Below are 141,231 nucleotides of genomic sequence, written 5' to 3' on the forward strand. Positions count from 1 at the left end.
ATATGCAAAGCCCACACAGCGGTAGCTGAAAGCCCCCAGTTCCGAGCTGCAGGAGTTGCTGACAGCCCTCATGCAATTAAGATTCAGATCTAGCTAAAATAATATAGGCTTTGGCCTTCATGAAGAATCACAATAAGAGGCAACAAGGAAAGCTGTGGATGAAGCTCTTCCAGAGCAGCGTGCAGTGGGGGGAACAGCACAGGAACCTTCACTGCAGAGCTCTTTTCCAGGACACGCCAGCAAAGACTAAACAGCCCTGGGCTCTGGTAATCTTCATCCAGCTTGAAAGGAGACTGTGCAGGCCAGAGTTCAGAGAGATCTTCAGGCCCAGAACGTTCGTCAGTCCTAGAGCACATCGAGTCCTGTCACAGCACGAAAAACAGAGCCAGAAAATCAACTGTGTTTTTAGGGCCTTTGACCTGCCATGGGTCTAACGAGCTGTCACAGAAACATTACGTATAAGATAAGGCACCTATGTGGATAGTAACTAGTGTGCTGCAAAAGCCTTTTGCTTGTGTGATCCTGCATGTAGCTCAGACAGCGGCTCTCTTGCTAGCCGGCAGGAGAGCACTCTGAGGTGCCCAGTGCAGATGTTAACCTCCCTTTCAGGACACTGAGTTCCATAATTCAGCAGTACGACATGCCACGGACGGTGTGGCGTTTCAACCATCGCTTCAGCCAAAGTGCTCCAATCTGTTGAAAATTTCGCAGTTTGGCAGACAGCAAATTGATTCTTTTACTAGGTCAGACCTGGTAACAGGCATTGATTTAAGCAGCTTATCGCAACAGATGACTAAATGCTGTTCCTAAGTGGCACCTATGATCAGCCAGAGGATGGATTCTGCTCCTGGTGACACATTCCCTGTGAAACAGGCATGCTGGGAGGGTGACGGAGCAGGAAGATTGGCCTTTGCTATTTGGTAGCATTTTCAGGGAACACCAAATGTTGTTTACTTCCTAATCTTCCTACAGAATATAAAGAATTGCTGCTCTGGGCTATTTCAGAGAGATAATGCGAGTGACTCACTTGAGTTGTATATTGACCTCAGGCACTGTAAAGATAGATTTTTACAACACTTTCAAAAACAATTAATGCAGATTTCTGTACTTCTGAAGATGCCTGGAGTGCACTTAGAGATTTTCATGAGGTCTTAAACCCTGCACATCTGGCAAAGCCCATGTTATTTGGTGTTATTAGTCAACCTATCCCAAATCATCAGTCACACCATCTTCCAGGCTGTATTCTCCATGTGAAACCAGCTTCTCAATTTGTATGTACAGTCTTCATTTGTCTATGTATAACAGCTCTATAAGAACTGTAATAATTATGATCAGTTACATCCATACTAAACTGTATGTTCAGACATGGAAGTAGGTTCTGTGACCAGCTCCCATCTCTAACCCCTGAGATGAAACCAGACCTAAATTCCCACAGTATTTTGAAGTTATGGACTTGCATTCAGAAGTTCTGGTTTTGGCTTGTGTTTAATTTCAATAACTTCCCACCACAATATTTGCATTCCTTTTGTGTTTTGGCAGTCTGAATACTAGGTGCTTTGAGGCAGAAATTTTGCTGGGCAGGGAAAGCGCTTGTGCCATGTTGCCTACATTCATTATTCACTGAGTGAGATACCTGATTATGGTTTCTACTTTCTAGAAGTGACTTTTAAAGATAAACTTTCTCAGGCTCTGCTCTTCACCCCACATCATCTGTCTGCATCCTTTAAGTTTCCACATTTCCCTTTATAACCATCTGAGTTCACCCACCTCTCACACAAGGGCCTCATATTCCCCCCCTCTTGTTGCCTTTCTGTTGCTTTTCAGATTCATCAGACCACAGCAGATCAAAACGCAGGAGCCTCCCCCCCCTACATGTGGCACTTTCAGGGGCCCAACAGCACTTCCATTTCTCTGGGGTGAGCCCGGATCCCACCATGAGTGAACCTGAGCCTGATTTATGTGGTCACCCAGCAAAGCTATCATCTGATTGCAAACACAAGAGTGAAGAAGACACAGCCCAGGAACAGAAGCAGTCAGTCCCATTGAAAACACAGTCCACAGCTCCTTTTTGCCTCAAGGCCAGAGTTGCCGCTGCCTACCACTTAGTTTTGAACTGCAGCCCTGTGAGGGTGTGGCAAACAGGTTTGATGAAAAAAAGGGCCTGAGGTGATGTGACAGGAAGGGATCACAAAATGGGGCTCAACTGAGATCACCACCAGCATTTTGCATGTGAGCAGGGAAGTGCCTACAGGGCACCATTATGGAGAAATGCTCCAGTGCTTTCTGGGAAATCAGTGTGCTGGGAGGCCTCTCTCAAGTACCTGTACATAATGCACACAGTGCGGGGAATAAGTGAGAGATGTGTGTGCAGCTGCAGGACTACAGTCTCGTTGGGATCAGACATGTGGTGGGATGGTTCCCATGACTGGAGTGTTGCAACAGAGGGATACAAGCTCTTAAGGAAGGAAAGCCAAATCAGTATCTCTCCACTGAAAACACAGAGAGGGGCATCTTTTAAGCAAGCTAACACATGCTTCACTGCCTTCTGTTTGGTTGGTTAGGTCTGGGGGGGTGTCCTGGCTTTGTTAAAAAAAAAAGTTTCTCCTTTAGTGAATTTTCCTTTCAGCTAAAGTCTTCTTAGTAACTGCGCTTCTCTAAAGCAGGATACATGTTTTGGTAGACATGCAATGGACTGCAAGGTTGCTGATAAGGAAGCACATCCCGGGAGAGGTGACTAAAACTGACCAACTAAGTATTCCATCCCATTCACATGATACATCATATAAAAATGGGAGATCACGAGGATCTCATCCCTTTTCCCTACAGCCGACATTAGGACAGGACCTTGCAAGTCGTCCCTGCGAACTGAGGCCTAGTGACAGACTGAATCCAGTTCCAGTTGGCTACAGAGCCCAGTCTAGGAATTCTGGGTGCAGGCTCTGCTGTTGCTGGAGCAGTGCTGATCTTTGCTGATTGATTTTGTATATTTTGTATTATTTTCTCTATTTTATCAGTAGCATTAGTAAAACATTTTTTCCAACTCTCTCTCTCTGTCCTTTGCTTTCAAATCACCTGTAATTAGTGAGGAGGGGGAAGCTAAGGGAGGGTTAAAGGGGGGCTGGGGGAGAGAGGGGGTTAACAAAGCATCTGACGCAGTTTATTGTCACCCTGCAATTAAACCTTGACAGGGGGTTGGATATTTTTTTAATTGTATTTTAATGGCGTACCTGCAAACATTTCCACTTTGGTAAATGCACTGAGGTAAGACTGACCCTCCACAAAACTGAAATGTATTCAGGCAGTTCTTTACAGGTATGACTTTCCACTTCCATGCTACCAGGAAGAAAAAATGATTCTGAGAGTAGTAATCAAGACTAGGAATTTAATAGCATTCTAAAACACAACTTAAATGTGTGTTTGTTATTCACCTAATCAGCATGTTTCAGGAATACAACCGCGATTGCACAGATTTAGGTATTAATTAGTAGAGGTGGTAAATCATGGTGCTCTCAAGACTTCATGTAAAATCCATTGAATTAATTGAGCCTCCTCAGATTCCACTGGGCTTTGGCTGAGTCATTTAATGATATTAAAATCCATCTGTTATTAAACATTATGTTTAATACAACAGTATGCAAATATTCAGGTCCAATCATGCTTCTCTTTAAGTCTGCAAGATAGTTTCTGTAGACATCAATAAGAATAGCTTTGGGATATCCATATTTAATTGCACTGTATACAAGTATTGACAGAAAAATACCACACAGTAGTCACAAAATCAAAGAGGCTTCTATGAAACCTACAAAGAAGAGTACCACAGAATCAATGAAGTAAAAGCAGTATTTCAAAAAATAATAAATCAGACTTGGTAGTTTTGGAAAACAGTATTGAAGAAAAAGACAAAACAATTGGCACATTTTAACAACCTAATTTCTAAGTGCACTTTATGATAGCTCTCCTTACAAGCTGCTGTTTTCCCAGAAGATGATGACAAAAAGCCTCATTAGAACATCACTGTTTTATAGTGACGGGTTTTATTGCATTGCCAGCTGTGAATCTAAAAAAAAAAACCAAACCCCAACTCCTATAAAGGTTCCTAAAAACACTGTTTTCTTTTGTTATCATCAAAAAATAGCAACATAGCACTTCCATATGTATGTGAATACCCACAATTCTATTTAAAAAAAAATAGAAGTTAAAGAAAAGTGATTTTTGTCTTAGCTTCAAAAATAATGTAAATAAACATTTAAGAACAAGATATTTCAGTGATCAGAGAGATATGTACAATGTGGTAGAATTGAGTCCAAACCTGCAAATACTTGTTCATGAATGCAGACTTGAGACTCTGTTGATCCCGAGTAAGTGTAATTAAAGACTGGCAGGATCAGGCTCTTAGCTTCACCCATTATTAGCTTTTCCACAATCTATCCTAGGCTAAAAAGTATAGATAAAGTATATACTCTTTATACTGATTTATACAAAAGGTCTTTTACAGCTCTAACCCTGTTATTGCTAGGCTAAAAATGAACATTTGGAACAAATTACATGAATCATAAAGGATAAAACTGAGATGCAGCTTCTGATGACTGAATTTCCACTTGAGCCATTTTAAATTGGGTACACTGTAGCCATTTGCGGAGCACAGATGAGCTGTTGTTCATCTGTCCTGACCCCTGTAACATCCTTAGGCTGTGATGGTTGACATTGCTCTGGATAGCTTGGAGACGTAGTTGAAGTCCAGCAGATAAATGCTGTTGAAATAATGTAAAACATTGAGTTTCCTCCCTTTAATACATACAATCATATATATGTATTTTTTATATATATATATTTATGTATAATATATATAGCGTTGCAGTGAAAGGCCAACGTGGTTGCAGAAACACCACCACACTGAGACCAATTCCAACACTTCCATTCTCATTACCAAAACTCTTTTGACTGGCAAACCACAGCGATCCACTTTGCTAGGCCAGCCGGCATAGCTTTACCCAAGTAAGCAGGCCTGCAATATCTGCCATGGAACCAAAAATCCATCTGCTCAGCCAAGAAGCCCAATCCTGATTTGTCAGGGGACTCTCTAGCCTAAGACATCAAGAAAACCATAGCTCAGGGAATAACCAACCTCAGTAAAAGGGGAGGAAAGGCGCTGCTGCAGAACCTGGTTAGAGGATCTATTTTCAGTGAGTCTAGTGATCTTATTTCCAGAATTTACAGTAATGTATGATACTAAGAATAAAGGGATAAGGTACTAGAAAGAACTTACCTTTAGATTTGACTGTATCATTGGCAACCACATTGGTATGAGCTGTAAAAAGAGAGGAATATTTCGTTATTATACAAGTGACAGTAAACATGGCCCAGTTACTATGAGACAGAGAAGGGTATATCTAACACATTTAGCTGTCCAAATGGACACAGCCTGAACCACAAATTCGAAAATGTTATTTTTAAATGATGCATATGTTTTGGGGCAGGTAACTCTCAGAGGCAAAGAAGTCAGCTTCGCTTGTTTGTAGCATGATGAATCACCACTCACAATTACTGATATCCTGTTTAAGGCAACAACGAGAGTACAGAATAAAAACTTATTAAAGGAAAATCACTTCTTATTTTCCTTGTGAGGGTGTTTCTGTATGTGCAGATGGGTACTACTGGAATAAATACAGCATTCTGCATGGTGAGGTATATGTCAAGAACTGAAAAAACATGCAGCAGAAGTTCCTAATAACAGGCCAGATATTTAAATGGTAACCAGCATTTTATAAGCCGCTAGTCACATCAGTGCTTCACTGCAGAATGTGACCTGTAGGCCTGAGAGCAGAGGTAAAAATTTGAACTATCCATGACAAGGCCAGGTCTGTGAATCTGTCACCCATGATTGGATCAATATGTATTTCAGTCTCCTGCTCTTCAGAGAACTTTTATTTCTGTGTAAGTACAACATGACAAGCTTATGGAAGACAGAGAGGCATTTCTAGCAAAAGTATTCATGTTCTCCAATATTAATTTAACCACTGAGGATATTATTCTAAAATGTTCCTCCAAATGGCATTAAAATTGCAATTTGCCAATTATGCTACCGAGAGCTGCAAGTTAAACCTAATCACTATTGACAACATTAGATAAAGTGCTGTTTCCCTTGTGCAAGGAATGATAATTGTTTCAATTTCAGTGCTGTTTTGCTGGAGAATCATAGGCAGATCTGTCAGGACTGATTACTTAGTCTACCACATAAAGAACCATTTTCAAACCTCAGCATTTACCAATAGATGAACTCCAAAACAGCTGGAATGCAGCCAGATGCAACAGACGCGTGAGTTCTTTACATACTTCCGTGGGCTCTCACACTAATTAAGGTCTTAAGATCCAGTGACTACAAGTCCTGATGTGTTTTTTGGAGAGGAGGGAACAGGTAAGCACACTGAGAAGCCATGCTCTGTGCCCCACTGCCCACAACAAAACGTCACTGAAAATTTCATCAGCACTAATGAAGTTCCTCCGGAGCTAGCCCGTGGTGACAGGACTACTGTCAGAAGTATGTCAAGCAAGGAGGGAAGCCAGGCAGAAAACTCAGGGTACCCTCTGCATCTGAACCAATTCACTGGACATCACTCACAGTCAGATCAGAGAATCAAGCACTTCTCACATCCAGTTCATCTCATCCTAAAGCAGGTATCTAAAATAGATCAAGATGAATCATGTCCAAAAATACCTGTTTATCTCCACTGACTATAAAGGGCAGTCAGAGAAACTGGCTCATGTTGATATCTGTGCTGTAGCGGTCTAAGGTTAGATACAGATCATTGTCCTCCAGCGCCACTTCTGACTTCCAAGGTCTGGACACATTTAGGGAAATGAAACATTCTGCTGCAGGCACAAGCAAGCAAACCCTCCACTCCTACAGCTGCCAGTTAGATAAATGAGACAAGATGACGTTTTTATTGAAGTACTTGAGTTTTATTACCTAATCCCCAGCCAGCCTTTTCTTCACAAAGGAAGAATACATAAAGCTGGTTAGAAAGAACAGCTGGAAGAACAGACTGCTGTCAGGCACTGTGAATTTTTTCAGAGTTTACATTTTCAACAGAATTATGTTGATTCCAGTGCAAGTTTTGATGGAAACCAGGCTGGAGAACAGGTTGGTCACTGTGCTTTTCTGGCTCCCCAACTCTGCTGTCTACCCAGCAGCTGCTGGAGCTGCTGAAAACCCCTGGCTCTCTGGGAAAGACATTGTGGTTTGCTGAGCTGCTCCCTTTGCTTCCCAAACTCCTCAGACATACATCTGATGGTCAGACAGAGCTGTGATCAGCAGGGAGCTGGTGTCCATCATCAGTGGCTGTCCTGGGAAGGCTAGTTTCCCAGTTCCATTGACACAGAAAAACAGAAGGAAACCTGAACACTTTCATTTCAGCCCTCCTAAAGCAGAATGCTCCCCCTCAGAGCAAAATCTAATGAATTAAATATATATGTATGTGTGCATCTTCACATATGTGCATGTATAGGTACATGTATTTCATCCAACTTAAAAAGAAAAATAAATACACAGGACTTGGAAAGTTTTCACAGGAGAGAAACTTCGTTTTCCTCACCAGATTTGTAAAGATAATCTAACATAAGATCCAAAAAATATCCTCTGAGAATACAGGGAACGGCTCAAAGGCCACAGGAAGCAATCAAGACATGATCCAATGCTGTCAGTGTGACTTTAATTTAATAGCAAAGGACAACACAACACCAGGAAAAGGAAACCTCACAGCACCAGCACAAGGAGGAGATGAAGGAATGCTTATCTCAGGCATAAATAAAGCTCTTCTTTCAGTGCTGAACCATTGACGTCTTCTCTTTTTGTTTTAGGACATATTTTCTCTTGTCATACAGACAATGGCCACCTAAGACAGCTATCACATAAATCACCTGTATCACATGACATGCACCACTTTCTCATTGTGCATCAAAAATAAATGTGTTGAATCATGCAATGACCTCATTAACAAATTAAGTTTTTGCAGCACCTGATTCCTTAGATGGAATAAAAGGCACTGCAGTAAATAATACAAATGGATAAATGGTCAGGATTTATCAGTGCTACTATGCTCAGTTCCAAGAGAAAGTCATTGAGATTAATTTTGCTGAATGAATCTCCGAAAGAGTGTTCAGAATGTTCTGTTTAAAAACCCAGGCTCTCTCACTACACTGTGTCCTTTCCTTTAGTGAAAATTAAACCTTGTTTGAAAGGCTTATATCTGAAATAAAAGACAAAAAAAAAAGCTTTAAAGCACAAGATAAAATTGTTTCATTATCAAAGGCAGGACAACAAAAGATTGCTAGAATAAAATAAGCTACCAAAAAACTGCCCAATCAACTAATATTCAAAGAATTGTCATCTTTGCCAACTTCTGAAGCTGGAGCAACAAAGTTCAGATCTTCTTCACAGCCTCTGAGAAAGAGACAGCCTCAAAGCTGATCTTTTTTTTAAATTATAGAGATGCCACTCACTTTCTGGTCCCCGTGTGAATAAGCTCTACACTTCTGCTTCTTTGAAGGACTCCTGACATACAGTAAGTCTTTCCCCAAACCATGACACTTACTTTCAGATCTACAATAAATATTTTTACAATTAGTTAATTTTGAAAAAAAAATGGTAACCCGGGACTAGGAATCCTATAATACTATTATGTATGTATTTTGTTCCTGCAGGAGTTCACTTTCAGGCTAAGTAAAGGGGGTATGGTCACCCAGACTCCTGTCTTCCATTTCACATCCACTGAACATGAAAAAAAGCCTAGCACCTTAACTCTGAATTTCACAGGTTTATGAGCTTAATTTTGTAGCACCAACAATGCTCTGATTTAGCATATTACTGATATATAGTTTCAAATATAAGTCCTTGAAAGTATTCATTTGAATTGTGACAGGAATTTGGCCCTCAATGCCTCTGTTTTCATAGCTTTAAAGCCATTCTTCACCCTTGTCAAATTCTAGACATCCTGGACTGGCTGAAAGAGGAACCCATACTTCTTCCAGGGACAGCCATGATCACTTTAACATCCCATAGTGGCAGAGTTTCTCTAGCAAATCAAGTCATTACTGACTATAAATCTGTATTTTCCTGATGAGTGGAAATACTTTCATGCCAGTTGACATCAAGACCTTCAATTTCAGCTACTTTATTTTCAATTCCTGCTTGGCCATTAAACTCTGGAGTAAAACAACGGTCAGAATTTTCCTTTATGGCAACAGAAGAATTACATAAACCAACATATTTCAGTTAGATTCAGAGTGCATTGAACTACTCGATTTATTGACATTTTATGTGAAAACTCCCTTCAGAATAATGCAATGAGAAAACATGTAAAAAAGGCCAGTAAAATCAACTTATGCTTGTGAGGCTACCCCAGTACTTCGGGAATCTGCTCTGAAAACACTGTGGTGACCCAAAGGAGACTGACCACTGATTTCCAAAAAAAAAAGCATTTTACATGAATGATGCATGCAGGATTTGATTCTCTAACCAATGAATACTGTTACACATCCTTGAGGAAGAAGGTTCACTATCAAGTAATAGTTGACTAAGTCATATACATAGGCATATAATAACAAGAAAACCACTGTGGGATGAAGTTATTGTGATCAATCTAAAAGAATGTGAGGATCAGAACAGTGACGTGATCTGCAAAGGACATAGGATGATTAAAAGTTACAGAACGGCTGAAAATTCAGACAGTACCTAGAAGTTCTCAAAGTCAGTGACATCAGTTGAGCTTGTTAGACCATTGTAACAATAGAAGGAGGAAACAGATCAGAAGTTCATTAAAAAAAAATCAGGAGAACTTGGATTTGAGATTATGGTTTGGCCTTACTTCTTACCAGAGATTTTATTTTTTGTTATGCTCTACTAGTTTTATTTCTGCATTAGCATTCAACCTCAGCTTCTTCCACTTTCTTTTTTTGAGTGGGAAGGAAAGCAGAGCACAGTATGTCTAGAAATCACAATAGACAGGCAACATCATTAACTAACTATTCGTGGTGTGGTTTGCCTACCTTTACAAAGATAGTAGAGTTACATTCCTGTAAAGCCTCCATTAAACTAATCACATGCAGGCACACCATTTCCACCATCTGGAAAAAAAAAGAAGCATAAAACCAATTAGAGTCCAGCATAACAGTGTTGTAAACCAACCCAATAGTCTCTAGAAAGAATCTTCCTGTATTTGCTTGGCAGCTATGCTGAATCACTAGATGTGTATTTATTAACCACTGACACATAAGATGACATATTACATAGGCACACAAGGGACATTTTAGTTTATTTAGTTTTCCCCTGATGAGGCAACACCTATCTGTCAAATATTTCAAAGTGCTTGATGGATTTTAATTCATATCATACATCAAAACAAGTTGCCTTCAGCTTTGTTCTTTTCAGACCTCATAAAACCTTTTACATGCCTTTGCTGTGTAGTTCTCACCAATCAGTGTGTCAGGAATTGATATTATTATTTACTGAGTCTTTGAAAATTAACATACTGACAAAAAAAATCTTTTTTTTCTCCCCTCTCAAAAGACAGTTTATTGTTCTGAACTGGCAGCAAGTCCATAATTCTTCCATTTTGTACCGTGAATTATGACAAATGCAAATATCAGTGGTAGACAGCCTTTTATGTTTTATATTGTGTAAATTCACAGGTACAAGACAAATACCCTGAGCCAGCAGTGAGTATTTACAGTGCCTGTCCAAACTATGTGTAAATTCCCATTAATAATAATAAACTTAGCTTTACTATAGTGCTTTTTAATCTCCAAAACACTTTACAAACACTAAGTAATTAACCTCAGAACACCCCTGTGAGACGGGAAAGTATTATTATCTCCATTTCACAGAGTAATAGCTGAGGCAGAGAGATAATAACTTGCACTAGAGCCACATGGTGAGATATTTTCAGAATAAGGATTGGAACTTGGGACTTCCAGGTCATATTCTTGTCCTAAGGCCTGACAAGAAGCCTTTGTGTCTGACTAAACCACTGGCTAGTTAGAAGTGTTATACACATTTCGCCTTCATCCAAATGGAGCTTCATGAACTACTGTTTGCCACAGTGGTTACAGTGGTTTGTTGACCACAGAGACCTCACTAGATGTCAAAGGCTAAAATATTGTCAAAAGACAGCTGTAGGTGGTCCTTGCCTGATGTGAACAAGACACAAGGGAATAGTAACTGGTTCAAAGACATTCAAGTGCAGTCCATGCAATTACAATTGAAAGGGTAAAGGCCCATACCTGCCTGGGATGGAAGATGTTTCACATGGGGAAAGGGGAATTAAATAAAATAATTTCCATACAGATAGGAGGTCTCCATTTAAAAAAGAAAAACCACCCAAAAAAATAAAGAATGAAAATCCCAAACCTTAAGAGCACCTGACTTAGCAGACTGGGTCATGTATAAAGAATCTTTCTCACTCAAAGCTAATACCAGGTTCTCCAGAGCGAGAGCGCCGAATTACCATCTCAGTTAAAAAGTTTTGACAAGTCATGACAGACTTGTCATGACTTTCTGGGAAGTGGGAAACACAATACATCTTGCCCATCAGAAACAAGCTCCTACCCTGCAGGCACACAGAATCATTAATCAAAGGGAAGCAAAGGTAGCACGTATGAGAAGGCTGCTGGAACCCCTCTGGGTTCTTACTGTACAAAGCTGTTCTAACAGCAGTGAGTAGTTGAGATAAATAAACACTTCAAAGTTTTTCCAAAAAATGGTCTGGATGATTTCTGGACAGAGCAAACATTTCACTTTCAAACTGTATCTCTAGAGATACGTCCTTCAAATCATTCATTACTCAAAAATGTTTGCAGAGATATTTATGTAGATTATTTCTGATGAATAATCAATGGGTTATCAATAGCCAAGTGTCAGCATTTGTGTATTTCTTTACCATAATGTGGTAAAAAATATTCAAATGGATATCTACAGAATTATCCTAAAACAGTTGCTCCTGTAAGGCAGAGTCAGATGAAACGACAGGATCCCTGTGAAAAGCAGGGAGATATATAAAACGAGACCCGATGCAGGGAGCCCTTAATCCAACAAGCAGTGACTGTGCCTCTTGATTCTGTTCCAGGGAGATCCTGTTTCAGGCCCACTGTGAGGTTAAACCACTACTTTCGCTTTAATTTCTCTAAAGCATCGAAGCTGTTTTATGATGTTATCCATAGACTGATGTATTCCATTGAAACAAAGCCAAACCCTCCGAGTTTAATCTGTACAGAGCACCTGACTCACCACTTTGTTATGTGCCATTAGCTGTAGGATGCTCGGTGTCACCCGGCTCCAGAACTCCAGGGCTGTCAGGATTGCTGTAAAGCTAAATTCATTCTGGTTCTGGACTGTCGGAGCTACTGCTGTTTGTTCACAATACACTGTCCAGAGCTGAGCAAATATAAATGCATGGAATAGGGAACACATGTGCAGAACAGATGTCTGTATAAACAGAAAACAGAGGAAAATATTTATTTAAATAAGTGTATTGGGATACAGTGCAAAGGCTTTCAAAGTACCCCTCTGTCATGCATCCTGCTGTTGCAGTCTTGCCCCTCACTTTCCCACATTTCCCTCCCATTAGGAACTAGTAAGTCAAATATGCTTGATAGCATCTCCTTCGTATTTAGAAACTGGTTTTACATTTACAGACTAAAAACTTCATTTGCAAACACACACTCCCATGCAATCTTGGTGTATGGCATTAAGGTCAATCCCTTTAAAGAGACCATTAGTTCTGCAGAACAGCTACTCAGGACTAGTTCCGAGGCTTTCTTGATGGAAAACTCCACTGCAACCTGTGGAAGTCCTGGAGGCTCCAGCACATATTATTCCATTTCAAAAATGTTGCTGGGGTAAGTCATTCAGATTCTGATCACCTGAAAGGAAGGCTATCGTACAAAATACATCATTTTACATCTGTTCTGTTAACCTGTCATCCATTTCTACCTTGCTGGGACAGAACTGCTCACAGTTAAGGAAATAGTTTGGCATACTCAGGCATGGCTTTTTGCTAATACGTGTTACATATTACAGTGTCTGAGCTCACAGGAGTGCTGGACATTAACTGCCTCACTACAAGAGGGATGTTTCTGATCAGAGATGCTTTCTCAGCCTGCAAGTGCAACAGTGATTCATGCTCCCTGGCAGCATTACTGCACCAAATATTGCAATGGTTGCTTGGTAACTGGAAAAAGGTATTTGAAAGAGCAAATAAAGGCTAAAGAAATGAATGGGAAGCATCAGTGTCTTTGCCAGGTGAGGGGAAAGAAAGGGGGATTTTACATGCAAGATAAATGTATTCTGCTTCTATTGCTAATAAAAACCTGGTTGGTGTCAAAAAGCGCTGTTATATCTGTGTTAACCTACTGACACAAATTACTTAGGATTTGCAATAACTCTTTTTGTCCAGAGAACCTTAAGAAAAAAAGTTGTACTTGAACCATTGCTGTTTGTAACTAACTTTTGATCATAATATTATTTATAGGCTATCCAATTCTACTATACAGAATAAATAACTTTGTAGAGATTTGCTACAGAGATGGTCATTGCCAAAGCTTCCATTTGGAATTCAGTTCTTCCTTCCTCACTCCCGTGCTAGGATATTTTGAAAAAGTTGAATCTCAAACTTAATTGTAGTGATTTCATCACCAGTTTTCTATGTATGAAGAGGCAGCTATGCAAGAAAAACTACAGAGATCTCTTTCCACAGATCCCAGGTTTTAATAAGGTTTTACCTACCCCTCCTTTTTTCTTACAAATAAATAAATGTTTGCAATAATAAGGCCAATATATAACACATCTCCACTTAAAACACAGAATCCCTTACCTTTGATTGCTCTGGAAACCCAATCAGAATAACAATAAGGTGGTCAGCAATTTGTGAACCCGCATCCAGTGGAATAGGCATGCAAGATGATGGAGAATTTGGACAGACAACATTGTGTGTCAGAGACCCCAGAAGTAGCCAGGACAGCAAACGAATGTGTGAGACACATTCTATGAACTCTTTGGGCCTGTTAAGAAAGAGTGGATTTTACAACGATGCTAAGTTTTCTGGTTTCCCCCAAAATATGGAGTCTCCTTATACACACTAGGCAGATGCAGCGTCAGTGTGCTGGAGGCACAGACTATTGGTACAGCTTATGGGAAGACTAGAACCACACAGAACTTGGTGGGCTTGATGTACCATTAACAACTCCAACAGAACATATTTGGTGGGTCTAAGAAACAGTCTCTCTAAAGGGCTAAAACATTCACTGGTTCCATACGCAGGGATTTTTTACACAGCAATCATGAGATGGGAAGGGTTGTCCAAGTGGAAATGTTCCTCTCGGCTCCCCTGGACAGCACAAGGCTGATGGGGCGATGGCAGGAAATTCTTCATTCCACAGTGAGCTCCAAGGCAGGAGCCATGCCTGACTGCCACCGTGTTTCACTTCTCCATCGGTAAAGTGGAGTTAATTTCTTTTTTCCTTAGCCTCTCCTTGGACATTTGGACTGCATGATTTTGAGGGCAGCGACTATGCTTTTTTGTGACACTTAAGTGATCAGCCACTATCTACTGCAATGTCTAATTGTAAAGCAGTCTCCTTATGTAATCTAAAAAGGGTTAACACTTTTCTGGTATCCTCTTGTCTGTCCCCTTGCTGCTACGAAGCTCAGATTACATACTCATTTGAATTCATAGGCACGGGAAAAAAAAAAAGTTTTTCAATCAAAAAATTACTACTTATTAAGCCTGGGTTTAATTTCTAACTTGATGTAACTGTCTAGGACTCATAGCACCAAAAAGGCATTCCATTAGTGTTTTGTTTTGTTTTGTTTTTAATAGACTCTAACAGGATGCTCTTCGAATTCACTACCTTCAACTCAGAACACATAGTCCTTTTTTTACATGTAAGAAACTAAAGCACAAGGAGATGACAACTGCACATTTCCAAAACTAGACATGTTCTACATGAAAGTACATGCAGGCACATCTACAGGTCTGGAGCCCGAGCAGCTTAGTCCCCAGAATCCTAGGGCAGGTAGTTTGAGAGAAAGCTGGGAGAAGAATACAGGTCTTGTTGAAAAACAGTCCGATTGTCTACACTCAAAGCATCTTGTTTGCTGTCATTGTAAGGTAAGGGACAGTATATCCCTTTGTTCTGAAAATAAAACATGGCAGATTAGGATTTCTCACAATGAAAAGGGATTAAAAAAAAGTCATGAAGAGCAGGATTTCTCTCATCTAACTTTAAACAGTTGAAATTAGTATTTTTATGATTATATAAATAGCTTTACAGTTCTTGTTCATTTGTACTTCATAATCATAGAATTATTTGGGTTGGAAGGGACCTTAAAGATCATCTAGTTCCAGCCCCCCTGCCTTGGGCAGGGGAACCTTCCACTACACCAGATTGCCCAAAGTCCTGTCCAACCTGGCCCTGAACACTTCCAGGGATGGGGCAGCCACAGTTTCTCTGGGCAACCTGCTCCTGTGCCTCACTACCCTCATGGGGAAGAATTTCACAGGACATTTCCCATTGTATTCTCTGTGGTTCCCAAAATGTTTCCTATAATTCTATGACTGATCAAGTACCTCTGTGCTTTTCACTGTCTGTGTCTAGACTGAGAATGAAGTAATTTCCCAGGTAACTCCAGTCAAGCCAATGAAGTTACATCAACTGTCCCTTTGGCATTGATGATTAAATACTGCATTGACGAACTCCTCAGGTAAGGACCAGGGAGCTTCTCACCAGTTGTTTCAATGTCCCATGGTTGCCATGCCCTACTGTGGGTCTTATGTGTGAAATTTGGCAATAAGCATGGAGTATTGTGAAGATTTCTAACTCATTTTAGTATTCCTTTTTGTGGAAAAAGCATTCTCACCCTTGTTGCATTGCAGAAGGAGGATGGTAAAGCCAAGGCAAGTATCGGATCACAGCTTTGTTGTCTCTGTGGTTTCCTCGTGTGATTTCCATAGCAGCAATCTGAGCTAAACCAACTTTCAGATGTCCACCAAATGTGTCTTCATGCAGTGGCTGAGAACAAGTCTTCATATGACTCTGCAAGGCAAAGAACTGATTTCCTACCTGAAAAGAGTATTTCACTTGAACTACATTCTTCCAAGCAACAGCACATTCTATTTCATTTCACTTGAATTCCTTTCTCAGGGTCTCTAACTGTGTCTACAAAATTACAGAACAAAACTCAGAAATAGATTTTAAAAACCTCTCCAGTCCCTAAGTTAGTGACAGCTTTATGATGCAGATCTTTCCACGGAGGGCCACATTTTCAAGAGCCCACACAAATTATTAATTGTGCAAAATGCATAGACACCTTTTGTATCAGCAAAATTAACAGCTGATGAATAAAAAACTAATGATTGCACATCTATACAGTTTAAGATGAAAGAATCTAACCATTTAACAAGACAGCATCTGGGCAGGAAATGCCTTCCCTGTGCAATATTCTATTCACATCTACAGGAATCAGCTGTCACTCATTCACTTGCAATATTACTATGTCACACCATTCAGCTGCTACAAATGCCTTTTAGTCCTGGAAATAAAAGGGCTAAAATTTTAACAAGAAACCTGCAAATATTTATGCCTGGAAAGATAATTTATTATCCTGCTTTGTCAGCTCAAAGGAATCTTTCACTGGTGCTTCTTGAGATATTTCTGTATTTCTAATTAAGCTAACTTTGCATTACCTTCTGTTACTAGAATAACAAAACACATGCTGAGACCATTTGCTTGCTTAAAGGAGAGCCATATGCTTTGCACAAGAAAATCCAGGTCATCAGTTATTAAATAATTATAACAGGATACAAATCCGTGAACCAATAATATTTTATAACAGATAAGTACCTGACCCCTGCAACATACATGTTGTGAATTTGTTTAAAGTTCTAACTATTTGTAAACTCAGAAATGCTCACAAGTATTTCCCAACTATGTTGCAACCACAGGATAAGCTTATGTGGCCTGGTTAAATAAGAACTGCCTTTTTATTTTCCAAAGACAGCCAAAGCTTATTCTTTATGATACCTAAAATTATGGTAATATTTGACTTCCCTTTTATGTTAATCTTGTTCTCAGATTCCTGTATTACATAGCTAAATCAAAACATCATGCAATTTTCGACCATTTCATTCTGATTTAGTTTTAAATTGCCAGAATACACATTTGGGAAGCTTCTTGTCTTGTTTCAAAATATAAAAGAACTGGGTTAAGTTTTAGTTCATGTCCTACCTATATCCATGTATAAAAATGTAATACATAGTCCTACTGAGTATAAGAAATTATCATCAGATTTAAGCATTTTAAGAGCATTTCTGAAAATCAGACTACAGTGCAAAGGAGAAAGGGTAGAAGGAAAAAATGCAAATGGCAGAGAACTTTCTACAGAAACATTTTATACAGAAGGGAATACATCTGCAAGTATTTATAAATAAATTTTCCCCATTCCTGGATTCAGATAAGTTCATGTTTTTCTATGGAACTGGCAAACCAGATGTATCTCTTCCTCATTTATGATCCATTTGCCTACCTATTCTGCAAGCAGTTCTGAACTGTAAGAGAAATGGGTGAATACCTTTAAAGGACAAAATGGGAAGGCAATCCAGTTCAGCTGAAAATGATTTAATTAGTTTGTGCATTGAAGAAAATTTCTGCTCCAGCACAAAAGGCTGCTTCCCTTATTTGAATATTTTTTTAAACTCAATGGGATTCAAGGCATATGGCCCACAGCGTAGGAACTTAACAAAAGGGAAACTTTGTCCAGTAAAGCAAGGTTCCTGTGAGTTTTAAGAGATGAATTTTAGTTCAGTTTGGATTCCTTTGTGGTAAGTATGACTAATTTGCAATAAGGTGGCCCCTCTGGGGCATAAGGTGGGGCAGAGGAGGCAGGGGGACAGTGAGCAAGTGTGTGTGCTAGAAACTAGTAGGGTAGAATAAACTGCAGTATCCAAAGCCAGTACAGGTTATCATTTATTGTGTCTTGCCTGCCACAGAACACTTGCACGAACTTGGGGCATGACACTTTCCTATTCATTTCCAGTAACTTTCAGCAGAGGACTGGGGCAACGGTAGAGGGGCCCTTTCAGGTAAACACTATACTGGTGTATCAGGAAAACAGGCCATCACCAGCCTGTATGAGCAGATGCACTCTGTGCTATAGAAGCACAGTGGCTCTTGAGGTTAGAAACAAATGCAAGAGCTTGGTTGAAGAACCTCCCTAGAAGACCACATGTGCCAAAGCCCAGACATGTAGGTAATGGCAATACAATTCATATCAGCTAGAACAGGACAGCAGTGTTTTTCTGTATCTGTCAGCTGAGCTTTAGATCACATAAAAGCAACTTGGCAGCTACTTGTTTGTGCCCAGTGATGAAATGACCTCTTTCAGTTGACAAGCTCCCCCTTGGATCACTGAGTTGGTGGTGTACAAGCACTAAAAACACTGCTGTCAGATTTCAGAGTTGAGTGCATCTTTGACACCACAGACTCTCCTCCGTATCTGTAATGGTCCCTCTGCTGCACTCCCAGACCACCCATTTGTCTTGCCAGCTTTGCAGCATCAAGGCCTAGTCACACCTCTGCCTCCATTTCACGCACTGAAGGAAATCCACCCTTATGCAGGGTACCAGCACACAGCTCAAAAGATGATGCTATAACTTTGCCTGGTATTGAGAAGTGACAGATGGTTCCACTATAAGATCGATGTTTTCATTCTATAAAAATCACCAACGTTTCACCCCCAGCTCTGTGCTTATTTAGTACTCAGCTTCAGATGGTACAATAAACCTACCTAATGGGATAGTCTTATGCTAAACAGTATGGGATAGTCTTATGCTAAACAGCATCATGACTATTAACGATATATTAGCCGAAATATTAAATTATTTATTTTAGCTATTAACAAAAGATGCTACTTTGCTAGCAATTCTAACAGCTACACTTCTATTATTTCCTGATATACAGTAGCAATGTCACTCAGTCTCGTTCTTTTCTAAAACATCTTAAAGAATTTCCATTTTGTAGGAAATTTCACAGATACTGGCTTCCTCCATGAAGCAGAAATTCCAGGTTTTAACCAGCTAATTATTACTAGGATGTTTTAAAGAAATTCATACCTAAATAAAATATTTTTTGTTGATGGAAGTATTGCCCTATCACTCCACTTACAATCTGGCATCAAACTAATGTACAGAAATTAAAAAGCAGTTTGGACTACACTGGTAAGAACTTCTTGGTCTTCCCTCTCTCAACAGAATATAACCTGACAATGAGAACAACAGCATCCATCAGAAAAAGGACCCCCCCACACCCGTTGGGGTTTTTTTTAGATCAATTATTGCATTTCAATAACTTCTGAACTTACAGTTAATGTAAACGTCTGTTTATGTTTACAACAAACACAGGATTCCTCCAGAAGAGTGTAATTAGTTGTACAGGCAAAGAGTTTTATGTTTCCATGGGTCCATCACTTCTCACAGTGATTTTGGTGTGACATTAGCTTACCATCAACATTTCAGAAAAATCAAGCCTGCATTTATAGTGTGTGCCCACTATATTTGAATCAGCCTCTATTTCAGCACTGCATAAGCTGCTTTTTATTGATCCCACAGAAGTGTCTTATCTATAACAGTACTCATGTTTTTTTAAAAAAGAAAGAAAAAGAAACTGTCAGTCATCCTCAAAGACTTCCAACCATTTCTCCAAGGCAGATTCATTACAGAAAACATATTTTTGTTCAAAAAGCACATACACTTTAGATCAATGTATGTCCAGAACCAACCTTTAATTTGGTTAAGGTATGCATATCTGCAATGAAATCCAGCACTTCCCCAACATATTGCCTCATGCATTCCATTGCTGCCGTTCCACACTAGAACATAAAAGAAGTAAGTTTAAGTACCAGGTTTTGAATATGTCCATGATTCTGTCTTTGTTTCTTGTTCATTAGAATACAACTTCTGTCACAAATTCTTTTACTTTTCAGTTAGATCAATTTAATTAGGAATAGGTATTCTTTGATGCTTTTCTTCTCACTGTAATATGTCCTTTTATCTGATGACAGTATAAAAAGACAGTCCAGTCACTGCAGCTTTTCCATGCATCATAAAATACACTTATCTGTGACAAGCAATAAAAGATTAACTGATAAAACTTTCAAGAATATCCTTCTCATGTCATTCTGAAATTTACAGTTGTCCAGAATCAAAGCCTTAAAAGTCGAAGAGAGTTTAACAGCTCAGTTCTTCAAGCAGCTGAGCATTTCTGCAAGTGGAACCAATCAGGTACAATCCCAGAAAACAAAATTTAATCACAGGCACAGATGCTCACATTAATCATGATGGAAAAACAGTTTAAATGACTGGCTTCGAGTATTTTTACGTGTAAACATCACTAAAATTGATGTCACTGAAATCTCCACTTTTTTTTTAAATCACTTTTTTTGAGCTAACAAATGTTTCAGGGACATTCCTGAAGCAAAATCATTCAAAATACAGCATTCCAATGGCACTTAAGCTCATAGCAATTTTCAAGAGGGGAGGCAAGGACTGTAAGGGATCAATGAAATCCCTCATGAACTGCTCCAGTTTGACCATAAAGGTGTAAGCATTGAGAAGCGACCCATGCCAGAGCAAGAATGACCGGAAAGGGAAAACAAAAGGACTAAATGGGGCACTTGTTGTATTCCCACAGTACAAATTTTCATAAACCTTTCCTAGAACACAGTGAGCAACGCAAATCTGGCCTTCGGCTACTACAAGATGTGCTCAAGGTGCACAAAGCAGTCAACAAAACAAAGCTGTCAGATTAGATAAATGCTTCAAGCAGACTCCCAAACCCTGGAGAGAAGCTTTCAGAAGGTGATACAACAGACCCACTAGGTATCATATAAACTCCTGTTTACATGTTAATAGTCTGAGGTGAAGATAATGCTAGCTGAATTCAAGGGGAACTATGCATTCATCATTCTCAGGGGCCAAGTAAAAGCAATGCTTAACTTTTCAGGCTAAATGATGAAATTATCAAATCAGGTATCTTTTTGAAGTCACCAAAAACTACTATATCCAAAGTTTTAGTCTTGGGGGAAAACATTGCAGAGAAATTTACAAGGGAAAACTACTCTTCTTTGACCTCTGTTTAATTACCTACACTTTAAAGCACAGAAGTTGATTACCCTATCTGGGTATAAAAATGAACCAGATTTAATTTTGATCACAAAATTATTAAGCCATAATTGAGTTTTAGTGGCTAAAATTTGAAAAACTGCTAGCATTCTATTTTTAAGCAACTGACCTGGGCACCTCTCAATTTTGCATGTTAATATCAATCTACATAGTGTTGAACTGTATCACCTTCTGGCTTTCCAAATGCTATGCCTGTCAGTTCCCTTGACAGAATAACAAACAGTAAAATAAGGTCACTGGCAGCCCTGTCAGCATATCCCCCATCCAGTTTATGTGGACTAATGATTCCTCATGGTTTCTAAAATACTGAATAATAGGATTATAAAAGATGCTATACTCAGACCTCTGAAAATAATTCTCAGTTGCAAAAGACTTCTCTCCAACCATCTATTCTGTTTCATTCAAGCAGCAGGCAGCCTGATTCTTTATGATTTCTTCTGAAATGATAGGTTTCCTATCATATCTTGTAATACCAATGTTAGTCTATCTATTTAAAGCAAGTATAAAATAAAATATTCTGTTGGGAGAAAAGGTGTCATTAAAGATTTGCATAAAAAAAAAAAAATCACACACTTCAGAAGATACACAAGAAAGATCCTACTAGTTGATAGCAATACACATTTAGAGAAAAGAATTTTCCTCAGCCTGTGAAGCAGAGCTGGGCTGACCCTCACCCATCTCTTTGGGTACTCACTCAGTCACGTGTCATGGAACAAGACCTCCAACTGTGCTACTTTCTCGTGTATTCACCAGCCGCATATTCAGAGCCTAGGCAATTATGAGTACTGGTACTTTAGCTACACTCAGCAGCAGGATATAGATGAATGCCTTATACATTACCAGAAAAATACCATTAACTCCCTTTCTGTAACCAGATAACCTTCTGTGAGAATGGAGGCAATGGCTCATAGCTTTCCCCCCTGCTACCATTTTTTAAGGCATTCAGCTGGTCTGATCCCCACATTGTCCTCTTGAGCACAAGTTCCAGCTAAGTCAGTTACATGACTAAAGATTATCAGTGAAAGTAAGAGAAGCAACTTGAAGTTCAGAACTTTTCCAACATTATTAAAAAGGAATAAGCATCTCAGCCGCTGCCTGCGATACACCTTGTCAATCAGAAGAGAAATGAAAAGGAAACAACATTAAAATGAAGCAAAATGAGCTGAATAAGATACATTTTTTAAAAAACAAAAGTAAGAGATGGAGTTTGATTCAGTACTTACTCCAGGCATGGAGGCAATCATCTGTTTATGCAAGATTGTTGACTCAGCTAGTTTAGTTCCAGCATCTGCACAAACAAACTAAGACGAAATAAAGACAAGTTATTTTTTAATTATTTTTGAGGAACCTGAAGACACTAATAAGTTATTAATGACTTTATTAAAACCAGTTCAGATTCTTGCTTTTATTCACAGTAATTTGCCTTTAGACCTCTCTTTCTTTATAAACAACCTAGTCAATTTAATTAACACGTATATGCAGTGCGGAACGAGTTTGCAGAATATTATATAATAAATCAGACTTTATGAACAAAAATATGTATCTTTGTTATTCCTTGCACATATTAAATGTTCCACTTTCATTATAGAGTAAATCATGATAGAGAATAAAGCAGCATGACACATTCTTCACTGTGACATTACAACAGTTTCACTGAAGTTCTACAATGATAAATTATATGAAAAATGTTGAAGGTGAGAACATACTGGTATGGTGCGGTATAACTTCTGCATGATACGGGCCACAATACTTCAAAAATACAAGCTATTTCTGAGAGAAGGTCAGTATCATTCTGTTATAGTAGAATATCTCTAATTGCTTTTCTTACGCTTATATTTTCCTTGCTTTTTTTTTTTTCTTCTCTTTATTTCCAGATTCCTTGACCCAAAATCTCTGCTGTCCACATCATTCATACATTAGACCTGATAATACTGTTATTAAATCATAAGCTTCAATAACGCACTGGACACCCTGCTTGTTCCTAAAACTTGTCCTAATACTGTATTTGCACTCAAGCAATTTATGTTCGTAGTGATTCAATGTAAGTTTCTACAAAAGAGCAGAGAAAAAAAAACTGTCAAACTAAGGTCTAAGCCTTAATTTTCTTTCTTGAAAATAAATACCATGGTACCTTCACAAACTGAGACAATATATTTTACAAATGTCTGATGCCTGTGTGTCAGCAGTATTCTCAAGGACTGACTGCTCTTCTTGAAAATATGCCCAAATATCCCTTACAAACCTAGAATTTACTCTTACACTTCCATGAGCTTTACCTTTCAGTGATGATTAATAGCTTTAATCTTAACTCAGACTTCCCACCAACACCTGGAAACTACTCCACCTATGTCTTGATGAAGAGTCTGTTATTTGAGATAAATACCAGAAAGACAGTCCTGAGTTTAGATTAATAGTCTAATTAGATATCCTCAGACACAGGTCTGGCTCCAGTGGACTCTTCTTCTGGTTAGAATTTATTTTACAACAGAATAAACCAAACAGAAATAAAACAACAATCTCACCCACATTTCAGTTGAGAGACAGCCTAGTGCTTTTCTGTACCACAGTTCTAATCATTACATGGGAAGCAAAAAAAAAAAGCCTTAGGGTTATGGGCTGTATCAATCCGGTGAAGACAGTTGAGTCCTAGTTCAAACAGCAACCATGACTCTCCCCTTCTCCTTAAAAAGAAGGACCATTAATGGACTTATGCAAATAGATGACAGATTTTCTCCTAATGCATCCTATCTGAAAAAGAGTGATGTTGATGTTGGGTCCGCTGGACAACAGCTATGTTGTTTTCCTGTGCAAAGGATTTCTCAGTCAGCCATTTGTGTGTAGATTAGGGTTCCCTTGTACTGCATCAGCTGCAAAAAGGGACCATAATTCCCTGGAGAATCTGGCTATATTTAGCATCCAACAGTGTGCTCAGTGCACTGCTACAGACATTACACAGCACTCACCTTATAAGTTAACAAAAACCTTTGCCAAAGACAAATGTAATTTATTTCAGGCAACATTTTCTTTTAAAAACAATAATAAGCAGCAACCAAAGCAACCTCTACTGCTCTCCTGTACGCTTTCTATAGCTTTTGCACAGCAGTGTTTGGGTTAAACAATATATTAATTCATATGTGAAAAATAGCTGGTAAACCTCATTCCATTTCTAATGAATAATTAGGTCTTGTTTAGCTTATCTTTCTCATCATCTCAGACTGCCAGTCCCAAGAACCCTTCCTAAAGTTGCAATGCAGTCAAAAGAAGATGGGAAAACCAAACTCAAAATGAAAAATTTCTTACATTTCCACTCCAATTAACTGTCATTTCTGTTGTGTCCCTCTATAAATGCTATAAGACATTAAGAAGGCACTGGCAAGAGATTTAATGCCAGCTATATGTAAAGAAAAATGCTTCCACACTGCAAAAAAATGAGAAATGGGCAAACAATTGCCATGCCTCTTACTAGCATTGTCTGCTGAGATACACCTGCAGAATGATGTCTAAATGGGAATGTCTGCTGACTGTAGTGAATTATGTATATACTATAGTCTATCTGTATTATGCTTCCATTCATAATCAGGGTTTTTTTAATACATATTCTTATAAATGTATTATATGTAACTTCAAATCCTTACATTCAGTAATTAGTAGATCAGATCTTCACAGAAACAAACATATCACTAGATATAGACCGATTTACATTAGCTGAAGGTCCAGCCCAAAATTGGAATCATCTAAACAAAACAGACCAGATGATACACTGAACCTTAGAGTCTGACTGAACAAGCAAATCCTAATGAGACACTAATATAATTTGAAGTCAATGGAAATCCTGAACATGTGTAGTGGTGAAATGTGAGCAGGAGAAAAGTACTGTGAAAAAAAATGCCAGGTGGAGACACAGTTCCTATGGAAACCTGTGGAACAGCAGCATGTACATGATGGTTTTCATTTGCTAGGACAAATCAAGGGGACAGACTTTCTGTACCCTTGATTATCGAGGATATCTGTACAATGATTGTGGTGACTTGGTTAAAATTCTCGTTCTTTGTAAAGTGCGATGAAGTTAACTCTCATCTTCACACTGATGACACCAGTGACAGTGATGGCATCATGTAATCTGGATGTATGTGGGTGTCAAATGTATGTTCCTAGGAATACCTTTGTTAATCAGCCCACAACCGATCCATCATTAAATGGAAGCGCTCCTAGCTTCTTTGTTATCTCAAAAATTTTGACTGAATCTCTGTAATCTGTCTGCACTGTCTGTATAGAATCTTGCATACAGGCTAACATGTCCACGGGGACATGACTATCTTGGAAATTAAAACCATTTTCGTTTGGTGCTGTGTTAACTCTGCTACTAGTTTTATGAATTCAAAACTATGCAATTTGAATTAATGTTGTAGGGGCTTTGTGTGGTAAAGAGGTGAACCAATCCCCTTAATTATATTAATGACACAAAAGTACATTAAAATAATCATATACATACATGTGTATTTACTAGTAGATTTCTTAAATTACAATGGTGCTTAAGATTGGCTTAGTGGTTACTATGGTATTTAAATTCAAGAGGCTGTTGAATGATTCAGACCACATACTACTGAGGGTTGCCAATTTACACAGTCAATGGAGAAGCAGTCGTCATGCCTCCAGTAGGCATCTATGGCAGATGGTCTGAATAAACCCCTATTCTTTACCACTGACTGCATAAAAACAGAAGCTGCCTGCTTTGGATAGCAGGAAATATGAATCACTTCATCAGCCTCTGAAAGAGAGACATCATAAAAGACATTTATATCCACATTGTTGTGTAAGGTATGAATACATCCCAAAGTGAATACAGCATATGGGAACAGCACTAGGAGGAAAATCCAGGCAATTATCATTTTATCTTTATGAGATAAAAATAATGTAAGAGAGAGTTTTGCTTACTGTGTCTATCAGGTGATTGACTCAATGTGAAGGCCAAGTGTTTACGAGTGAAATCCCACAGCTAAAACTGACATGGCATGTTTGCATGCTCAAATGACAAATTCAGGATTGACAAGACTGTGGGATGGCCACCCTGTGGGGTGGCCATAGGACTCAGCTATACAATGGAGCAACACAAAAAAATCGCTTTATTCTATAATATGGGAAAAGTCAGTTCAAGTCAACAAACACCAATGCACAAGGTATCAAGCTGCATCACTGCACTCGTAAGACAGAAAGAGGTTGGTGGTTGTTAAGTTATTTGATGATCTTGGCTGGGACCAAGAATAGAAGTCTGGGCTTAAAAAAAAGGTACTATGAAAAGAGAAAATCCCAAGTGTTGTTCTTCCCCATCCCAACTTCTTCCCCTAACACTGATGGCATAATAATTGTTTTCAGAGTTATCCTACCTGCTATATAATTTCACTTGTCAGCATTATTTCTCTGTCAACTAGCAACCAATTACTTACTATGAGTAATGTACCAGTGCTCAAAAGAAACAAGCCCATAGTAAGCTATATAAAGCTTTATACCCCATAATGGGAGGAGGAGGAGTGAATGGAGCTGTGATGCTGAGAGCATTATGAATGACCTACATAACTAACATCTTGCTTGAACCTTATGGAGTGCTTTATATTGGTGCCCTCTCATCTAAAAGTAGTGAACACATATAATGGTTAGCATAAAAAATGAAAGCTCACTACCTGTGGTTAAAATTGATGGGCTCTAGTAAAACGTTTTTGCTGGACAGGCTTGTGGTGCCAAACAGTGCCATGGTTGTCAATTTGGAGGCAGAAAGTTTTTTCACAAGTTTGTATCTTACTTCCTCAGATTTTCCTAAGAAAAAGCTATCTTAACTCCTACCTCAGCAATCCACAGAATGAAAGGAACAGAAATATTGCCTACATATTCTTTGCTGGAAAATTACACATTAAAAGAGAGCAGCCTTTAGGGACTGGAGCCAGCTTACTGCCTGCCTACACAGACAGAATCTGAGTTCTGGCCTGTGATCACCTTGCAGCCCTTCCAACACAAACTGCTCACAGGCTGTGGGGCTACGATATGAAGACAAGGTAGCAGCTGGGGCAGCAGCCCCACTGGGACATGGTATGAAGCTCAATGGACTCAATCCTAAGGTGTCCCTTCCAAACTGAGATATATTCTGCAATCCTCAACATATCAGCAATGAGGCACAGGTCAGTATCATCCTGGGAAATGTGGATTCCCAATTTAGTTTCTTAAATTTTAGTGTGGGAGTCTAAATGTATGCACCTATGGTTACTTGCTTCCCCTGACATTACTGGTACTTTCTGTAACCATGCTGGACTTGTTTCCTCCCCCACCATGCCTGAAATTTAGGCCGAGACAGGATCAGTATGGGAATTAAATGATAATCTCCTGTACCTGCACCAACAGCAGCAGATTCATGTCTGGTAAGGGTGACTTTAACTTGAGGGCCTGAAGTAACTCCAATATGACACTGCGCGTCAAGTAGAATTTGTCCCTTTCCTACAACAGAAAAACACAAAAGAATACCTTCAAATTCAATTACACCCACTAGTAAATGATAAAAATATTTTTTATCTATGTTTGAGAATAAAAAAGCTAAAAAGCATACTAGTTTCTCCTGTCTTACAAAAAAGCAGAAATCATTCATCATTTATGTAATTCTAAACACTTGATTGAGTAGACATCAATGAGAGTGATGTTGTATCAGGCACTATATCCAAGATTTTAATATTTCACATGTGAAATATAGATAGATTTCATAAAACAGTTACAAAACCTAGGCACGCAGTGCAGCTTTCATGAAGTACTTCCATATAAAGGGAAAAGGGGAAAGCAGTAAGGATTGACAGAGGAGAACAAAATTAGCAATAGCGTTTAGCATTATTCTTTCATTAAACCTGCTAGAAATGGTCTGGTTTTTACCATACTTTTTTTTTTTTTTCTGTTGTCATTCCCCTTAAAATAAGGACACCTGCACTAAGGCAGCTTGGACATCTATTTTCATTCATTTGACTAGCGGTACTTTTCCACTTAAACAATAAAAACCATTTTGGCTACGGCTGCTACAACAAATGTTTCAAAACATAGGGGAAAATCAGCCATGGGAGATTAGAACACGGAAGCCTAAGAATAGAGTTGTAGAGCTGAGACAGCAAGGAGGTACAAGAGATAAGATGAGCCTGTTATACATCTTACTTTGACATTCTCTGACTTTAGACGAAAAGATAAAAATGTGGAACAAATCTTTAACCTGCTACTGACCACAGCAACTCAAGAATTTTGATCAGCAGGAAGACTTACACTGCTCTCTTTGAAATGACCATTAGAGATGAAATAATGTCTAATAAAGAGAGTATATCCAAAGTGTGCTTAAGATTTAAAACCTAGTATCTTCCATCTTGTAAATCTCATACGGCTGCCTGCTCACTTAAGTTAAATGTGCAGAACTTTTTACTCAGTCAGGGCCTTGGTTCCTCTGTGACATCTGTAAAATGGGATAATCACATTTGTCTCTTCCTCAGAGAAGCCTTGTGGGGTTTAGTTAGTGAGGGTCAGTTTGAAGGCCACGTCCTGCTGCACAGTGTACCAAGTGCAGCTAAAAGAGAAGGAGTTGGAAGAGATGAATATCTGGAAGTGAGAGTGAGCTTTGGTTGCAGCAGACCACGAAGCCAGTCACCAGCATTCCTCCTGAGAAAGTTGAAGTCACCACATTTTATCTGCAAGGCTTACCGCCAAATCAAGCTTACAGCAACAGCGCATGCCTCCCACAGCACCCACAAACCTTCTAATGAAAACAGATTTTAAACATCAGCCCCTGATTTGGGAGAAGGTGCCAAAAAAACAGAATGGTATGACTTTCATGGATGTTATGATGCCAGTCTGTGAATCAAGAGACCTTACTTCAAGCTCCTGCTTCGATCTTCAGTTACATGGAGTGTGCAGACAGATTACACGTTTAGCTGATGGAATGGGCCCCAAACTGCAGTGGTCCTTGTCTGACCACGCTCCTGCACTCTAGGCAGCTAAACTCACAAGAAGCTAACATTCCAAAATAAAAATCAATCAATCAATCAATCAATATTTTTTTAAAAAATCATTCCCTTATGGGAGCAGCAAACACTGGATGAGTTCAGCTGTATTATGAAACTGTTACTTGAGGGGACAAGTACTCAAAGGTCACACACCCCACATGCATGAGCTGTGCTCTGTCAAGAATAATATAAGAATAACCAGGAGAGGTCAGACCACAATAAATGTCCTCAGTTACTTATCTCCAACAGGGCCATACACAGATGCAAAAGGAAGAATATAAACAAGGCAAGCACATATAATTCGCACTACTACTCTCCTAAGCCACCAGCTATTTTCAGCTGAGGGAATTCCTGTGCTCAGTTTGGATTCTGTATAATTCATAACTCTCAGTGGATTTCTCTTCCACATATGTGTCCATTGACCTCTTGGACACATGCCAACTTCTAGCACCCACAGTACTTGGCAAGAAGTCACACAGTGTTGAAGAACCACTTCTCTTTACTTGTTTTCACACTGGTTCCTACAAACTTAATATGTTCTTGCACTGGAAAGTCAAGAAATTATCCATCCTTGTCTGGGTCACTTGTGACCTTACAGACCTCTCACATTCCTATCAGTTGTTGCTTTTTCAGGCTGAAGAGCCATTACTCTGTATGTGGAACTGATCCCACTGTTTGATCGTTCTTGTTAGCATTATCTGTACTTCCTCTGACTCTACTACATTCTGATTGAAAATGTGGAACCAGAATCATGCACAATACTTCAAGTACAAATAAACCCTGATAACCTGCCAAAATTCACCAGCAAGAGTGACCCATCCCACCATCACATGTCCTCAGAGCCATGCTCAGACAGCTGGCAATTACATCCCCCAAAACACCGGACAGATGTTCCCATCAGTAACCCAGCCTGCACATTCTGGAAGAGAGGTGAAATTCTTTCAAAAGCATTCAGCTGTTTTACAGACTAACACCTCTGCTACACAGGATATAACTGGGCCACAATGAATTGCTTTGTCAAAAGCACAGGCTCCAAGAATCGTGTCTTTCTTTGGCTCTAAGAAAAATAAAACAGTGAGCTACCTCTTTCTCAAGGAAGTTTCATATCACACAGTCTAAACTCAATGCTTGGTAAGCACATGCAGCACAGAGAGATGGAGCAAAACCAAGAAAAATGTTTTTTTTGACATCTGACCTCTTGCTTCCTGCACTGTAAATCAGGAGTGATGACACTGAAGTCAATAATCCAGAGTACCCTTCCTATCAAAGCCTACTTACTCCTATCATTCCACTGGTGATAAACATGCATAAACCATATTTATATTTGAACTTTATATACTGCCACAGAGTTGTAAAAGGGTATTAGTTGCATGAGAATAATGCCCAGGGGCATTATAAACCTGGTATCAGAGTCAAGAACACAATCCTTTTAGCTTCTGTTCAGCCAAATCAACCCTCTCGAATGTCTACGCATCCCTATTAAAAAAAATCCCTTGCAGCCTTCAAACTGTGACTTGCCAGAGGTCTATGTGTGGAATGTGAAACTACTGAAGTTTGCTTCTAACAGTATCTCAGGGCCCAAACTTAGTAATAAGAATAGTAAATCTGGTTCTTTAATGGAGTCGTACGCTATCCTCCAAGTAAGCCTGTATAAAGCAAATTTCTTTATCTCTGTTGCTACTACAGTATTTACAAATACTGAAGATTGGTCACTTTGATATTCTTTAAAAAAACTCAATAGCAAAATTATGTCACGTCCAATTCAGTCGCATTCTGCATTTACTTAATAAGGGTCAACAGAATGCTAACTAAATGTTAATTTTGAGTTTGAGCTTCTGCAGCTGTAAGAGATAAGAAAGCCAAGAAGTGTCCATTTAGGACCTTAAGATAATTGAAGGGAAAACTAAAGATGAGAAGATTACAACCCACAGAAGAGCTACTCAACAGAGTTCCAAAGGCACTGAAAAAATCAAAATGCTGACCTGGAACAGAAACTCAGACAAGGAAATATCAGATTGACATGAGTCTTCAGGCTCCAAGACAAGAGAAACTGAGATATTCTTGCCACCGGGTATCAGGAAAATATTGGAGATAAAAAAAGATTTGGAGAGGTTGTACAGCACTGACCCCAAAAAGTGCATGTCAGAATGGCTTGGTCTTTGAAAAGACGAGAAACCTCCGTAGCTTAGCTGAAAGTTGGTGTTCTGTTCCAGCCAGCACATTCAAAATGGAAAAACAAGTAATTAAATCTAAATAGTTTTGATGTTCACAATTTATATTCCTTCTGGAATTCGCTTCTATGTGGTATTCTATCACAAACAACATCCTTACCTGGCTACGGTGACTTCCACTGTAGAGAAACACAGATATTGCAATTCTTTTTGGTTGGTTGGTTGGTTTTTTTTGGTTGGTTGGTTGGTTTTTTTGGTTGGTTGGTTGGTTTTGTGTTTTGTTTTGGTTTGTGGTGGGTTTGTTTTGTTTCGTTTTCTCTTTCTCACAGCCGTGAGAAATATTTCTAATATTTCTAATGCAAAACCATGGTAAGCTTTCAGAAATAACAATGATAATGTAGTATGGAGTTCCACTACATTAAAGAGACCATTCACTAATTATTCCATTTCTGAGTCACCAGGTTGCATTAAGCTAAATCAAGAAGGAGATTTTACCAAGCACTATAATCCAAGGTTCCTGTGTGCAATTAAGTACTCAATGTATTGATAGAAGCATGCAGGAAAAGCATGGACTTTTTTAATGCCATGGTTTTAATAAAATATTCTTGAAATAACCAAAACTGTGGAGCATGAGAGGAGTGAAATATTTCCTGTATTTCACAATTTGCTTTAGAAGGCACACATGAAATATTCTTATCAGACCACAAATGCAAGAGGAATGTATGCTTCAGTTTTAAATTGAGCTTTTTTTGTTTCAATGAAAAAAACCCACTGTTGGTCTTCAAGTTAACATTTTTTTCATTTTGCATTGCCCAAAGCCTTAACCACAGAACTAACTCAAATTACTGCCAAAATCTGGACAGTCTCTTCTGTATTCAGGTTTTCTTCTATAAGCTCTTCTCTTTCAAATGAGACAAAAAGGTAGCATTTGCTTGCTGTAATTAAACATACTGTTAGTTTCTATTTAATGGTTCAAACCATTACATCTGGTAAAAGTTATCATTATTTTCTTGTAGTATAACTTTTCTGTGAGACTTTCATTGCATTTATCATGCCACCTTCACTGTTTGTCCAGTGATGTTTTTAAGACTTATCAAGACTGAAGCCAAGACTGAAGCAATGTGTGTCCCAGTTGTAGATTATCAATATAGAAAATCATGTAACTACTTATAAGAGAATGTTTCCTAATGATTAATTACTGTTTTGACAAACCTATCAAGGATGGAAAACTGCGCACCTAGTGCATGAAGCAACATTTTTGCTCAGTACCTTAACAATCTACACAGTGGATCATATAGGGCTTTGTAAAAGGTTCAATTGGGTTTTGTGGATTTTGTTGCTGTTCAACTTCTCACCAATAGCTACAAAACTGAACTTGAGTAATAACCAAGTGTTGTAACTGGGTGTTATTTGTACACCATAGCTTTCATCCAGGAATCTTAACAACTTTTTAAAGGTGCACACATCATGTTCTCTTTTCTACATAGCTTTCAGCCATGCATGCCTAAGTGAGATACCAAATACAGAATGAAACAGGATCTAAGTTGGGAAGCTCCTAACTTGGACTCTTCCACTTAACTTAGCTATCTGTTGCTGCCCCTCACAGCTGTGCTCTCAAAAAGGCCCTACCAGGAATATTTAAGTTGTTACTTCACAAGGTACGTGACTAAACTTGTGCACTAGGAAAGAGGTGATGTCCAGACATTTTAAGTCATGCATCAGATATCACCTCTACAAGAGAAAAAAATTTCCAAGTCATGAAATTACACCAAAATATTTTTTTGAGCAATGCTTTTGGGAGGTTCCCTTTATCTGCGTATACACTGGGAACGTGAAATTCAGTATTATTAAGTCACAGAATCACGATCACTACCTGATTAGCCAAACTACATTAAAGCCATTGACATGTCTGACACTTGACACTGATTTCATCTTTACTTACAAACATACTACTTGAGGGAAGCAGGACTTTATCCTCCTTTAGGGACAACTGAAAATAACACAGACATCATAGTCTCATTGTTACCTTAGTGAAGGCTCGGTAGCACAAACCACACAGTTCCACCAGGTAGGCCAGAGTGAAGACAGCATTCTGAATTACAAAGCTTAGTAATTTTGAAAAAGGCTCCAGAAGACTCTGCAATGACATGATTTAGAGAAATCAATAACTGGTTACTCAGCAAAAAAAAAGCATTCCAACTCTGAAATGCCTGAATGGAACAGCATTAATTTTAGCTCAGAGGCTATCTTGATGGGATTTACAACGTTTCAGTTGAATGGCTATTCTATCTATCATTTGCCTTCATGCTTGTATGAGAAATAGAAGCAAAAAGTTATAAAATAGTTTCACCTCTGACACAGTGCTTATGCGATATAAAAGATTCTGTAGTGTTCATGTGGAAAGACATCACTGACCTCAGTGGGATTGTACTGCAGAACTTCTAAGGAAGTTCATTACCGTCTCTTTTTTTTTTTTTTAAGAAAAAAAAGACAGGGGGGGTGGAAGAGAACATCAAATCTTTAAGAAGATATACATTCACACCCACACGGGAATGTAATCTCACCCACTCTTTACTGTAACCTAGATTCGAAAGCTCTTTTCATTCTCCGAAGAGTATCGGACTGCACAATTTTATGCTTATATATAATATTTTTCTAGCTAGGGGATAAGAACTCTTTCATGGAATAGCACAGGCTAGCTAAATCCGAGGCAACAGAATTTTGTCTTCTTGGAACTTACCCTGGTGGCACTAGTGGTAGATATCTTCAACAAGCAAATCATGATTCTTAAACTAGAATCTAAAGAACACTGTGAACATATTTGAAGGCAGGAAAGAAAAAGAAAAAAAAATATGGTCAGTACTTTTCTGTGCACATCTTGCTTTTAGTGGTAGCAGCTACGAATAAGCCACAGGTGAAGTCTGAAGAATTATCCCTGACAACTGACCTTACTTACTTTGCCTAAAATGGCTTATTCCTGAACACACAATCATACCCCCTCAGTGGTAACATAGCAGAGCATGGGCCTTGAGACGAGAAAATTTCACTAGAAGGCTAGTTTGGAAGAGTTAACTTTACCCCTTTTATGACAAAAATTCCCTAGAAATATATTTCCACTTTAATAAAAATGGATTGGACAAAAAAAATAAAAAAGCCTGTGTTAGCAGGAGGTAGGATGTACGCACCATCTACCTCATGCTATATGTCAGTGGTTGCCCTGGGATAGGACTTTTTCCCCCATACCCCATAACATCAGAATGTACCCTGGTAATAAAAAAGTTGTTCCTTATGGTGTAATTGATTTTTCTTCTGCATAAATCACAGAGGTTGCAGCAGTGAATGGGACTTTTCAGGGTCTATCCATTGTCTTGCCTCATCCCTGCTGCAAGCATGTACAACTGCAAAGAGTCATTTATGACCCTAGAGGAGGGAACAGGAGATGGCAGTTCAGGAACAAGCAATTGTTTTATTTCTATCACTAAAGATACCTCCCACAAATAAAAGGGAAAACAGAGTAAATACTCTGTCATCTAAATGTTCTGTGAATTGCAGATAGGCAGTTAGAACTGCTAAGATCAAATTAATTTCTTTTTATTTATTTCAATTAGAAAAGATGCAATGGATTGGCATGGCTAGTACACAAAGGAAATGGTTATCACCTGTTTGGCTTAGTAACTGCTGCAGGATAGCGTCTCATTTACCAAAACCTAAAGAGGTTTCAAGACCTGATTATCGCATCATGGCGCCAAGGAATTTAGTATCATTCATGGAATTTGGTTGTGACACGCAGCTTAAAAGACAATTTATAAGTCACAAAGTTAGATTTTAGATCCCTCAGCTGATACTGAGCAACACCGTGTTGCACATGATTACCACTGGGAAATAAAGTCAGAATAAGGGCATCAGAATCCCATGTTTAATGGAGAGACTCAGAAAAGTGTTTACTGTGTTTACTGAAAATACATCTGGAAACATACAAACCAGTAGATAAGTTCCCTCTGTGAGGACTCAGAAATCAGAACCCAAAGCTTCTAGATTCAGTTTCTGCAGCTATATTCTGATGACAGCCAGAACTACAGCCTGGTCAGCTGAACAGGCTAAGCTCAGTTCCCAGCAGTCTCATTTCTCTCTGCCTCTCTGACTTAGCAAATTAATTAGGTAATGCTGCTCTTTCTGAGAGTTTTCATTTTGTTTTAACAGTTAAAATCAGAAGATTTTTTTCTTTTTTTTTGCCAAAACGCTGATTCTCTCAATCGCAGGGCATGGAAAACGCAGAGGAAAAAAGCCAACAAAGAGCTGAACAGTAGCCTGGTCAGAGTTGTTAGCGTTATCCACAGAAAATATAAATAAAGGGATGGATCAGACATACAATAAATCCAGTCCTCTGGACACATTAGTTGAATCATTACAAAACATTCACAACAACTCGCTGTGATTTGTCATCCACAGCTTTCCCCCTGTTTCGATATATTCTGACCAATGGCAATACAGCTCGTTTCCAATGTCCATATATCATACCTTCAGTGGCAAAACACAAGGGAGTTTTGTAAGGAACGTCTGAAACTGATTACTAATTGTGGTCCAGAGGTTGCTGGGTGAATCCATCGGCAAGGCTTCCATAAATGTAGCAATATTTTCCAAACAGCGTAGCATTGCACCCCCTGCTGGTAGATTCTTTTTGTTGTTTAAACCCTGGGAAATGAAACAAGAACTGTAAACAAATGTACAGGTGCAGAAACAGTCCCTTAAACAGTATTTGGAAATGCTGTGGTTAGTTCGGACCAAATACTACTTATCTCTTCTATAATGCTAATGATACAATGCTGTGCAGGGAATTTCAACTGTGTATACATGACAGGTAAGTCTAGTTCAGCTCCTAAAGTATTGACCAGAGGATTTTGAGCCAAAATGTTATAAGCAGAGTCCTAACTCATAATCTGCTTAGACTGGTATGGCAGTAAAAAAAGCAGACCTCAAAGGATTCACCAGTGGATTGCCCATGTTTTCATTTGGAGAGTTTTAAACAAGACATGTTCATTAATGCTCAGTAGACCACGTATGTTTTTTTGGCTTGTATACTAAGGTCAGGCCTGGAAAGACATAAGCAGTTTTAAAGTGATGCCAAAATCTTCATATGAAGCAACTGTCACATTCTTGCAAGAGCAGGATACATGGAAGTGACTAGTGGGAGGCTAAAAGTTACAGCAGAAACAAGACAAGTGCACAACGGGCAGACAGTGAAAAGCAGGCAGTAAATGTTCGGACTACTTAGAGAAATGGCCATCAGATACAGAGGAGAGGAAGAAGTGAGATATATGAGCAGAAATGTTGCTGAAAACCAGAAACAGTGCTGGGGGAAGCGATGGCCCACACTACCAATGTGTAGGGCACTTCCAGGAGTTGATCTGAGGAAAACAAACAAACAAAAACAATCCATGAGAGTAAAACCCAGAAGGCAAATGGTGAGGACAGTCTAATCCTGCATCTAGGGAGGACACAACAAAATTTCTCTTTGCTTTTGGTGATGCAAGTTTGAAATTCTAATGAATGAGGAGGAATGATCCAATATACCTGACAACGCTAATAAAACTAGCACCACTAACAGAGCTGATTGCCAACATACCTCTAACAGCTGGCTCAGAGCAGCAATGGAACTCAGCTCACTGAAGTCCATAAGAGAGGTGGCCAAGGTCCGTAAAAAACTTCCATCTGAAATTCAAATGACATTTTTGCACTGGCTGTCCATACAGAGGTAATTGAAAGGTTAGCAAAGTACTCAGGTACCACACAGTACCTTTAATATTGCTCTGGAAGAGCTGGGGAAAGATGCCGTTGGGAGCCAGCTGATGGAACACACAACGGAGGAACTGCTTGGCCACACCTGCAGCATTTCCAGGAATCATCATGCTGAAATGAAGGGAAGGAAAGAAGAAAGAAATTGCATTGCAGAGGAAACATTTCTCAAGTTGTCAACATGGAGAAAGTAAAGATGATACTATCCTTTTTAATTATGGAAGGGTTCAGTTATGAGTGAGAGAGTCAAATCAGAACTGTCCTGATCCCAAAAACAGTTCAGTATATTGATTTTATGACTTCAGCTTGAGTATGCAGAGCTGAAAAGGTTATGCACGCATACCTAAAGTATTCAAGTCTCAATAAATAGTTGCTTTTTTCCTGATTCTCCACAGGTTTATTTGTGAATCATCTGAGTTTGGAATATAATCCTGCTCTCACCTTGTGTATTTCAGTGATACAGGATGAGGTTCTTGGCTTTACCATACAACACATGAACAACAGGTAAACAAACACAGTATAATATTAATTTGCTTCTTGAGGTTGCCTTCAAGAGATTAAGCACTTCCTAATCACTCATAAAATGAATGGTTTCATTTAAAAAGCTAAACTATTATCTATTTACTCATAAACTGCACAGGCTAACATTTTTTACAGCTTCTCAAAATGAATTTATCTTATTCAGCATCTGATTTACATAATGAGACATCACTACCAGGGGTTCTCCATGGGCAAGGATGATTCATTTGATTTAATGTATGGAGATAGCTTATCAAGACAAATACTGAACACAGAACAGGCTAGAAAAAGCGGCACTGAAATTGTGGAAACCAGAAGGTACCTTTAAGTTACATCTGAATCTGAGTTTTTTCAAGTTCAACACATATGAATACAGGTTCCTGTTCATCTTCAGAACACACAACACTTTTGAAAAAAGTGGGAAAGAACAGGCTTTTCCTCTTACTCAAAAACCTTAAACTAATTTTTTCAAAGTTAAATTCAGAGCCAGGGAGGACTATGCTTTAGATTATTTGTTTCATTTTGGCCAAGGTATCCTTTGTTACCATACCTTTCTGCTTGATTAGAAAAACTGGTACTTGATGCCAACCTGGAATAAAAAATTAAAAAATAAGTGAAGCTCATATACTTCTTTGTGTTTCATTTTTAAGTAAGCCAATAAAGTAACATTTTATTAAATAATAAACAAGAATTTCAGAGAACATTTAAAATGTCACCAGAAAGGTATTCTGAGGAGCACATAAATTCCGTCAAATCATGTTTGCACGACATCTAACCTCTGTTCAGTCTTGCATTCTCACAAATACATAACAGCTCTAAAGACAATTCTGTTTGCCTCCCTGTGCTAGCATGAAGATAACAAAGTAAAGCTATTGCCTTACATGCACATCATGGATATTTACTAACCTAGAGGGACTGGAGAAAAAAAGTTTTCCAGAAGCTGCCTACCAGCTGAATTGTTTCTGATTTATACAGCAACATACACTAAGCCAAAATTCTGTCCTTGGCAGTTTGCAGTGAGGCTTCTAGTTCCAGATTTTGGTGCCTAAATAACTGGCCTAATTTCAGAAACACTAAGTACCTACAAGCTCTTACAAAGTCAGATGAGAAATACTGGGTTCTCAAAAATCAGGTCATTTATTTTAGTACCTAAATATAGACTTTGAAGCCAAATATGGGCATTCAGTGATGAAAATACTCCACACAATCTTAAAGCAAAATCAAGCACTTCAGTATCCAGGACATGTAAATAAATAGAATCAAGGCTTATAATATCAAAGCAATACACCCTTAATGCTAAAAGCCACCAAAAAGCAAATATAAACACGCACCCTGGAAGAATCTCTTACATACAAAATACTGTGCAATTTTTCCTTTAATCTGATGTGCAGCAGTATTTCAGCTGGTATAAGCCGGTATGTCTAAACGGAAAGTTCATTGAGCTACGCTAATTTCCATCTGCTGATGACTGGGCCTTCAATGTTTATCTTTGATGCACAGTTCTTTCAGGCTGGATTTAGCTGTTGCTCAATCCTCTGTCAGTCTCTTTTCTGAAGACATTTTCCTCTCTACTCACTGCTGCAAAATCCAAAAAGGACCCTAAGGCAGCTCAGTCAACTGCACCAGTGCAAACCAAAATGGATGGTGATTTTCATTAATGTTGCATGACAAGCTGGGAACATGGCATACCTTCAACAGGGCAATAGTCTCAGACTGGATACTGCAAGGGACTGAAAATTATATTCTCTTCAGTTGTCCCAGCAAAAATCAGAAGTAGACACTGGAGTCCCTGACTCTACTGTTGTTAAGAGGAGTCTGCATTTAAATACAACATATTAATTCTACTGTTTGAAGCTAATTCTGGGTGAAAACAGGTCTGAAGCTCCCTTCAAGCAATATAGATCCTTGAATCTGGAATAACTGTAGCATTTGCCTACATTAAAAAACATGAGGTTTTCTGCAGAGTGCAATGAGACTAATCACGTGCCAAATGGACATTACATCTATTTTCAATAATCTACTAAAGCATACAAATACAACAGCATAAAATATTTCTTCTATTAGAAATCAAAGTCCTATGCAAAGTTTTTCTCTCCTTTTGAATGCAATAATACAAGTTTGTTTTTTATCATAAACAAAACATTTGGTTTCTAACTTTGGAAAAACTTAATGAGAGGGGAACTACACTAAATATTTGGGAACATCTGAAACTTTTTGAAATTTACAGCCTATATGTATTTATCATTACTACTCTAAATATTTGGTTGCACAGAGGCCATGAACCCCCATCATTACCTCCACTTTGCAGACCACAAAGTAGGAACAGTAAATGGCAGTTGACAGTAAACAGATGTGTTCACATTTGTACATATTAAGAGCAGAAGTTAAGCTTTTCAAAGCTCCTCACTACCTCTAGAGCTTAAATGCCATTTTCAAACAGGCTTTGATGCTCGGAAAGCTAAATCTCACTGGAAATCAATGAAATAAGAATACACACATCAAAAATCTTGATTCAGGAATGAAAGCATCAAGTTAAGTGCGTGCCAAAATCTTATAAACCTGTCAATCTGTAACTGTCAGTAACTTGAACTTAGACCTTTCTCTCTTCTGAACATCCCAACAGATACCTATCTGTACCTGTGAGTACCCAAATAACTTTTGAAAAATCTCTCTGTATACTGCTTAGGTATTCTGAAAGACCCTGCATTTCTTAACTCCTTGTTTCCTCTTCTAAGCATGGAAGTAGTAGGTTTTTTCCTAAGAAGTCAGTCTAAATCATTCTCACCTCTGCTGTCGGATGGGTATTTGGAGGTAACGATACGGCACTGCTTGATGAAAAACAGTGACTTCAGTTATATACATGAGGCACCTGAATGCCTCTCTGCTTATTTATGCTACCAATTTTACATTTATACAAAACAATTTATTTGTGGGAAGCCTCTTATTGGACTTACAATTTGTCAGAAATGACAGTCAGTAGGAAGAACACAGGACATTCACTAGGCCTACCCCATGTTGCATGCCATCTGCTGCTCTAAAACAATCAGCCGTCTCACTCCAAAGATGCAGCATTTCTTCCTCAAAGTACAGAAGAATGCAGCCCACTCAGCTCTCATCCCTTGATAATTTACCTTCCAAATGATTTACTCTCTGTGGCTGTGGTACTGCTGTATTTACAAGAATCACACAGAATAGATAGCATCTGTCTAGATTAGAAACTTTGCCTCCATCAGAGTTCATTAGCAGTGACAGCAGGGAACTGCAGCCTTGCAATTAATGGAAATGGAGGAGTTGAGTAGCTGTTGTGTTTAAATGGAACTGAGAGGCAGTGGAAAGGCAGGGCTGTGAAAAGCCATGCCCCTGTAGAAGTCACAGTCAAGAAATTTTAAATTCAGTCACTGAAAAGAATATGAAGGAGGGCTGCACATCATTTCTGCACTTCAAATGCTACTTGGATGTTTATTCTGAAACACCCTCAAGACACCCTTCCCACCTCTTGGGAAGGAAGTAGTGGAAACAGCCAAGGCAGCAACAACACGTAATACAACAGGAATGGTGCACAACTATCCCATGCACACTGACTAAAAGTCACAAGAGAAATCAATAGACACCAAATGTTTAAGACCTTATCAAAGACAACCTCATGCAGCAGCTGGTCAGGAAGCCTTCATAAGGAGATGCAAATCTTTACTTAGTCTTAACTACCACACAAAATATGGTTGAAAAGCCTGAAGAGCTTCAGGGTCCATACTTAGGAGTCAACGGTCCTCCAGGAACAACAAAATTCAGAAAAGCTGACAACATTTGTGCATAACTTCTAAAGCAGGAACTACATAAAAGCGAAAAATGCTGTCAAAGAAGCAAAAAGGGGTAGCCAAGAGAATTCAGTCTTTACAGGAAGCACAGAAGCTGTTTAAGTACATGGGAAGCACAGGGCCAAGGTACCACACTTGTTAAGAAAGATTCCAAGGGAGCAGAAGAAAGGAAAAGTGAGGGAGGTTATAAGAAAAAAAACAGAAGGCTTCTTTCAAAAAGCTTAAGTCATGTCTCAAATGAAAGGAGAAAAGTGCATAAATTCTGAAAAATCCAATGTAGAAACCACAAGAAGGCAGGCAAAAAAACGGCTCAAGGAGCAGCTAGCAGAGGGAATAAAAATTAACAGTATATTTTTCTTCAAATAAAAAGGGATCAAGAAACACACCAGAGAGTATGCTGCACCAATTGCTTTGCAGTTAATAAGCAGGGCCCTCAAGGAAGATAAGGATGCTGCAGAAAAAACTGAATTAATTTTTTACATCACTGCTTACAGTGAGACAAGCTGGGGAGATTCCTGAGCTAGAACCTCCCTTTGGGGGCAAAAGAGGAGGACATCAAAAGGATCTGCCCAAAACTGAAGTGATAGTGGAAGAAGTTATGTAAGAAATCGATAAAATTATGAGTAACAAAGAAACAGACAGAACCAGACATTATTCTCTTAAGAGTTCTAAAATATATAACTTCATGTAGCAAAATTTATGTAAATCCAATGCCAGGCACAAAATTCTTTCTATCATATGGGACAGAGGAAAGTCCTGAATTTACCTTCCTACAGACTGCATGATGTCCAACAGCAGAGGAGCAGCCAAGTCTGGACTAAGGTGAATGAATGTTGAGAGCACAACTATGGCCAGGCCCAGTGTTTCTTCATCATATTCTTCAAGAATAGCCCCGCAGTCATGGCACCTGCAAAGAACAGTTTTAAAAACGGACATTAACAAAATTAAAATTAAGTATTACTACATATATACTTGTGTATAATTATGTCTTTTTAAATTACTATTATTTAGTACATTCTATTCAAAATCTATTTAGAAAGATAATGTAATCGTGATTTTTCTATAAGCAAAGACAGTCCATGGCTTTCAAACTTTAATAAACCTTCTCACTAGCTGCACTGGCTGTTTCTTCACTGACAAATGAAAGAGGGCCCCAGCGCAAGCCTTAGTTTTGGTCCTTCTTTGCTTCCTCACTCTGTATTGGACTGCTTCAGCTTGCACTATCCAAGAGAAATCTGCTGCAGTGAAGAGCCCTCAGCAATGTGAGCATCAGGCAGTTTGTGCGACTTGGGCTCAGACAAGAGCTCAGATCCCTGGCACTCTTCTGTTTAGTAGTGTAGACACCATCCATGACACTCATAGATGATCTTAAAGAGATGTAACGATTTCACATTGTCCTTCCTGCCAGTCATGAACTATGAAAAAGAAATTATCCAGTTGGTTCCCACAGCAATCATAGCTATTAAAAAAAGAAATGAAAGGACCTCTGAGGGGCACAGAATGTTAGATTCCAGAGAAGTGTCCTTTCTCAGGGCAGATTTGCTGCTGAGTCACTCAAAGACAACTGATGAAGTTCTGAAAGGGCTATAGGTCTAATTATAAAGGGGATGTCAGATTTAGGAGAGAAGAGATAGGCTTTCACAACCTATGGAAAAGGCAAATCAACATGGGAAATGGGCTTATCTCAGCCCAGTAGGAAGGCTTGCTTAGTTTGATAATGACTCCAATAGATTGTGATATTTTAATTTAATAGAGTTGTACAGGCAATATTCTTGCCTTTGTTACTGAACAGAAAGAAAATATGCCAATGAAGCCATGAAAATCATAGAATCACAGAATGGTTTGGGTTGGAAGGGACATTGAAGATCACCTAGTTCCAATTCCTGCACCATGGGCAGGGACACCTTCCCCTACAGCAAGTTGCTCGAAGTCCCATCCAGCCTGGCCCTGCACTACCTCAGGCATGCTTCCGGGATGCTTCACTTTGTCACTTCCAGTCCCAGCCCACACAATGGCCCTGTCTTTCTCCAGTGATCATCCTGGCATATCTGTCTACTGGACAGAGCACAGAACCACAAGCAAGAACTTTAGTTTTCCTTCGTATTTTTGACCAAATCAACGCATGGCTCCCTGCTGACTACTTCACTTCTTCATTAAATGAGCACACTTATTTTTAACTCTTCCTTTAGAAGCATTTTAATCAACCAATTAAGATTTTTGGGATCAGTGAGTATCAGCATTAAAAATACTATGTCAGAAACTGTTGATGTGTAATCACGTGTAAACTATTTCAACAGAATCCCAAAGAAATCTGAATAAAAGAACTTTTTTTTTTTTTTTTAATCCTAAGGCAAAAATGGTTTCTGATGGACTACAAGGAACCCTTGATTTAAAATAGGATGGAAAGTGCTCCTCCTGTCCTCCATGCACACACAACAGCCTGAGTCACCATTTCGCCTTGTGCAATCTCACACAAGTCCTACTGAATCAGAAGTTCATCTTGCTAGCAGTGTTTAGAAAATGTTTATCTGCGGGTAAAAAAATTAATTAAAAAACTTGGCACAGAGATAAAGAATAGAATGGACTTTATATTTCTATAAAGTATATCTATATTTTACTTGACCTATTTGAAGTTCATCTAGTTCTTTGAAAGAAACAGAAAAAGAACTTACTTGTCAGTCATCACAGTGGGCTGGTCATCAGCAAATTCTTCTGGCGCAGGTACAAACATACTGACTATACTGGGTGCTGACAGCAAGCTAGATTTTGTGGCACCTTCAGGCAATCGGGGGAGGCGAAACAAAAAAAGGAAAGAAAATCACTAAACATAAATGCAAACTGCTTGAAGAGCAGACTTCTAAAGAAGAGACATAATGGTTTTACTGTGCATGGAAAGAAGAAATAAAGTGTATTTACAAAAGGATATGTATCACATTCCTTGCTTCTGCCAGATTGTTCCAATTATCTAGAACTATAAACTAAAAACAAAATTAAAAAAAAAACTTAAAATATCCTTGGGAAAAAAAGATAACAAAGAAGAAAAATTCCAGGAAGGCAGATCTAATTGTATCTACTCATTTTTTAGGGAGAGAGCATGATTCTGCAGTTGCTATGGGACTGGACACAAGAAGATTTGCAGTCTTTCCATGTAATCTGGGGAATTGCCTTCCCATAGTTCTTGGTGACATGAAGAAAGCAATATGTTCATCTGTCTCAACACCAGGTCATCAATCTATTCACACCACCCCTAAAAGAGGCACAGGAGAGAAAACAGGAAAGGACAGCTACAAGAAATAATTCATAAGGAGTTGAGAAACACTGAGAATATCAGAGGGCTGATGGTTAGAAATGCTTTCCACTGAAAGTCTTCACAAGCATCTTTATTCTCTGAAGCTGAGTTGTTCAGTTGGGTGCATAGCCACAGTGATCATGCCAACATACAGGGTTCCCTGTGCCTTTGGCACTATTTGTGCACCTGATTTCAGATGAATGCTTGTTCTAATGGGAAGAGTTATGTATAATGGAAGATTCAAACTCTTGTCTTCTGAGTTCTGCTTTCCAGAATTACAGCACTATAGTGTAGTCTGACAGTCTAACATCTCTCCAGTATGGTGGTTTTCCTGCTTTGGCCCCTTTGTTTGCATTGAGCAGACAACAGCAATTGCAGAAAAAACAAACCAACCAAACACACACACACAAAAAAAAATCCTAAAACAAAACCAACCAAACAAACAAAAATAACAACCACACAACACCAAACGTATGGAAGAAGCAACTCCCCAGCTAGCCTGGTTGCAAAGAAACCCTCAAGAAAATTCAAATTCATTCAGGAGCCATCAGAAACTTGGATCAAAGCTACTGTGATGCATGAGCTATGTCATTCATCTGAGATGCCTTGTGATGACGATTTCAATAATGTTAGCAGTTTCATTCCCCAGGTCACTAAGACAGAAAGAGAAATTCAGTTCAGTTGCCACACGTAACTGACATGAATAGAGACAGCATTAATCCTGTTCCCATACAGTTCAGCTCCAATAATGTATCCAGGGAACTCAGCTGGTAGACACCATCATTATGTATATATGATGTCCTCAAGGACATATCATTCTAAAGATCGATATATAAAAAGCTCGTTTTGTGAACTGATTTTTAGAAGAGTACCAAAGCTCTTTCGATGCCAATTCAACCACAGATTAAATAATCCATTATTGACTTTCATGCCGGTTGCCACAATCTGCAGATTCTGATTTAATGTAACATTAGCCTGTTTTGACATTAAACTATGGAAACAAGAGGAAGCTTCTCCACCTAAGCTGGATTTTGAGGGAATTTCTGATGAGACAATCCCAGTTACTGCAGGAAAAGCAAATTTAATATCAGCCCTCAGGCCAAATAATCTAAGAAGCTCCCACAATTTCTGAACTCAAAACATGTGGAGTGATGAAGTTCCACAAGAATAAGACAGGTTTTGAATAACCATTTTATTAAGTATGGAAGGAAATACTTCTTTTACATACAGAGTTCAGTACTTCATAATTGTCCCCTCAGACTTTGTTGGATATGAGCAGACACTCCAGGAAGTCCAGAACACTCTTCAGTATTGTAGGACACCATCCAGAATGCAAGGAATAGGAGTAGATTTTCACACACTTCTAGCCAGTTGTTTGTTTGGGTTTTTTTTATCCCTTCACAAATGAATAAAGATCCCTCTACCACGACTTTGGAAATTCCACTGTCATGTCCTCTAGATGTAAGTCCCATTGAAGCACACATGCTAAAAGCTGTCATAATGCAGGTTACAATGTTGAAATGAGACTTAACTCCTTAAAATAGAAATTACCACTCTCATGCACTGAACAGTAGGGGAAAAAAAACATATGTTCTAGGCAAAGAAGATAAATCACTGACCCATTGCAAGACTGTAAGAAATTTGATGCATTTCAGCTGTGAGGGAGAAGAGTTCATAAAGAAATAAGATTCAACCACACTCTGCATACAGAGTCTATTATTTACAGGTTGAAGCTGAAACAAGTACTAGCAGAAAGCCAGTACTTCTCATCAGTTGTCCCTGTCTTGAATGAAATGTCTCTTCTAATAATTTTTCGATAACTTACATTCTGCAGGACAGTTGAGGGCTTTAATACAGCTGAACGGAACATAAAATTCAGCACTATTTGTTACTAACCAAAAATCCTTCCTGGCAGTCTTAGCAGAGAGATCAGGTCAAATAGACACTGAACTAACCTCTGATTCTTAGTGGTGGTCCCTCCAAGTCGGGGTTTAGGCAAACAGGGACATTGCACGGCCGCTTCCCATGCTGTATCTGCTCTGTGAATAAATATAGAACTTCAGTCTCCAGAAATATGAATCCAACATCTGTCACCAGCATCACAAGTCTTAAACCGTTAAGAGAAGGACAAATAAAACAGATATTGAAAAAAAAAAAAAGAGTTAATTTCTTAAGCATAGAAAAGGGCGGGGGGGAGGTGGGAGGGGCAGAGAAAGATGAAAGAGGTCCACAAAGGAAAAAGGACACAGATAACCTAATACCACATAAGGCATTTTAGAACAGTGTCATTAAAGAAGAAAGGAAGTGCTATTCATAAAGGTTCAACAAGATACGGAATACATGAGTCACAAAAAGAGAAAGACAGTGCTAAGCAATATCAAGAGACGAGAAATCAAGTGTAGTTTGTGCTGTCAGAAGATAGACACAAAACTATTTTATTTTACAGATAGCTAGCTTGGGAAAAGAGTGGCTTGAAATAAGAAATGAAAGAGACACATGCTACCTAGCAATGTAAAAAAAAATAAAAATAAAAAAAAAAAATAAAATTAAAACATGCATGAATCAAGCACACATCATATACTTATGCCAACTATTTCCTAGTTGTTATACCCAAGTATAATAAGTCTTAAAACTCTGGTGTGACATTAAAATGACAAAAAGTCACACTGAGCATTTGTCCTGATCAAATAAACAAACAAACTACTGTTTTCTGTCCAAATAATAATTTTACTTTGAAGGTACTGCTTGAAAAAGACATAAGAGATGCAAAGCTTTCCAGAAAAGAACATTTTACTTTGTATCTCCGTGCTTGGAGGCCTTTAGCTGGAATGAATGTTGAAGGAAAACATCATAGATATTGAGAAGAAAGCTAGTGGATTTGGAACAAGACTAAGAAGACAGAGCTCAAAAGTGGTTTTAAGTACTGACTTGTACCTCTTGAATACAGGCTAACCACTTCTTGTAGAATTAAAGCAATAACTTTTTCACCTCTAAACCCCTGCCTGAGAAACTGGGTGATACCAGCTAAGTCTCTTCAGTAAATAAACTTACCTGCTGATAGGACAAAAAACAAACAAACAAACAAAACATTGTTATCATTGACAAATTTTGACCTTTATCATTTATCTGATGCTGAGCACGCTACTCAGCAGTCTGGAATAGAAAGGATAGTCCTGAACTATAGTCCTGAACTATGTACCACACCCTCAGCCATTCTTCAGCTACAAGGTTTAGTTTGACAGAACCTGATGCTGAAGACTGAATTAACTAAAAACTTTAACTCAGCTGTCCAGAACTCGTGACAAGACAAGCATTCAGCATGCGAAGTTCCATGTAATGTTTTAAGCATTCCTTTCTCTGGATGCATCTGGATCTGCTGATAAATTCTTAAGTAGTATGACTCCACAATGTCACTAACATCAAGATGGGCAACAAAATATCAACCATTTATGATAAGCTATTGTAGAATGATGTTTAGTGCCATCTGCTATGAATTCGGTTGTGATAGAAAAACTTGTATAGCAAAACAAAAAAACAAAACACCACACTTGAGTAATGAGGAAATTACGTGCTGAATTCAGTTTTAATTGCTTTGCATTCATATTAAAGGAAGAAAAAACAGGTCTGTGATGAACAAAAACTCCAGGTGTTCAGCATGAGCTGGGAGAAACTTCAAAGAAAAATAAAACTGGCTGGTATAAGGCACAATTCCTTGGTGTACCAACATCATTGTAAACACACATGCAAATAAATGATTCCATGCACCAGGGATGAAATCCTATATCTAATGAAATCAACGGTGATACTTCCATTTCATTCAATGAGGCCAGGAAATAATCCAAGTAATATGCAAAACTGTGGGGACACCACTGTACCAGAAGAACTACCTCCCAAATATGTAACTATACCAATTCACACCAGGTGAGAATCTGGTACTCACTACAAAGTTTTTCTTTAGAATTGAGATTGATTACTTATCTACAGTTGTAGAATAGAAATACTTACTTTTTAAATTGATTGATACAAAAGAAATTGGTTTAGGAAACAGAAATAAAGAACAATAAATGCAGCTCACCAGTATCCCAAGTGCTGATATTGTGGGGAGCACTAGACTGGTGTTCCAGCTGCCTCTTCATTAGCTGGTTCATTGTCAGAGCTCCCAAAGAGCCTCTTTTCATTTGTCTGAACTGAGCTGCAAGTCAGAAATGCAAAAGGATTTCAGGGGCTCAGACAACATGTAAAACTACTCTTATTTCCTGAACTTACAAGCCAGCATGAGATAAATACTGACAGGACAACGACTGCTTGCTCTGAGGATCTTGCTCAAGTCAATGTGCACTTTTCACACAACTGCACAGGGTACAATTCTGGCCCCAAAGACATCAGTCATAAGTGACTTGGATTCAGGTTCTCTTCCACTGTGTCAACTGTCAGTGCCTTTTTGTCTCCAAATATCATGAAAGTTCTTCAAACGACTTGGTATCTGTGGTGTCAGATACTACCCCAAAATTCCCACGCTGACAGGCAATACTTGAATCTCACTCACATACAATCTACTGAGGAAGGAAACCTCGTCTCCTCCCAGCAAGGTACGGAGCACTGCTATGTCCATGCTCACCATAGGAGAACTAATTCACTGACCCTGAATCACCAGCACCTTTCATGGGTGGCACAACCTGAACAGGCCTCCTAAATACCCACCCCTCAGGCACACCACTTGCACCTCATTGTGAAGCGTGAAGCTAACACACCTTTGAAGACAGGTCCCTTTTGTAACTTCACTGCCATTCTTATTACATGGAGCTATTGTTAGGGAATAGACTGACTTAGTTTACTGAATTATTTGGTATACTGCTTCTTATAGAACTTGTTTGGAAACTGCCTATGGAACTTGCTTAGCATAACTTGCTTAACATAAGTAACGAAGTTTGCTTAGGTCACAAGTTGTGAACTTTCAAACTTTCTGCCTAAAAAGGCCACAGAATCTGTTCAAGCAAGAAGGTAAGGGAGGTTTTGATGGTCAACAGGAGCTGCATCCCTAGAGATAGGTAAAGGAACAAGATGGCGGGTCTAAAAGAAGATGAAAAACAGATTAATGTTTTTGTTATTGCCAAAGACTTATTTTTCTTCCCAGCTGTAGGTGCAGAATAACAACTGATAAACAGGAGCTAGAGCTGATGTCTAGTCTGGTCAGTAAAAGACAAACAACTACCCACAGAGATAAGAAACGGCTCATCCGATGAAAACGAAGATACCCGACGAAGAACACGGACATCCCAGACTCTAATTTTACAACTGAACCAAACTGACATGCATGGGATGGGAAGCCTAGGTTGTAATGGTATAATTGGCCAGGCTTTTCTTTGCTCAGGGTCCCCCTCCCAGAGGCACCCAGCTCAACCTGCTCTCTACACTTTGCTTTACAAATAAATTATTTAAGAAGAATTTCTGGAATCCGTGCCCAAGTCTTGGCTTTGGGAAACCTAGGGAAAGGAAACTTCCTTAACACTATCAAGCGACGAGGGCTCGATTTTTCCTCATCTGACTATTTACAATACTTCTTTAAACTGATATTGCTGCTTGCTTTAAGAGATGTCTCTCACTGGATAATGCACCCACACATACACAAAAAAAAGTGGATTTAAAATTTAAATGGAGAAAGAAACAGAGCATACTCACAACTCACAATTCTATTACATTTTTCTCCTTTCATAAGAAAATGCAAATTGAACAAGCATAATACATTCGTTTTGACAGCTGAGTCTGAGCAATGTATTTCCACCACTGAAACCAAAATCATTGTCCACAGTTTGAAGACAGAGTTTGAAGGCCCTGTTTGATCAAGGCGTGTGAGACTGCTGACAATTATCTCCATGCAGGAAAGCTTTTAAAACGTTGCCTTAATGTTTAAGTGCTTTCTTCAATAGGACCTTAAAGAAAGAGCAACAAAGCAAAACCTTCTCCTAATGATTATTTTCATCTGCAACCACATTCAACATTGTAAAAAGAAGTACTAACATAATATCAGGTAGTTCCTTTCTAATATTCCAAACAACACCCAGCTAAGATCTGAAAATAAACACAGCATTTCACATTATTAACTGAGATCAAGAAGTACAGACAAGTGACAAACTACAACTTCCAGAAAGCTGAGGGGTTAAGCGCCTTCTCCTAAACTTCCTCAGTTTCTGAGAGTTTCAAATTCAGAGAAAGTAAGAGTACTCCCTAACAAAACAAACACAGGCCCTGAGTAATAATAAACACAATGATAACTTCTGTGGGAATCTGCACACTGAAGTTATTTTATTAGGTGAAGTAGTTTAAGTTTTCCCTCATTATATCCTTTCAATGTATCAGAGTGCATTTAAACTCTGTTTTTGGTCCAAGTACAAACTTCTCCAGCATTGTTGTAAAACAGTCCTTGTATAACTGAACAGACCAAAAGACCATCCCATGTTTCACTTTTAAAAGTTATATTGCAGCTGCGTTTTACAGCAAATTAGGAGAAAAATAGAATTTCCATCGTTTCCAGGGCAAGGACTTTAAATAGATGCTTTATCACTTTATCAAGCATAGAATTTCCTGATGAAAGAACAGCAATTAACGTTAGAATTGGCAAGACTGCTTGGAGTGCAGATGACTGTCAAAATACAGAAAATTATCTCTTTGAATTTTCTTAACAGCTTTTGTGATTGTAATTAAAAAAATTTCATGCATATTTCACATAATCAGGCTACTGTCGAGCAGATTTGGATTTCCAGGATTATTTACCTGATTTTTCAAGGACAGCCGTGATTTCAAATATTGATAAGTATAAAAAAACAGAAAACCACCACAGCCCAGAGATCTGCCAGCCTTTGAACAGTGCTGGAGCCAGGCTGATTGCTGTGGAGCAGCACACAACTTTTCATATCCAAAGACAAAATCTTCCTATCACAGCTAGCAATCTATGTTTTCTGTGGCCAGGCACTGGCTGTACAAGTGATGTTATCCACTTGTGTCACTAACGTGCCTTGTGCTCACAGTCCTGATCAGGACTTATTATGCAGAGCACTGTAAAAACACACAATAGAAGGTCAAAAATATTTCGGTCTCAAGAGACAAGAGACACAACGGAAGTATTCATGTCCATTTTGCAGTTGGAAACTGAGGTACATAGAAAGAGGAAAGGAATATTTACAAAGGAATGTAGGCTCAATGTAATTTAGATACTATTCCCAATTTCATATATTGGCATTTACAGGAACACCTAGCACTCGGTGAAACCAGACGGAGATGGGTCTTAACTGCCACCTCTTTGGCTGCTTTAGGAAGTGATATCTGTATCATTAGGTGGTCAACAAAAGAACTCTGACTATGAGTTACACATTACATGAGATGCTTGTGATAAAACTGGAGAGGAAATCTCTAATTTGGAGTACTCATCTAGCATGTCTAAAATAACATCTTCCAATCCAATCAGCAGATGATGAATTTCCAGAATTAAAGTTTAACTTCTCTACAGTAATCTGAAATCACAGTTCAGCAAGATGGTTGAGCCAACCCAGAAGCTCACTGGTATCAAAACAGGTCATCATTTCTCCTCCCTTTTCTACTTATCAAGAATCCTGCCCCATCAACCATCCGAAGTGTTGCTTAACGTTGCCTAGGTGGACACATCATTTTGGATTTTGTTAGTGTTCTAAGATGCTTTCACTTTCCAATGTTATCTCCATCTGATCTGTTAAGCCATGTGTCTACATCTACTTATACCAGCCCAGTTCACTTTACAATGAAATGGGTATGGGAGTCTCAGATAAATAGTTACTGCATTTCAGTGAGCAGCTGAGAAAGTGGCATTTCAAGCACTTTACAAAAATTGCAAGAGACTTTTTTTCCTAAGGTACAGCAAGAAATGCACAGAAGACCATAGTAGCAGCCCTGTGGAGCTCTCATCCTCTGCTTCTGTGTACTGACAGTTGACAATGCTCTCTCTCACTGGAAAATAAACATTCAACTTCAGTGAAATATTGCTTCTAGCTGCTACCTATTCTAATTCAGGAAAACCACTTCCATCAAATTTGCCATGGTGCAACAGAAAATCTTGCAGCCACTAACTGCTAAAATCCTGCTGACCACCAGAAATTTAACAGATCTAATGATGTTCAACACAACTGTAATTTCAAGAATCAATGAAACTCAGGGGAAGGCATTTACCAGGCATGATATGTATCTGATGCACGAACACAGCACATTCGATCCTCAAGCCAGAGGCAAACTTACTTGCTATGGAAGAGTGACTACTTGTCTCCGGGACACCTGCTTCAAGTGTCGGTGCAGATGATGACTCTCTTGGCATTTCCAGTGTTGAAAGTCCTTTGGCAGCAGGATCTGCATATAAAAATTGTCCTTAATAAATAAATATTTTCCGTCTGTTTTCTCCCTGGATACTTTTTTCACTTCTTTCCTGTCATGCATTCACCATCTGGCATTTCCAGCAGTTTTAAAATAATTCAGTGTGTTTGTGTAGTAAGAAAATTTTTATAGACACATAAGGAACTACTGCTTAAAATAACTTTTTAAAGGAAATTTCTACCTGTGCTCTTTAGAGCTCGGAACTAATAAATGCAAATAGAGTTTGATTTCAGTCCCACTCAGAGTGATTATAAGAACCACCAACATGAAAATAAGAGAGGTACCACTGATGTAAAGCTAGTTTAAATAACAGCTTAGCATCTTTTCAAAGTCTTATCTCCAACACCTTATCAGTTTTCTTTCAAAAGGCTGCTGATCTAGCAGCTGATCCTAAAGGTTTGAAGAGTTTAAGATTCTATCATTAAAAAAGAAAAATAAGCCATTAAAGCTAATGTATTTATTTTATGATAACTGATGCTATCAATATAGGAAGAATAAAGCAAAAGCATTTTCAAGTGTTGAGGGCTGTTTTCAGCATATCATATAAAGTTGTATCTGTGCTGCAAAGTCTCAGGCAGGAAAATGTAGCCTAGCATCACAGACTTGAAGAAATAGCCATTTGCATATTTATTTCAGAGATCAGTTTTATTACAAGCCATTCTAAAACATATGAAAGTATAATAGGCTGACAAAGCTTGAATAAGACTTTGAAATTATAATCAGCCCATTACGATGGCAATATTAAGACTACTTAAATTAATTACAATACATATGTTCTCAAATAAACTAATCAATACGGCTAACAAAGCAAAACAGAAGAGACATATTAACCTACCCAAGTCACTAAATTACCCAGTTATCTGAATTGCCTGTATCAACGTGTAATGTAAGTGAGCACTCAGTGAGTTATTGTGAATGTTTTATGTTCCCCTTGGATGACATATTTAGATGCAGGCAGCCAAATGACCTTTGTATATGCTATAATCCTAGGTTCCACATGGTGTTTCAGAACAGGGACAGTTCTTCCAAGCAGTTTCAAGGATGATACTGCTAATTACTGCATGAAAACTGGCCCTTACTAATGGTCAGAAAATCATTTGTGTCTAATTGCACAGTTCTTTCATGACCATTCTTCTCTAACAACTTATTTGAAAGGTTCAAAAGCACTTGGCCCTCTTCTGTTTTTACAAAGCTCTAGTGGTTCTTCAGCTTACTGGAACCATAAATGGGATGACAGGCCTAAAACATTAAGGGAACAGCCTAACTATGATCACACTGAATGATTTATCCTTGTAAAAGCATAATATCATAATAAGAAATATACTCCGGTTCCCTCTGAAGAAGAAAGAAGAAGTGAGGTCAGGAATCCATAAATATTCCTCCTCACTTCACTGGCAACAAAGAAGTGAGGTCTGAAAGATTCTTTCCTTTTTTAATTAATATGGTAAAAAAAATAAAATAAATTAAAAAAAAAAAAGTATTGGTACAATTCTAATAACTGAAAAATCATGGAAAAAAAAAAACAAACCAGCTGCAGAAGTAAAGAGGCAGCAGCATACATTTTTAAAAACACTTGACCCATCCATTTGGTAACTGAGGAAATTGCTAGAACACACTTTCTCACCACCTGAAAAACTTGGTAACAAAACCCTTGAAATTACCTGAAAAATCCTGGGATACACAGAAACACTGTATGGCTTTCCCCATACTTCAACTTCAAATCTTTAATGAACACAAGCCATGTAAACTTTGTCAATACTCAATACATAGAAGGCTACTAAAAATTTTTAGTGTATAGGAACAAAATATATATGTCTGATCCTAAATGCAAACTGTGGTTAATTCCAAGTTGCGAATTCTACAGCTTGTTCAGCTTTACACTTCATGATCCAGTCTGCTTTAAACTGCCTTATGCTTGCAGAAGAAATAAAGGCCAAAACCCACTACACACAAAAGAGAATCAGTGTAGTATGGCCTAGATTAGTAGGATAAAAGGAACTGAATTATGACAATTTTTCTGACTCCTCACATAAAGAGGCCACGGAGTTTCACTCCCTAGCTTGGATATCAGAACCAATATTTTTGTCACTGAGCTCCACTTCCTTTTCAAATGAGGCCTCACACATGCACAATACCAGGAGGGTTAGTGCATTTCTTGTGAGAAACAAATACCCAAAAGCATTCTTCAGCTAGCTCAGATGGTGTATACCCATGTCGCTCCCTACAAGAATATACATCCCTCCCTACATTGGTCTGTTACTAAAACCTTCACACAGTGATAAACCTTTTGATTGGGTCAGTGATTGAGCTCACCTGCCTCCTTCTGCTCTCCCAGCTTGTCAAGGATGTTAAAAGAAATGTCCAGGTATTCCCTCTGAATAGCGCTCACTGCAATCTTCCTCTGCTTCCTCTGGCGAGGAACAATCTGAATCTTAAATTCTGACTCCTCGGTCTCCTCTCCTTGTTTCTGCTCCATGTTTTGTTCAGTGTCAGACTCTGTGTTGGTATCAAGTTTATCACCTTCTGTTTGGTTTTCAGAATCTTCGGGTACTTTAATAAGGACTGTCTTTACATTTGGGCTTGGACTTGCTCCACCAGGTTTCATTTCCTCCACACTGAGCTCAGAGTTATCATCAAGGGACATTTCTGGAAGGGCAAATGACTTCTGCAGCAAGTCCCTTTTCTGTTTCAGTGTTAGTGTGTTTCCACAGGACACGTCTTGAAGTTCTTCTGGCTTAACTAACTCTGAAGAGTCCTTTAGATCTTTTGGAGAAGTGGAAAGGATATCCTCTATTCCTGCTGAAGCATCGTTGCTTGTATCCTGAGAACTGAAGTCTTTGGAGCAATCTTCAATGCTGAACTGGACCAGAGGAGTTGTGCTGAGACCGAGTGCAGAGACATTGATGGGAGTTGAGGGAGACGACACAGCAGTTTTGTCAGGGGCCTCATCATTCAGCTGGTTTGTTGTTTCTTCTTCATCGCTCTCCACTATTCTAAGAGGAGGAAGTGGTTCAAAAACTAAAGAGTCACTGTCTGAAGTGGAGAGCACTGAATGCTTTTCAGGACCCGATGTCGAGTCAGAGGACAAATCTATCAGATCTAAATCTTCCTTGGGCCCAGCAGGTTTAACCGGAGAGTCCACTTTCACTTCGTATGTTTCCATGCAGTTTAACCTAACTTCTGGTATGACAGGTCTTCTTGATTCCTGGAAACTCTCTGTACGAGGAAGATTTTCTTGTGTCTCTATATTTTCAGCTTTAGTAGAAGAATTCTGCCGAGATCGTCCATAATCACCCTGCCTGTGTATGGCATAAGCAGCAGGGACAGGTGGTTTTTCTAAGTCACACCGGTCTATGCAGGACTTCCTGCGATGTTCATCTAATGAAAACAACAGGGAGTCTGCATTTCCTATATCAAGAGATTTTTGTTTTAGAGAGCGCAGTTTTTTTTTCTGAATGCTTTCTTCTCTCACACAGCGTAGAATACTGTCTTGTAAGGCACCCGTCTCTCTATATTCAGCCAGCTCTATTTCACCTGATTAAAACAGAAAGAGCTAATACTACCTCAGTTGGAGACTTCTGGCAGTTATCTTCATCTTTATCTCACAATTCAACACAATTGGCATTTCAAATACAAACCAAATCTTAGTCAAAATTATCTAAATTTTGTTTTGACCTCAGAGCCATTTTACAGATTTTTACAAGGAACAACGATAAGAAAACCTGCTATTTCGACAGTAGGGTTTATCTAAATTCTATCCAAATTCTACTCATCCTGGACAGGGGTACCCTGAAGATAGACTGTTTAACCTTATGCATTGAACAGAAGATACCACACGCAAGTAACTTCTACAGACACTTGGAATGGCTGTGTTAGGCATGACAGATGAAAGAAGAAATGAGCTACATGGACCACTCTGAAGAGATTTCAAAATCAATTTGGTCTACAGTACTGTGGACATCATTTGGACATGAGTGTACATTAGAGCACGTCTACACGTTATTCACTGCAGCTAAGTGGGCTTAAAATGGATGCTTCTGATTGAAGAAGCAAGCGTAGCAATAGCAGTGAGGATGTGGCAGCACAAGCCTGAGATCAGACAGGTGTTGAGAGAATTTTTTCCCTCAGTGACTCTAGAGCCCAGCAGAGTCTGGCAACCATCACACACATAGCACAATTACACGCACTGGTACTACCACTGCATTGGAACTTCGCTACGTGAACACATTCGTTGAGAACATTTTAAAAGCTTATCACTGTTGTTACTATGAAAGACATATCTTCACATAAAACAGAATATTTTTGATCATTATTATCCTCATATTTCAAAATGTTCCACATATGAATCACCATGCAAAAAAAGCAGTGAGAAAAGCTAAAGCAGATGCTTGCTCTAGTCAGAATCATTCCCCCTGCCATGCAATCACATGAAAGAAAAAAAAAAAGGCAAGTGGGTGGTGGTAGAAATATCTTCATTTTTTTTTTTTTCCATTTCAGAAACCTAAATCTGTAAACAAAATCCTCCCTATTTTTTGAAACCACCAAATGACGCTTTTTACCAATGGAAAATCGTAATATTTGCAGCAGCAACAACAAATTTGCTTTCCCTAGTGTCCCACCTCATCAAAAAAACAAAACAAACAAAACAACAACAACAACAACAACAAATTCTGGGGAGAAAAATAGAATAAGAAACTTCAGCCCAATAATGGAAGAAAATTGCAACAAATTCTCTTAAACATTTTTACACTGAAAAGAGCTTAAAGTTTCAGAAAACAATTGCTGGTTTCAGGTATTGTTATTCTGGAGTCCCTACTTTGAGACTCCTGTAAGAGAACTTACTCAGTGAAATGAGAAGCACCTGCTCTCATAAGTGAGACAGAGTCCTCATATTCAAATTAGCAGTGAAACAAACTCTACAAAGAAAGGTGGTAGCTTGAAACTAAGAGTAGGAAACTTTATTTCTGCATGAGTTTATACCAACAAAACAATTCATACTTCTCTGAGCATTCATCTCAACTGGTTGATATTTCACCATTTTGCTGCCACCGATTCTTTTCAGTCTTGCAAAGAAAGTTTGTGATTCTTTATTGCAAGGTCCAGTTGGTGTATCATGAATATCAGATTCATCAAAAACACTGTCTTCCTCTGCTGGAGAAAGAAAAAACTTTATTACTCTTACTACAGTGCAATTACTTGAATGAAAAGCTGTCTATGTAACAAAACCTCAGCTAGTTTCAATTAAACTTGAATTGGAGAATGAAGAATCATCTGAAGTTTACAAGAAAATTTATGTCCCAGGTATAAGCCTCCCATTCTTGTTAAATCTTGAGTTCAGGTAAGAGAGGACAGAGACAAATTAAAAGTGGATTACAATGCAACAAAAGTATATCAAAGCTTTTACCATTCTAAGCTGATCTTTCTTACTAATAATAATACAGATTCTTTAGACGGAAGAAGCAGAATATATCTGGATGTTGACTTGGGTAAATAACTTCTATAGTGCTCAGTAAGAAACGGTAAACTGAAGAAGACTGAAATTAGTACAAGAACTGCAAGGTCAATAATAAACCAGCAAAACAGGAAAGCAAAAAAATAAGTGGATAATTTTGGGAAACTGGTAATACTAATAGAAAATGACCTAAAAGTATGAATTACGAAATTACTGATGTAAGTAGTAATAGTAAAACATTATGCTCTAATTTGAGACCTGCTGGCTGAAAACAGCAGAAAGATCCAAGTCTATTCAACCCATCAAAAAATAACCACATCACCTATGTGAAATGACTATTTAAAAAAAAAAAAAAAAAAAGGAAAAATACATATCTATCATGATTCACCTCCAAGGAAATAAGTAACGCTACTGGGACAATACAGAAAACAGAGTACTCACGAGAAGAAACAAAAAAGTTTGCCTTGTTTATTCTAGTGAGCAAACATGGAAAGTAAATGCATTTGGTGTCTAGGAATGAAGAGGCAAGTAAGCCAAAGATTTAGAATGGCCAAAACCTGAAGACTTAAACTGGACATTAATATCTTAAGCTTTGAAATCAGTGGAAATTTTCCGCTATGTGTGAAGCTATGGAACTCCCACTTAAAAGCATCAGGGATACGTAATTGATAAGGATAGTAAGAATTTCTACAGGGACCGAGTTTAGTAAGTTAGGAGATCACTTTTAATATCATGTCCTGTAAGTCTAACTTCTTCCCCTTAGCAACAAAGGATTCTTCTCACAAGATACCTGCAGCTAAGCATGGAAGTAAAATTAGGAAATAGGTTCAGTTGTGGGAAATCCGTCTTTACCACAGAGATTCTTGCTGCCTGTCAATGAAATTCTCAGCTGTTGATCATCTGAACACGACTTTTGATGATGACAGCAGCACACACACTACCTGACCAGGGACTAAACAAGTATCCTTAGAAATGGTGGGAACGCTTCAACTTTCCAAGTCCTTATGGATGTATACTGGCTGCTTCTTGCAGGTGGAAGAAAACTTTCATACTTCCTTTCTTTCTGCAACACTTCAGCAACGGAGGAGAATCAGCCCTACAATTAAGTCAGCATTTACAGAGTAAAATTTGCCCATTTATGGTCCTTTACCTCTGAGCAGCCCAAAGCCCTTCATGACAGCTCTGGAAAGTAAGCGAATTATGTTATTTTCCTTACTTTAAACACAGGGAAACAATGAAGAAGTAAGACACAAGGCCACCCAGAGAATCAATGTTGGACACGGGACTGGAACACCAAGTTTTCTAAACCTAACTTGAGACTTGCTATGAACAGCAATCTGGATAGTTAAGTATCTCACTTTGTCTTAGAAACATCTCAGAATCCATGCAGAAACTGAATGCATTTTATAAATGTAGTACTACTACCCTCAGCATTAAGTCATTATGAATTAAGTCATTAACTCAGCTCAAAACAAAGACAAATTCATAGTAATTCTACAGTTACCTGAACCCTCTTAGCCCCTCTCTAGCAATACAAAATGTCCAAGCGAGTGAGAATATGTGATGCATCACTTATGTCCATTTTAAGGTTGCTTTAATTTGCTAGAGGTGAGTTGTAGGGTGTTCAGGTAAACAATAATTTGTGTCCTTGTTCTGCTGGATATCTTTTTATGAGCAACAAGCAGCAAAAGAGGAAAAGGTACTGAAATGCATAAAAAGAGTACATCTTGGGATTCTTCAGAATAAGAGTTTGCTGCACTCTAGGAAGACTGAGAAGGAGGATGTAAAGAGCAAATAAGCAGCTAAAAGGCAAAATAACTGAAAAGCAGCTAAAGATTAACATCAAAATAACCTGTTATACTTTCATTATAAATACTTATCATGTACTAAACTTCACAATTGTAAGGAACTACACTCAGTGACACCATATTATTTCAAGCCCCAACCTTACACCAGTTCACGCCACCACAGCACCTGTTACAGCTACCGAGCACATACAGAATTAAAAACACAATGCAGACTTTAAGGGTTGAACCATTCTCTTCTGCCTTTAGACATCTACATCATCTACATCTTCCTGCAAGCTAGTCAACTTCAGCTCCTTTCACAAAGAAAAGCAAACTGCAGACTGAATTCATCATTTTCTCTTTTCAACATCAAATATTTGCTACCAGGTCATGCTATTATAAAATATAATTAGGATGCGTTGTCAGGTTGGTTACACACCTTGTGTGTCAGCAGGATCAGTTAATATTGTCATAGAATGGCCAAGGACTATCCAGGAATGACGACTGAACTAGGTGTATTATGCTTAGCCTACAGAGAAATTGTGAATTTCTTTTACTGTAGATGGCTATAGCTGATCAGAGAATTCACACCTTGAGTATTACATTCTAATAATAAGACCATATTTACGTATCTCTACAACATCTGCAAGACATTGAATTAAATCAATGACTATCGTACAAATGAGAGTGTTAAAAGTACCTTTTTCCTTTTCACTGTATCGGCTAATGTTACTGTTGTCACTATACAAAGGACCAGCAGTTGCATGGGGCTTGCAGCTGTGATACTGAGCATTGAGGGTATTGACAGTGATGTGGATTAGGTGAAGTACAATCTTGCTGATTTCACAGTCTCTGTAGGGGTACTGGTCAGTGAAAGAGAAAAACTTCAGCTTAAAAACTAACTTTTATCCTTGGATAAACATTTAGGCAGTAAAAACAGAAAAATGACAAGGATGTTGTCAGCTGAATGCCCTCTGTCTTCCTTTGATCACAAATTTCTAAATATAACACGAGAAACAGGACTGTTCTCAGTTTTGTACGCAGAATTACTTAAATCTTATTAGTACGATGTAATACATTGTTTTGTTGACTTCTATATGATAAAAACAATTATTAATAATAATGCAAAAGATCTCTCATCAGACCTGTTCTCCAAATACTCAATTTCAATCAGCACGTTATCATTCATTTCTAGTACCCTCACTGTCTCGTATTCCCCACAAACCTGCTAGAAACTAGTAAAGCATATCAAAAGTATTCACGGCTTCACTTAGTGCATAAAAACATGCTACATTTTAACAACATTTCCTAAAAAGCGTTACTTAGCCGAAGAACACAGATTGTTAAGCTGACCCACCCTCCATTTAAAGTTACTCAATTTTTTAAAAACTAATTCTAAGTTACTCAAAATACTGTACATTTGAACTTCATATACTATTTTTCTGTTTTCAAAACCATATTTTCCTTTCTCAGGTAACTGTGTGAAGGACAAAATAGACAGCAGAAGTTATAGGCCAGTTGCACAGATGAAAGCCTAACTACTTCAGATATTGAAATTAAATACAGTAAATAAGCAAATCAAAGAAAAGCGTTCTTTACAATTCCTTTCACTTGCAGTGCAGTTAGATGTTTCCTGTAACAAATTTCAAATTGAAGTGAAAATTTTAAGGCAGACAGTGTCTTTCTGAGACCACTCACCTTATAGAGAATGACAAGCAAAGCCTTTAACCACATCTGCCGAATGTGAGGTTTGAGGGACCAGAGGGAGCAGCGAGGAGGCTGCTGGAAGTAATGCCTTAGCTGAGGACAAGTGCAATATTTCAACACCTGTACCACCAAGGGAAGAAGGTGTTTTCCCAGGTTGATGTTATAGTCCATCACCTGAAAAGAATATCAGCACAAGAGTCAGCTCCCTGAAATCAAATCAACTGATGTTGAAAAGCAAAATAACTAATACAGTTCAGTTATTAGTTAAGTGAAAAGAAAACACATTTTTAAGGATGTCTGACTATCAGTTAGAAACTTTCTGCCAGCTTGCCAAGTTCTCATTTTAGCTAAACAGGCAAAATTAAACAAGAGAAGATGTGTTCTGAAAGCCTTTCATCTTGCACAGTCTAAATTTTAACACACATTGGCAAGTTCATAAAATATAGAACGCTGGGACAGCCTTCTTTTATAGTAGAAGTTGATCATGCTTCAACAGACAAAACTGTTTTAGGCATATCCCACATTTACACAGATATGATGCAATTGTGGGGCCTGGGAGGCGGGGTTGTGTATTTTGGTTATTGGGGGCGGGGGGTTGGATTAACACTGCATTGCCAGTTTTCCTTATTTTCTCATCAGGCTTGCAATATTAGCTGTTGGGTTTTTTTAAGACCCATGTTCTGGAACCAGGTAATGAGACAAGAATTCCACTCTTCCCTATAGCAAAGGTAAGGCTGTCTGTGATGGTATGCAGAAAGTCTAAACATGCAAATCCTAAAGGATTCAAGAATAAAACTAACGAAAAATATCTTGCTCTGAATAGAATGCTCATCAATGCTAAGTGATGTTGCTGTAGGCAGGTTGCTGGCATTACTGCTAGCCCTAAACTTTGCCTCCATCATGACTTTTGGAGAGCATCATGCTATTTGGAGTCTGTCCTAGAGGTCTGAATCCTGGCGGTCAGGTCAGTGTGGGCACATATGCTCACTGCCCTGATACAACTGTGTTTTCCATTGAAACTGCATTGCTATTTTTCATTATCTTCTCATCAGTCTTGCAAAATATGCCTTTAAATAAAAAGAACTAATGTCTTGAAATCACCACCTAAACTAGATCATAACAAGGATCCACAAAGCCCTTGTCTCTGACACTGACCTATACCAGCTGACACCCAGAAAAGTGTAACAGCAGACCAAGCATGCTCCAGCATGTCCCCCAAGATCTAGCACATCCCTACAGTTTCAGTGGACTTAATGCTTTTTCAGGAGTGCTGTACATCTAAACAGACACAAACATCTGTTTAATCCACATCGCTCATTTCCTTCAGGTCTGTATTTCTTTTTTTGGTTTTGTTTTTATTAGAACAAGGGGATGAGCCTAATTTACAAACACAGAACTCATCTCTCAAGCTCCCTCCTGAACGAGCTGGCTAGAGGTTTTTTTTCCTGTAAAATTCTCTTAGTTCAATTTGCAGCTGTCTCAAATTTTTGTGCTGCATGCATAGAGCTTAACAGATGAATCCCATGTCTATCTGTGCAGGGTTAGCCTGTCAAACAGATGATATACAGTCACCAAATATGGTTCTACCCTGCAATGCCTTGTCCCCTCAGGGTGAGATACAGTTATACAGCATGGTCAGGAAAAACTCATCCATACAAGGAAGACAGAGCCCTGCCTTAACACAGCACACACTGTAATGCAGACATGTCTTAAGCTGAGTAGACCCATTTTTTAGGTTGTCACAGGAAGATCTGGAATAAATGATGCTGCAAATGCTGAGCAGAGCTCAGCCTGGGATGCTGAGCAGAGCCTGGCACTGCTGGCTTCCCCTCTCTGACAGTTCTGTACAACATTGCCACCGTGCGGGCAACACCGCAATCACTGCAACACCACAATTGGCCCACTCCTGCTGCTGGGGAGAGAGAGGCTTTTCAAATACTCAGATTTTATGATGCAAAATACTAAGAGACTTTTTTTTTTTTTTTTTTTCTTGAACTGACCATTCCAAGCAGGCTTGGAATCAAAACCAATGAGTCAGCCCAAGTCGGCCCAATCCCAACCTTTGAGAAGCTGACTAGGGAATGCAAATGTTTATGACTAAGAGAAGGAGCGTAATTGAAATAGATCTCTTAAGAGCTTCATACTGAGTTTTCACTCTGTTAACACATCTTCAAAATGCAAGTAGCATTTCTCTTGCAGCAAAGGAGATTCCCAAAACAAAGCAGGCTACAGCTAAGAAATTAAAGTTTTGATGTCTGCTACATGGAGAAAAATCCTGGCCTACTGAAATTCTCCAACTCCATTTGACATCAGGGGAGTCAGGATTCAACTATGAAGCTTTTCAAACAGAAATGATTAATTGGGCTGTCCTGAAACATTTTAAAGGCAGAGGATGAAAGGCAGGAGCTGATATTTAGAGTTGCATTTAAGTAGTATTATTGAAAATCAGGTCAATTATGATCACCGAAGTTTGAGAAACTTGGTAAACATGTAGAAAAATGTGAAAGACACTGCCCTGTGATCTGAACTGTTACTTCCAGACTCTCAATAGAATGGTAACAGGCCTGAATCTCCTTTTACACAGTTCAGCTTAAAACTATACAAGTGAAAGACACCAACAGCGAATAGCAATGGTGCTCCAAGACAATGATCAAGATGCATTTGCAGCTACCCAGTTTGCATTAACACCTTCTATTTCACCTGCTGAAACAGGCATATCTGACTTCTTCATGACTGTGAAAGTTTATCCAAGTATCTACATTACAATTGACTTCAAAAAAATCACTGATTCCAATGTACGAACCAGAAAATCCTGATAAGAACTGCAGATACAAAATAACTTTGAGCAACGTGTGAAGATTACAGTAAGAATTTTAAGAGCTGGGGCAGGGGGAGACCTGAAATCACAGCCCTCTCTCTCCCCTGTGGTAATCCTTTATGAGAGACTGCAATAACTAAAACGTGTGGAAGTTATGATGATGCTTCATTGCAAATAATAAGAATACTCTGCAAGTGTGAAATGTTTTTCAGCGTAGCATCACCAACTGCTCTATCAGTAAGAATTAACTGAGCCTTAGAAGAGCCTTGTGAGGTAGAAAATTGCAGTCCTCCTTACAAGATGGAGAAGAAGGCACAAGGCAAAGATGTGCTCAGTCATTTATCATGGCAATACAGGCAGGAGCTCACCATGGTGGTACTACTCCCTGGGAAAGGGAGAACAGAAAATCCTGGTGCACTCGAAGGAAGAAGAAGAATGAGTCTCCTGCAAAGTGAAGAATGTCAAAGAGTTTACAGACCATTTATGCAGGAAAACAAGCACGAACACATAGGTATGAGGTCTTCCTGAATGGGAAAGGAGGAAATGACACATGAGGAAAGTATGGCATTCAAAGGCTATGGAAAGAGGGCAAAGAGGCTTGAAGCAGTCTCTAAGTTTTCGCACAGTGGTAGTATATTTGTGTGCCTGCATGCACACAAAACTGTTACCTCTATGGCAACAATGCAGCAAGTTTAGAGTACTAGTAGGAAGTTATAAATTAGCATACTGCTATTTGATCATTTACTACTTAACTGCAAAGCAAAAATGTACAGAAAGAACTTGATTAGGTTACATGGAGCCTTCTGAGAATAAAGAACAAGCAGCCATCTTTGTTCTCAAATTCCCTCACCAGCTGAAGAGGTACAAAGGCAGCTGTGCTACCACCATTGCAACAACAGGCAATGACAAATAGCTGCAAAAAGTAGTAAGTGCCTTCACCTACTTGTGCTATTCCAGCAATAAAGGCATTAAAGCAGGTTGAAAGACGCATTTTTTGTGGTGCAATCATGAAGCATCCTTCCTGCTGATCGTAACCAAGCAGGACATACAGATGGCGCTTGACTGTGTTGAAAGCTTTAGCGCTGCTGATGTCGGACTCGGCGCTGCTCTCATCCTTTGCCATGAACTTCATGAGCACAGTAATCAGCTGGTGGACTGTCTGGTGATCAATCCCAGCATCCTCTGGCAGCAGATCTTTGATTGTATTATCATTCTCTGGGGAGGGTTGTCCTATGGGCATAAGAGACACTAGTATCAGGCACTGGATAAGACTGTAAACAGGGTACAGAATACACCAGAGTTTTTTTCCAGAGTTCATTGTTGCATTTCTGCCCAAAGACACCAGGCAAAGTCCCAGGAGACATTAACACTTACTGTGTACACTGAGCTCCATTTCTCAGCTTTCTCATGTTTAACTGAGTTGCTTGTCCTTGCATCCCAGTGCATTTCTGCCACACTGCGTGTTCTTATTCTTTCACATCTATGCATTAAAGGAGAATCAAGTGCCACTGACAGAGTATTCTCATCTGGCATAGTCTTCAGTCTTTCCTCAGCAAAAGTTAGTGGATATTAGTCTTTGTCAGTGGAGGATGTACAAAACAGCAAAGGTAGGAGATGCAGAAAATTCTACTAAATAAGGATTAAAGAAAGAATGAAGACTTCCTCTTTTAGCACTCAGTATTCCCCTCAGATAACTTGGGCCAAAACGTAGGCACTATAACTAGTAGGTTTTGGGACACTATGTATTATGCTAAAACTTTGGTGACTTTTTCCCAGAGAGGAAACCTAAGATTTGGGTTTATAAACACTGAATGGAAATAATACCTTGTGTGGGAATATGATCATGTGAAAGATGAGAGGCTCCTTCCAAAGTACAAGGAAGTCTGTGTGCTGGCTACCACTATGCAAGCAAAACAGACACATTGCAAATAACATTGCCAACTGGGCAAGTATTTTCATTTTCATAGTTCAATATTTTTTTAAATATAGTGTTTCCAGTTACTTTTAAGACCATTTATCATTACTAGAATTCTCTAGTAATTGCCTTTGGAGTTACCCTATTTCATCCTATTTGTAAGGCTTTTTTTTAGTGCTTAGCAGTTCCTAAAGATCTATGTTATACTAACACTGGCTAATTCATGGCTAAAGCACAGTACAGTATATTATTCCAACATGTTCTATTTTAAAGGTTGCTATTTCTATGATAGCCAAAAATGAAAACTAGGAGGGGAAATTTTCAGAATCACTTCTATTAACTTTCCTTTGCTGGTCTCATTTTGGTCAAAAGAAATAATGAATTTCATATTATACAATATTTTTTATTCCAAACAATTTTCACTGGGATTTTTTATTTTTCAAAGTGAAAATTCTCTATCCAAACTTTTGCTGGACCAAGATTTGCAGATGCAAAAAAGAAAACAACAAATTCTGAAATAATTAGAAAAAAAATGTTTTTCTACAGCAGATGTACAGTCTACATTAAGATTCAGTTAGTTCCTTAGACAAATCAGATGTCTCCTAGTTTCCAAAGAACCTGTGGTAATTTTGAGTCTTATTGTCAGACTTTTCTTTGTATCACTGGTTACTAGCTACATGCAACTTCTTATACATACGCATTTTTGGTGGAACCTGAATTTGCAGCTTAGGTGATGAATAACCTGAGCCTAGAAAACTGAAGCTCTGAAATACCAAAATACATCTAATAAAATCACAATGGCTAAAAATGCCTACTGTGAGACTGACACTTCTTAGGTGCCAGGTTTCTCTAAGCCCAGTATACAGCCAGTGAATGGCGTCATTAAATGAAGAACAATCATCTACTGACGCGTCTGTTCGTCGCATCGTTATTTCACTTGCTCCTTCTATGAGCCTGCAACAACCTGCGCATATGTTCTGTGAGGAACTGGTTGATTTCCAGCTGTCAGTAGTCACAATTATTTAGAGATTACTTGGACACTGCTGAGCTAGCTGTTCTACTGATGCTTGACAGAGGTGGCATCTCCACAAAATGTCAGTAAATATAAAATAAGGGACTTAAGACGCCTATAAGCATACAGAGGAGAGAAGGGTAACTTACAGTAATGACAATCAAAAGCATTCTGTCTGCTGTTCCTAAAACTGGAAGGTCAAAGACCAGGCTGACCATAGGTGACCCATGGGGCCAACTTACTAAAGATTTACTTGTTCCTGTGGGCAATGAAACACAGGAAGGACATAGCTGACTGCCTCTGAATAACCTCCTCCTAGCCCTGAAGTACTGTTTACAGCTGCAGACAGTTTTCAGTACGGATTGAGACTAAAACTTCAATTTACACCTTTTGGAACCATGCTGAGATGTGATTCTCTGTGCCTTTGCAACTTGCATCTTCCATAAATTTAATCTTATGAGTCAGCAAGAAAGCCAGCACCGGTGCTTCCTTTTTCTGTTCCATCAAAATATCCCACCTTGTCAAACCCACCTGGTGTTTGTTCTGGTGTTCCTCCAAGTGCTGGAGCAGATTGCTCATGTCTGGTCAAGCTCAGAGCTTTAAAAAAAAAAAAAAAAAAAAAAGCAACTCTGTTTAAAAAGGCAGCACTGATATTTTATACTTCACCATAAAACCAGTGCTAGCATATTTATATTAATTTACTCATGTACTGTTGACAGGCAGTGACTGTAACCAAAATACATAACTTCTGTGCCCTACAGTTTTTCTGCACTATGTTCTAGAACTCTAGTTTTCTCCACTTTATGGCTCTGCTGATACAAAAGTCATCACACAGGAGACATTATACGGGATCTGAAATTGGTCAGGGATTACCTAAGAGTCCCAAAATATGGTGGTGTTTATTTTGGAGAAAATAAATTACCTTTCAACTTAACAGTTCACCAGCACTCAGGTTTGAACATTTTATCAGTTCCCATTATACTGGTAGGAGCAACGCAAGAGGCCCAATTTGAATATAAAGACTAACCTTTGTAAATTTCTCTAAATGAGAATGTGTAAGCTTTACTTCTTCTTGGAAAGATATCTGTACAGCACTCCATATAGCACCTGAGTCCTCCTATACAAGCTGGCACAAAGGATGTGTTGCATGGACCTTGTTGTCGTAACAAAGGAATGTTGAAGATACCCAAAAGCTCATTTGAGCCATTAACAGTTGTTTTCAGGATGTCTAGCATATGCTGCATACACTGATTAATAATTACAATTAATAAATAAACTGGTAAAAGAGGAACTTTTCTGTAAACACTGTATCTATTTTAGACAAAACTACTGTGTCTCAGCACAAATAAAAATTAAAATCTACCCACAAACTAGTCTTGGAGCATTTTGTTTTGGCATTTTAAACAAACGCAGCATAGACATACTGTTTGTCTATGCTCTTTGTCAAACTCACTAACTTGTCATTATCTGAATAAAGCCCAAATCAGTCAGAAACCTAAATTTGCTATCCCAATTGGACAAATATTGACAATTCTGATGTGTACCCAGCAATAGGATACGATCCTAAGGGAGAACATACAGGCGTGCCACAAAAATATAAATAGATACTCAACGAATTTTGGTGGTTAAGGTTTCTGGAAGGGAGAGCGCCCTCTTTGACTCCACTGGTCCCTTCACACTGTCCCTCAGGGAACGCACACTCTTCTGACGATTACGTGCGAAACGAGCCCTCTTGATCTTCCACATTGCTGCATCACTGAGGTTGGCGACATTTGTCCGGACAGCAGTGATAGCTTTGCAAATGCAAGTGACCAAGTTAGGATTCATTCCACAGCATGGTGAGGTCCTAACCCTGCCAAGTGCCAAATGCAACCGGGCCCCAGGTCCCACTCATGTCAAGAAAGCTTCATTTGGGCTCAAGGGGTCCACCTGCAAGGTACTCATTTGCGTGCTCTCATTCTGAAATTCATAAAACCCCATGTGGCATAACTGTGTTTAAAAAATCACGCTGTTACTTCTTTCTTTAGAGACTGGACAAGAACAGGTTCTTGAAACAAAAACCTGAATTTCAGACTAAGGGAATATGATACATCCTCAGTTTAAAATGGCAGAAATCTCATGAGTATGGATCAAGTTTAATGCACTCATACCCAAATGTGGCCTCTAGTTTTGCCTCACTGACCTCTTTGTCCTGGCTACACCTACCATCCTGGATTTGAACAGCAGCTCCAGAACTCTGAGAGTGTGATTATGCATTTACAGTGGTATTACCAGCAGCATCACTGCAGGTCTTAATTGGGACATTAGACATTTCTACATTCATGTCTACAGTGCATTCAAACCCTTTAACTATCTGAGCAACTAAAGCTGGTGACCCCATCCTTTGCACCATTTATGTCTTTGGAGAGGCAAAGAGGTTAAAGAGAAATTTGAAAAATATCTTTTGCATATTTTAAATTTTAAATCACTCTTAAATATTCCTGTTTAAAGATTTGACCCTACATTTGCAGCCAGAAGTACTAGAAACCAGTGCTGAGATTCCCTCCTCAGGTCACAGCAGCAGCAGTTTCCAGCTTTGGGTGAAGTTACTCACATATCAAGAAGAAAATGTTTGCAGTTCCACCCACCTCCTGTATGGATGCAGCAGCAGGGCCTGGGCTTTTTTCGGCATTGGGCTCCATGTAAATGTAGGTGGAGGCATTAGGCTGCTGAGGGAGCACAAGCTGTCCAAACAGCTGTCCCCACCTCCTCCAAGCAAATCAGATGGAAATAGATCTGCCTCATGGGCCACCATTTGGGTAAGGAAGTTTTCAGTTACTCAGAATGTTAAACAATCACGCATAAACAATTTTTTACTCCCTGCCTAGTGAATGGAAGGAGACATGGTATCTCATCAAAGAACCAAGTATGAACAGGACAAACATTTACAAACATTTGTCAGTGGAGAAATAGTTAACTGTGCACCAGCTCTAAGAGTCCATGTACCTCTTGTGCTGTGCCCCATACACTTGTTTGTTTTTCAAGGGTCATACAGCTCCTAGACATGTCTTTGTACAGACCACTATAGAACAGGGTGAGACATGACGTAGGCCAGGGCTGTCAAACTCATTCTCACCCAGAGCCACGTCGGCCTCATGGTTGCCTTCAAAGGGCAGAATCTAACTTTAGGACTGTAGAAATGTAGGAGTAGTCACACTTATACAGTCCTAAAATTACATTTGACCCTTTGAAGGCAACCACAAAGCTGATGTGGGTCCCTGTGAAAATGAGTTTGACACCCCTGACCTAGGCCTTTGAGAACAGCAATGCTGATAGGATAAGAACACCTACAGAAGAACAAGTGGGTTAACGCAGGTTGCAGCTGATCATAGAACCAGACCACATTTCAACCAAGGCTGGCAATCCCATCCTAGAGAGAACAAAATATGATGCTCAAAGGTGTGACAGAATATAGCCTCATCTGTATTTGGGCAATCAAAAATTGCTCACTTAGACTTATTGTCTTTTGGCCTGAAAGATTACCTAATTTCAGAGAACTTATACAAGTGAGACCCACATCTCTCTCAGACCCCTGCAGGCAGCTGAAATTCCAGAAGCTGATAAAAGGTGATTAGATTGATTTGGACTCTTACTTGTCGGGAAAGGGAATTCTTTGTTGCAGTCCAGATGAAGCTGTGCTTCCAGAGACAAGGTCTCAAAGCGATTCACAAAGAACTCCCAGCTCAAAGCTGGAATATCCGCTTTTAGAAAATGAAGCAGCAAAAGCTTACTAAGAATTGTGGGCCTGTCCTTGACAACTGTGTCGAACTGGAAATCAAGGCAGAGACAGAGACCCTATAGAGGGGGGGGGGGGGGGGGGGGAAAAGAAAAACAACACAGAACTGAGATGTGAAAACATTTTTTAAAGCAAAGGGAGGTCAAAGCTCACAACTTCGCCTGTTAATTAGTATAGGATAAAGGTTTAGCTCCTTTTTCCTACCAAGTCAGTACTGATAGCAATGGAAACATAAGGTAAGTAAGGACATAAAAGAACGTCATATTTAGAATGTAGAATTTGCTAGATTTTGACAAATACAAAGGTACAGGTAAAGTTCTGTCCTACTGCACATTTGGTACATGCTATCAAAGTAATCTCTTCACACACCCCTGCTTGAGAAAAAAACTTATATTTAGCCAACTGAATCAAAACTTAATTATAAAAAGAATGAACCTGCGAGCCCAAATAGAGGAAGAAAGATTATGGGTGAAGTGTCCCAGAAGCACTTTGCCTCAATCCTTCTGTACACAAACTCTTCTGTATTTTATTTGCACTGGAATTTTGGGTTTAGTGTCAAGACATCTTTGAGAAGAAAACACACACATTAAATATGAAAGTGCAATGTACTGGTAATAGTCTCGGTGAACTCAGTGAATTCAACTTCTCTGCAAACTATTTTGAAAAAGCACTGTATTAAATAAAACTAGCAAGTATTAACACCTTTTTATAGACAGTAACAGTGAACTTTCTAAAATACATATCCGTTCTGTTCTCCAGAGAACAAGAACTGAATTGTACACTATGAGATTTTTTTTTTTTTTTGGTATCTTGCTTGTATACACAGGGTCTGATCCACTTTCATATTTGCTTAGTTTCAATCATGAGATTCTGACTGGCAGAATCTCTCATGCTTAAAATTACACGCCTAAGTAAGTCTAAGGCATCAAGACCATGTTTGATGTTGCTTGAATACATTTTCTTACTGTCAGCTCAGCAGGTTATCGTAAGACTTATACATTTATTTATTTTTAAATTGAAAAATGTTAATAAATTTTAAAATTATAATAAACATTTACAGCTTTCTACAAGAGCGGTTCAAATGCAATAGTAATCTTCTGCAGTCAATATTTTTACAGTGGGACTCAACGATCTTAAAGGCTTTTTCTGATCTAAATGATTCTATGACTCTAAGTCATAGAGGGGGCTAGAGCAGTGTCATTTCCCTTGCCTATTCTTTGCATATGTCAATCACCATGACCTACAAGGTTTGCCTAAAAAGGTATTAGCAGTGACCATGATGCTGTACACCTGAACCGCTTTGAACTTTGGGTGAAAATCCAGATTCCTCTTTGAACATATTTTTTCCCACATAACAAACTTACCTGCAAAGCTGGTCTCTTTATCGTGTCAAGTAACAGCCCAGCTCTTGTAGCTACTGCTGGATTGACATCTTCCACAGCAGTCAGGAAACAGCAGAATGCATGAGCCAAAGAGTACTTCAGTAGGTGGTTTTTTGTCACAGAGTGAATATCCAAAAACCTGCACAGCACAGCCACCTTCTCCACTGGGGCAGCCATGCCCCAGACAAAGAAAATACACATATTAATTTAGGCAATGGCTTCTTTATGTCCTGATTAATATGCCTTTCCTAGAAATATGCACATCTGAGAAAGTAACAAAAAAAATCTGGCAAGTTGTAATTTTGATTTTACTTCAATAATCCAAAATGTATCATGTTTTCTTTTATTTTACTGCATTGTTGTGCCATAGTTTTGCACTGGACTGTCTCCAAAACTTCTCAAAGCAGCAAAAAGATAATTATCTATTCTAGGTCTCCTCAGTTACAACACAGAGAGCTCTACATTTTCAGTGAAGCAAAAAAGAGCAAATAGCATGCATTTCTCAGGCCTACCTGCTTCAAATCTCATCTTCCAATCTTTGCTGTTGAAATTGCTGTTTATGATTGTCCAGAAAATGTCGGCTCCGTGGGGAAGAGAAAGTGCATGAAGAAGTAGTGGGACTGCCAGGGAAGAAAGCTGAGAGAACTCAGATTTCACAACTCCCCACAAGCTGGAAAGACCAAAAAGAGCACACCTGCTTATAAAAACACTCCCTTAACATTCTTTCTTCTAAATGTCTACAGTGTATTGTTGGTAGGATTGTACTTTTCACGAAAATCTCTACAAGCCATTCGGGGCATTTATGTGAATGCTATGGAGTTGCTGGTAGGAGAATAGAGCTACTTGCAAATCCTCTACAGTTTTTCTTGAAAATCCAGGTTCAAATATTCCTTACAACAAAACACTTCAGATTTGACAACAGTTTGCCTAATTCAAAGCACAAGTGCCACGGAATATAATCCATGCTATTAATTAGCAGTTTCAGTATGATCAGCTTCTGTGCATAAACCATATGAACTTTCTTGACATAATGAATCATGTGCATCCACAAATGACTGAGATATTGGGTGCTCACAATTTGCTGGTATTTAGAATCAGGACAGATTCTTGAGTCTGCTAAAACCCCACAGTCTCAGGAGGTGCTCAATGGAATTGATACAGAGCAGCTGTAAGCACTGATGAACACACTCTATTTTGGAACATGCTATGCTGACATTTATTCAGTGAGTTTTCTGCAAAAGTCAGTTTCTCCAGAGAGTCTTAAAATACACAAATTTCAAACCCATTCACTCTGATGAAATGAGAAAGCTTCCTTTACCTCTTAAAAATCAGGTGCAATACTGTTGTCCTCCCAGCTTTAATGCTAAAGCCCTATAAACTGTGTGCCTGTCTCTATATCACCATTTATTTTGTAGAGTCAGGGAAGATACCTCCATCTCAGACAATGCTTTTATCCAGTATGAGAAACTCTGACTCACTGCAAAACAGGTGTTACATGACAGAGTAGCCAGGACTGACAACGCATGGCACCTTGGTTTCATTTGCAACTTCTTTCTCAGCCTGTGCAATGTGCCCTTATACAGTTTCTCAATCTTTGAACACTTCCCTGCCACCCCTTCTTAATTTTTCATACTAAACCTGCAAATTCTTTGATTCCAACAACAAATGTACAGTTGGAGAACCAACAAAGCATGAAGACAAAATGTGCAATAAAATTCTACCTTGCAATCAGCATGTGATCTTGAATATAGGCAAGAAATTGTGGGTGGTCCTTTCTTGCTATATACAGGCATTCCCCATGAAGACACAGGATCTTCAGACAGTTCAGCATGTTAAAAAGAATGTCGGGTTCATCAAACCTTGACATTTCCTGTGTAAGCAGATGAACTACTCTCAACACAATGACACCACTTAACCAAAAATTCAAACTAAACAAACAAGTAATCGATGTTACCTGTAATATAGTGTATATGAGCTTCAAGGTAACTGGAAGCTGCTGATAACAAAATTTTCTTTCTGTGTCATTCTTTATCGCTGTTAAAAATGTAAGTCACATAAAATGTTGTTAAAGTTCTCTCATCTGTAACGTTATTGCTACTTTATATGTTCAAAAAGCCAAGATTTCTTCTAACACGTTTTTGAGAGACAGTCACTCTTGCTGTCAACATTAAAATAGCCTTCCTATTTAATTAATACATTGAAAGAATTAAAACCATGAGAAAAAAAGTGACTGGGCATTGTTGGACTTGAAAGACTGCTTCAGAACCTTGTATTCTATTAATATATGTGCAGAAGCATGTCATTTAAAGCCCTCCTGAAATACTCAACCTTCTCACCCCTCACCTACCAGCATTTTCTTTGGTCTCTCTGTGATTTCCTGGGTTTTCTCCATGTTTTGGTGCCAATTTGTCGTCTTCTTCTCCTTCAGTTCCTATAATAAACTCAGGTCTAGTATACAGAAGACTATCCTCGAGGTTATCTGTGGGCTCCTTTAAGAACATAATAAGTTAAATTTGGTTTTTGCTGTTACCTAAACATATGAGGCCATACTCTGCTCTTTAAGTTACATTTGGTGTGATAAGCTGAGCTCAATGAGGCAGACATTATCTAGTTCCATGTACACTTGTGCATTCAAATCACCTGCACATCTGAAATTCAGCATCAGTAAAAGCAGACTGACAAGACGACTACGTTTCAAACACAAGCTGAAGTGATACAACTTAACAGAAACTGTAGATCCATATTGGAGCTGAGGTGAATCCAATCATGGGGACATGGTTTCACCAAACTTGTCTTCCTTGCCTCAGAGGAGTGACAGACAGGAGCAGAGCCCATTTCCTACACAACTGTGGACTGACAGGCTTAGAGGCAAGAGCTGCTGCAATCCCTTCTAGACTGAATAGAGGAGCAGGCTGGAATTACCTCTGTCTGTGGCCAGGAGCTCGAAATTACAGGTTGCCACTGTGACCTTCATGTTATAAAATTGCAAGGTGGATCCTAGAAATGGTACCAAGCCCCAGCACTAAAAAGACTTCTACCACTTACTACTTTTTGGTTGATGTGAGAAGCTGAACTGAAAGATGATTCTTCCAGCACAAGTTACTGAATACTACATGCACAATACCTACTACTAGCATACACATCCAAATGGGATTTCAAAACTTTTACACATCAAAAGGCATCACTATGCTCACCACTGAAAAAAAAAATTACTAATAAACATCCTGCCACTACTATGCCACAGCAAATGAGCACTCAGATTAAAGGGAACAATGCTGTCTTCTGAACTACCAGATGGAACAGTTACGTATAATAGATATACAGCTTAAAATAAATTCATCACACCACAGGTAATGCTTCAATTCTGCAAAGCTACAAAGGACTTTAATGATGACTAGGAACTGGAGAGTATCTGTGTCTGCTAAAGTTGAATACTCAATCTGAAGTATATTCTGTTATTCAACAGTGCTCAGCATTTTCAACAATCAAGCACCAACTAAGGCTTATTCACTTGACAAGTGATTCACTCAAAATCATTAACCATTTCAAAATATCCACTCTTAGCTCTTAGAAGAAGATGAAAAGCAGTAAGTATTAACATTTCACATTTTATTTCAGACACAGTATCATAAGAGTCTCCTTCCAAAGTGAAATAGCACTTCAGTGTTGACAGGGGAAGAGTTCATACTGGATGAATACTGTCATCGTCCCCAGGTTCTTCAAATTAACTGAAACTTACGAAATTTTACAATTCAATTGCATTTTGCTTTAACATCCTAAATCCTCTATGCCATAGGTCAGCATGGCTTTGCTCCCTTGTGCACAGTGTAATGAGAACAATGAAGAAGTTTCAACACACCAGTAATATAGGCCTTTTCTTGGTATACTTACCACAAGCCTGATTTCTTCTTTTGGAGCAAGCTGTTCCAGCAGCTCAAAACCCAGCTGGTAACACAGAATGCTGGACTGACATAAACCACATTCAACTGCTTTTTCATCTTTCTGACAGGTGTGAGAACCACCCCAGGGTGCCTGGAACACATTGTTTATGATGGATATTATATCTTTTGAAATGCTGTTCTCTAAGCCCAAAGTGACACCATCATCTTGGAGTTCCATCTGAAAGAGAATGAAAAGAGTAAGGATTTATTACTTATTTAAAAGCCAGAGCACTAACTGTTCTGCCTATTCCTACATTTCTGCCAGTGTTATATTACAGTACTGGGAAGAGTCTGAGATAAACTGCAACTCACAATTTTAAATTGCCACTGGTGTTGAGGTCCAAGCTCAAACAGGTAGAGTAAGGTTTTGAAGTTTAATAGACAATTCCAAGCACAGGATCCATGAATTTTACCTGGAGACAGTGATTCAAAACACTTGGCCTCCAATTCACAATGTAAACATTTAGCTATCCAAAAATTATCCATCTAATTTAAGACTATCAACAAGCCTATGCTTCTACTATGTAGAAATAAACATATCTCCAAGGAGAAATTCCTTTCATTCATATGAGCTAACTAACATAAATATGGAGGTATGTAAATTCTCTTCATTGACCATGAACCTATAACTCCTATATGGGTAAAGGCAGATGGCAGCTGTAGAGAGATTTAAATGTCTTATACTTCATGCCAGTCCCCCAGCAGAAAGCGCCTCAATCCAGCATTAAAGGAGAGCCAGAACTGACTAGAGAACTTCAGTGTTCCCTTGATGCGGGTGTTTTTCTTCCGCAAGTACCTGCTTCAAGATGAGATCAAACATCAGAATGAAGCAATTAAGATTCATTTCATCCTCTTCACAGTCAAAATCAATTGTCTTTCCACTGGGGTGCCCAAAGTTCTTGAAAGGGCTGTGAAAAGGACTACGCATTGGACTCCGAAACGGGCTCTGGAAGGGGCTTGGGAATGGACTCAGCATGTTGTGCTGAACTCTGCGCCCAGGGTCAGAAGCAATGCTTACCTGAAGACATAAAGAATCAACATGTCCCAAAGACTGTTAAGCATTTAAGCACTCTCATTTCTATACAAAACTGCATAAAATGGAAGAAACTTTGACAGCCTTACTATTCCCTTCTGTAGCCTCTTTGCAAAATCTACATATGGCCCTTAATGCCATTAAACAACAAAATGTCATGGAAGTACAGGAATCATATTCTGCACAGAATTCTTCACATTCTTCACATTCGCTGAAGCTAAGTGGCTGACATCCAATATCTTATTTCTACTAAGCAGGAATTTTAACATCATAAACCAAACAGAAAATTGTTGCAGGCAGTAAAGTGTTACAGTGTTACAGGTTACAATGTTACAGCGTACAGGTTACAATGACCTGCTCCATGATCCAGGGACACAAATTTCAGTAGCAGGAGGCTAATAAAGGAGACTATCTCAAGAGAACAGTGTAACTATGGCTACACCAAAGGTAGATGGAAATGAACTAGACAGTAACAAGATGTGCATGTCTGCATTGATTAATGGCCGCAGCACCCAAAACACTCTGAGTACCTCCAAGTATTGTAGGGAGATACACAGTTAGATGACACATGAGGTCCATTTTTAGGTCAGCTATGGTCTGAAAGACCAGACAGTAAGTTTGTCTGTTTTTTCTGCCAATATTAGAAGTGGTGATGGGCTAGCTGTGGGAGTGCTCTCTGCTGATCTACACCAGAAGACAGGCACACCATTCGTAAGGAATCATCAGCTGCCTCGATCCTGTAGTTCCTTAAATCTAAAAATCTGGCCATTCAAGCACCTGCTGTCCTTGAAGGACTTTGTCCAAAGCTACTGGGAAGTTAGTCACATCCATCCAAGTACAGGTAGCACCTACAGATCTGTACATGTTTTCTTCCAGACCGTAAGTCTTTGACAGACAACTTTAGATCAATTTTTGCATCGCCTGGATGGAGGGAAAAAATGCAAGGAAACAGAAATAAATTCTGCTCTGTCACCCTCTCAAAACCTACCTAGGTCCCCAAATTTGTACTAGAGCACGAAAGCTCACTCTGGGTGACCAGCTGTCCGCAATAACTTGTTGTTGACAGTTATTAAAGAGTGTGCAGAGAATGATAATGGTTGGAAGAGATGCCAAGAACACTCCAAACATATCCCAAGCAAACCATTTCACTAAGGAAAAACTGCAGAGTTTTTCTGCAGTTCCTCTCTGTATTATCTTTGCACTGACCATGTGATACAGTGAAGAAGTCATCCCAATTTCCTCCCATTCTCACAATTTATAGTGTTTCTATTCAAATGCTGCCATACTGAAAGATCACTTTTTAAATCTTCACATGCATCCTATTAAGAAAACTGCTCTAAGAAAAAAAAAGTAAGCAGTATAAATAATAGTTACCCTCCGAGCTGCAAGATTTCCTGCCAGTTCACTGACTCTTGATTTTCTTTGATTTGCCAATTCTTTTACAGAATTAACTCCATCAGAAAACATGCTGATTAGTAACTGAAGAGGAACAACAATGTCTAGCTCAGATAACACCTAAGGAAAGACCATAAATAAAAAAGCATAAGTTACAAGTTTGATAAAAAATGTCATTTTATAAGAACCTTTATAATTTGATCCTCAGTTCAGCAAGTTCCATGCATTTAATTTTGGGATTCAGTAAGGTGAGCTGCAAGCTCAGATTTCTTTTATGGCAAAAGAGAACTGGGAAAGAAAAAGTCTTTTCAAAATACTTGTTGGCATCCACTTGGTGTGCCTTGAGGTAAGTTTTATGCACAAACACACAGGGATGTGAGGTTGTTCCACAAAAGTATTTCTGTATACCAAAAGTCTTACCAATATTTGGATTAATAACTATTTACTATATTTATTATTACTTAAAACTGAATTCTATTTATTCTAAGAATCTAGTAAGAATTGTTGCCTACAGGTGTCAACATCGTGACAGGATGGTTATCTGTAAATCACTGAGGGAATATTCATCATCTGTTTTGTCACCAACACTCAGACAAATGTGAGCTCTTCACACTTGTTATTAATCGTTATTAGGTCAAGAAAAATCTAAAAAAATTATACCTTATTTGAAAACTCTGTACGCATGAAAATTGCTACAGTCATCAGGTAAGATGGTCTTTGCTGAGGTTTAACTAAAATAATCCTCAGCAGAAAATAAGTGATAATTAAGAATTCAGGCATTACTCCAAGGTGTTGCGGAAAATCTTATATCGTTTTGAATTAACTGCCCCCCGCTGACATGACTGTCCCCATAACTTTTGAATATGAACACTATGTGAACACCAGCTTTGTGGGCAAATATAGCATAAAAGGGCCAGAGCAGTAGAAAGCTTGACGGGTACAGAGTTAGTTTAATCCAGAGCTTCATATGTGGGAACAAATCCAGCTGCTTTTGGAGTCTGGAATTAATTTTAGAATCTATAGATCAAATTCTGCAGAGACTAACAACTACTGCTGGAAAGAGGTCAGAGAGCTTAATGGCCCCAAAGACACAACTGACATACAGAGGTAAAAGGAATTTCCAGGCTCCCGTTATATTGCCCATGATGGGCTAGTAACATAAAGTTTCCTGGGGTCTGTCTACCTACCATCCTTACGCTGTGACTAAGCAAAGGGCGGAAAGGCTCCATGATGTTTGGAAAAGTGGTTTCTTTCCCCCTCCTCACTTTTTATTTTCTTTTTTTTTTCTTTTACAAAATCATAAAGTGCTTCAGCATGACTTGTCAAGAGGGGACACTTACATGCAGCCAAAGCAATGCTTGCTCTTGCACAGAGGATGGATACCCTGTGAATCGACAGCTAATGAAGCCAAACATCTCCTCCATGGAGAAAGGGAGAGGGCAAAGTTCAATGTCAAACATTTTGCTGAAAAGCAGAATAAAAATATACCATCACTGAGTTACCATGGCAAACACTTTGTGAGATACAACAGAAAATTTGCAGAAGGGCAATTTCACTACCAGCATTGATGATGCTTTTGTAATCTTACTTGCATCCTCACCCTCCACGGGAGTTGGGATTGCTGATACCACCTGTCCTGACTGCACAAGGTCACCCCTGAATTTGGTGATGCACTTCAAGGATTTAGATCACATCTCATGTCATCCCAGTTTCATTTGACAGCAATATCTTTTTCAACACCAAAAGTAAAATGGGAAAATTTCTCATCTCACCACTCCTCCACTATTTCATGTTTACAATGGAACAGTTTACACCAATATCTACAAACATAAGAGGGCTATGAAGATGATCAGGGGTCTGGAGTATCTTTTTTATGAAAGACTGAAAGAGCTGGGTATGTTTAGCCTGGAGAAGAGAAGATTGAGAAGGGACCTTACTTATGCTTATAAATATCTCAAGGGTGGGTGTCAAGAGGATGGAACCAGACTCTTTTCAGTGGTGCCCAACGATAGGATGAGGGGCAATGGGCACAGAAAGGAGCACAGGAGCTTCCACCTGAATATGAGGAGAAACTTCTTTGAGGGTGTCAGAGCACTGGAACAGGCTGCCCAGAGAGGTTGTGGGGTCTCCTCTGGAGACATTCAAACCTGCCTGGACACATTCCTGTGCAATCTGGTGAACCTGCTTTAACAGGTGGGTTGGACTAGATGATCTCCTGAGGTCCCTTCCAACCCAACCATTCTGTGATTCTGTGATAAACTTACAGTCAGTTTCAGAGTCTCTTCATCAGTTAAAAGTAAATTAATTGTCAAAGGCATACATGAAATTATGACTCAGCCACCATTCTTATTCTAGTGTTTTCTTTGTTCAACAGGGGAAGATATTAACTAAATCAATACATATCATTGCTCTTTATGTGCCAGCTCCACTAATCCCCACCTTTTCTCATCAACAGCTGGCCAGGAGGAGAAAGATGCTTCTTCCACCATGCTGCAGGAAGGCACTGAAAATGTGCCTTGCTGACAGCAAAAAAGCATCCATGCAGTTAGCTCTTGATACAGATTCAATGATATCAGGAGCAATAAAAGGAAACTTTCCCAAAGCTCAAGCACTTTAGTGTAAATGTAAGTCATACAAAATTCAGAAGCATTCACTCACTACTGTCTATTGCACACAGCTGTTTTTATTTGTTGTCACCTTCTTACTGTGCTAAAACTCTCAACAATCAGCATGTGCAATGATTGAATAGTTCCACATATGTCTGCATACCTCAACACTTCCCGAAACTCTTTCAGTTGGTTATCAGGCACTTCTGTCCTTATAGCTTCCAACCACTCTGGCATGATGCATTCCCACACTGGCTGGTTTATCACATTGTATGGAATCAAGCAAAGAATTCGATTCAGCCCTTCCTTTAGTTGGGTCACAGCACTACACGATTTGTCCCAGTATCCACCAACCTGTGGGTATTTACAGGAATTAGACTGATGAGCAATACTTCTAGTCCCTGTAACTTGCCCAGAACCATAAACTTGCTCAGTGTGTTGCAGCCAAGAAATTGTGGGGGGTGATCGTTAGCACCCTCCAGGCTGAATTTAGAATTCAGCCATGGGGACTGCACTGTTTTTTTCCTCTCTCATTTGACCCAGGGTACACAAATGCACTGTCCAAGATTTAAATGAAGTTTGCTCAATTCAAGGCCATGATACCTCTCATTGTTTACAGTTCTCAACAAGAGACAGATTTGTTTGGTCAAACTTACACCTTCAATTATTTGCTCTGGGCAACTTGTTACAGTTCTGAAAAACTTGCTCCGTATCAGGTGTTCTTTTGTGTTTGTGTGTTTTGTTAGGTTTTTCTGTTTGGGTTTTTTGTTTTGTGTCTTTTTTTGTGGGTTTTTTTTGAGGGAAGGTTCTAAGGGATAGAAGCCAAAAATATACTTCTAAGTAAATAAGTAACTAGCCTACAGGGATTAATTATTCTAACTGACCTCAGCTCACATCTGCTGTTCCTAACTAATAGCTCTTGAGATGCCTGCTGTTTTGGCAGCAACTACTGGTAATCTCAGCCAACTATTTTTTCTCCATTCATCACAGCTAATTTCATGGCTGTTTGTCTTCACGTTCTAGTGAACCCTCGCAAATCTGGCAAGTTGTCGGTCTAGTCTTACACACTGCAGTGGGGGTAATAAATTCAGGTTAATGGATCCAAGACAAGAAAAAGATTCAGTACAGATTACAACATGAGGTTCAGTCCTTCCTTTCCCCATTAGCCTCAAAGCCCTGATGTCTTTTCTTAAGTTCTAACACTCAATTCATCCATTTGCCTCTCATCTATGCCCCAGTCCTCCCACAGCCAGGGGTATCTTCAGAGCGATGGTTCAGAGTGAGACACGTACACGTGCTGGTCTGCACACATACAGCAAATGCCATATATTAAGTCATGAATTATCCATGAGTGCACACTTCACCCCAATGATGTCATATATCACATCTTTATGGCCCTTCCTAGTCTAGCCACCTGATTTTAGGAAACAAAACCAACATGTCCCCCAGGCATTTTACATAAGAGGGTCACAAAATGGAAGTCTTCTTACAAAAGCGGATGTGATACAGTTGTCAGCAATAAATGAGAAAAAAGTCTTAAACCCCTCACAAAAATAAAGTTACTATTTTCAAGCTGATGTTTCATTTTCTACAGAGGAATCTTCACATGCCTGACTTTGTCGCCCGTCTTCACTATCCAGGTGAGTTCTGCTTCATAATTAATGGACGGAAAGAAAGACTCTTTCTAGAAGCGTTCCAGCAACAGTCTCACTTAGGCAGCCCAAATGACCTTTCAGACAAGTCTCTTTCTCTCCATCTGCAATACGGCGAACCACGGTAGACTAGTCTCTTAACTGAATCACTTAAATCAGGTATCTGAAGCTACAGGGCATCAGTATGCCCGGAGTTCCTCTCAGTTACAACTGTGTGATTTCATGAGCCTTAATTCACAGCTGCAGAGATGAAGTATGCAAAGAACAGGGAAATATTAGTAAAGCAGACTAGTAAAGTACAGGCTTATATTTGGGAGCAGTCAAATGGCACATTTTACTAAAGTCAAGTTTGGGTGCTTCAGCAGCATAATGGAAATGTGCAACTATCAAAAATGTATGTTATCTTTCAATACCTACAATATTCTTCCAACCTGTCTTCATATTACTATAAACAATCCCTTCTCTCTAACACAGTAGGATTAAAAATGCTATGAAAACAAAAAACTCCTGAACTCCACTGTTCCCTCAACCACTGAGATTTCTTTTGCCGTGACAGAGCTGGGGGAGAAATTGTGTTTATACTTAAGACTTTAATCCCTGTGGCAAATAAAGGAACCTTCAGATAAGTTATTCTTACCCTGGCAAACTCCATTGGTTTAGGAAGGAGGCACATAACCATGACATCAAACCGGACATCACAAACAGTCTTCAACCACTTAGTAACAAACTGGGGTTTGAGCTTTTCAACTAGGCTGCCAACTTCATCATCCATCATGTAAGCTGTGGAGTGAAACCACTGGAACACCATGCTAACCAGCCTTGCCAGACTCTCTGTGGGGGTGTTCTCACTGGGAGTGCAAAGGCTCACCTGGAAGACAGAAACACAAATCAAGTTTCATTTCTAGAATTAAAGGTGGCAAATTGTCTACTACGTTTTGCATGTTCTCAGCAATACATGAATGCAGATTACATAGAAGGCAAATGAGCTGATCAGTTTTAAGTAGAGTTTGGCACAGGACAATTGACAAAAATTTCCAAACCAGAAAATAACAACACTGGAAATATCAATACAGAACAGTTTGACAAACTGAAACATTTTCTTTTGAACTTTAAAATGACTCTTCATTTCAAAAGGTAATGTAATGCCTGGTAAAATATAAGATACACATACGCACATATATAAAAAATGTACATGATAGAAAGACAAACCAAAGACTCTGAAAAAAGATGTGTACTTAATATAGTAAGTGATCTTTGCTTTGCAAAAATATTCAGATTTTGGGTTTTTTTGTCCTCATTTGGGACAGGAATATGAGTTTTAAGTTGTCAAAAAATTCCCACATAATTAATATTTTTCTCTCCTTCTCCAAATTCTCTCTTTCTAAAATGACATCCACACTGTAAAACTGTCCCAAATCTGAGATCAAGTCTGTACCTCAGTTCACAGACCAGACACACTGCTAAGCCCTTAACTACCTGCTGTTTGAGCTCTTGGTGTCTTCTGGGGACAGGAGACAAAGTTTCAAATCAGGTTGCTGCACTGAATCCAAAGAATGGAAAATAACAGATGACAGGAGACTTAGGAAGCTCCTTTAACCACCTGTCAGCTGTTTGTTGCCACTTCCTAGTGAAAGCTGTACACTCAGCACCTGGCAACCTGAAACCAGTGACTGCTGCCTTGCAGCAAGTGAACAAAGGAGAAACATTCACATCATTTCTGGGGAAACGGCAGACAGCACTGCTTCCCACAGAAGACCAGAATCCATCTTACAAGTACTTTTCCTCCATGTTTTTTCTTGGGATAAGGCAGCTAACAACAGCCTTGACAGTTCAAACTACAGTCTTCAATGTTCTGCTTCATTGCAGGTTGAAGTTAAGGTGTTTGCTTTCTGGCACTTGTCTCAGTTGAGCATTAACTCAAAGGCAGTATCAGCTGGCAGCCTTTTTAATAGGAACTCTGTCCAGTTTCTAGATGAAAGGTATTCATTTTATGAAAGAAAACAACGACCCACTATGGCTCACAATCTGTGCTGTCATCTCTGTCAACACTCACTACAGAGAGATCAAGAGATTTTATAAGATTAGAACGAAGTCAGTGAGCTCCCCATCCCTATCATAGAAAGATAAACTCTCCAAGTCAAGGATGAGGTACGTACAGTGTAACAAAACCTGTTCTCTCTCACTTCAGTTCACTCTGTCAGCCCCTATTGGGTGAATTAACTGGAGTAGAACGACTCAGACTGATCCAACTAGACCAATCTAAAGGCAGGAAGGAAACGCAACCCACTAAGACTCTTCCAGACAATTTAGAGGTAAGAGAGAAAGCTGAACTTCCAGAGAGTGATGTTGAAAGATGGAAGGTGAAAGACAGATCTTTAGGGGATTGCCTTCTAAGGTTAAAATAATGACACTTAGCCGGAAGCACCTGTGAGCAGAAGATGATAGCACACAGGAAGTCAATAAAAAAATTGAGAGGATGAATAATTCTGTTATAAACTCTATGCAGGACTCAGAAGGCAGTGAGCAGCTTCACCCAAACTAGTTCTGAAATCTCCAAGTCTGAGAGCTTCACAGAACTTCTTTTTGCTTACAAATCAGAAAAATATCCAACTAAAGCCACGAAGTGGGAAAAAAGGATACAAAATTGAGGGTTCAGAAAGAAAGGAGAGAGAGTGAGAGAAATGAGCAAGAACTTCTTACCAAGAACCAGATTCCAAACTGGCTCAGAAGGCGTTGGTCATGCTTGTCATCATCTTTATTATCAAAGTCTGTGTTGTCCAGGGAGTGATGGGAAGAAGAGAGGCCCATCTGTCTCCTGCGGTTGAGTTCATACTCCCTCTGCTCAGCATGAAACTCTGCTTCCTTCAGCAAGCTATAAAACAAGCTTGTGGTCAGTGAATGCAGCTTTCCTGTACCGGATACGGGTATCTGGTCAATAATAACTAGAGGTTAAGGCATCTGGTGTCACTGTTTTCCTCAGAGCAGTAATAAAATAACATCAAACCCTAGGATTCAAGGCTGGCTTCTTCCACGAGGACAACACTCACAGCTGATCAGTACTTTGCTAAAGCAGCAAAGTTCAGAGCACCCTGCTCTGAACTTGCGCTGGTGAAACTAAAATCAATTTGCACAAGATCTGCAGGCAAGATTTACATGAAAGCCTGATCAAACTTTACACCATGATGCCTTATAAGCTGCCATGTTACCTGATCACAGCCTCCACCGTACACACAAGTTCCTCTGCCCCGCACTCCCGGGTGTTGATAGGGGGTGGTGAGGTCTGATAAAGATGGGTTTCTGCAGCTGCCCCAACTTCACTGCTATGATGATTTGAATGGCACCTTTTACAGTAGCGCACCGGCCTGTTGCCATGGCGGCCACAGCAGCCTGCTGAGAAGCACGTGACAACAGCTCTTCTGACATGTGAACTACAGTTCTGCAAAATAAAAATATACTTTATTAATATTAGGCCACAAGTATCAGGAAGTGGAACTGAAAACAGGGATGAGAGCACTGGGGAACTGGCTCAAGTGTTGGTCGTTTCCAAAATCACTACACATAAGCCCAGCTGTGTGCAAACTCCTGATGCCAAGTGTCACTAAACTCCCAGAAAGATGAGCTCAGGCCTAATTGCTGGGCTTGGACTTGAATATCACAGTTGTTCTTCTTTTGGAGCAGGCCAAACCAACATTTAAGTCATCAGCCTCAACTTTCTGGCTTGGAACAATCTCTAAAGTTTCCAGTAGTTCTCTTAACCCCTGCTTATACTTCAGAATGTCTTTTTAAGTTACATGTAGCAACAGGCAGATCGTTAGGAATATAATCAATGGTGCCACATCAGTTTATGCTGCCTTGTCATAGGTAACCATCCAAGCCTCCAAAATATGCACTACTTTTATTTTTGCCAGCTGCCACCAACATAAAAGCTTTCTTTATCACACAAGACCTAGAATATGTTATTCGCTGTATTCCTTATTATTAAAATGTTACTAAAACACACTAGTTGGTATGCATTGCAAGCAGATTCTTTTTGTCAGCAGTCTTTTCAGAGCCAAGCACTGAAGACTTTCAGTCCACATATAGGTTTTTTGTTCAATTTATGATTAATCCAAGACTTCAATGATGAGAAGACATAAACTATTAGATTTTAAATTAATATCTTGCTTTATCCTCTTCATAAGCAGAGTTATAGAATAAAAACAGAGTTCAAATGCATAATTAAATCGTTCTACTAATTGCCACTTCAACAGAAACCTACAACTCAAATCAAGCATCAGTAGTTTTAACAAAAAGAAACCTTGCTGCTGAATCATTCCCATCCACCAACAAATGCATTCATGGACAAACTGTGAAAATTTGGAATGGTACAAAAAAGAACGCACCACATAGTAATGGAATGACATTACGCACAACATCAAATCATGCCCCATCACACAAGTGACTGAATCTTACCTTCTTCTGACATATAGCAGAAATTTCAGCTGTAAGGGGAAGGCATACAAAACATCAACACAGATTGACGATCCTTCTGTTTTACTGTGGCAGCCATGGGAAAATGGACTTGCTGAAAGGAAGTGTCTGCGGCTAAATTTGTGTTAGCAGATATTATTGAAATACCTAAGCCTGTTGGACTGTATGAGGTAGGACACCATATACTTAGGTCTGTTGGCTATTGCTACAGTGAAATGAAATAACAGTCTTGGTGCATCATGTGGTGTGCCCTGCATCCCATCCACCTTCCTCCTATGCTTCTGCCTCACGAGCAGTCTAAGTGCACTCACAGGGACATTGCGAAAGTTCACAGTATGAAAGATTAGTGAATATAGATGAAAAACGTAGAAGCAGCCACTGTGTCTGTGGCCCATGACTCCATAGCAAATCGTTTGCAGATAAAACCTGTGAGCAGTAGCTATTTTGCTGCCCTGGCAACATCTGATTTGGTAAATATAGGTGGCTAGGTAAAAATAAGTGTTTCCCTTATATAAACAAAACATTCTTAATCTGGATTAGATTTCAACTAAAAGGAGGCAGCAAAAAATCTTCACTGCCTAAGAATTTCAGTTTTCAGAACAAAGAGAGAGGGAGTGTCCTTGTTCTGTCCTTGAAAGGGTTATTTTAGAGAACATGTGACCATTCTTGCAAACCCAGGAAATTCTGACTAGTCTGTCAACAAGCTTTGTCTGCATTCTGGTAGATAATAGAATATCAGGCTCTCTCACTGGACAAAGGGCAATGAATGGATCAATGACTGGATCATAGAAAAATATTTTATGTTATTTTCTGATACACTTAACAGTCTCCTGTTCATAGAACAGATTTTCAGAAGCTTTAAGAGCTTTCAAATCAGATATATGTTACTGGAAGAGCCAGCTCCCTTTTTTCCACCCCAAATGTAAATGTTTCAATTGTCTCTGTTTCCTCACATATAAGGAGTTGCATACTATTACAATTAGAAGATAGGTCAATTTTTCAGAGTACTAAGAGTACTTTGTAAAGTACTTTACTTTAGTAAACAACAAGTACATTCAGACACTAAGCAGTATTAACTACAAGCTACTTCACATTTTTTTAAAATCCCTTTAGAATAGAATGCAGCATTTCAACTAATACAGTATGCAGAAATATCAGTAAGCATAGGGTTGCATAATTATGATTAGTTTGTACCTACCCTTAAAATACCTCTTACCTTGTGGTAGAAGAACATCTATCAACCATTCACTGTGATCCCTATAAAAATTGCATATCTGATTAGCTTCCATTTTTTATTTATCTATGCATTTATTTTTGCACAGAGGAAATTTACCTAAATTAATGTGGTAGGACATACATTATTCTGAAGTTGTTTTATACAAATGTAGTTTTATAAATTGCAGGCTACTTTACATTACCTCACTTTCTTATGCCTCACTTATTGTAAATTGCTACTTTGATGATGTTGGTCCACCACGTTCAGAGCTTTCGAAAAATTATTTTTAAGGCATAAATTTATCAAATTAAAATGGTGTGTGCTCTGAAAGTCTGAGGGCTAAGAAATTATAGGCAAGAATATCAGATGAAGACAGAATATAATGTAGAAGTACCATTTTCCATGAGTCTCCTTAGAAGCTATGCTTCTGCCAAATTCCATTACTGCTTCCTGCAGCTTTAAATCAATGATGACTTAAAAACCTAAGATGACATGTAATGGATTTTCCTAAAACTGGTGTGATATAAAGGTGTCTTAAACTGGGTATAAAAAAACCTTATGTAGCTTCTGGACTACCTGTAACCTCATCCATTTCAACTAATGATTGGAACTCCCCATAAATATTAGTAGATCTTGTAAAGCAATGCAAATCAAATTTAAAATTACAAAATAATAATAATAATAGTAGTAATAGTACTAACAGTAGTAACAGTAATAACAACAACAACAACAACAACAACAACAACAACAACAACAACAACAACAATAACAATAATAATAATAATAATAATAATGTGACATTAATTAATCTCAGGCTATATTCTTTCCAGGTACTGGACAAGCCTGGACCAATTCCAATTCTTTACTCTGCTGCTTCACATCATACCCTAGAGAATAATCTGAAACATGTTACAGAAAAGTGATTAAGTCTTTGTGAAAGAGCTTTCATTGTAATGCCCTGGTTTTAATGACAACTGAAGGATGAGGAGTAAAAATGTTTCATAAGCAAAAGCCTGTACATTAACAAGGTTCCCCTACCATAGTCAATGCATCCCAATGCATCCATTCAAAGATATTAAGTTTAAAACTCACTGCTGTTCAAGCTAGATGCCAATGCTGATCATGTAGGGTAAATTTCTATAATTCTCATTCATAGTAAGTGGCAGCATGCTCCATGTATTTCAACAGGGTTATCTATATAAATTATATCCTAACAATAAAAAAAATAAAGCATAACTCCAGAGTTCTGTACTCTGGAGTCTGGCTGTACCTGATCATTTTCCAGTTCTTAGTTTACGTACCCTGCAATTCTCTGGCTGCATTCTTCACAAAGATATAGAGGAGGAGGCTTATCACCCAAAGCCACAGACAAAGATGGATCAATGCACATCTGAAACACAGAGAAGGAAAAGAATTAACGCATCTGTTCATTGAAGTTCACTGAGGACGTTCAACGCAGGACATATGACATAACACAGCTTTGGTATGTGTTGAGAGCTTTCAGTATTCTGAAAGAGAGTACTCAGCACCTGGCAGTACAGGATCTCAAATGATTTCTAACAAAGACAGGGATGAAACTGAAAGTGAGAGCCTGTGTGAAGAGAACAGGACATATTTCAATACCAGTATTATCACTCTCTGAAAGACAAGTATATTTTATGTTACACATTTACACTGCATAGTCATGACAGACTTGTTTTTTATTTTTTTCCAATGACAGGGTCACTTAGAGGATCCATTACTTAGGACTAGGTAAAGTGAAAGTCCAGATTTTTCTCTCTCGGTAACACCTCTTCCAGCAAAATCTAATTTCTGTCATCATAGTTGTTAACTATACAGCACAATTCCAATGACAGAATGAAGACTATGGATCCACAGTTTCCTTGGCAGCGTAGGTCCAAACTTCGTCTTGCATTACCTTTATCTTTCCACATCAGCCAGTTACAGAAAACACAGTTACCAGCCAATTACATACATGTTTTTAAGTGTTTTGTACTATTTAAGGAAAAGCTGAACAGTAGAATGCATATGCAATATCTTATCCACTTAAATCAAAAGTTTCTTACTCCAAGTGCAAAATCTTATTTATAAAGACAAATGCCTCTTTGAATGTTTCTCATCTTTGTTAACCCAATTTACTTTTATCTATCTAAGAGACAATAGACTGCATTTTTCTAAGTGATGACTGGTCAAGACTGGTTCCGTCAAAGTTAAGCTAAGAGATGATTCGAAAATATTCAGGTATCTAATCTGCAAATATTGGAACTGTAAGTTGCATTGATATTTTGCTCTGGCCTTGGAATGCTGTTCTTACCTCTGCCATCGAATCGCACTATGATCCTGGCTTAGCAACTTTACTTTTTCTTACACTGTGCATAACCAGGAAATGATATCATTTACCTCCCTCCAAGAGGACTGCAGTGAGGTAAGCAAAGCTTTGTTGCTGTTTGCTTTAGGACATATTCCAAGCAAAGAATCACAGAGTAGGTGAATTTTATGACCCTAGTCAAGATACCAAGGTGAACAGATACCTACATAATCCACATAATGCTTCCTGTATATAGTAATATTTGTGCACACATTAACACACACATATGTGTGTTCAGGAAAATATTTACACAGATTAGCCAGGAGCCAGATTAGATTTTTATAAAGTGCTCTCCAACCATCATCATCTTTAATATCAAGACTTGGCCCACAGGAGTTTGCCATCTTGCTTTAGGCAGTCAAAGAACACTTTCGCAAAGTTCTGGCCCCCTTGGTCTCAACATACTTTGCTGTTCCCTTAGCTCCTGCCCTTAGTCACCTGCACACAACCAGAACATATGCCTGGGGCCAAAGTACAACCTCCCATCCCCCAGACAGTTGGGTGTGACCCCTGAAGAAACAGCAGTACCTTCACAGCTGGTTTGTTAATCGCATTATGGCATTCGATGTGCTGGCAATGAATAGGATTCCAGGCTGCAAAACCAAAACACAGCTGATTAATAAATGGAAAAAATACATTCATATTCTTTGTATTTAGTGATATCAATTAAGAACAAGATCCTCTTGTAATAAGTACTATACAAATATGAGAGAAGACCTAGCCATTCCTCAGGAAGCCTACTCATTACAATGAACAACCTAGAAAATACTTGTTTGGGACATAATTATTAAATGAACCATGATCTCAATGAAGGAATGGAAAAAGTAAGACACAGACATCCCTGTTGTAGACCCTTCCTGATCTCACCAACATTAATTAATTGTCCTTCCATTCCAGGAGCAGGATGGTAGAAGTAGCTGAGTAAATTCAGTAATATTCCCAGGCAAAATGAAAACACAGCTATGATAAAGGAAAAAAAGTCCAGCGACAGAAGGAGTCTTAGCTTTGTAATGACAAGAAGTAAACAACAAAGGTGTGTTCAAGTAGCATCACCTGGATGCTATACAGAATGCTCCCAGGCCAAAATGACATGCAACTGCAGATAATACTCATCCTTTTCTAGCATGTATTAACAAAAAATTTTTATACAGGAAAATTATTCCAGTCTACCCAGTGCTATTAACAGCTCATATAGAACGTCATGCTTAGTTTACAGCCCTGTCTCCATGAAAGAAGTGATGCAGAGCAGTACAAGATGAATGATTGAAAAAAAAGTCAAGAAAAACCTAACAGCCTTTCAAGGGAAGGCTTTAGAACATATCAGACAAACATGTAACAGGATGTACTTGTAACATGTAACTCAAGATGTACTTGAGTTGTTCTAGAGGGTCTTCTAAGGTTTCTTTCAATCCTTCATTTTTATTATTTAAAATGTTGCATTCTGGTCCACAAATTTTAAAAGTCAGTAAAACATGTCCCATACAACATGGATTATTTGAAATTGGTTGAGACAGGCAAACAGAAAAAGCAAGTCAGGGATTGCTGCTGGACAGCCCCCACAATAGAAGCACAATCCCACCAGTTTCACCAGGGAGTTTCACGGACAGAGGACTTTGTACCATCCGCCTGCTCAGCTCCAGATGTCTTGTTGACTTTGGCTCTCACTTTCAACCTATAGTCAGCCTTGAGAACTTATCCATTATATTGACTGCTCCTGACATCGCCTGACTTTTTTTGACAGTAACAGCCAAGATAAGGAGCCTCAGCAGCAGCAGTGGCAGCAGCTGGCATAACAAAAGCAACCAAAGCAATAACTGAAAGGAACATAAACCAGAACCCTTGTGAGGCCAAGTAGGCAGTTTCACAGACCATTTGTAATGCCATATTCATTTCTTCTCCTGTTCTGGTTTCACTAGGATTGGGAGTAACACAATATATTTACTAGCCACAATCACCATTTATATTTTTCCCAGCATCTTTTGAAAATACAGAGAAATTGACATCATATATACTTATGAAAGTACCAACGCATAGAATAAAACATTTCAAAATACACTGTAGAACTGTAAACATGTGACATTAACACACTTCTGATAATTTCCTTTATATTTATTTTGGCTTATACAAAAACAGCTGCACTGACCTGTGTACTGCAGTCCTCTGTACTCACTGATTGCCCCGGGGGGCTTTAAATTGGGCCAATAGTGAAATAACATTTGTACCGCTGGAGGTTTAACTTGAGATGGTCCATAGGCTATCACATATAGCAAATCCTAAAGAAAGACAGGTACAAAATGTTTATTTTGCAAGATAACAAGACACAATTCAATACATATTACTTACGTTCACAAAGATACCTGAGCACACAAAAGATATACATTTAATGCCCTACAAAACATCCTTTGTATGTTCTTATAAGTAGATTAGATGAATAATTTCAACAATATGTTCACAATTGGCTTCTGAGTTTGATCGGAGCATCCAACAGCTACAACCCACCCCACACAGTATGCTAACATATAGCACATGAAGCCTCCCTATAACCATAGGGCAAAGAGGTGTGATATAGATAAATAAGTGATCCAGATCAGATTCAGGCTAAGACAATACTCACAAATAATCCTTGTAAAAGCTCAGTCCCACATAAACTGAGAAGACTGGTGGTTATTAAAATTTCTGATGATGGGAGCCACAACCACAGAGTATTTAGGAAACTGAGATCTGTTCTACCAAACATGGAGCTCCTTCTGTAAACTAAAAGTCAGAGGGAACTTCCTCTCCATAATCCAGAAGTAGAACCGGATATAAAGATCATTTAAAGCTTCTTGGCACACAGTCACTTCAATTTTCAAGCCACCTGGTTTTCATTACTACCTAAATACAGTCATTCCCACAAAATATATATGATCACAAACTTACTTTCCATACTTCTTGCTTATATTTCATGAGGCATTCCAATAATTGGCAGTGATACACTGAGAGAGAAAAGACAGTACAGACACACTGAAATGGAAACTCAAGTTACAGAAGCGATGTAATTAGCTGATTGGCTTGTTCTGTCCATCCAAAACTCTAAACCTCATTTAATTACTTTTTATTTTAAAGGGTTTGCTGAAGAATCATTGCCCTGAGAGTCATCAAAAAAGATTAGAAATTAAATATTAGTAACTTGATCATGTCAATGCAGTAAGACAACAAGTATTATAGGTGTACAGCTTTTTCCACAGCAATGGAGATCTTTTTCAAACACATTTAGTTTAAGAATACCTGCTAATTCATTTAAACTTTGTCCCTCTGGCACAATGTAAAGCTGCAAATGAGTATATTGTCATTCATATTGAGGCAGCAATGGAGGGCACATGTAACAATACATTAGTCCCATGCATACCAAAGGCTACAGGAGCCACTCTGCATCAAACAAACAGGAGAATCAAATGAACTACTTTACATGTTTGACTTCCTAAAAATCACAGGCCAGAATTTCCCTCAGATGGCTGGAACATGGAATTCACAAACAAAATAGAACATTTAGTGAAAAAATACTAACTTATACGAGTAGCTTTTAAAATTGGTGTGTTGCTATTAATTATCACTGGGAAGTATGTTAGCATGACGTGATGATACTTCTCACACACATACCGCAGTGTGGGGTTCCTTTCCCCACACATCATCTACATAAAATGGGAAATAGCTGACTATCATGCAATATAACAGCTCCCTCAGGTTACATTTTGTTTCAATTTGGTTATGTGATCCCACTGATTTAACTGGGACTGTGTCATCATGAGAGAGAATAGCCTTGTGTTTAGATACTTATGATTACATTTAAATCCATTATAGTTCTGTTGCGCCTGCAGCCAGCATTACCTGCCTTCTTTAAAAAACAACATCAGTTGTGAACTTGGTGGGATATCAATCAGAGTATAAGATAAACTGTTACTATTAATTTCTATAGTCAAAGTAAGTGGTGATAACATGGATGTTATAAATCAACATTATTTTCTGATGTCAAGCAAGAATAGATCAGAGCCTCCAATCCTGGGCCAAGTCCTATATCTTCATCACAACAAGTTCTCATATCTACATAATCTTATTTCAAGCATGATGCTCAGAAATTCCAGTTTTGACTAAAATAACTTATTTTTCATCCTGTGTTGGATGGTGAGACAGATTTCTCCCAACATCTGAACTTTTCTGATTACATTTGACATAGTACTTCATGACTCATAGTTTTAGAGAGAATGATACCATGTCGCATGTTTACACATACCTGGGTTTGATGTGTACTGCATTGCAATCATTAGCATTGATGATGCAGATAGATTGACATGTGCTGGAACACCTTCTCTTTTTGAGGATCCCACTTAAAATAAAGGAAAAAGAGAAAGAACACATTTTTTATTGTATAACAAGGAATATTAAGCGAGAATAGCATATTAAATAATTCCAACTGATGCAAATAAAATCCCCAAGGTACTATGTCATTAAAAAGCAAACAAACAAACAAGCAAACAAAACTAGAAACATTCTGAATTGGAGAAGGTGAAACCCCCTTTTCTGCTGGAAGAGAAAGATGACTAAGAATATGATATTGCTTCACAGAGCACACACCTGGTTTTCCAGATCAGCAAGATTTCATTGTCAGAGCTGCATGAATCAAAGAGAGGGATCTTCTCAGGTACTCTCCTTCAGACCCCACAGACTGGTCAAAACAATGTCACTTGTGTAGCCAAGTGCCCCTAGGACTTGGATTGTAGAAAAGTAAGGTGGAAGTGGAGAGTAAAGAAACAAGAAAAAATAGAAAGCCCACTGCTGAGGTACACTGACGAAGGGCTGGGGCTGGCAGTACCTGCTGGCTGTTGGTGTATGGCAAACATGACTACTCAGGGATCACAGGGTACAAGTTCAAGTTATAGGTACATTCCAGAAAAATTAGTCCCCCTTGTTATGTTAACTGTGCTAAGATAATGATAAACAGTAGCACTGAAGTGTAGCTAAGCTGTTGTAACTTTGACCTCACACACAAAGTGGCCAGAGTTCCTTCTGGTCTCCTACTAATTAGTTACTATTAAATGGTATACTTGGAAAAACCCTGCAGAGCGTAGGTGTTTATTTTCTGAAATGCAACACGGCAATATGGCTTTGAAGGCAACCTCCCACACAGAGATGTGGCATGTATCTTCCACATCCTCGCTCACAGCACTTTCCCAAGCCTGGCTGCCAGGACCCAAATACCAAGCATTTGGGACAAAAGCAAAGAACTGCAGCTCCCAGCTCAGTGAGATGCTTTCATTCTTCCCATCTGGCTCTCCAGCTGCTCACACAATCTCTTGCATCCTCCCTTTCAGATTGATTCAGAGCTGAACACCAGAGGAAGGAAAGGTTCTGCACTTGCCTTGTGAAGGGGCAGATCATTCCTGGTGGGGAAAGACCAGCCACTAACTAAAAGGGCACCCACTGGAAAAGCCGGAGGGAAGGAAAAATAGAGAATTTCTCTCTTCTATCTGGTACTTTTCTACATGACCCAGCATTACTATGGCTCTCTTCACTGCACTTCATTCATCCTCTTTTGACTCTCACCCATACATGTAAGAGCCCACAAATTATCACAGCAAGGTCTATTTGGATGGATTTAACTTACAAAATACTCAGCAGCTCTAACCTGGCAATTAAAATGTGGCCATCAGCTGAAAAGTAAGACACAGTACAAGAAGCCAAATTTAAAGAGCAGCAGACTGGTTTCATACAGAGATCTAACCAAAACTGTTTGAGGAAAAAGGCAGCAGGACAAAGGCTGGTCCCATGCTCTGCATGGATGCAATCACTGCCAAAGGGAGTTGGGGAATAGTATCTATTTAAGTAAACCAAGGATTTGGCTCAATCAGATGTTTTGGAGGACAGTTTTACAGATCTGATACAGTTTCCTTATCCATAAGGAAACTGAGGTACAGAAGAGCTAAGGGATTTCTCCAAGATCACTGACTGGTAGAGCCAGAACACATAGGTGATAAATTTCCATTAAACTTAACCTCAAAACACCGTATCATGCTGCTGTCCATGTTCTAACAGCATCTTCTACATGCTTAAATGACATCAGTGTTAATCTCTGTAAAAAAGTCACTCATGTTTTTCCACAAAGATCTGGAATACAGATAAGGAAGAGACATTCTCACAGAATCACAAGATGGTTGAAGTTAGAAGGGACCTCTGGAGATCACCTTGTCCAGCCCCCCTGCTCAAAGAAAGGCCATCTAGAGCAGGTACTCAGGACCTTGTCCAGCTGCGTTTTGAGTATCTGGTAGGATGGAGAATCTGCAGCCGCTCTGGCAAACTGCTCCAGCATCTGATCACCCACACAGCTAAAGGCTTGTTGGTTAAAACTGTCTTTTAATATTGATCCTAATGCTTCCATCTGCAGTACACAGTTAAATTTCTCACTGCTACTGAAGTCCCATCAAGCCTTTTACCAGGTACAGAGACAAGTATTCAGAACACACCTCAGGATTCACATTCTGCACGGATTATAAAATTATGTAATCATGTGACACCCTCAGTGGGGGAGAAAAAAGAAAGAGGAAAAAAAGGAGGCACTGTCGGATTCAGTCTTAACATTTACAGAGAGGAGACACTACAGACACAGCTATTTAGTACAGAACTTAAAGAGAAAATGCCGAGAAGTAGGGAGAAAAATCAGAAATTCACCACATCATTACATTGAGAACAGTCATTCTTGTACATCCAGGTTTTGGCCAGCTAAAAAAATTACACGTTGCTACTGTATCTATCGTTTCAGGAGCAGTCTGCCCATTGATTCTGTATTCAAAACTCCCACTGCTGGCACTGAAAGTTCTATGAGTCTGAAAGCAATGTATTTCTTAAATAAGCTAAACTTCAACCTTTAAATGAAGGAAAATTGCACACAGTAACACAGCATAACAAATAAATAAAAACCATAGAATGATTCTCTTTGAAAACTAGTCACACAGAATTATTTTACAAACGTACATACAGTAGATTGGTATCCCATGACAATACTATGAGAGATCAAACTTTGACTCCTACGGTCTAATACTATTATAGCAGTGCATCATGTTTTCTGAAACATAACAACACTCAAATGAGTTCTACTTACATATAGCCATAGGCAGAAAAGATGTGCTGAGATACTCTATAATATCCTTGTGCAGAAATGGAGGAAAGGTAGCTAGTGTTGAAATCATTGTATAGGGTAAAGTACTCAAAATATCATCATTGAGAAAAGGAAGTAAGCATGTAGTTGTGTAAAAAATTGATTGCCCAAGATCTGTTGAATAAAATGAAATAAATACAGAATCATTACAATGGAAAATAATTATGACTACGTTCTTTTTAGTTTACAAAACTATTAAAAAAAACACTTAAATTCAAGTTTTCCCCTCGAAGCAATTTGGGAAGTTAATCACTATAGACAAGAGACTTCACCCATGTTTTTGAACCCCTCCTAAAATAGAGGGAAACAGCTGTTCAACAGTACTCAGAAGAGTTTGGAGGGTATATGAATACTACAGCCAGTAAAACCATTGCTCAAAATCAACGTTGATTTTAATCATGTAGCGATTAACACACAATGGCCTCCATTTAAGCAGAGATATTACTAGAATCAAAATTTGATACGCAGTTTGGTATCGAAAGGCCTGCTTTTGCAAAAAGCGTTCTAGTCTTTATCAGCCATAGAAAAATAAGATGTTCATCTTAATTACCCTCAAGATTGCTGCAAAGTACCCACTACATAGAGACTACAGGAAGCACCACTGTATTTTTCAAATATGTGATTAAACAATGGATCTTGTTTTCCTGGCAAGCCATAAAGGCAAAAAACAGCCAAGGCTTAAAAGGAAAGGAATATTTATCAGAATGTTCATACTTATTTTAATTAATTTTACTATAATCCTTTGGTACATTTCAAGATCCAAAGGGAAGGGATAGGTTATTGTGTATCTGGGCACTGTGGCATCTTTATAATCTCTTCCGAATGAGGAACTGAGCTGGGGCAAACAAACCTCCGAGAAACATTACAGCACTCAGTGAGCCCCAAGTTTGAACCTGTATGATGATCCCATGACCTCATAAGGCCTTTTCCCTGCATGAGAGGGATTCCTTTTATTACTCAATCTCTAACCTTAAGTATGTTACACAGGCCTCCAGTTCCATCTGTACAACTAGGTTGATTTAAACCTGCCTCTGTAAAGTGCTCAGAGATCTGTAGCTGTAAATATCATAAGTCACAGTAAGAATGAAAATTAGCACTCAATTTCAGTGGTTCTGGCAGGTCTTCCATGCAAGGGTCCAGTCAGACCCTCAGTGCTAGAGGGCACTCCTCTCTTGCAATACGTATTTACCAGCAAAGCCCTGTGAGTTTTGTACCATCTGACTGGACCAAAACTCAAGATGGCCCAGTGCACCAGTTGTACTTACCCAAACAACACGGCTCGTTCTGATTTAAAAAAATGTATTTCTTTTAGGGACATGCTTAGCTGAGGGAAAAATAAATAACAAGTTGTATTGCAAAATTTAATTCTCCATACACAGAATTATAGAAAGTGACCTCACCTTGCTGCAAGCATGAGTCAACCAAATTATTCCTGGCAGATGATTGTCTAAACTCTTTTTAAAAAATGTGCAAGGCAGTTCACTCCTTCTCCTGGCAATTCATCCCAGTGTTTAACCATCTTTATCATAAAAAGGCCTTTTTTTTTTTTTTTTTAAATTTCCATTGCTGCTGTTTAAGCCTACAACTTCTTATCCTGATTCACTGTAGCCACAAATAGTTTTATTTAGTTTATTTCTCCTCTCAGCAACCTTTTCATATTTGTATATATAATCATCTCTCCCTTCTATTTTTCTCCAAGCTGGACAAACCAAGTTATTTCCATTTTTCCTCACTGTTCACATTTTCTACACCTCAAATCATTCTTGTTTCTTTTTCCTGGACTCCTCCCAAATGGCCCATGTCTTTCTTAAAGCCAGATAAACACATCTGAAAATTTTACTCCAGCAGAGGCCTTGCTAGGGCTGTTAGAATAATATACAAAATGCTTTGGGTGTCTCCTACACAAAACACGTTTACATATTGCTAGAATAATATATTAGTGACTTATGGTCTGCCTCTGATCTGCTGCAACATCCAGATCTCTGCAGTAGGGCTTTCAAGATAGTATTTCCCCTATTTCATTTCTGCCTTTGATTTCTCCTGCTTAAACATAGTACTTTAGATTTCTTCCTTGAAAATGTTTTAAAACAGAATGCAAATTGCCAGGATAGTTTTGAATCAGATATCTTTCACACAGAGGACACGCTATTTGCCATCTTGATAACCCCTGCAAATCAAAGTGCTCTCTCATTTCTATCAGCCATGTAAAAAAAAAAAAAAAAATATTAATAATACTAGACCCAGCACAGACCCCTAAAAGATTCCCACTTGATATACCCTTCTAGCTGAAAAGAGCCACTGGTAATTTCTTCTGGAGTGTTTTCCTCACTCAAGTGGTGTCCACATGTCCCAGACTGCCATTAGGATGTCAAGTGACACAGCAACACAAGACTGACTAAGGACAGAAAAACCCTGCCAGGAGCCACTATGCTGCCATAAAAGGAAATTGTGTTTGCTCAATGTTGTTTGTTCTTTACAGGTCTCCATTGGTTGTTGATTATCACTGTGTTATCTATCTCAAAAAAGATTGTTTTGATAATTAGCGCCACCATTTCTAGAAAGTGAAGTGGACAAGCCTGTAATTTGCTGGGAGCAAATTACACCCTGAAACCATGACGAAAATTAGTATTTGGCTTATATAACATAGGGAGAACACTGGGCTCCTGAATCCCAGTATGGAAAGCCAGAGACTAACAAGCCAGATACATGCAGAACTTGAGGGAAAACAACTGAAATACAACACAGTCACAAAAATATCTTGTGATTCACTAATTCAAAACATAAGCAAATACAGCTTTTCTGTAAGTCAGAGAGAGATATTGCTGTCTTTTTACCCAGGAATATGTTAAAGCCATCTCAAATCACCACTGCCATGATTTTTCTTCAATTAAATGTATATTATGTTCTATTTAGAGACGGACCTTCACCAAAACACTCAATCTGTATATTCATTATAGGCCAGATATACATTTGCAAGCAATTAGTGCCTTTTTAAGAGAGCCACCCCAAAAAGACCTGTCTGAAGATATCCCAGCAGATTCAAATTCAAAAATCCAGATTTTTTTTTTTAAACCATCTGTATTGTTTTTGTTACATACCATTGTATTTTAGTTACATACCACCAGCATATCACTAAAAATCAGACAATATCAGAATTCAAACCCAAATTCACAGTTAGCAAAAAAACATCTTTTATTTAAGAAAGTCAAACCAAACACTTGGATATAAATGCATCCCAGGAGACTGAATTCCAGATCCAGGTCAGCTTAGGCCCATCTCTTCTACTGCATTTATGCACCATTCATGGATTCACAGCACTGAAGTTAAGCGTACTGGAAGGGTTGAAGGGCCTGCTTACCATGTTGACCATGTTGTAGCAAGGGAACTAGATCCAGCAGTGTCACCAGTGTCACGTAAAGTCCTTGATAGTCCAAAGATGGGTAGTCTGATAACTGAGCATCACGACTTTGCTGGCCACGTTCAGATGGAGCATCTCGCAGGACGCTGTAAAGGAGGGAGCGAGTAACAGTAGGGTTGATGGAACTGACCTGTGGTCTTAGAGATGGGGTGAGTGGGAATGGCACAGGAAAAAGACACATGGTCATGGGCACTGTCAAATTGGAGGCATCTTGATTCTCCTTCTTCCCTGTGCGGGACAAAATGCTGTTGGGGGGACAAAGAAAAAAAAGAGACAACAAAGACACAAAGAACAGCACATTACATTGAAATGACACTATAAAACAAATAATAAAACACCAGATACATCCCACATAAGATGCAATCCCTACTGAAACCAGTGTGTTTACAAATCTAGCAACCATTCACTTTCGTGGTTCAAGGAAAGATAATTAAAAATTGACATCTAGGAAAATTTCATTGCATCTCATGTGTTATCTGGTTCATAAGGAGCAAAAATATAAAAATGCATGTTTCAGTGCCCTACCCATGTTTCACAGTTAAGAAAAATTCTGAGAATTAAAAGTGTTTGCTATGGTAAAATGGCTGTGTCACAATAGGCTGGTACTTTGCTCTGAGATTTTAAGAGATTTCTTTTTTTTTTTTCCCCTATAATCTTTTGAACCAACTGACTGAAAACATGCAAAATATAGGTGTGGCACTTGCAGAAACATGTTTTAGCAAAGAATAAACATGTGTGTTTGTTAAGATAGTCTTAAAAATCACATGTTTATTGCATTAAAATAATGTCTGTATGTATTTTATGATACTGTTTCATGACCACTCACTCAGTATCATTTGAGATAATGAAGTTTAAACAGGCACATGGATTTAGAAATAATATAATATTTCTAAAATGTTAACTAAACTACATTTGGAAAAGTTATAAAATAATATATAGTAGATGGTCTTTAGCATATGTTTGTGAGCTAATGATAATGGTTGTTTATGTGTGGTTTTAATTTTGCCCATGTTTAAGGAGGAAACATTTTACTTTATGAATACAAACACTCCTTGGGTAAAGAGTTACCTTCAAAAATCTAAGGGCTAAGCAAGCAAAACCAATTATGTAACTGCAGATCAGACAGTATGTTACCATACATTCCTGCTGTTACTTACGTTATTATTCAACAAAACTCACTATAAACTAAAGGAGAGATAATTTCAAAAAATAAAAAGGATTTAGTGGGAATCAAAATAGAGGCTATATGTCAATCAGCTTGTTATGTCATTTTAAGAATGTCGTAAACATTTTAATCTAATTTATTTAAAAAAATAAACCCCACTATTTTGAACAGAAATAAATTGTCACTTAAGCAGTGTTATAGTTTAGTTATCAGGCAATTATAGGGTTAGTTCATAGTCTTCATATGTGCCTATAAAAATATAATACACCTTTTAAATATATTAAACCACACACAATGCTTTTTTTTTTTTAAAGTACATTTTGCACCTCTCAGTGGTTGGGATTTCCAAAAGCAGTTGCTGTTGGTTTAACTCTGCTCCAAAAGTCAGGGTTAAACCAAGTCAGTGGCATTAAAATTTCCACTGACTAATGAAGAGCTTAGTTACGTCAAAAGGGAGCACTTCTGGAAACCTCAGCCCTCTTTAACAGTACAGAGATCCCTATCGTATAATCACCTTAGCACAGATATATCTTACCTCACAAGTCAATTCAACAATTTACACGAGCAAGCTAAACTCTTGCTAAGGTGCTTATAAGAGAAGGTGTCATTCATTTGCCATATATATAAAACACTTCTACAAGTACAGTTCTATGGCAAGTGGCTACTATCACATCACTCTTGCAGACAGAGATGACAGACATATTGTCTGTTTTAAGAAACTACATACTTTTTTTTCCTTTTTTATTGTGCCTTACATGTTTGGCAGATTATTTTCGTTTCTGTTACCCAATGTCCAGTACAAGAATCATGGTGACTGTCAAGACAGTTTATTCAGAAAATCATTTAAGATGTAGCATGACTTTATAAACAGATCATCAGAGTGCTGATTCTTTTTAATTTGCTTGATGTTCATTTGCCATATTTTGCAGCTCATGTTTAGGGGTATGAAGGTACCAAGTTATATTCTTTCCCTGTCTACCAACAGATAATACCAATTACCCATCCTTTTACTCGACAACACATCACTTCAAGCACACTTCTTCCAGAAAGGACATTATTGTATTAATTAATCCTTGTTTTGGAAAGCGTAAGGCAGTGATAGAGAGCTCACACTATAGACTTCCTTTCCTTATAACATGGAGCTATGGCCCATCTACAGATTAGAGGCCAAAGTGCACCATCTTGTATCTTGATCAGGGCACCCTCCTGTTCACGAACAGCAATGAGATCATGTCTAAATTCCAGCTGTAACCGCACCAAATTTAAAAGGAAAACAAACAAACACACACCACTTTCAGATCCAGGCTTTTGCCTGACCCATATGTTTTTAAAGTAATAAACAGAAGAGTCAAAATTTAAAATCTAGGAAGTGCCCTAAGACCAAGATACGATGATTGCAGTTTGCTCCTGTTTCTGTTCAAACCATGTCTTGAGAACCTGGAGTGTCTGCAGATCATAACTCCACACTGAACGTGTTCTCTGACAAATGACAAAGTTACCAGGGCTTGTTTCAAGATTTGTAAATCTTTGCTACAAATTTATCCCAAAATTACTGCCTTCCAGGAAAGGCTTTCTAAAATGCCTACAAGAGAATTGCATCTCACCAAGGCAGCAAAACCAGTCTGACCATTAATTAGCCACTGGGCATTTATAACTATTCTTTATGTAAAACATTTTACTTAGACATAAATATGGAGAATTTTCTCCAAGAAAAGGTGAAAGAATGAGCTATTATGCAAGATGTTTATTAAGTCTTAGATCATTCCTCAAATGAGGGAGAAAATACTGAAAATGAGCAGGGCATGAAACAAATTCATGCTGTAATGTAAAGAAATGCTGTTGCCCAAAGAGAAAAATCAAGGAAGAACTAAATGAATCAATGTGCTATGCATTGTGTATGGTGATTTTATGTGATGTTTGTTCATAGAAATAAGGATTTAATTTTTTTTAGCCATTCCACGTCTGTTCCCCCCACCCTTGAGCTTCTAATTTATTGAGGCTATGTACAGAGCAAAGGAGCAAATTATTCCCTGGTGCAATCCACCTATAGCTAGCAGAATGACACCAGATATGAATGTGATCCAAAAGAGCAGGCATGCCCCACTGAAAGGAACACAGTCAATGTGTCCATAACATGGAAAGGTAAAAAGTATAATAAACTGTAAAAGCTACACCTGTAAAAATCATCATATGGAATTCCTCCATTATTCTTTGACTACAAATGTTCATAAATAAATGTTTGCCTAAAAAGATGAGCTGCAAAGAGAGTACACATCAAACTGGGAAATATTGTTTAAAGTTATCTTAAAATAGTAGATGATCACAAGCAACGTATTCTGAAGCCCAGACTCAAAATCTCCAGAAATCAATGCGCATTTTTGCTACAGTTGGTCAGTATTCTCTTAGCAGCCCAAATTCATTGCATTAGCTCTATCTCAGGCTCCAAAGATCATTCTCTACCATGTACTTCTATCATTGATGTTAAACCTCACACAATGGAGTCTCAGTGTAGGAGGCAGAAAGAAGACTCAGCATGCAGAATATTCAAAGAAATTTCTGCACACACTCTTCAGAAAGGTTCTTAGGCAGTCTGTTTAGTTTTAAGGTAAATCTTGCAGAGATCTGCACACAGTGAGTGGGAGTTTCCTTCTTTCCATCTGCCACACTAAATACAGGGTGTGTTTTGTTTTGCTTTTTTATCCAGCTCCTTTCTTAGCATCAGCAAGTGTATAAATTTATATTGGTTCAACCATAGCACTCAAGCTTTGACCCACAGTTCAAATTCCCCAGTTACAGGAATTCAGAACGTGGTGTTGACCTTGCTCAGTATCAGAACTCAGTCCACTTAAATTTAGATCCAAGTCCTGGCTTCAGCTTCTGGTGCCCTTTTATCTCTGAGGCTGAGCAGATCCTAGATCATAAGGACAAAGCCATTTGTGTAGAGCTGCACATCAGATATAAGGATCACTTCTGCCCCATGAGATTCAGCATTATCAGCTACAGGATTTTGGTTCAGTCCCATTCTGAACACAAAATAAAGAAATTGAGTTGGTCAGTTGTGCAGTTCCTGACCTGACTTCTGTTCCGCTCTCATAGTCACCTAGTATAAAGCTTTTTAGTAAGTCCAGAAACATCACTGCTTATGGAGTGTGAAGAATTTGTCACATAGGACATGTCAGCTGTACTGCTTAGAAAGATGAAGAAAACTGGATGGTATAAAGACACTTTATTTAAGCAGCAGACTCTACATCCACCCTGTCCCAATGGACTTCTGCCCAAAAAGAAACAGATCTCATTATAGCACTTGGTAGTTACAGCTAAGAGAAAAGCATTCATAATAAGTCCAACTTTCTTGCTTTAACACCCTAAAGGCCAACAGCATTTACACAGAGGCTGTTTTGTCATATGGGACTTTATTTAAATGTGATTTAACTGTGTGTGTTGTGCAAATAATCCATCAAAACAGCCCGATGTGGGAACAGAGCCACATTTCAGAGGTATCTTTAGTGACTCTCCAAACATTTTCCCCACTACTGCAACATAAAGAGACAAAATTTAGTTTCTTAATCTTAAAAAAAAAAAATAGGCCCTACTGTTTGCCATAAGTTTCCTCAACACTCTAAATGATGAAGGAAACAAATTTCTCAGTCGCTAAATTCTACTCTTAAAGTTTTCAAAAGTAAGCAGGAGGTTTTTAAGTTTGTGGTGAACGTTTGTTCCACTGAGTATTTCTGTCTATGTGCCTTTCCTTCTTGACCCTGTTTATGGGTCAAGAATTTTGATACATCCAATGCACTTCAAATTAATGTTAAAATGAACTGCTGTCAAGTTTAAACTCTTGCTTCGCAACTTGGACACATCATAAGGTTATGTGTACAAATGTATGGGTTAACTGTTTTTTGTTTATGTTTCCTCAAATAGGGCAAATAGCTGTATTTCCAAACCAGTTTATGACAGCAGAGACTTGATCTTTCCAGGTATAAATCAGGAAGCTATGCACAGAAATACAGCTTTAAATGCATTTTTCTGGATGTGAAAACTAGAGCCTACCAAAACCTGGGCAGACAAAAATAACCTCTTCACTGTTAAAAACCATATTTAAAAGAATTTGAAAATATGAGTCCACTAGGTAGCACAATGGAATGTATATCATTCCTAATTAAGTCTCACAATTTTTGCCATCTTTTTTAGCAAGATGAAAGGTAGTATTTCCTATATGAAATGTATTCTGCAGTCATATGGTATTTATTACTATGTATTATCAGTAAATATTGGACTAAATCAAAGCCCTGGGTCAGAGCAACTCTGACCTGTTGTTGCCATCCGAATCCAGATCCATACACAAACTTCGTGTCTACTTGTATTGTTGTAAGGGACTGAACCAGAACCCAAGCCTGACATGCAGCTGAACTATGGCAGCATAAGAACCTAGCTCTGCTCGACTGGCTTATCGCTCCAGGATCCTGAGGCACCAGCACTGTTAAAGAGATGATGGGCGTATGCATCCAAAACTATCAGTCACAAACTCCTTACTTCACAAGTTCAGCATGTCTGTACATTCTGCTAAGTCTTAGGAGGGCCAAGCAAATGTGTAATCAACCAAGTTTATTTTAGAATCAGCCACTCAGTCAGCAGCTCAACTGGGCAAATTGGGCAACAGCCACTGAAGAAATTAATTCATACCATTATTTTCTTAAATTATGCTCTGACTCTTTTTGGCTGAGCATTGACCCATTATAGCTTGCAACCAATTCAAAGTCAATCAATATCCCCTACAATTCTTTAGCTCTTTTTTTCTTCAAGAGCATTAGTTAAAACTTACCTCAATAACGTCTGAGAAAAGTATTTCAGAGTATTTGCAATGTCAGTTCCAGAGGGCACAGGGTAAATGTTGTGCAGAATCCGGTTGTGGTATTCCTGAAGGTAACGGATTTTGGAAGCAACTACACAAAAGACAAAAAACAAACAAAAACTTTCATTTAGGCTTTTTGCAGGCTTTGACAGAATCACATCTGTTCCCACCATTTCTGATTATTTTCTAATTTAAAAACTAAACAGTAAAAAACAGAAAACTCTCTACATTCCTTCTAATTTGACTGAATAAAATGAACACTCCAGTGCAAGAATGTCAACGGGAAGGAACAGAAGTGAATACCTGCATCTGTATTAGACCAACTTAGTGCTAGCAAATTAAAAAAATAAATATAAACAAAAACAAACAAACAAAAAAACCAGACCTGCACTATTTCTCTGCCTCCAAGATCTCAAGATTCATTTATAATGAATGAGTCATTAAATCATAGGGGATTCATGTGAGACAGATAAATATTTCTAATGCCAAAGCAGAGATAAAAGCTAAAACAGAGAGAGCTTATGTGATTTACTTTAGGCCATACATTTACTTCATGCAATGAGCTGAAGATACGTAAAGACCTGTGCTGTTTATTTAAGTGTTTCAGGAAGTTTGATGATGCAGGCGAGGAGATTTAAAATAGTAGGAGCTCTACACCTTTACTGAAACCATTTTTTTGTTATTTTAGAAATAGAATAATAATGGGTTTATTTTCTAAAAGAGATCCTTGTTCAGTATTGGAAAAAGTATTTACTGACCATACCTGCAATGCCTCACATTGCCTACATGGCAGAAGACAGCCTCAGGCAGAGACACCTAAGAACACAATTCTTTTTTGCTCTGCTCAGATTAATAAGTTCTGCTGAGAAGCCAAGTGCTCTGGCTGTGGCACAAGGCTGTGCCAGATCAGCTGCGCTTTCAGCTCTGCTCTGCAGTTGTTCACAGCATCACCCTGTGCAGACACAGCCTCAGTGAAACCAGAGCTCACTGGGAACTCCTAATCATGTTAAAAGTGCACCAAGACTGTGTAATAGGCAGTTCAAAGGGGAGATGCTTCCAAATGACCTCAGCCCTTGAACATATGGATTATGAGAGTCTTTTACTACATCAAGCTACACCTTGTTCCCCTACAGGGCTTCTGCTGTGTGGAAGATAAATTGTGTTTCCTAAAGGACCAATTAGTCAGTCCTTGGTTTTATTCTTTTTGCCAACTGGCATTTAAAGAATGAATACCATTAAGTCCTCCACTGGACAGAAGGGCACTAACTTGCTGTCTATATGCCTCTCACTGCTGTTGTATGTGAACATTTCATGAGCATTCCATTTTTTTTCTTCTATCACTGACAAGCTGAATGAAAAGGAGCGACTGAGTATGAAGCCAGGCATATTTGCAAAGAAAACAGACCACATTTCACAGTGCCCTTGCAAAGAACAATTCACAGCAAGACACACAGTTTACTGTGGCTGCCATGGTTTGCTGTCAGATATCTGTAAGTGAATTAGATTAACAAAATGCCAAAGATGATGTCAGAATTCAGGTCTAGATGTATTTCAAAGAACTGTCTACCTCTCTACAGCTACTTAGTTTCAAAAAAGGGTATGAGGTATCTAGAATAACTGGCTTTTAATAAAGAAGGAAATCTACATATTTTTGTTCATCAGCATTGTCACACAATTGTATCAGGCAAAATACCAAAACAGAAAATGTATTTATAAAGCCTAAATATTAACATTAGCTTTAGGCTAAAGGTTTTAACCTCGCCTCTGGGTTATGTTTCCCAGGACACTGACAATGTCAGCACATCCTCCCAGAACACAAAGAACCTTCTGAAGGAATGTACCAGAGCAAAATGTTGCCAGCTTTCAAGATACAGAAGTGTGTGAATGACCCAGTTTTCTGAGTTTCTGAGCACCCAGAGATATACTTCAGTGATGTCACTCTGTGGAGGTACTTAGCCATTGTCATAGGGTCATCACATAAAACTATTTTTAAAAAGAACAAAAAAAAAGTTATTCCACAATACATTGCTGGGTATCTCTCTAGGATCTACACAGACCTAACTAAACTCCCTGGCCCCCTTGTAAGCATTGACTGAATCAGGGGTAAAACCATCAGGTGTCTTGAAAGACGGTATTGGTTGCTCCACTATCTTGGAGAAGAACAGAGGTATTCCCAGACACTACTTACCACAACTAAACACCAGTTACTGCTATTTAAGGTGAAAAGGAACTAATTTCCTTTTAATACAACAGAACAACATAGGCATGCCATGATTAGTCAGATGATGAAAGTCGCTGCCAATACTACTGGTATGGGATATGAGACGCACATTGTCACAGAAAAGGGAGGCTTTGAGACAATTTCCAGATTGCCACCATTTTACCTGTTATTCATACAACCTGCCAAAGAGCTGTGGGGTGGCCACAGATTCATATTTAGACCAGCGACTCTTCCGTTCTGATCAGCCTTTTTCCTCATTTGTAGTGTTTTGCTGTTGTTCTTGGTAAACTGAGATTCATTATGACTTGACTCCTTTCCAAAACATTCCGGTTCTTGCCTCAATCAATGAGGGCAGAAGCAACAACAGCAACAGTTGGGGTTTGAAGGTTTGCCTGATAGTGATGTATGCACATCAACATAGTCCTTGTTGGAGTCTATCAAAAACTGCAGGTGAAGGAATCTTGAAGTTATGTTGAGACACAGACATTTGGTAATACTGTAATACTAGTCAGGAGAACAGCCTTGGCAAACAAAATACATTCAGTAGGTTAGAACGCACAGGATGTGTCCATTAACCAAATACCTTCCCTGAAGCATCATGAAAAAGAGCATTAGGAGCCAGGAAGATCTGAAACCTGGACTCCAAGTAAATCTTAAAATAGAGAGCAACAGGACATGGCAGGGCAAGACATAGTGTCTTGAACAGTACAAAGGGATGAAAAAACAGCCAAGGAGAAAATATGAAAGAGAAGCTCAAACAGAGCAGATCAAAAGCATTAGGAATGGAAGAACAGAGAAGGCAGAAGAGAAGAGAAAGAAAATGGCAAAGGCAGTGTTGGGACAAAAGGCGGCAGAAATTCTTCCACATGCCACTGTAAAATAAGCATAATTAATGTATAAAAATCACAGGAAAGAAGAAACAATTACAGAACTCAGGTGGGGGGTGGGGAAGGCAGAAATTGAACAAATCCGAACATTGCACGCTCCAGGGCTGTTGCAGGGTCAGAACATTATGTCTCTATTTATGAAGCCAGAAGCATATCCCTAAGGCAATAAATTAGCATCCACATAATGTTTTAATAGCAACATCATCCATCACTGTTAATAAGCTGTAAACCCTAAAGGAAAATAAACACAAGTATTCTTTTCCTTAGATCAGCTCAGCACGGGCATACACAAATACAAGAATCCTTCCCAGGTAACTGGAGGACAGAGACAGCAAGTCTTAACACATGAAGTGTTAGATCACACTGTGTCATCATGACAAACATCAATCCAACCTACTGGTCACAGACTGCCTGGCTCACAACCATGACCCTTGTATCAGGAAAGTAGCTTTGATACGGGCGACAAGCGTGACGGCCCTAGTTATTTTTCTTCAAGCCTCCCACCAGGGCTCTTGCAGATGCACCAGTTGCTATCAGCAGTAACAATGGTGGGGAACAGCACGGTCCAGCCGCCGATGTCCCATCCACCACATTATCTGCCCTTGCTCTGATCAGCTCCAGACAACAGGGTGGTTAAAACGCCGGTGGCTGTACAGACACAGCAGGCTCGGGCAGGGGGTGTCAGCACCGGGGGCTCCTGCTGGGAGGCTCTGAGGGTGCAGCAGGCGGGCAAGAGAGGAACACCCAGCCTACATTCACCCAAAAGGTGAACAGCACGGGCAGCAACGACAGCACACCTCCCTTCTCGCTCTACCTCACGGCAAGATCACTTTCAAGATGGAAACACACAGGTCACCTCTGGTCTCCACAGTCGGGTCTCCAGTCTCTCAGGGGGGCACCTCCTTTGGGACAGGGCATCAGACCAGGCAGGCCGAGGGCCAAGCCGGCGGTCTCGATCTTAATTCTCATCCCCTCATCTCTTCCCCTTAGGTCCCCGCCGCTGCCTGCGCACAAACACGCGGCCTCCCGAGCGGGGCCGGCCGGGAGGGGAGATGCTCGGGGGCCGCCACACCAACCACCCGGCGGCGGCTGAGATGGAAAGAGCCAGAATGAACGCAGCGCCCCCACACACACACCTCACCTCCTTGCACTGGCTGCGACGCGGACGCCACATAAGGTGGGAGGAGAGCGGGCAGAGGTATCCCCGGGGCACTGACAGACGGCAGCGGGGCAGCGCCATCGGCGGGAAGGCGCCCCCGGCCGCCCACCCCCCGCTCCCCTCGGACAGGCCCCAGCCCGCGCCGCTCGGCCCCACCACTCACACTGCTCCGCCTTGGTGGACATGCTGCCGCCCTGCTCTGCCCCTCAGCCACCGAGGAGCACCTGCCCCCGGCCGCGGTGAAGGCGACGGCGACCGCTTCGCCTCAGCAGCCGGGCAGCTGCCGCAGGGCTGCGGGCCGGGGACGGCGGGCGGGGCGGGAACGCGCTCTTAAAGGGACAGAGCGTCTGTCAGCCGCGGGTGGCGGTGGCTTCGCAAACAGCGGGCGCAAGGGGGTCTGTCCGCCCGCCCGGCCGTTTGTCTCAGGGGGAGGTTACCGCGCCGGAGCGCCGGGCTCGCTGCTGCGCTGGGCCGGGAGCTGCCGAGCTGGAAGATCTTGACGAGCTCCCCCAGGCCTCGGCGCTGCCCCTCGGGGCTGGGAGGGTGTTTGGGGCTGCGGAGGGGGGCTGGTTCTGCGGAAGCTTGCAAGAGGGGAAGCGCTGAGGTAGCCGAGGGGTGGCGGCACTATTGTCAGGCGTTTTTCATGGGACTGTGTCTGTGTTCTCCGTTTTATACTTTGCTTGAAACAAGGATGTTGTTGCTTTCACCACTTCTTCCCTCACGCCTCTGAGCTCCTGCTGTGTCCCTCAGCAGGGAACACAGTCAGGTGACGAGATCCCCGGCTTGTCCCCATAGTGTGCCAAGGCATCTCGGGACTGTCACGCCTTCCCCAAAGAGACCAGGGCTGAGCTCAGCCCAGCTGTGTCCCCTCTCTGTCAGCAGTTCCCAGCTACCGTTACCGCCCCAGGCATCGTCAGTACAGGATGAAGATGGGATGGAAAGACCTGGTGGGAGTACAACAATAACACTGTAATTTGTTTGCTCCCAGATAAATTATTTCATTGATGTGTGTTCTGTCACATTCCCCAGCATCCTGACATGGCCTTACCAGGTCTCAGAAACAAACAGCTAGCTATGGTTTTCTTCTCTGAAACTTTCCAAAACAGTATTCAGGTCCTCACACTTCTGAGAAAGGCATGTGGAACCAGAGGTATTTCATCAGTCAGGGCATGGGAGCTTTGATGTACACAGATAAAAAGCCAGCTGTAACATATTCTCCCCAAAACACTGGGCTGCGTAAGATGACTGGGCCTGTGGCAGCCAAAGAGAGCTGTGCTGTGGAGGCGGAGGAAAACAGGTACTTTTTATTATTCATCATGCAAAGTAGCGCCTCCAAACTACTGCTGCCCTGATTGGGGGACGATGCACATTCTGTGCCAGGAGCTGCGGTGAAGGAGCAGATGCTGTTCACTGACATTTAACATGTTGGCTTTTTTTCTCAAAGTGATCTTCTAAAAATACTGTATGTGCAATGTTTTTTCAACACCACTTAATTGTATCCAAAATAGAGCCTGTATTGCATTTACTTGAGGTCATAGTTATTTCCACGCTCCCTGCAGCTTGCGACCCCCAAAGACAGAGAGAAGCCAACTTAAACTACTGCCACTGGCTAGTATGAACAAGCTGCAGGGACTATACTGGGACTGATCGGCAACTGAAAGGCATGAATTTATTGGGAGAAAAATCACCTCAACTTCCTTGAGCAGTACTTCACAAAAGCAAAGAGCACTGGCCCATTCCCATATGGGGTTTTCTCCTTCTTCCTGTTGGGCTTGCTGCAAGATTCCCTAGGTTGCTACCTGAACATTTAAGTTTACTCTTTTACATTTAAACATTTAGGGGTAAATATTTAAGTTTGGTTGTTTTTTTTTCTTATTAGAAACTGACATGTGAGATCCAATTCTACTGAAGTCAGTGAGAGTTTTTCTATTTATTTAATTTAATGCCCAGGGAGGTCACGTATTGCTACAAGCCCCACTTCCCCCAACCTTAGGTCTCACAACACAGAACACAAGTGACGAAAATATAGATAAATGGCTTTCAAACCTCACTGAAATAAGCTCTTGAAGGCAGGTCTCATCTTTATCTTGGATTTCTGTCTCTTGATGCAACAAATCAATCTGAACAGCTTTATTGCTCAATACAGAATAAGAGAGAACTATGCACTGAGAGGAACTGAGGTCCTACAGGTATGCTTTAAAATACACCAAGTGTTCACATACTGCAGTGGTGAGTCTACTGAAAACACTCAGGTTGATAAAGCAGGAATACACTGTGAAAATATGAATTCCGTTTCTCATGTAAAATTTTTCCTCAGGTTTAAGTGCCTTAAAATTTACAAGAAAAGGTCCTATACTGTCGCGGTTGAGACAGACAAATGACATGGACCAAGTTCTTCCAGGATGAAAGTAGTAGATGCCATTTATTGCTACAAGTGCATTTTTATACAGTTCTACCAATTCATGTGTCTCTTCCCTATTGGTTACAAGTTACAGCAGTAACATCTCATTGGCTAATTTTGCTGTCATCCATGTTACTCTTCTACTCCCTTCTCTCACACGGGTACATCCCTTCTCTCTCAAGGGTACAACTTAATATCTCCAGATACTCCTTTACTCCCATCCTTCTCAAGGGTAAACCTTAATATCTTCAAGGCTGATCTCTATTCCCATACTCTCTGTCAAGGATTCCACAGACATGCTGTAGTTTCCCACACTATACAGTTCAGCATGTAATTCAGGCATATGGAAAACAATTTACTGCTTAGGAGTTCTTCTGCATTCCTAAACAATGCCTAAGCCCCAAATAAGTACTGATACAAGTCATCTGTTATTTGGTCAATTTGATAGATTTGCCTAGTTTGCTAATACATAGAGACTTATGCTTTAAATTGTGAACAAATGTCATAAAGGAGTACGTACAGGAACATGGTACTCTGGGAACTGATTTCTCAAGTCTCTGTGTTGAACAGAAGTCACCATTTCTCAGCAAAATGCTCATTAATCTGCCTAATAAAATGGATACAGTGCTCCACTGGAAACAATTTTAAGCAGCTAATGTTTGTGTCCATATGCTTTTTACCTCTGCATGCACTCAGTTAAGAGAACACATAAAAGCTGCAGGCATCTGAAAAGTCCACTAGTCATTAAGGCAAGAACATGTTTTTAACAATAAATAAATGGGGAATGGAAAACTTACCAACTTATGAAAACTAAAAAGAACAAATGGTACTTTTCTTAGTTCATGAGTGGAAATTTCACAGAATCATGGAATTACTTAGGTTGCAAGGAACCTCTAGAGCTTGTCTTCCCTGCTCAAAGCAAAGCCAACTACAGTAGATTCTCAGGGCCACCTCCAGTTTTTGAATATCTGCAAGGATGGAGACCCCACAACCTCTCTAAGCAACCTATTCCAAGGTTTGACTATCCTGACAGTAGAAAAGTTTTTTCTTATGATTAAGTGGAGTTTCCTGTATTTCAGTTTGTGCCCATAGCCTCTGGTCCTGTCACTGAGCACCACTGAGAAAAGTCCGGTTCTATCTTCTTACTCCTGCCCCTCAGGTATTTATACGCATTGAGAACCGCGCCCCACGCCCCCCTCCCCAAGCCTTTTCTCACTGAGACTAAACAATTCCAGCTCTCTCAGCTTCACCTCATATGACAGATGGTCCAGTTTCTTCATCATCTAGCCCTTCCCTTGACTCACTCCAGTATATTTATGTCTTTCTTATACTGGTGAGCCCGGAATGAGACATAGCACTCCAGACGGGGTCTTACTAGTGCTGGGTAGAGGGGAATAATCACCTATCTTGGCCAGCTAGCCATGCTCTTCCTAATGCAGCCCAGGATCCTGTTGGCCTTCTTGCTACAAAGGCTCATTGTTGATTCGCAGTCAACTTGGCAGCTACCAGGACCCCCAGGTCCTTCTCTGCAGAACTGCTTTCCATCTATTCAGCCCCTAGCCTGTACTGGTGCTTAGGTTATTCCTCCTGAGGTGCAGAGCTTGAATTTTCATCTGTTGAACTTCATGTCACTCCTGTTGGCCCATTTCTCCAACATCTCAAGATCTATCTGAATGGCAGCACAACCATCCGGTGTATCAACCACTCCGCCCATTTTTGTACCACCTGCATATTTGCAGAGGGTGTCCAATCATCCAGGTCTCTGACAAAGATGTGAAACAGTACTGGCCCCAGTAGTGACCCCTGCAATAGTGACTGGTTTCCAACTGGACATTGTGCCATTGATCACAACTCTTTGAGCCTGGTGGTTTGTTGGACCTCTTTTCAATTCACATAATTGTCACCTTATCTAGTCCATACTTCATCAGTTTGTCAATGCTGATGTTATGGGAGACAGTGATGAAACTCTTGCTAAAGATACTGCTCTCCACTCATCCATTGAGCTAGTCATTTTGTCATAGAAGGCTCTCAGACTGGTCAGGCATAATTTTACCTTTGTAAATCCACACTGACTACTGCCAATCACCTTCTTGTCCTTTATGTGCTTGGAACTGGTTTCCAGGATTATTAGTTCCATCATCTTCCTGTAGGTCAAGGTGAGAGTGACTGGCCCATAGTTTCCTGAATCCTCCTGCTTGTACTTCTTGAAAATTAGGAGTGGTGTTTACTTTCTTCTGTTTCTCAGGATGCTCTCCCAGTTGCCTAGGCCTTTGAAAGACAGTAAAAATCAGCTTTATAATTACATTGGCCAACTCCCTCAGTACTTGTGTGTGCATCCTATCATCTCCCATGGACTTGTGTATGTCAGGTTTGTTTAAATGTGTCCTTACCTGATCATCCTCTACTGACAGGTAAGTCTTCCTTGTTCCAGAATCTCTCACTGGCCTCAGGGGCCTGGGATTCCCAAAGTCAGGTCCCACCAGAAAAGATCACAGTAAAGAAGACATTTTTTCTTCAGCAGGTCCCCTGCCGCATTCAGCAATGGACCTGCATTTTCCCAAGCCTTCCTTTTGCTGCTGATATCCCCACAGAAACCCTTCTCACTGCTCTTCATCTTCCTTCAACGGATTAAATTCCTTCTGGATCTTTGCAGGACCCCATCCCTGCACACTCGGCCAGTGTTTCTCTGTTCCTCACAGGTCATCTGCTCCTGCTTTCACCTCTTGTATGATTCTTTTTTATGTTTGACTTTTGTCAGGAACACCTTGTTCATCCATGCAAGCCTCCTGTGACCTGTTCTTGACTTCCTCTATGCTGGGAGGGACCATTCTGGTGCTTGAAGGAGGTGACGCTTGAAAATCAGTCAGCTGGATGTCTGGATATTAACGTGAAAAAGTGTACTCAAGGGAGCTACAAAATACACCTTCCTCTTATAGAGGAATTAGTTGTAAACCACATTCTCTGTTTCACTGACTGAGGAGATTTAATTCTCATATTTCCTTCCACTGTGCTTGTTGCAGGATAATGTAGATAAGGTTTGGAAGGGATGAGGAGTGTACTGGGTGCTTTGTGCTGGTTTTAACTATTTTTTTTCTGCCATAACAGTGTGAATTGCAATGACAACCATTCAAGAATAAATTAATGAAATATACCGTCAGAAGAAAATAAGTTGTGCAGAGCTGAATTTACTATTTATGTGACTGTTGTCACTTTGAATTACATTTTCAAGTATTCAGCTCTGAATAGAGACACAAAATGTAGTATTGTTCATTTGCTCTTAATCTCTGAGCATTACCCAATCTACTTTTAGAAAGGTAAGCCTTTCTGAAAAATACAAAATCCTAAGCCGTTCTACTTTGAATCAGGTACAGAAATTTTCTTAAATTCTTCATAAATTAAAGTGAATGTATGCATATATAAAAAACAAATGTCTAGGTAGCTCTTTACAAGTATATATGCATGCATTTGTATGCAGAAATGTTCACTGTTACCAACTCTTGATACATTCTCACGGTGTTTTCCTTAAAGGTTCGGCTTCCAGAATGAATTAATTATATGAATCTGTATTTGAATTTTAAATAAACATTATTTCTTGCCTGATATATACAGAGTATCAAATGCAATATAAACTATATTCAAAACAAATGAGGTTTTCAACACCTAAATGAGAGGCAAGGACCTAAATGCTTTGTAAGTTTTATTAAAAAAAAAAAAAAAAAGAGGCAAAACCAAACAAACCCACAAAACAAATAAAACCAGCCAACTTTGAATTTAGTATCTTTTAAGCCAATGTCTAGATTTTTTCAGACTTGCTCACAATTTCTGGCAGGAGCTTATCATTAACTGCATTGTGATAGGGATATTAAACCTTGTAGTAGAGGTGAGAAAATGCTTGGAATGTCTCAAACTTTGCTTTAATCCCTACAGGCTTCTCTGAATTGAAGTCTCAGCCATGCTACAAAGGAGGGAAGGGAGAGCAGAGTCTGACTGATGAGCCAATGATGACTCCAGTAAGAAAAGCCAAACATTACAAGTCAACTGGAGCAGCAGCAGGAGAGAACGAGCTTCTCTGGCACTCAGCACTTTTCAACCCAGTCAGTGCTCTCTACCTATCTACCTCTACCCACAGGCTGACCTAACCCAGATGCAAGGTGCTTGGTGTGGGACTGGAGCCCCCAAACAGGACCTGATCTCCTCCCTGTCAGATTCAAACAGCACATAGTGTTCCTCAGGCTCAGACATGTGCACTTGGCAGCAGTAGTTAGACCCCATTAAATTTAATTTGTCCCTAAATCTTTGCTCTCTGTAAGTATTAATCCTCTTGAATGATGGTCAAATAGATAATCACTTGAGAAAAATGTCTATCTGGGATTAAACTGAACCATTAGGCTCAACTCAGATATGCCACAGCATATTGACACAGGATGATTTCTGGAGATGTTCCTGAGGGCTCAGACACCTGGGTTAACCGGCATCAGCTAAGAGACAGTGAACTGGAAAGGCACCTCTACTTGCTCACAGAAAATCACATCTATGCACAAAAGTAACACAATATTCCTGACAGCTCGTATAGTCTTATGCTGATAATCCGTGGGAAAATAATTTATTCCCAGGAGAAGAATATCCAGACTGTGCTGAGACTTAAATATGCAAGGAAAACTCCCCATCTTGCCTTCAACGTTACTATCACACAGCAGTATGTACAGACAAAAAATCAGCCAGACCTCCTGCTGTGGGAGGACAGGAATGCTGCCATTCTGAGGAGGAAGGTGTAGAGTACAGTGGGATGGAGAGGAGAGGAGAGAGAGGAGAGGAGAGGAGAGGAGAGGAGAGGAGAGGAGAGGAGAGGAGAGGAGAGGAGAGGAGAGGAGAGGAGAGGAGAGGAGAGGAGAGGAGAGGAGAGGAGAGGAGAGGAGAGGAGAGGAGAGGAGAGGAGAGGAGAGGAGAGGATAATAGATGTTGGCAGTCATTGTGTTGGCACTCAGAAGTTACTGTGATGTGATCAGAAGCTTGGCTGAAGCCACCAACCCATATCAGTTGTGCCATCTGGTATACAGGAAATGCATTTCAGTCAGCAGTGGTTTGGGTTGATTTAAAGTGAGAGACTGAGCACTAAAGAGCTCTGGGTTTCGTTGCTGGTGCTGTGATCCCAACAGAGTAGCCAGCTTGTGATGTTAATGTTTGTTCTTTCCCTCCCCGATTTAAAATAATTAAGACTTCAGGAAAAAAAAAAATAGGAAATACAGTGGTTATTTGCTTGTATCTACAAATTTTTAATCTTCTTATTCTGACAATTACTCCAGTTAACTCTGTGGATGTTAGCTTTATTATTACATTTGTCAGTATCTGTCACTGTAAAAAAAATCTCTGATAAATGCCCTCAATTTCTCTTCTAGAGTAATCTCCTTAGCCTCTACATGAACAAAATACCTAATTTGTTGCCATAGCAGTGGAGTTTTGAGAAATAAATGGTGACCTGTGTAGAGAACTAGCACAAATCTGATAAGCATGTACTAGGACTATTATAAAATCAGATTGGCTTTTCTAGCTCTAAGCAGCACAGTGTTTGTGACAGTTACCATGCCGTGTTTGGGAAAATCAGCATCACCCTGACTGAATTAGATGTCCCCTCAATAAATGAAAAGTTTTTGTTACCTTTAATCTCAGACTTGTGCAGAATTGACTATACCAACTAACTACGTAGCCAAAGTCAAAGCACATTATAGTGTTAGTAGTGCTTGAGGAATTAGAATGACAAGTGTCAAAAACCTGCCTTCTTAAACCTGCACAGCATCATGGCATAAGGGCTCAGGCATGAACATGGAAGACAAGAAACCCAGAGCATATTTTTTATTTGGCTTTATTATTTATATACTGAAGTAATAATGTTTGGGAAAGGCCACTGTTAGACAAAAACAGTAAGAGAGAGCAAAAGAAGGCATGAGATTTTCCATGAAGGAGGTCAGGAGAAATCACACAACATGTGATGTTACTAAGGTTCACAGTGTGTTATTGCACATGTACCATGTTTGTGACCCATGCCAGAGTGCAGGCCCTGGATCGATAACAACTGAATTTGACTGATCTTTCTTGTGTGCTTGAAGGCTGCCTTACTTGCAACCAGCAAGTCTCTTCTCCAAACTGGTTTGCTCCACATGGGAGTCCAGGAACTATATAAGATGAAGTGAAGTGTGGACTATTAGAGACTAGTGCCTTGGTGTGAAACACAAAGTGAATTCAATTGACAGAACTGGGGCATTCTTGAAGCAGCCTGTAGGAAAGCTGCTGCACTTTACACAGTAATGTCAATATTTTTCTAACCTGCAGACACTTACAAATTGTCAAGTGGATGTGTTGCCTTATCTATAGCAAATTTAAGCCTGCTGCCAATTGGTTAGTATTTCCCAGCTGCCTTTTGCAGACCTAATGTGTGTATGGACCATAAGCTGCTATTACTACGTCTCTTAAATTACGTGTGAGCTCATCCAGAGCATCTGTTCTTGAGAAGAGGCAATATAGTAGCTGAAAGGCACCATGACCACTTCTCCTACTTACTCAGAGCTATAATGAGTATTTTAGCATAAATATGTATTGAGGCATGTAACTATAATCACAAACCGTGTAAATATCCCAAAGTTTAATTCAGTATAAGACCTTCTGTCTTAGCTGAAATGGCTGTTACTTATAGTCCTGTGGAAGGACAGGCTTCAGCCACTTACCCTTAGGCACATATGTGTTACCTGTGCTACTACCTGTGGCCAGCTTAAAGCCACCTTTGGCACATCTGCAAGAAATTCAACCCATTGATGTTGATATATGATAAGAAACATAGCAGGGAACCTTCTTCCAACAGTCTGTTTCCTCCTGTTCCTAACCTGCTGCCTGATTTTGGGCAGGCGCTTCACATTTGGTACTCCCCATCTGGAGAGGTGCAGGGGGGTGGCTCTTGTCTCTCTTTGCAAAGGGCTCGAGCCCCTGTGTTCTCCCTTTCAAGAGAGTCCAATTTAGGAGCATTACAGCTTATTGCAGCCTCCAGATCTTAATCTTGAAGGGATGTTTTCTGTTTCTTTTTATAGCTTGAAAGGTGGCACAGGACCCATCCAGCCGGTCCAAGAACTGCCAGTGAAAATGCTGAGAATCCAATGATCGTCTCCTAAATTAAAGGAAATAAGGATTAATAAAGCTAAACCAACTGGAATGCTCCTAAGATAAGCAGTCTATTGCCAACAAAATTATATGATATTATTGAACTTTTGCAGCTATAATCTCAGAAACTTGACAGATTCTAAAGGAAAAACAATCCACAGAGGATTGTTTTACATGTTTAGACTAGAAGTACTAGTAACCCATGCAGCTGGAAAAAAGTTTCTCTTACTCCATGCCATGCACTGACACATTTAAAAGCATAGAAGACACGTTAAAAGAGATGGCAAATTTCTCATTTTCCTACAGAGTCAGTACATTTTGTGCCTATTTCCTGAGCTTTTTATCAATAAAATCTTTGTAAAAATAGTATTATTTGCTTAGTAGTTACAGTAGTGCAGCTCACCACTAATAACATACAAGAACTTCAGGTATTTAACTGACACCGGGAGCTGTTATTATAGAGGAGACAGATGCTGCTAAAACGTTAGTTATGTGTCTTCTATAATCACATATGAGAGTAGTTGTGCTGGGGACTATAATCAAAACTTATTAAAAGGGCACTCCACAGAAATGGGAATTTGTGACATATGTCTCTGTAGGATGCTGTGAGAGCACTCCTTTCAATCTAGGAGGTGGGGGGAGAAGAACTTCTGCAAGGAGTGGAGGGGTGTTCCTGACGAGACCTAACTTCTAGCAGGGGTGAAGAAAACCTATATTGTACATATGGGAAAGAACAGTGAGAGGAAACTCCCTGACAAAACAGAGCCCTACACCCAAGTGGTGGATGAGGAAAGGAAGAGAGAGGGCACAAAGACATAACTCACCACCAGTCCCACTTTCTCCTCGGGTGGGGAGCTGTGGATGCAGCGGCTGTTCCAACGGGCAGACCCGAAGCGGAGGAGTCGGGATCCACGGTGCATTATAGGGCCCATCGCTTTACCCCAGTGAGGGGCCAGCACTGCTGGGTTACCCTGACCAGCTTCCCAGTCCTTCGTGATTTTCTGCTGCTCAAAGCCTGTAGGATGCTGAATTCTTTCCAGTGAAGGCAAGGAGTCCTTCTTGGCAGTCAAGTCCCTCCATTTTTATGTTGGCTGCAAGAAGCACCGACACAAACCAGAATACCCTGGGTAGCTGCTGTCCTTGGGCAAGCACGAGCAGGAGTGTGTGTGTGTGGCTGCTCGCTGGGAAAGGAACACCTTGGGGTGATGCAGCCACCTCCCACTGGTCCCTCAGTGATGCTGCTGAGCCCAACAGATGGGAGGAGTCTGTCTCTGCTGCTCATGCTGTGAGGCAAAATGGAGAAAACGCTATGTCCTCCCATCCACTAGAGCTTTAAGTCTTCCCTCCCCTGTATTCACAGGCATGTGAATGACCAGTACCTCAAAAAAAAAATTTCCCTGCCCTCCACTGCAGAGAATATCTCCTTCCTCCACATTCTACCCAAAACATCTCTAATCCTGGGGTACAAAGAATCTGTGAAGCAGCCTGCTGGGAGAGTAGCCACCCACAGCAAAGACAGAGCATCAGGTAGGGCTTGAAGCCACCTGCCTGGGTCCAGCATCAAAGAGAATGCGTGACAGGGTATCAGACAAAGGCAGAAAAATGTTACCAGCATTACTGGTAGGAGATTATTTAAGAACAGCAATAGCTGGGCAGGCACAGAGAGGGATGTGTCCACTCCTCCACACGCAGAGCTGGCTGGATGCTGGAGAGTTACAGTGCCATGGCACTAAGCACAGGCTTAGGAACTATTAGCCCAGGACCAGCACCATGCTAACTTGGCAACTCAACTTGCAAACTGGGACTGGTTTATAGCTACTCGGCTTTCACAAATAGCAATCAGACATCTGGCAGTCATTTTATTCATTTCTTCTGTGCTTTCTCCTGCCTTTAATTACCAAAAGCCTGAAGCAGACAAGTATTTCACCCTTCTGTAGGCTTCTCATCAGAGTACATCCTCCAAGCTCACTTCCAAGACAGCCTGCAATGCGGTGGTGGTGGTGAGAGCCTCAGCTTGAGGTTTTTTGACAATGTGCAGAATATGTTAGCAAGGTGTGAAGAGCAAAGAGTTAGCAGTCTACACAAACAAATAGCACATCAGTGATTAAACAGACATGTCTGGCGTGGATTTTACCAGTTCTGTGGTTTTGTTATCTCAGTAAATGTACTTGTTCCATTTTACGGAGGAAGAGATAAGAAGTTTTGTTTTGTTTTGTTTTGTTTTTCCTGTAAATCCTCCCCAAAAACTAAATATTCTACTGGGCTGTAAAAAGTACAGAATTTGTCCAGAAATAAATACGTCTGAGAGGTGTGTCTAAAGTAACCAGAGAGCAAAAGCCTGATTTGCATTCATCAGCTGTGGCAACAGCAGCTAAACATGCAGTAGATAACCCTAAGCAACCAAACTCCCTGAGACAGACCCACTAACACCGAGACATTGTCCTAGATATGTGACATATAATATTTTAAATTAACAGTTTTCAGGCTCTACTACTTGTAGAACTACTTTCAGGTACTTAGCTTTTGAGTTTCATGCTTTTTACATGAACTTTATTTTTCTGCAAAGCTGTGAGGATTGGAAACTTCATAAACTTATACTGAAATTCTCCATTCATCTTCCAGCCGTCTCCAGCAGAGACCTCACCAGCATTAATCCCTGTATTAAAATGAAATCAAACACTGTCCTACAATAGCAACAGTGACTCTCATTAATCTTATGAGACTTGGCAATTATTTTCCAGCTTTCTGCCTGTTCACTAGAAAATGAGAAAAAAATCTTATTTTTCTGGCAAACCTTCCAACTATTCAGCTGTGAAGTCCAAATAGTCTTTGCCATTGTCATAGCACTCTGCTCACAGTAGTGCTGATCTCTGGCATTTACAGCCAGTCTCTGTATTTATACATAATATCTAACAGTATTTGTCAAAGTTCCCCCCAAAAAGGTCTAGCTGTTCTTGGCCCTTTTGCTCCTCACTCAGTCTGTGTCTCATTTAGTGCTCCAGACACTACTTACACACCATTTGTGAACACTAGGAGTTTTCTCACATTAAATTTAGATTTGAAAAGCCTTTTGCTGTTCCTAGGTTTGTTACTGGTCCCCTCAGGGTGGCAGGAGGACTTCAAAGCTCCCCTGGCACAGCTTATCCAGCAGCTTTCTTCTTCTCTGCTACCTTAAAAATACATTTTTTATTTTCCCCAACATACCTGATCCCACAGGATGGTTCTTTGCTCTTTCTCTCTTTCAGAGCCCTGGTTTTAAGAATACTTGCTCTTTAGACTGCCACCAGTGTAATAATTTAATTTTGAGTTACTGAGGTCCCTTCTTATTTGTTTCTTAGCTGGTACCATTTTCTCACATCTTAGCTGAGAGGGCAGACTCTCCAGCCACTGCCACAGGGATACAGGTTATAACACCCCCATCAGTGCCAGAGCAAAGTGCTTCCAGTTAATGTGCACAGTGACAGCACAGACCTGCTTATGTTGTAGTTCATTTTCTTCCTCATCTGCTTCAGAGAGGAAATTGTAGATAACACTGTAAGGCTGTTCCAGCAGTTTGTTTCAGCATCAGAATGCTTGTTTATTTTATTTAAAAGAAGAAGTGGGTGCTCAGGAAGTTCATGCTCGTCCATATTTTCATGGTACTCAGTTCCAGTATACCACCTGAGGAAACCCAGCCTACTGCACAAGGACATTTCTTTCCGTGGACATTGAGATTGAAATCCTTACTTTAAGGAGAATGGAACATACAGAACTATGACATATATTGAAACTTCTCTAAAAATTATCATTCACTATCGCAAACCTACAGAACTGCAGTTTTTTCAATCCTGATAAAATTACTCCAATGACACCACTAGAGAGAGAATGTTTAACCTTTTTTTTTCTCCTGGTTTATCTTTAGTGATAGTCCCACAAATAAAATCCTTGATATTATCTTTGGAAGATGATTTCTGATGGTCTCTGCTTTTTTACAGATGAAAACATTTCAGTTGGAGTGAACTAGTTTCTGAGCTATCACTGTTATAAAAGGTACATCAAGATACAGAGGAATTCAGACAGTTGTACTGATGGTGGTATTTAATGAGCAGAACTATGGTGAAATTCAAGTATCTAATTTGAAAAAGAAGGAACCACAATTACCTTGTTTTTTTGGAAGGTTTTTCTATTTTTAATGAGAAAAATTAGAGCAGGGCCAATTTCTAATGTTGTAACTTTCTTGCCACCAATTTTATACTTGGAAGAAAACAATTCTAATTCTACTGTTTCGACACATCATAAAACCTGCTTTCAATAAAATTAAATATACTTCATATTTATAAATGTGCCTGATATGAGGAATATTCTATTTTTCCAGAAACTGCAGATCAATAATAAGTATAGTAGACTATAGAGGTGACCATTCTCCTCTTAGCCACCTCTTCATATACAGAACAACACACTTTCCAATTTTGCAAATAGAAACTATTCTAATATCTGTTTCTGTGATAGACCCAATCTAGGTAAGTTTTAACATAAATTCATGATCGTTTTGTTTTCAGCCTTATTGGAATGCTTGTTTAAGCTGCACATTTTTTATTTCTTTTTTCTGGAGGTAGTAACAGGACTTGGCCAAACTGACTCCCAGCACAGGCCTGACCGGGCACCCCACAGCCCCGCACAGGAGGACCGGGCTGTCCTCCAGCCAGCCTGGGCTTTTTCTGTCTTCACAGGGCAAACGCTGCCACCTGGGGACTGCAGAGCTGAGCCTCACTCCGATTTCACACTGGAAAAGCTCATTAACTTCAGTTAGGTTGCTCCTGAATTACAGGAGTATGTGAGAGAAAGGAACCAAATCCTGGAACTAGATGCTTCATGTTACAATCCAGAATACACGCAGCTCAAGAGCATTGCCAAAGTAGGCTTAATAACACTTGAATCATCATTGCATTTTGAATAAACAAACCATTTACAAGTTAACTATAGCCATCCCATTTCTTTGAGCATTTACCCAGTATTTGATATTCTACAGGGTGTTTTTGTGCAGAAGAAAAATGGAAGGCAGTAACTTCTTTAACATAATCCTTCTTTTAAGAAAAGCAGCTGAATAATTCTTGCGTGCTTGAACACCAACATAATAAATTTCTTTTTCATAATTCTACAACTGTTTTTATTCTGAAAAGAAAAAATACTGTCCTTCTTCTCAACTCCAGTTTGCAGGAAATTCACCCCCCAGACTTTATTGAGGTATTTAAGTTAGAAGTGTGGACTCCATGGAGTCCTTTTATCATTGTTTTTGATTTCTTCATTGTATAGATCTTCCTACCAATGTGCACCTGCGATGTAAATGTACCATGCAGGTGCCTTTCTTCCTCTACTGACTTCAAGAGTGACTGGGTTCCTAACTAAGATACCTGAGTTAAGTACTGTCATTTGGTGGGATGAATCTATGCCTAACAGCTATCTGGCTCAGAGAATCAATGAAGCTTTCATGATTGGTATGGGTTCTCTGCGTGGACCTAGCAATGTTCCTACTAATACATGAACACACGTATTTCTAATTATTTATTAATTTACCAGAAAGAAAGGCTGGTGCATTATATTACTGCGAGTATTGCTCAACATTCGATAAGCCTACTCCACATAGTGTGTATACACAAGGAGATTATTGTCAGTGTATTGCCCTAAGAACAATACATACAATATCAATGACATAAGAACAGTGGATCTAATTGCAAAGGCTTATAAACGTTGATTAGGAACAGAAGCAAAGAGGAAGAAAGGAGCAAGAAGAGAGCAGGAGGATCTTGAGATTAGAGCCTGCTGCTTCAGTTCCCATTCTCTTTTAGAGATGTCATTAATGGCAATTGGAGAAGTAATTCTCTATCAATGTCTCAAGAGATCTCTGTTAGAGGTTCCACTTGGGCACTCAGGTACTGCAGAAGTCAGGAAGCTGCCCTTGCAATGATTTAGAACCTGACTGCCAGTTTGTGTCAGAGTTTTGCCCGAGTCCACATCCAATTGTAAGAAACTCATTCTCCATCCCAAACTGTATTTATGACATTCAGAGCCTGGAGAGAAACATGCCTCAGGCTTCTCATTGCGCCACTGTACAAGGGAAGAAAGATGTGAATGCTTCAGTTTATCATAATGGGAAAACAAAGCAAAACAAAACACCACTCCACCTCCCCCCCAAAAAAAAAAACACTTTGATCTACTGCCTGAACGGAGCATGTAAGAGAAGAGATAATGGAGAGGAAGTCAGGCATGAAAGAACCTCCTTCGTGGACACATTAAGGGTAATGAAATGTTCATGTGCTTTGGTCAAGAGCACAGCACTTCAAAAAGGGTGACATGCTTCTAGGTTGTGAATTACTGTGCTAACAAGGAAAACTTCACAAAATGGGATTTTCTTTACAGGGGCCTGAAGTCTAGGTAAGTCTTACAGATGACACCAGAGGACCCATAAAACGTTGATACACTGTTGCCTAAACCTCATTAAGAATGCCACCAGCTGACTTTTGTCATTGACTTCAAGCTCATTTTGGTCAACAACAGCAAAAATAAATGGGTTGAGGGGAAAAAAATCCCATAATATATGAATGCATCTATCTATCTATGTTGGAATGAAGCATATCCAAAAGCACAAAGCTTATGAAACAATATGAAACCTTCGTTTGCTATTTCAATACACACCAAGCTTTTAATTTAATTCCTTCTGGTGTTTTATCATGCCTTTATTTGTTTTTAAATCATAAGGTAATTTTTTTGTGCATGCTGCTTTGCTTCGCTTGTAATTTTAGCTTCTGACAGCTTTTGCTGTCCGAGACGCACTTCACGCTGCAGGTGGCACTAGATCACTGCAAAACGCAAAGCAGACTCATGGACCTTCCTCTTGATGGGGATACAGTGACTCGGCTCTGGTTTTGTTCTCCTGAGGGGTAAGGTTTTTATCCACCTAAGTAAGTAGCATGAAAAACAACTGAAAACTTGCTTGCAACGTGGGACAAAAGATATTCTCTGCTATGCCTCTGACTGTTGCATACAGCATGCAACATTTTTGTTCTGCAAGCTCAAACGCTACAATCAGCTGGTGGAAGAGCTGGAACACAGAGATTGCTTGCCATGACTCCAGGCTAGGATTTGTGCAGCTCCCCTGGCACAGCTAAATGTCAGCAAAGTCCCAGTTCAAAGTCCGATCCTCTGAACAGTTCAGTGCTGTCCAACTGCTCTTGGACATGCCAGGGACCTGGCAGGCAGCCCGACCCACTGGAGGGTGAATGTGGCTCCCACGACAGCACAGGGGCAACAGCAGAGAATGCTGCTTTCTGTATATAGCCTCAGCTGTTTCAGTACAAAGCAATTGCTTTTGAGAAAGGCTGAGCATTTTGCAAGTTCCTTCAATAGATATTTCTGTATATAGTAAGGACCCAAACTGGCTGCTGCCTTTATTTACAATCACAAAAATAATCCATATATTGCTAACATAGGTGGAAGCAATGAGATGCTGAATTCCTCTGAAAATTATTCTACTTTCATAAAGGGCTTTTATTACAATTTGAAGATTCATCCTACAATCCACCAGTCAGTGATAATGTTTCTGTCAGCTTTAGTGGGACAAGATGAGGTTTTTGCCCCTTTACATGAGCACCAACATCTCAAAACTTTACCTTTAACAATATCTGACTTTTCCCTTCTGTTTAAATTAAGTGGTAAAGGTTGAGGGCTGCCTTGGTTGCGGTGACCATGAGATGGTGGAGTTCAGGATCTCATGTGGCAGGAAAAGGATAGCAAGCAGAACTGCAACCCTGGACTTCAGCAGGGCCAACTTTGGCCTTTTCAGCAATTGCTGGGGGAAATCCCATGGGCAAGGCTGCTTGAAGGTAAGGGGGCCCAAGACAGTTGGTTAGTGTTCAGGGACTGTTTCTACCGGGCACAAGATCAGAGCATCCCGACATGTAGGAAGTCAAGGAAGGGAGCCAGAAGACCTGCGTGGTTAAACAGGGACCTGCTGGATAAGCTCAAGTGGAAGAAGAGAGTTTATAGATCATGAAAGGAGGGGCTGGCCACCTGGGGAGAATATAAGGCTGTTGTCAGAGGGTGTAGGGAGGCAACCAGGAAAGCTAAGGCCTCCTTAGAATTAAACCTGGTGCAAGAGGTCAAAGACAACAGGAAGAGCTTTTTCCAATACGTGGCAGATAACACTAACACCAGAGGCAATGTAGGCCCACTGATGAACAAGGTGGGTGCCTTGGTAACAGAAGATACAGAGAAGGAAGAGCTACTGAACACCTTCTTTGTCTCTGTCTACTCTGCCAGAGGCTGTCCTGAGGAGTCCCATACCGCTGAGGCCCCAGAGGAAGTCAGGACAATGGAGGAGTTTGCCTCGGTCGATGAGGACTGGGTTAGGGAGCAGTTAGGCAATCTGGACATCCATAAATCCGCGGGTCCAGATGGGATGCACCCACGGGTGCTGGGGGAGCTGGCTGAGGTCATTGCTGGACCACTCTCCATCATCTTTGCCAAGTCTTGGGAAACAGGAGAAGTGCCTGAGGACTGGAGGAAAGCAAATGTCACTCCAGTCTTCATAAAGGGCAAGAAGGAGGACCCGGGTAACTATAGACCGGTCAGCCTCACCTCTGTCCCCGGGAAAGTAATGGAACAGCTTATCCTTGGTGCCATCTCAAGGCATATCAGGGATAAGAGGGTCATTAGGGGCAGTCAACATGGCTTCACCAAGGGGAAGTCATGCTTGACCAACCTCATTGACTTTTATGAGGACATAACAAGCTGGATGGATGATGGCAGAGAGGTGGACGTGGTCTACCTTGACTTCAGTAAGGCATTTCACACAGTCTCCCACAGCATCCTCACAGCTAAACTGAGGGAGCGCGGTCTGGATGATCGGGTAGTGAGGTGGACTGCGAACTGACTGAAGGGAAGAAGCCAGAGAGTCGTGGTCAATGGGGCAGAGTCCAGTTGGAGGCCTGTATCTAGTGGAGTGCCTCAGGGGTCAGTACTGGGGCCTATATTATTCAATATATTCATCAACGATTTGGACGAGGGAATAGAGTGTACTATCAGCAAGTTTGCTGATCACACCAAGCTGGGAGGAGTGGCTGACACACCAGAAGGCTGTGCTGCCATCCAGAGACCTGGACAGGCTGGAGACTTGGGCGGGGAATAATTAAATGAAATATAACAAGGGAAAGTGTAGAGTCCTGCATCTGGGTAGGAACAACCCCAGGTTCCAGTATAAGTTGGGGAATGACCTATTAGAGAGCAGTGTAGGGGAAAGGGACCTGGGGGTCCTGGTGGACAGCAGGATGACCATGAACCAGCACTGTGCCTTTGTGGCCAGGAAGGCCAATGGCATCCTGGGGTGTATTAGAAGGGGGGTGGTTAGTAGGTCGAGAGAGGTTCTCCTGCCCCTCTACTCTGCCCTGGTGAGACCACACCTGGAATATTGTGTCCAGTTCTGCGCCCCTCAGTTCCAGAAGGACAGGGAACTGCTGGAGAGAGTCCAGTGCAGGGCAACAAAGATGATTAAGGGAGTGGAGCATCTCCCGTATGAGGAAAGGCTGAGGGAGCTGGGGCTCTTTAGCTTAGAGAAGAGGAGACTGAGGGGTGACCTCACTAACGTTTACAAATATATAAAGGGTGAGTGTCAGGAGGATGGAGCCAGGCTCTTCTCGGTGACATCCAACTGTAGGACAAGGGGTAATGGGTTCAAACTGGAACACAAAAGGTTCCACTTAAATTTGAGAAGAAACTTCTTCTCAGTGAGGGTGACAGAGCACCGGAACAGGCTGCCCAGGGAGGTTGTGGAGTCTCCTACTCTAGAGACATTCAAAACCCGCCTGGACGCCTTCCTGTGTAACCTCATCTAGGTGTTCCTGCTCGGGTAGGGGGATTGGACTAGATGAGCTTTCAAGGTCCCTTCCAATCCCTAACATTCTGTGATTCTGTGAAGATGAGACTCTTCCATTTTCCTGTAGGGAGCAGTAAGAAAGCTAAGTACTATTTATATTTTTCCCTGGGAATCTGATGAATAAGCAAATGATAGTCTAGAGTCCCACCTGGTATGAGCTGGCACTGTACAACTGAAGACAGCGGCACTGGGCCAACCCAAACAGGGGGAGGAGACACAATTGTTCAACACATTGTGTTTTGGACAAGACACAAAACTGATCCAAATGTCTGGTAGTCGTTAGCTGGAGGCATTCTTGCAAAAGCAAGCAAGTCTTAGTACTCTAATTCATCCAAAATACTGTGCCTGCTTTTTAAATTGCTGCTCTTATTGTTTCTTTTTTCATCAGATTCCAAGAACACATAACCTTTGCCTTTTTCTTCTGTTTTGGGGGGGCATCACAATGTAATTGCCATGTTCAGCTCTGGAGGACAATGTAATCCTGGGGCCCAGTACAGAACCAGGTCATTCATTTCAGTGGGTGGTCTTTGATATCTTCTACCTGCAACACTCGTTTTTACATCCAAAGTTTGGTCACAGAGAATTACAGACTGAAAGTGAACTCTTCCCGTAGGAATCTAAGGGCATGTCTCTGGTGTGCAGCAAAGAAATGCAGATGTTCCTGACCGGGCAGAGATTATGATAGCTCTGGAAGTGCCCAATATCTTGCTAAATATCTGTACTACTCTTGGAGTCAGGTTAATATCCTCAAGCAGTGGTAAGTGGATGTAACATCTCGGCTGCACCAGCTCCATTGCTCTGAGAAAAGACTTTTGCTCACAGTGCCTAATACTGGATTGGTCTCTCCAGAGCACAGCTTTTAATTCAGCAGGGTATGGACTTGTCAATAGATGTTATGCCAGAATACTATATGCTGTCCATATATCTACATATAAACTATTGCATGAGCTACACTATAGTCTAAATGGGTCAAACATAACAACTCACAGAAAGTGAAGTACAGAGAGAATTGGAGACCAAAGGAGAAAGTTATCAGGATCAGACATCAAATCATTTTTGTTCTCTGATATCATAAAATGAACTGGTGGAGTCACTGTCCCAACAAAGCCTCAGAGGCCTAATTTTACCCTGAGACACCACTTTCGCAAGCAGCTTCTGCTTTGACATCCCCAGGCAGCTGCAAAAGTCTACAGAAGCAAAGCTGGTCTTACCAAGGTAATGCTTTCTGGCACATCAGGCTCCTTTATTTTTAAAGGGCAAATCTTGAGCCAAAAATAAATGGACATGTGGTGGGAAAAGCAACAAGTAACAGGCAAATGCCATATGCAGCACAGCAAGTGGTAGCAGCATAGCATTGCTCATAAGATTCATAGCAGAAGTTAATTTTAAGGGGGGATTTGAGAAAAGCCTTTTGCACAGATCTCCTCAGATGCATACGGGATTGCCCGAGGCAGAAGATGAAAGTGCTTGGGAGAAAACAAAGATCAGTGTACAATGAACATTAACTTCAAAGACAAAAAGGGAGGCAGAGTCAAAAGCTTGAAACAGAAGCAAAACCAGACTTCCAACAAATTATTAATTTAAACCACTGCATGTTCTATCCATTTCAGTTTACTGCATTCAGAGTTGACTTTATCTGTTAAGGTCTGTCCCTATACTCTGCATCCAAAGACCCTTGAATTGTCAGTCAACATAGAACTATATCTGATGCAGCTTAAATCTACTTCTATTTAAAAGGGTCTTCCAAGGCAAACAACTCATTTAGGTAATTGTTGTAACTCCTTCTGTTAGCTTGAATGCTTTGCATGGGATATATGCATACTACACATTCTATATATATATGGTAGACCAGTACAGCAAATTCTAATCCTCAGTTTGGATACAGTCCCCCAAACACAACAGTTATTCTGTGGAAATAATAGACACCCCTACTGTGTATAAAAGTTCATACATGACCTCCTCGGATCTTATCTTCATATTTAAAAGACTCATAAGAATCTGAGAGTCAATATTTATATGATTTTCCATCCATTTTTCCCCCTTTTTCTGTCCTAAGAGGCAACTTTGCCAACACTCTTAATGTCATCTTGGCTCTCACAATAGGAGTCATAGGCTTTCATTGTCTGTTACTTATTAACTAAAACCTGTTAATAACATTTCATTTATCCTTGAAATGCTTTGTTGCTCAGTGCAGAATTGCAAAACTCCCTGGCATGATTAGCACCACTACCACCAGGAAGCAAAACGTGTGTCAGTCCCAGCTGTGGTACAGCAAACGCTGGTCTCTCATGCATCTCTCTGTCAGGGGCCTCCAATGGCAAAAAATCCTCACTGAGTGCTTCTTAGCTTCCTCCTTTCCAGGACTTGGGTCTTCATGCTCTGTCTGAGAGTACCTCAGGACAGGAGCTTCTAATTAACTTATTTTGCTTGTCAAACCCTTTATTAAGGTCAACATGCAGAGGAGGAAAGCTGGCCACTCAAGTAGTCTACAGAAGCATGAGCAGCTGGGGGTGAATAAGCTGCTTTTCCAAAAAGTCCGCTGCTTTTGAAGTCAAAGAGCCAGGGTTAAGGCAGCAAGCAAGGATTTAGAACTAGGGGCGAAGGAAAATCACATTCCCCAAAAGACCTAAGACACACAGTCTCCATGGAGAAAACAAAAAGTGCCATCAACCACTCCTGAACTGGGCAGACCCACACAATAATCTGTCCTGCTGTTCCAAGGGAAGCACGTTCAGACTCCTGGAAAGAGAAGAGGAAGCCCTGCCAGTTCACTGATTATCTCCTCATGCTCTTCATCTGTGTGAGTGCCAAGGATACTGCTAGGAGACAGCCTGAATGGAACAGAAGCACTGCAAGGTGCAAGCAGTGAGGGCGAAGCAGTAGGGGATTCAGTTTGTACTCTTATTTCTTCTTCCAGTTAACAACTAAGGGCAAGGAAGTGGGAGATACATCCTGGAAATTAGCATTTGTCTGCATAAATGGTAGCAGCAGAAGGACTTGGGTTCTCTGAGCACTGAAACACTGTTCTTCACATTACTGGGCAGATGTTTGGTCCACCTTATAAAGAAGGGGGATGGTATATTTGCTTTGTGTCCATAAAGGTCATAAGGAAGATGTGAAGGACAGTGGGTCAATTCCCTGAACATCTCAGATATCTATATACTAATGCAAGAAACACAGGAACAAGAAACACTGGAAATCTTAAACACAATAACCCAGTTACAACTGAATTTGCACAACTGAGAGTAGGATAATCCATGTTATCATAATATTAACATATGGATAATGATACAGGAGGGAATGCACAAGGGCGGTGTCACAGGGATGCTTAACAGAGCACATCATGCAGGCAATGCTGTCTGAGAGCAGCTAGCAGAATCAGCCAGAGCTCCAGACTTGGAAATAATGGAGACTTTGCCATCTGCACATATATTAGGCAAAAAAAAAACAGATACAGAACAGATTGTCCGGCAAACTCTTGGAAGGTGTTGGTGATATGTTTATTCTGAATACAGCTAGAAGGGACCTCACATTCCATTTGATTGCAAGCAGTAAGGAGGAACTGGTAGAGAATGTAGAGAGGAAAGGTAGCTGAGACCGTTGAATAAGTGTTCCTCGACTTCATGAAGGGAGTGAAGCAGAATAGTAAAATGAAGATCATGAGTTCTGCTGTCTATGAAATTCAATAAACTCACAGATCCTAAGGAAAATATGCCCAAGGGGAAAAGGAGTCTCAGAAAATTGGTACTTCCTTAGAAAAACATGAATGGCACAGCTGCAGAGTAACCCAAAGTGAAGAAAGAACAGGAGGTGCATGTAGCAAGAAGCCAACTTAGTCACAGGCAATTCAGCATAAACAAGGAGAAATTTAGACATATAAAAAAGGACAGAATATTCTGCACCCAGGACAACCAATTGCACAAAACACAAGAAAAAAATATTGGCTTACTCAATCATTTGCAGAAGACAATGTCAGAGATGATACACTAAATGACAAATTAAACCTGGGTCAGCATTACACTGCTGGAGAAAAAGGTGCTTGTATTGGGAGATACACACAAAAGCATCGTCTGTGAAGTATGTGAAGGAGTCGCCTACAGCACATGGTACTGGTAAAACCTGTGCTGCAGTTTGGCTTCCAGTTTGGGACCTGTACTTCAAGAAAGATGTGAACTAATCAGAGGGACAACAAAGAAGTGTGAGGAAAATGATCAAGAACTACAAAACACATCCATAAAGAAACACTGAATAAATTAGAATTGTTTAGTCTAAAAAGAGAAGTGAAGGTGACTGTCTTCCAGACTTGTCCTATAAAAGTAGTTGCAAAGACTATGAGAATAACTTGTTCCCTGTGTCTGCTGTTGACAGAACAAAAAGTAGTGAACTTAAATTGCAGTAGCGGAGAGATTTGACATAAGGAAAATTTTGCTGATTGACAGCAACCTTTACAGTGCTTAGCTCTCTTCAGAGCTCTCTTCAGATCTCTATCATGTTGGCTGCTTCTTTCCAGGTTGCCTGTCCCTCTGACCACTGGCTATTCTGCCTGTTGCTCTCCCTTGGCACTCCAAACAGTTCCAACTTCTGAAGGTGTTGTTAGAATTGCTCTTTCACTGACAATGATTGATTGCTTCAATTTGTTTCTAACTCTACGTCTTTCAGAAACTACACTCACTCAATCTTGTCCAGAAACTATTCAGCTTGACAACTGCTTCATCATCCAGGTTTCTTTATTAAGGCAGTACAGCAAGTAGCAATAATAACTTTCCAAGATTCATCCACCACTGATCAGGCAACATCTCAGGAAGAATACCAGTTCGGCAACTTGAATACGAAGAACAAGTTTTATATGCATGTCATGAGTTCTTGTATCATGTATTCTCCTACTGATCATCTACTACCATCTTTCTAGCATGGACTTTCTAATCAATTAGTTAGTTTATCCATACATTAAGCACACAGACAAATTCCAGTCAGTGCTATGAATTCAGCTGATGCTATGTCACTTCAAAAACTGTATCTAGGTTCCAATTGATAACTATTTTTAATATCAGTAACTGCACTTTATGACATCCAGACTCACGGGTCATAGCAGGGTCTAACCAGACAGATAACTTAAAGGATGGATACATTTTAGGTATCAATCAGAGCTGTAAAAAAAAAAAAAGTCTATATGTTGGCCGTTGCTCAGCATGTTGCAGAACTTGGAATGTGCAGATGGCATGAGACAAGAAATTCCAGAACGAAGAAGGACTGTCTCATAGCTAAGTACTCTCCTGGGAGTCCAACCTTGACTCTGCCAAAGAATTACAATGCAATAATCAGCTGATCACTGAAACTTTTCCTAAGTTGCAGTCAGCTGTTTGCTCTTTATGTTCTGACTGCTAGACTGGAAATCTTGGTGCCAAATTTGCAAAAGGGCAGACTCGCAGCTGCAATGAACTGAACCAGACGCACCAAACACAGCAAGTGCTACTGTACTGGTAAGTACCTATAAGAGCCCATGTACCTTAACTAAGCCACCAGAACAAGCAGATTCTCCACCGGAATAATTCTGCGCCTCATGTTGTAATCTACAGGGCGGATAAAACAACTGTTCTTTGAAAATTCATTGTTGTTTGTGAAGCATTCAGATGCCACAGAAAGGGCATTAGGAAGTTAATAACTCTGCATTTAGAATAGAGGTTGAAGTGTGCAGCAAAGTAGGCACAATGCCATAAGAACTGTGAGGAGAGATCAATATATTGAGTAACTGCTCATTCAGCGACCATCTTACATCACACACATTTCTCACAGAAATGGGTCCTGTGGAGAAAAAAAGGGACCATTTCATAAAGTACTAAGTGGGAGGAAAAGGCCAGCAATTGCCATCATCACCAGTGGTTTCATTTGGCATCTTTCTCTACTCTGACAAATTACAAACAGCATTTACCAAGGAATGCAGCCACAGGGCGTGTGATTATACCCTCACCAAAAACATCAGTGACACAGTACCATTAGTAACAAACTGTACACATAACAAAACCCTTCTAAGTACCCTACTAAAGGTTAATCCAAATGACTTTTGATTTACAAGGAGGTAATATTCCTTTTAGGATATGACTTGGTGATCACAGTGAGAGATTTTTCCCCTGTGCATGTGCACAAGTAAGGTACATAAAGGTCACATAGGCAAAACTATTAATTTTGTGTGCTTAAATTTGAGATCTTAATTCTGACTCCAGTATAAGTTTGTCTAAATGTAACGGCCATGAGCTGCCCAGCACTGTCAGCCCATGGATGTCACAGGCAGTTAGTTTTGTAAGGTTTAAACTCCTGGCACAGATCACCGCCAACCTTGTCTTTATTTCTTGAGGTGCCAGGTTGTCCACAGACATCTGCCCCAGGCCTCCACACCTTAACATGGGAGTCTAATGTCACTTCTTTTCCTCATGGTTCTTCAAAGGCTCCTAATGTAGGTGTATTTTCTGCGACCCGCCCGGGGCAGGGTCTGTTTAACACCTCCTTCAAGGTAATAGCAGTTTGCACTTTGTTCCTGCTGGATGTACCTATTTCACCTCACCAAACTGGCCAGGCCTCCCAGAAGCGCAGGGTGTCTTTGTGCCCTTCAGCTTCCCCCCACGCCTGCTGATGGGGAATTTGCTTGTCACAGAACAGGCAGAGATCCCATAACAGCTAATTACATAGCAGTCCCCACCACTGCTGCCCCAGGGCAGCCTCCTTCTCTCCTGCTAGCAGCCCACAAAATCCTCTATCCTCACCTCCCTTCCTCTGCTCTCTTGCCAGAACACAGGGCTTTCCTCGTCTCTGTGTGATGATCTGGTGACCCTGGGAACAAGCAAAATCAGGGCAAAAAGTGCATTGCTGTCATTGCTGTGCTTCCATGCCACCTGTTTCATGCAAGGAAGCACATCTCTTGCTCTGCCATCACTGATTATAGAAATCCAATTATTGTGCCTTGCAAATCACCTTCAGTCTATTCTTTGAGGGGCTGTCAGATGGTGTATAACGAGCAATGTGTATATGACTATGGCAAATACCTTTCTTCTATGAAAATTCAAAGTAGGTTTAGGTAGCGAGAAAAGCTCAGATAGTAAGAAAGACGACAAATAATAAAATTGAGGAGCTAGTAATAGTCCAGACCTATGTGTTTGCAGAATCTTGTCATTATCACTGATAAAAATGAAGCCCGTTTAGCGTAATAAGCATCAGTCTTCAATCTGTTTTTCAGCTCTGTGGATTCAGTTACTGTGAATTAGTTACCAATAATTCAGAGGGTTTTGTTATGTGTTACACTATCTGTAGCAATAGTTACAGATAATACTTTGAAGTATCCTAAGCTTTTCTTTAGCCAGGATTTACTGCCTTGAGTGCCATAAAATTGAAATGAAATGCACACACTAAAAAAAAAAAAAGGATAAATCGGACTTTAAGGATTTGATCCGTACTGCTAGAAAGTCATGTTTCAGATGGTCATAAACAAAAAGGTGTTGCTCACAGCAAAACGGAACCACATTCTCCAAGTAAGGCAGCTGACATTACTTTTGTAGCAGACACCTAGAGGTAACACATGGTCTGACCCCAGCTCTCACTGAAAATTATGCACATCCAGTTTTCTCACAGATTTCCAGGAGGCTTTCTGTACCTTGCATGATCACAACCTTCCAGCTAATTTGTAAATTCTCTAGACATGTACTGTAATCTGAGTTTGGCATTCCATCCAGCACAGCAGGAACCCAGTTTTGATTAGGGCCTCCACAAAACACAGCAATACACATACATCATTAATAATAATAAACAGTACACATTTGGAATGAAAAGCGAATGAGACATCCAAAAGCCTAAGAAATGAATCACAGACAAAAAATTAATCAATAGAAGTGAACTGTTGTTTTTTTTTTTTTTTCCCCAAGTGTATTTTCTCTTCAATAAACTCTGACAAATATCCAGAGAGCATTTCAAAGCTTAAGCTTCCTAGCGCAAATAAAGGGTAAATGAGCTGCAATAGATACTTGGGTTGGTTTTATTTTTGCTAAGTGGTGGCACATAACCAGTTTTTCCTATGAACACTCTTGAATTTGAAGATAAAATGCAATGTGCATGTACAGTGATTATCATCAGTAAGTATTTCACAATAGTTCCTGCAAAAACACGAATAAAGCATGACATCACTGTATAAGCAGAGGTACCGAGTAGCATTGTGCGGCTCAGCCAGTATCTCATTTTGCACTTTGTTCTAAAGAGCAGATGATATTTGACAATATTTAAGGCATATGTAAGGTTTTGCTCATTAGGACATCAAGAGATCATTTTAAATTGACAAAAACAAACATATCTCAATCCTGCTAAAAATGGAAGACCACTTTATTTCTGAGAGCGTGGTGTGAGGATTATAATTAGGTGATCAGGGAAGTGATGTGTGTGCACACGGTCTGGGGGTGTTTGCCAGATGGTGTGAATCTCCTATCCTCTCATCTCAGAAAACATATTCACCTGCATATAAATGCAATTAGCTTCCACTTCCCACTCCTCTGCAGCAAGGTTTGTAACTCAGATTTTATAACCTGTCTCCTGCACCAAGGTCCCCTGTGGCAGGAGGTGGTCAGCCTGCTTCTGGTGCATGCTCCAGCTGTCTAGCCCAGGAGACCCTGCAGTCCTCGAAGGTAACGACCCTGCACTGCAGTCAGGGGGTAACCTCCATGCTTTAAAAAGCCTGAAGAGAAAGCATGTGGTGGCCTTCCTCGCTTCCAACCTGCCAGATGTCTTCCCCAAGTTGTTACTCAACACACTGTTTGTCTCTGAGTCATAAGAGAGAAGGTTTATTTTAGCTACTAAAAAGATAATCATTGCAGAGCAAGATCTTGGCACTTTGATCTAACCATCCATTTTGACTACACTTGGGTTTATAATATTAGAATATACAAAAAACACCAACAAAGCAAACATTTGGCCTGTAAGACTTCTTTTTTTCCCTTCTCATTTTCACTACCTGTAAGATTATGAAGAATGGATTTTTTTCACCTGCCTACAGAACTTTGGCAACAAATCCATAACTAGTTCCTGTCACTTGAAAACCAAAATGGCATACTCTTTCCCTTCAGTCTAAAAGCTCTGTGATCTGAATCTTACTAATTTAA

General features: G+C 39.7%; 1 protein-coding gene across 2 annotated transcripts; it reads right to left on the bottom strand.

The window, feature by feature from the left end:
• Window positions 1-3,703: 3,703 nt before the first annotated feature.
• On the bottom strand, window positions 3,704-113,039 carry UNC79 (unc-79 homolog, NALCN channel complex subunit). Of its 2 annotated transcripts, none has more exons than XM_082058249.1 (52): window positions 112,807-113,039; window positions 108,347-108,467; window positions 102,300-102,604; window positions 98,885-99,055; window positions 96,023-96,115; window positions 94,672-94,727; window positions 93,896-94,025; window positions 92,281-92,345; window positions 90,686-90,774; window positions 89,385-89,425; window positions 88,151-88,179; window positions 86,905-87,134; window positions 86,399-86,570; window positions 84,336-84,566; window positions 82,210-82,400; window positions 80,781-80,904; window positions 79,420-79,560; window positions 77,809-78,030; window positions 76,963-77,190; window positions 75,419-75,560; window positions 75,026-75,105; window positions 74,793-74,941; window positions 73,584-73,741; window positions 73,054-73,235; window positions 71,547-71,748; window positions 69,528-69,707; window positions 68,446-68,511; window positions 65,931-66,217; window positions 62,161-62,343; window positions 61,163-61,325; window positions 58,222-58,371; window positions 55,537-56,757; window positions 53,092-53,199; window positions 48,905-49,021; window positions 46,785-46,868; window positions 44,213-44,315; window positions 42,307-42,447; window positions 38,276-38,314; window positions 37,208-37,320; window positions 37,037-37,122; window positions 35,932-36,105; window positions 34,154-34,222; window positions 33,440-33,550; window positions 27,606-27,710; window positions 22,451-22,528; window positions 19,826-19,915; window positions 15,911-16,086; window positions 13,866-14,052; window positions 12,281-12,478; window positions 10,045-10,122; window positions 5,267-5,308; window positions 3,704-4,751 (listed from the first exon to the last, which is right to left on the bottom strand). In XM_082058249.1, exons 1-52 carry the CDS (start codon window positions 112,826-112,828, stop codon window positions 4,551-4,553), a joined length of 8,124 nt encoding a protein of 2,707 aa, XP_081914375.1. In that variant the 5' UTR covers window positions 112,829-113,039; the 3' UTR covers window positions 3,704-4,550. The 2 variants fall into 2 exon arrangements, with proteins under 2 accessions (XP_081914375.1, XP_081914374.1); XM_082058248.1 differs by having other exon boundaries at window positions 58,222-58,374.
• Window positions 113,040-141,231: the final 28,192 nt, after the last annotated feature.

The sequence above is a fragment of the Streptopelia decaocto genome, assembly GCF_964273445.1.
Source record: "Streptopelia decaocto genome assembly, chromosome: 7".
Classification (NCBI taxonomy): domain Eukaryota; kingdom Metazoa; phylum Chordata; class Aves; order Columbiformes; family Columbidae; genus Streptopelia; species Streptopelia decaocto.

What these genes read in the sequence shown, in the direction of transcription:
- UNC79 (XM_082058248.1), bottom strand. Translation starts at nt 112,828, where the DNA reads ATGTCCACCAAGGCGGAGCAGT. An exon ending in GCTACAACATGGTCAACATG is followed by an intron (nt 99,056 to 102,299) that starts GTAAGCAGGCCC and finishes TTTATTCAACAG; the next exon opens with ATCTTGGGCAATCAATTTTT. An exon ending in GATCACATGCTGATTGCAAG is followed by an intron (nt 73,742 to 74,792) that starts GTAGAATTTTAT and finishes TGGTCTTTCCAG; the next exon opens with CTTGTGGGGAGTTGTGAAAT.